General features: G+C 46.4%; 1 protein-coding gene, 1 long non-coding RNA gene and 1 pseudogene across 3 annotated transcripts; 2 read left to right on the forward strand and 1 right to left on the reverse strand.

The window, feature by feature from the left end:
- Positions 1-56,183: 56,183 nt before the first annotated feature.
- LOC133342091 (uromodulin-like 1) lies at positions 56,184-98,793 on the forward strand. The gene is made up of 17 exons (XM_061551024.1): positions 56,184-56,639; positions 61,269-61,514; positions 63,623-63,796; positions 64,602-64,714; positions 65,337-65,538; positions 68,529-68,615; positions 69,043-69,162; positions 71,422-71,715; positions 73,348-73,460; positions 75,038-75,260; positions 76,304-76,444; positions 78,221-79,728; positions 83,423-83,556; positions 85,395-85,631; positions 86,704-86,860; positions 91,074-91,185; positions 93,545-98,793. The coding sequence occupies exons 1-17, from the start codon at positions 56,561-56,563 to the stop codon at positions 93,766-93,768; spliced, it is 4,164 nt and encodes a 1,387-aa protein (XP_061407008.1). The 5' UTR covers positions 56,184-56,560; the 3' UTR covers positions 93,769-98,793.
- On the reverse strand, positions 63,705-80,099 carry LOC133342093 (uncharacterized). Of its 2 annotated transcripts, none has more exons than XR_009755087.1 (3): positions 79,972-80,099; positions 79,570-79,706; positions 63,705-63,849 (listed from the first exon to the last, which is right to left on the reverse strand). It is a non-coding gene; the product is annotated as an uncharacterized LOC133342093 (long non-coding RNA). The 2 variants fall into 2 exon arrangements; XR_009755088.1 differs by lacking the exon at positions 63,705-63,849 and adding an exon at positions 68,868-69,097.
- Positions 98,794-99,904: 1,111 nt separating the features above from the next.
- LOC133341948 (uncharacterized) lies at positions 99,905-117,529 on the forward strand (annotated as a pseudogene).
- Positions 117,530-121,896: the final 4,367 nt, after the last annotated feature.

Genomic DNA, 121,896 nt, shown 5'->3' on the forward strand with positions numbered 1-121,896 from the left:
GGTTTACTCTCCGACACACAACCGGTTAGTGCTGTAGTAGTAACTGATTGGGTTTACTCTCCGACACACAACCGGTTAGTGCTGTAGCAGTAACTGATTGGGTTTACTCTCCGACACACAACCGGTTAGTGCTGTAGTAGTAACTGATTAGGTTTAGTCTCAAACACACAACCGGTTAGTGCTGTAGTCGTAACTGATTGGGTTTACTCTCCGACACACAACCGGTTAGTGCTGTAGTAGTAACTGATTGGGTTTACTCTCCGACACACAACCGGTTAGTGCTGTAGTAGTAACTAATTGGGTTTACTCTCCAACACACAACCGGTTAGTGCTGAAGTAGTAACTGATTGGGTTTACTCTCCAACATACAACCGGTTAGTGCTGCAGTAGTAACTGATTGGGTTTACTCTCCAACACACTACCGGTTAGTGCTGCAGTAGTAACTGATTGGGTTTACTCTCCGGCACACAACCAGTTAGTGCTGCAGTAGTAACTGATTGGGTTTACTCTCCGACACACAACCGGTTAGTGCTGCAGTAGTAACTGATTGGGTTTACTCTCCAACATACAACCGGTTAGTGCTGCAGTAGTAACTGATTGGGTTTACTCTCCAACATACAACCGGTTAGTGCTGCAGTAGTAACTGATTGGGTTTAGTTGGCACCTCTTGTAGAACGTGACACTTCTTACTAATTGACTGTCGAGTGGTGGAGAGTTAACGGCACGTTTATACTTACGCGATATATCCCAAAACAACCTCTATAGTGGACCTAATTCGTATTCTTATCGATTATATCAATTGATACCGCGAAAGATTCCACAGGAGGGTTTTTTTGGAATCTTAATTTTGGAGCTTTCGTGACTGCAGGAATTATTCTTTGGTTCTTTCGGTTAAGTCACGTCTAAAGATAAAATAATAAATTAATAAATTTAAATAATAGCATATTATTTTAATTTATTATTTTATCTTTAGACGTGACTTAACCGAAAGAACCAAAGAATATTTTTGGAATCTCATAATATGTATAATGTTTCAAACCGTGGATTGGGATGAATGTTACATAACGCAAGGGCGAAGCATAATTTTCCACCGTAGATGTACGGTTCTTGACGTGAGGAGCAGTGAGTGTAACGATTCAAACGCTGCACCCACGACATTGGGCGGACTGGGTTCAATACCTGCCTATGATGAACACATCACATCACGCTGGCAACAGGCATCTGAGTGCAGAATCACTCGGGGGGCTTATTTGCATACACACACTGTGTATTACAACTAAATGTTTCGATAGGGAAAAACATTTCAAGCACGATATAAAAAAAAAAACCTAAAACGTCCACCTCAATTCACGCACGCAATTATAACTTATCACACGTAGGAGTAGAATGTCAAACTTGTGATGATTCATGGACGTTCCCCAAAACGTTCAAGATGAATGATATTCGCCATCTCTCGAAACGCGGGTTCGGTCCGTGATGATTGCCACTGACAAGAAGGCCACGTGGCAGGGTGATGAAGGGCAAAGTGACACAGGGACGTGACTCAAACGGACCGTGCAGTATTCCCACACGGTCTACAGTAGCGACTATCACGGCTGACTATCGTTACCCCCCCCCCCTCTTCATTTTAGATCGAATTTTTTTTATTTATTGGAAACTCATTTCTTTAGAACTGCTTTCTGTGCGTTCGTTTGTTGTCCATCCCCCGCGCCTCCGATTAGCACGGTCGGCTGCGTACGGTGCGAAAGAAGTTGAACTTACATACATACAACGTACATACATCATTATACCTGTTTACCCAAGAAATCGACGGGTGAGATTCATCATTCTCTTTCAGGAGGGGGTCCTGCAAAGCTTTCGCAACGGGTGGTGATGGTTGAAAAGTAGTTTCCAGTTGAGCAATTTTTCTCGTAAATTTATTGTTTTATTTTTTAATTTTTTTTACAATGTGGCAAATTTGTGACCGCGCCGTCGGCAAAGCGATGTCGTCCTCGTTTCTAGCGACGTCACAGGATCTTTAACGCACCGCCGTGAAGCGGATGGCACGAGGTACAGTTTTTCGGCAGCGTTAATCAGGGCGGCTGCTGGCATTCGAACCGCGTGTGCTGTGTGTACCACGTGTGCCGCATGTACCGCGTGTACCACGTGTCATGCGTGTACCACGTGTACCCGCGTGTACCACGTGTACAACGTGTGCCCGCGTGTACCACGTGTACAACGTGTACCGCGTGTGCCGCATGTACCACGTGTACCCGCATGTACGGCGTGTCACGCGTGTACCACTTGTCACGCGTTTACCACGTGTACCCGCGTGTTCCACGCGTACCACGTGTACCACGTGTAACCGCATATTCCACATGTACCCGCGTGTACCGCGTGTAACAATCGGCGACCGCGCCAGGGCTGGGCCGTGCCACCTACGGCCCCCTCGTGAGCAATTGCGATTTGTTGCCTGAGAGGCGAACGACCATTGGAATCCACCAAAATTGAACATCGATAATATACGAGCTCGCAGGACCACAGCCCAGTGTCCTTCAATCCACTGCTGGTTGAATGCCACCCCCCAAAGCCATGGAGTTGTCGACCGAGGGGATAGTTTGACCGTACTTAGTCACACTGGTCACTGCGAGATTAATGCGAATCTGAATATTTATTAATGGTAATAGGGGCTTCCCCTTTTTTCTGGCAACAAAACAGGTGCTAAGATGCTAAAACACCAAACTGAATCCTTTTACAAGGAATCATGTCTGCATTAACCACAATGCTTGTGGTCAGAATGCAAACAAAAAAATACTCTGATAATATCTGCATTGTCTTTGAAACTGATTGGTCCACACCAGAGACAACTTTCTTTTGAGCCTCGTCTCAAACGGTGTTAGACCAGAGGGCGCCTAGAGGAATCCGATGATCTATGAAGCTCTTTTTTTACAGATGTCCAGCAATATGGGAGGGGGGTGGGTGCGGGAACGATGAACATATATAAATAACTACTGGTGCTATGCCATGTCCAGGAAGAGAACTCGAGTCATCATGAACCACTGCAGCAGGGCTTCCGAGTAAATCAATAGGCGCATTTAAGAAAAAAAACAAGTCAAATAAAGTGGCGTGACTTCTTATTTTTTGTCAGACTTTCAATATGATTAATCAGTTTCTTGGTTCTTTCGGTAAAGTCATGTAGAAGGGAAATAATAAAAAAATAAAACATAATAAAATAATTCTCCGACAGACCTGTTCTTCACCTGAGGACGGCTGCTTGCGTTGTGGCCGAAACGTCGTGAGAATTATTTTATTGTTTTATTTTTATTATTTTATTATTTCCCTTCTACGTGACTTTATCGAAATAACCAAGAAGATGAATCCCTGCAGTCACGAAAGCTTTAAATCGAAAGATTAATCAGTTGTCATACCAGGCCCTATAGCAGTGCACCGATTGATTCAGCTCGGTCCTTACCCTCACGATGCACGCGTTGCGCCGTGTGTACGACATTCGATCACTGTAATTTGGTACATTTTCAGTTCGTATATAGCTCATTGTAATAGGTTCGTGTGACATACGTAGCCTCGTGAGGCGCTACATTCGACAAAATATCAGAAGACTCCTCTGATCCGCGCTAATTAGTGAGACGAAATTCGCAGATCCTGGTATGCGCCCATTATCCGTGTTTTTAATTCCACGAAAAAATGTGGATAAATAATATTTGAAAATTTTTCATACAGGATGTCGAATTGCAATGCATTGTGGGGGGTGTGGGGAACACTCTACACGGATAATAAGGGGTTCTAGGGGTGCAGATAAAACGGATCTTGAATAATAATAATTCGTGAGGGGAGATAATGATTACATGACTAACAGTGTTGGCAAAATATCCCAATTTAGAAACGTTACATTAAAAGTGCACAGTTGGGTCCTCTTGAGAAGGTTTTGGGAGCCAGTGAGACCTTAAATCTAACAACAAGCCTACATACGAATAACAATCAGAAGAGACTTACGAAGCTGCATTGCGACACCGTAGCTCAATCCTTGTGGCAAAAATATAAATAATAATTCTCACGGCCGTGGGAATCAAATCGAGGGGGAAGTGACCACGTTTCGTGGAATTTCACGCCTTGGCTTTCCACCCCGAGGGGGTTCAGCAGAAGCCACATATCCGGTCTCGGAGAAATACAGCTGGCAGCTGAGGCGCACTCGTTCTCACAAGAGTCTAAGGCCCTCCCTGCTACTTCCCCTAGTACAGAGGTTGGCAACCTGTGGTTTAGGAGCCGCGTGCGGCTCTTTAAGGACTGCATTGCGGTTCTTGAAATGTTGAGGTTTTTTGTTTTTGTTTCACCGAATTCGAACAAAAATGCCACTTCCTGTTATTTTTGTTTTTGCCGATCCCTGACCAAGGGAGCCCAGGTTTCCATGGGAGTCCATTTTACCATGGAAGTGCAGTTCACCATGGAAGTCCAGTTTACCATGGGAGTCCAGTTTACCATGGGAGTCCAGTTTACCATGGAAGTCCAGTTCACCATGTAAGTCCAGTTTACCATGGGAGTCCAGTTTTCCATGGGAGTCCAGTTTACCATGGAAGGCCAGTTTACCATGGAAGGCCAGTTTACCATGGGAGTTCAGTTCACCATGGGAGTCCAGTTTACCATGGAAGGCCAGTTTACCATGGAAGGCCAGTTTACCATGGGAGTTCAGTTTACCTTGGAAGTCCAGTTTACCATGGGCAGGAGTCGGCGACCTGTTGCTCTGGAGCCTCATGCGGCTCTTTAAGGACTGCTGCTTTCGTGACGTTAATTTAATAATGGACCACCGTCTTGTGTTCACGTTGCATTGCGGCTCTTCTTGTTATTTTGGTTTGCCCGCCTCTGGCCCGAGGGAGATAAGGGTGTGCTACGGGAAATGTTTTTGGCCCAACTCGATGTGCTTTGTGGCAGTGTACGAGTAGCCACAGGGAGTGTGTGGACTTGACACCGAGCAAATCTCACGAGGCAGAGTGGCGTGCGACGATAAGGAGAAGTCGGATATTGCCATCACGATTTCTGTTAACACGTTTACGCGGTGGTCATTTACATAGCGGTGACCGTATGGAAACCTCACGAGCTCGATAACCAAGAATGAATGATGTGAATGCGCTGAGAAAACAACATTATTGAGAATGTTTTACCGATTCATAATCGTAATCATAAAACGTGTTTTTTTTTTTTCAGGAACAATGTTACCAAGCCGTAAAGTCTGTGGTTTTGAGTGGTGCCTTAACTGGTAGTTTTGATAAGCTTAAAAACAACACAGATACGAATGCACCAAGCAATCACAATTTTTCAGTTTTCAGGAACATTTTAGTTTGAACCTATTGCATGTATAAGTCTGATATGAACTCTTAAGCCACGTGCAGTGAACAGCCGGTCTCCTGAATAAACCAAACATTATATAGCTGTGATGGCAATTAGAATACTGCAATAAAAAAAAAGAAACTCCACCACATTCGGTCACGCCAACCTTCCTCAAGGTTGTCTCTCTGTGTTCGCACCGAATAACATAAATACATCACGTTAACACTGGCTTGTAAATTGAGATCTATATGTGTATGCAATGCCCTTTTTTCAAAGCACAAAGGCTGCAGAGAGATTAAGTGACTTATAATTTCAAATCGCAACATGTAATGTGGCTCCTGGGAAAGCTGGTACTTTATAAGGCATTTTCAGAGATTAACAGTTTTATATTACTATATGCACAGTTCTGCGTTTTTTTTTAATCGTTGAATATCAATTTTCCCGTCAACTTTCAATTCGTAAACTTTTTAACATTTCTCTTTTTTCCAGGGTAACCTCATTGTTAAGTATGATCTCCAACTGCCCCCCCTCTCTCTCTCTCTTTAAAGGAGGACCAATCGCCCGAAACGTCAGTCTACCTTAAGGCAGCGTTTACAACGAATGTGTTTTTTTTTTAGATTTAGCTTCTGCACACGCCGCCAATGCAAGCCTTACAGGTTGCCATCGCACCATCGGGGCACAATGTTACGGAGCGCGCGTTATCCCGCCAACGGAGACAACGTGAACCCGTTCCTTGGGCCTCCACTCACGAACTCGCATCGTCCAGCGTGGTGGTCAAACGGCCCTCGCGATCGAACCGGCGTGGGGGGGAGGGAGGTGTTCATCCCCCAGTGGGATTTACAAAGGGCTGCGTATTGGTTCTAACGCCGTACATTACGCAATGCGAGCGGTTATTTTGCAATGCGTACCGTTGACAAAAACGAAATGTTGTGCAAAAATGTCCCAGGTTTAAGTACAATGCAGTACGGTAGTGCAACCGCGGGGAGCAAAGTTTGTGTCGTATTCATATGTCCTGCTACCACCAAGTCGTATGTTTATGCAGTATCAGGCACAGGATGATGATGTGGCCAGCAGTGGATAGACCATGGCACGTGTTGATATGGCACGTGGTCTGTAGCCTGAATGAGTCGTGCACGGCTCCCGCAGGGGCCGACAGGCCAGGAGCGAGCCTGGTGTCCCAGGGTGTCTGTGTCACGCGCGGCAGTCATTCGAGTAGCCCCACTTCTGCATGTTGACTCCTGAGCTGCCGGTGGGTGGGTGTGTGGGTGAGTGTGTGGGTGGGTGTGTGGGTGGGTGCGTGTGTGAGTGTGTGCGTGGGTGGGTGTGTGCGTGGGTGAGTGTGTGCGTGGGTGAGTGTGTGCGTGGGTGAGTGCGTGGATGAGTGTGTGCGTGGGTGAGTGTGTGCGTGGATGAGTGAGTGTGTCGGTGGGTGAGTGTGTGCGTGGGTGAGTGTGTGCGTGGGTGAGTGTGTGGGTGGGTAAGTGTGTGCGTGGGTGAGTGAGTGCGTCGGTGGGTGAGTGCGTGGGTGAGTGAGTGCGTGGGAGGGTAAGTGTGTCGGTGGGTGAGAGTGTGCGTGGGTGACTGTGTGCGTGGGTGAGTGTGTCGGTGGGAGCGGTAGTGTAGTGGTTAGCGTGCTGCGCTCTGAATCTGGTAACCCGGGTTCGATTCCCGCTCACGGCCAACACCAGTGACGATTATCTGAACCGGTCCTGCGCTTCCCCTAGGTCGACTCAGCCTCAAATGAGTACCTGATGCCGTGTATAAACATCGCCTTCAAAGGTGCTCGCTAACAGCACTTGCCCCTACAGTTTGTTAAGGCTATACAGGGGATCTTTGTCTTGTGTATGTGTCTGGTTGAGTGAGTGCGTGGGTATGTGGATGAACGAGTGGAAGGGTGAGCGAGCGAGTGTGTGATTTGGTGGGTTGCTAGAGTAAGCCCCACTTCCGCATATCAACCTGTGACCTGCCGACTCGAGTTCCAAGGTGATTTAATCTCATCCTGGTCGATCGATATTTTGTGCAATTGACAAGCTGTCCGTCAAGTGGTCAAGGCAAATATATAAATCGTGCCTCAATCCACCCATCTACGCGTCGTGCATACCAAATAACAAATATAGATTCAGTATTCAGAGTGGCTTGAAGATTCATAGGGGGATTCGTTGAGACGTTAGCAAGGAAGGAATTTACAAACCATCAGTTTTGCCAGGCTTTGGAGGCAAAGGTTGGTCAATCAATTTGGAATTGACATCCTCAAATCCCAGATGGCATTCGAGCCAAGGGGCTGTGAGCCCATCCGTGCTGAGCTGTGTTAGCACCTCGTATTTGTGAAATTTCTCACGATTACGGTGAGCGTATGGGCCACACATCCCAATGCAGGACCCTCCTGCAAAAAAAACAAGTGTTGAGACTTAGCGAGGCTTTTCTGGGTAAATACTTTCCATTATCTGCAGCACAACGGGCATCGTAGTCGTGTTTGCACTCTTCTGCACTTGGGATTAAGCACTCGTATTGTCTAATCTAGGATTGAAGCTTTCGTGACTACAGGAATTACTATACTCATTGGTTCTTTCGGTAAAGTCACGTATGTAAAAAAATAAAATCAAATAAATCACGACGTTTCGAACGCACCACAAGCGTTCGTCCTCGGGTGAAATTGGTGTAAAAAAACATAGCGAGGGAACACACAGAGGGACATCACACACACAGAGCACACAGAGGGACATCACACACACAGAGCACACAGAGAACGGCAAACTGCACGGAGGCAAATACAGCAAGAAGATAGGCGACGCGAACTCGGCAAAGCTTAGCAATATAACGCGATGCAACCGAGTCGGTTGTTGAGGCATGGATACGATAAACCGCGCATCGTGCACTGCGCTACAAACCCCGCAGCCCCGGGTTGAATTCCCGTCCACGGCGAATACAAGTTGGGGGACTGACACCTGAACCAAGCGTGGAACCTCCCCCTCGGTCGATTCAGCCTTAAATTGAGCACCCTTTCCATCCCTGTCAACCCTTAATAAGTGCCCTACATTATTACAGACCAATTCATACCTCATTGGTCATCCCGTGCCTCTTATAAATCTCAACGTTCATCCTACAAAGTCCCATCACCAGGGAGAAACACAAACAAGTCGATGTGAAAACAAAGTTTGCCCGTATTGAAACGGCTGTACGCCGTACGGGTAAGACCGTATGGGTTGACAGCCATGCGTTTAGGCGTGGCGCCCTGGCACATCATCAAATGTCACATTGCGTGAATCTCGTGAATACAAAGGGGTTCCGAGATGATTTCAAATCCCGCGACTATTATTAAAGCGTGTATATTATTTGCACGCTGACATGTTCGTCTCCACGAGGCTTTCCCTGGGCAAAACAAGCAAGCACTGTCCTCGTTATCATAGCGCGCGGCGAATTTCTGTGGCTTCGGCAAAACTGCGCGGCTTAATAAAAACATGAACGGCCTCAGTGGTAGACGCGATGTCGTTTTGTTTTACTTCTTTTTTTACACTCAGCATGGACCCGCACATCAGGTGGGGACGTGTCGCTGTCACGGTGTGAGATGGCGGACACAGGTGATGGTGGTGGTTGGTGGTGGTGGTGGGCGGTGGTGGTGGGTGGCTGTGGGTGGTGGCGGTGAGTGGTAGTAGTGGTGGGGGTGGGTGGTGAGTGGTAGTGGTGGTGGTGAAGTGGTAGTGGTGAGTGGTAGTGGTGGTGATGGGTGGTTGGTGGGTGGTGGTGGGTGGTGGTGAGTGGTGGTGGTGAGTGGTAGTGGTGGTGGGTGGTGGTAGTGGGGGTGGTGGGGGTAGGTGGTGGTGGTGGTGGGCGGTGGTGGTGGGTGGCTGTGGGTGGTGGCGGTGAGTGGTAGTAGTGGTGGGGGTGGGTGGTGAGTGGTAGTGGTGGTGGTGAGTGGTAGTGGTGGTGGTGAGTGGTAGTGGTGAGTGGTAGTGGTGGTGATGGGTGGTTGGTGGGTGGTGGTGAGTGGTGGTGGTGAGTGGTAGTGGTGGTGGGGGTGGTGGTGAGTGGTGGTGGGGGTGGGTGGTGGTGAGTGGTAGTGGTGGTGGGTGGTGGTGGGTGGTGAGTGAGTGGTGGGTGGTGGTGGGTGGTGGGGAGGTGTGTGCAGCTGCAGGAGTGGGGAGAGGGGGATGAGGAGGAGGAGGGCGAGGTGAGTGTGATGGAGGATTATTTAAGTTGCCATCAACTGTGCGCGCATGTTCAAACTCTCGCCAGGGGGTTTCCAGGAAGGAGCACGTGATCTCCAAGAGCGTGTACACACACACACGTGTGTACATACACACACGTGTACACACACACACACACGCGTGTACACACACACACGCGTGTACACACACACACGCGCGTGTACACACACACGTGTACACACACACACGCGTGTACACACACACGCGTGTACACACACACACGTGTGTACACACACGTGTACACACACGTTTACATACACACACACACGCGTGTACACACACACACGCGTGTACACACACACATGCATGGCCACATCCCTCTTAACCCCAACTAAGCCCCTTCGCTCGCACCTGACTCCTACAACAACGTGACCCATGCGATGGCAATGTTGGTGAACAAATGTCAACGTAGTATACACATGGAAAATGTACACATACCGGATTTACAATACGATGTTTGTTTTTATTCATCAAAAGGTGCCAGTGATTATTGCTGTATTCGCAAAATGGATATGATGGATACAAACGCATGATGTCTCTTTCGAGAACTCGCTAGAAACGTACGCGCCCCTTGGTAGTAAATACGCAGACAGCACGGTGGAGAAGCCTCTTATATTTTACGACGCTACTCGTGACGGACGCTTGCCCAATCGCGGATATTTGTGCAAAGCAAAAAAGAAGAAAGGACAGCGAACCAATCACAGCGAAAGCACGTCCGCTAAAGTGACCGGCGCAAACAATTCCGTTTCAGAAATCATAAACATCAGTGGAGACTTATTGCTTGTGTTGCAGTCGAAACGTCGTGAGAATTTTATTGTTTTATATTTTTTATTGTTTTATTATTTCCCTTCTACGTGACTTTACCGAAAGAACCAAGAATATGAATCCCTGCAGTCACGAATGATTCAGATTCCAAGAACACAGGATGAGATGTTACTATCCTTTGTGCAAGCACTTCCAAGAGTTCATGAATAGTGAGCCTGGTGAAATTTGGGGAGCGCATCGTCAGTAGTGAACCTTTGGTTCCCAGGGTGCTTCGGCCTTTCACACTATACACCCTCCCCAAAGGCGGCCAGCGTCAGGGTGATCAATCCTACGCTTGCGTCCCATTCCCAATTAGTCATAGGAGTTGCCTTGTTGATAACCAACACGAAAGCTTTAAATCGAAATCACGGAGACTATTCAAACTCCGACATTATGGGCAGCTTTGAGTTGAGCGCCAATGCAATTCCAGTGACGAGACGCACGGCTGGAGGACAAATGACTAATAATTAATTGTGACGGCCGATTGATTGAAAGCCACGCGTTGATTGGAAAACGCATTCACCCTGTGAGTTGTTCGATTGAAAACGAATTTCTTGATAAACTGATTTTTGTGTTGAGATTGTTTTCTTTCCTCGGCACTTCCGGTAGGCACGGTTGGCTACGTACGGCGCGAAAGAAGTTCAACATACACAACACTATACACTACAATGCACACGATACTACACACTACACTATTATACACACTAAAACTATACACTACAATACACACGGCACTATACACACTATACTATACACTACAATACACACTACACTATAATACACACGACACTATACACTACACTATTACACACTACACTATACACTACAATACACATCGATACTATACACTACACTGCACACTACACAATACACACTACACTATACACTACACTATTACACACACTACACTATACACTACAATACACACTACACTATAAACTACGCTGCACACTGCGACACACCACGCAACTATACACCACACCACGAACTACATTGAAAATGCATTTCTTAAGGAACCGCTCGTTTGTATTTAGTTCGCTGTCCTTACGACGCAACTCCCGCACCTCCGATTCGCGCGGTTGGCTACGTACGGTGCGAAAGAAGTTCAACGCACATATCAGTGTCGTGCAGGGCCGGCAAACAGCGACCGCGTGCCTTTTGTCAACGGCATTCGATGCAGCCGGACAAGTCACTTCCTTGTAGAGGTTGTTCCCTGTCCCTTCTTATTAGTTCTGTCGGCGTCTTGGATACCTTTATGGGTCGCATTTTCTGCTTTCACAGCGAGCATTCACATCGCAACTGGTGTGTGTGTCTGGGGTGGGGGGGGGGGTCTTTGCTGCGGTGTTTAATTTGCACGCGTGTGCCCCCCCCTCCCTCTTGTCGAGATACAATGCAGTACCCCATATTTTAACACTAAAGCGGTCACTGACTCGCAACAACTTGCAATCATGAGTGACAGAGTTAATTTCGGGTAAAATCAATGAAAATGGGGTATGCCGATAGCATAAAAATTAGATGTGATAGAGCAAATCTGAGATCAGATTTGGAATCGGCACCCTGAAATTAGTCTAAAACAGCTGCAAAAAGTCCAGGCCGGAAAAAATGTGTTTTTTTGTTGACCAGTGTAATCGGAGGTGCGCCGAACCTAAGGCCGAGAGCTCCCCCTGTTGAAAGTACCGGCTCGTAAATACCTTCTAATAAAACGGTGATTTGGTCTTTAATCGTCACGACAACCACGTGCAGATGTTTGCGCCAGCCGATGCCGTGTCTCAAGGTCTCAATGCGAACGCCAATTTTTCAAATTGGCGACGCACAAAACAAGTCCCGTCGAGGTTCTTGCCGGCAACGGTCAATCCGTGTGGGCCGTTTACTCTTGGCCGGGTGAGAAAATCCGACGAATAAATAGATCATCACCGTGAACGCGTGCGTTCGCGTGCCCAAGTAACGTCATTGACACGTGAGAGATACGAATCCGCTGCATCGCTGTTACGAACCTCGGAGGCAAGCGCTCTTATCGGGGACCTATCAAACTTTTGAAGCATGTTTAACGTGTAGGCTTTCGCGACCAATATTATTCGTATTAAAAGGGTTTTTTCGTGAGTTAGATTGCGTAAATGCAAATGTGTTGTTAACTCACCACCACCACCACCCGACACAGACAATTAGTAAATGTTGCCACGTGAACGAAACGTGCCAATTAGCTATTACTTGAGAATTGCTTCTGGCAAATCTCCTGATGAAGCTGGTTATGGTCACCAGGAGAAACGTCGTGCACAATCGTAAATGTCATGGGTTCATTCGCCATCACCCCGATGTGCTCAAGTAGTTTATAGCGACACCACCACCAGTGGGCCCGGGGTCGCTTTGAGGTCAAATTATTGAGCTCTCACTCTTTGCACTCAATTGGGCAAACGTTTCAGCTGTGGGAAATTAAAATGAATTGGTGCGACGGACGTTACTCTCGGCTGCAGGGCGAGTGGGAAAGTGCTGCCCCCGCAAATCTGTGGACCAGAGGTTCACTTGGAAGAACCTCCGAAGTAGATCTGTGATATCCGCTTCCACGGACCATTCTCTCGCGCAAAAGGGTCGCACCGCTCCTGTGAGAGATCTCAGAATGGATGCTGTACTTCATCTCGTGATGTAATGTGAAGAGAAAAAAAACACACACAATTAGGATAAAACTGGGAGGGGGGGAGGCAAAACATGTAAACATAGTCTGTCCTCCTATAATGCGGTAGTTGCGTTCTTGCAGAACACCGCGTTATGGAACAATAGCGTTATAACAAATAATTATATAATGTAGGGGTAAAGCACAGTCCGCGTTAACGCGTGGGGTTCGTACCCAGCAAAGACAGAGAGGAGCCTGGGTAGCGTCTAGAAGCAGCATCCAGCAGCATCCCGATGCCCTGTGCGACGACACCACCCCGAGGAAGCCGCACGACCGCGCGTGCCGACTTAATCATCGTTGTTATATACAAAATTGCGTTGTGAAAACACGCAGCGTCACAGGAGAGCACAGTCTGCCCATATAACGCCACCGAAGCTCGTCAACATTTCGTCACCTGGGATGTCTCTTTCACGAATCATAGGAGACGCAGGCCCCCACCCACCCCCCCCGTGCCGCATCCAAGTTAATTGCCGCTGATGACGCACGGACCCACGTCGTTGTGACGCACGTGTGGTCGTTGGCAAATGCGAATTAGATGAAGCTAACCGCGCGATATTGAGGACGACATCGAGACGGGCCTCGGAGGCACCAATCCGCGGGCAATAAAAGCTCGCGAGCTCACGCAGCGGTGTTTGTGGCGAGGTTTATTGCCGCTGCTGCTGCTGCTACAAAGAGGGTGTTCCACCTCAGAGGAAATTGGGTTCATGAAGGTGTTTTTCTTTTACCTTACTGACACTTTTATCATTCGTATACGATGTCTCCTCTCGGAGGTCGTATATATGTTGTTGGAGTTGCTGAACGGTAACGAATATGAAAAGTATATAATTTGAGAAAAAAAATTCAGTTTTTGTTCTACACATTTAAACCGAGGTTTCATTTGAAACGCATTTTCATTGGGCTCTTCCCTGTTATAAATGCAGGGTCTCTTAAATAATCAGTAGCTACTATTAGGTAACAATCCATGTGCTTATTTTAAAAAGAAAACTGGTGGTCATGAAACATTTTAAAAGTGCAATTTTCATCATGCCCCATGCTGTTAAGTGCAGTCTCTGATCCACATTAGCTCTGTCTCTCTGGCCTGTGAAGACGCCTGACACATTGCTAATGGTATCTGTGTTTATTCTGACGAATGCGCTGCGTATTCTAAATTACCTGTGCCTGTGTACCACTGCCAACGCAGCATTACTCAACTAATCACTGGCTTGTGGCCCTGGGTATTTTTTCTTCTGGCCATCCCCACTGCCGAATTTCCTCTCCCCCCTCTGACTCCGTCTCTGAAACAAACTCCATTCGCACCTTGACCATCGCGTGCTTTAATCCCCAACGTTTACTCGGGAGGCATCTTGATCGGCAAGTCACGCCACGTGTAAATGTGCCTTGGGTTAGCGGTCACATTTTCGAGACTCTCTTTTGAAATCTGAATTGCATTGCTTTTTCTCTTTTGAGCGCATCGAACTGATTCACGGCTTCGTGCGGCAGTGGCGTCAGCTGGAGTCAGCTGGCGAGAGAGACGCTCCTGTAAAACGAGAGAGACGCTCCTATAAAGTGACACTCGTCTCGAAAGCTGTGCAGTCGTCACGCCATCCGTGATGCTGCTGGCATGGTGACGGTGACAACAGACAGCTTTGTGGAAGCTGCACACAATCGCAGGGAACACCGTGCCAACCAATTAATGTAAATACAGTAACGCACAGCAGTGAAGAAACGCGCAAGCAAAGACGCAGCGTGGCCGTGTTACAAAGAGGCCCAGAAACTCGTTGGTCGGGTCGCTTCTCTTGCGTGTCAAGACCGGTTTTCTTTGCCGGAACAAGCCGTTCGGACCGAGATTATTTTTTTTATACCTGCAACCGCATAGTGACCGGAGCCTTCACAGATTTAACAATGGTGACAAGGCGACCAGCTGCAGCGTGTTGGCACCGGTTCCAAAGCATCTGTTTGCTATTGCCACACATAAAGATAAATACAAAGACAAAGATCCCCCGTATAGGCTTAACAGACTGTAGGGGCAAGTGCTGTTAACGAGCACATGTAGAGGCAGGCACGACACACGAGGGGGTGGGTGGCCAACACCACTCCCGGCCGCCTTTGTCTCCCTAGTGACATCACCGCACCAGGTACTCATTTGAGACTGAGTCGACCTAGGGGAGGCCCAGGACCAGTTCAGATAATCGTCACTGGCGTTGAGCGGGAATCGAACCCCGGTCGTCAGGTTCGCAGCGCAGCGCGCTAACCGCTACACGGCCGCTCCCTACCACATGTATACACACACACATTTACAGTAAACCCTCCCTATCTGCCAGGGTTACGTTCTCGAAAATGCTCGTGAATGCATAAACCCTGTTCCAATGGGAAAACAAAATGGGGCTACGTTCCAGGTACGAGTGAACATATGAGATAGGAGGGGAGGGGGGAATGGTATATGTTGATTAACAATTACTACGATAAATAAATCATACATGTGGACATATAATCTGTCCCATCTGTATGGGATGAATTGTTGCCACATTTGTGCGTGGTATTCCCCCGTGTACTCCGCTATGCATATTGAGTAACAACTAATCGTTCTCATGATGCAGCTCTTATGTAAAATTCTAGTCAACGCTCAGCATAGGCATGTATGCAATTGTAACTAAGTGTGTGAGTGATGTAGGTTTTTACGATGTTTTAGAAGAATAACGTCGTTTTATTACGACACGAATATATACTCTTAGTTCTTTCGGTAAAGTCACGTAGGTAAAAAATGAAATTAATAAAAATAAAACAATAAAAATCACGACGTTTCGGAGGCAACACACAGCCAGATTTGCTGCATCAAGTGATGCAGCAAATCTGGCTGTGACGGTCCCACCTGATGACGGAGACTTGTGTTGCCTCCGAAACGTCATGATTTTTATTGTTTTATTTTTATTAATTTTAATTTCATTTTTTACCTACGTGACTTTACCGAAAGAACTAAGAGTATGAATCCTTGCAGTCACGAAAGCTTCAAATATAGTCACAAATATAGTCGATGCTATGCAACAACTCGTAATCGCTGAACACCTTTTTTTCCATTCGGGCCTCCAAAAATCATTGCCAGGATATGAACTGGTTTCACTCGCATGGTCAGTGCAAGATTCTACTTTGATTTAACCCTGCTGCTATACACTTTTAAAAATATACAATCCCCATCTGACATGTTAACCACCTCGCCTGCTATGCAGGAGGTCGTTGGTTCAAAACCCGACCATGCACATTACAAAACAATCACTTTGCGTGCCAGACGTGAATGCCGACAACACTCACAGCAACTGCAGGAATGTCTCACAAGAGCCCCTTTGTCCAGCCCCCCCCCCCCCCCGTACTGGGATATTTGATAGTGCTGTGTGCGAGTGGTGCGTGTGTGCCGGAGGAAACCAGAGCACCTGTATAACCCCCCCCCCCTCCACACACCTATACAGAGGGGGTGACACTCAATGCATCATTATGAGACCTCCTTTGCCAGTAGCAAGATATAGTAATACGTTTTTACCCTTTATCTGGCATCAAAACTGACACCTTTATACAAGGGATCATGTTTGAAATAACCACAACACAAGCAGTCAAAATGCAACCAAAAAGAAACAACTCTGATAATGATAATGATATTCACTGTCCTTGAAGTTGATTGGTCCACACCCGAGACAGCTTTTCTTAGAGCCTAGTCTCCACTGGTGTTGGACCAGATGACGCCAAAAGGCGCACAACTCAACGCATCATCCACACCAGGGGTCGGTAAACCTGCGGCTCCGAAGTAGCAGGCGGTGTCTCTTTGGTTGCCCCCTTGCGGGCAGCCGTTTTAAAAAACAAAAAAACAAACAAACACGTAAATCTTAAAACATAATTGAACGTAAAGATGGTTGATTACATATGGGCAGGGAAGGGTTCACTACGGAATGTCTTGGTGGCAATAAAATGCACAGCAGTCAAACTGAATTGTTAAAGATTAAGCAGGGAGGAAAACGACATCATCACCGACTTTGAGTTGAAGCTTTTGTGACTGCAGGAATTCATACTCTTTGGGTCTTTCGATAAAGTCAACGAAAGACCCAAATAATATCACCTACTTTGTTTAGTTAAGTCAGAATTGTGTTTGTCATCTGCTGTATACATTTTAACACGAAGGCTTTCGCGACCAATATCATCCATAATACAGGTTTCTTTTGGGTTAGATCGCATACATATATAAATGTGTCGTTAAACCCTCCACCACCCGATACAACCAATAGGAAGGTTTGTCACGTAAACGAATTGGCACGTTCTGTTTACGTGACAATCCTTACTAATCGGCTGTGTTGGGTGGTGGCAGGTTTAACGACACATTTATATATTTACGCAATCTAACCCAAACAACCTGTACTATGCTGTATACATTCTATGTTTGTGTACAAGTAGCTGTTTGTGTGATGCAGCTCTGGAACAATGTTGGTCAAAGACGAAAAGCAACAACAGAAAACGGCTTCTCCTCCTCTTCTTCTTCTTCGACAGATTCCCGATCCCCCTTTTGACCTCCATGTTCAACGCGTGGCCAGGATCCAGAGGCACCAAGGCGTTCGGACGGAAGCATTGGACTCACGCGGTTCTGTGTCGCCACCGCGTGGCCCAACATGTGAACTGCAGTGCTTCCACAGAGCGTGGAATTAAATATGAATGGCGTTTTTTTTATATAAATGGAAACCAATTTTTTCAATAATTACCTTGCTAATATTACATTGGTAATGTTTGTGTTGCGGACAAATTCTATTTCTGTTCCTTGCTTCTTCCACTAAACTCATGTGCATTGAATAGGTGTGTAAGTCGATGTGTGTGTGTGTGTCTGTCTTTTTCGACCGGGCAACGCCGGGTACTTACCGCTAGTATTCTATATACCGTGTGCTTATTATGGTACCGACAAGGTGCCATTTGTCGCATTACAGGGAATTCCGGGCTCGGATTGGCCTCTTCAGCCATCTGCGCACTCATCAAAACCCAACAAAATGACAAACGTGCCATGGTCATCATCAACTTTGATGGACGAACAAGAAGAAGACGTTGGGGGGGGGATAACATGAAGAGGCTTTCACCAGTCCACAACTGACCAGTGTGGTGAAGTATGGTCAAACAATCTCAATGACTAACGCGCTGTAAAGGAGGCCTTCAAGATTGACAAACAATCAAGATGAGTTTCCAAATAATTGAACACGAAAGAGTGATCTTCTTGGTTCTTTCGGTAAAGTCACGTAGAAGGGAAATAATAAAATAATAACAATAAAACATAATAAAATAATTCTCACGATGTGTCGGCCACAACGCAAGCAGCCGTCCTCAGGTGTAGAACAGGTCTGTCGGAAAGACAGCGTCTTCAGGCGTTATTTTATTATTTCCCTTCTACGTGACTTTACCGAAAGAACCAAGAAGATGAATCCCTGCAGTCACGAAAGCTTTAAATTGAAAACGAAAGAGTGATGTTGGCTTCATGCGTTATATGCACTTTGAAATAATAGTGATTTCATGGTTTATCTTTGGAAGCCTCACTGACGTCACATGGCTCATTTTCAAGAGGGTCCTGCTCCAATGAGATGTTTGGCTTCTTATGGAAGGAACCTGGAGCACCAAGAATCCGACGCTCAAAGTTCCGCACAGATAGATTTAAAAAATCCACTGCTGTACTTGCATCTCATGGCCACCTCGCAGCCGCCTCAACCCAAGGACCACCTATAGTGTCCCCAAACAGTCTCACATTCAGAATAACAATATTTATTTATCCTGGAGGCATCCAATGAGCTCTAAAGCTGTTTTTTGCAGATGTCTCGTTATAATAATAAAAAAATAATAAAAAAACGATAGGAGTGCAAAGTACAGCAAAAGGAAAACAAATCACCCAAACCATTCCCATCCTACGAGGCAAAGCTCACCAAGGGATTAATTATTTTTTTAGAAGCGCCCTGGCCACAAATAATGGCTCAACGAGTATTAATTAGCAAAGCCCAACCCTGTGCCCTGTCATTTGAAAACCTGGGGTCTCATCCCCCCGCCTTCCCGTGGGGATGACAACAATAAGTGCAGCTCCACATTGCGCGCTGGATACTCCATTACAAAAATGTATCCTTTTAAATAAAAAAAAATAAACGATCTCCTGTGAAATGTGGCATTTAAAAATCTGGCGATGAATCTCCGCATCCCAAAAGTTTCGTGCAATGAACACGTAAGTCACATACTGCATTGGGCATTCTCTCTGGCGCTGTAACATGATAAAATGAATCCACCACAGAATGAATGATACATTATATTTAATGTTTTAGGACCATATATGGAGTAATCGGGCGTGGCTTTGTCCGTAGAAGGAATACTGGAAAGGGAATCCACCAATTTTTAAGGATACAAAGCTTGATCCATGCTCGATCCATGCTCGAGCACATAGCTGCGATATTAAGGTGTGGACCAATCAGTTTCAAGGACAATGCATATATTATATTCTTGGTTCTTTCGGTAAAGTCACGTAGAAGGGAAATAATAAAATAATATAAATACATGACTTTACCGAAAGAACCAAGAATATGAATCCCTGCAGTCACGAAAGCTTTAAATCAAAATGTAATGTATATATTATCAGAGTATATTTTTGCTTGCATTCTGACCTCAAGCATTGTGGTTAATGCAGACATGATTCCTCGTAAAAGATTTCAGTTTGGTGTTTTAACATCTTAACACCTGTTTTGTTGCCAGAAAAAAAGGGGGTAAAACCTGTTATCATTAAGAATATTGTTTTTTGAAATCGCTTAAGTGATTCCTGTCGAGTGATTTCTGGGTCTTAAGAGACGATTTGTGGATCGAAAATCCCATTTTCACGTGAAGCCGCTCCTTGACGCTGATTGGCTTCCTTCGACATCAACATCATTTATCATTCATTTGTGTTACCCTGTTACAGAGCGTCCTGATGAAGCCCACTTAATTCTCCTATCATTAAAAATTAAACACGTCCCACATATCGCAGATTAACATAAAATACCAAAGCATTAATGGGAAGCAGCCGTCCACTTTTGGAAGGTGTAATTGGAAAGTCTATATATGATCTCGCATGCAATAGCTGTACTGGATATCTGCATAACCACATGGTAGTCAACGTGGCAAGCGTGTTAAAATTTTAAAACGCAGCAAAATAATAACCACAAAGATTTAATAACTGGAGTATTTGCAATCTCCAACAATTATTCGCGGTGGAGTGGATAGCATTGCTTCTGACTGCCTTGGTTTGAATCCCAAACTGAATATTTTATTACCAATTAAATTATTAAATCCCTAACTACAGACGTAATTATGACATTCCTTCAACGCTACAAACGTTGAACTGCAATTATCCAGTGATGTTACATAACGATGCCATTACTCATTTATACAGCTGGGTTATGCGATAATTTCTCGGTAGCCGAGTGGGGATCGTGTGGGGCAATCAAGTCAAGGGGTTCTCGGTTCAAATCCAACATCCTTATTTTTTTTTTACAAAATTGTAATCATTAATACAAAGTCAGCTCCAATGATTAAAAAAATATATATATTGTTATTTTATTTTTTATATAAAAAATATGTATTTCTTAATATAAAAATGAAATAACACTAGAAAAAAGTTTTGATATAAAAAATAACACATCTGAAACAATCATGTTAAGAAAACGACGATGATTCAATAAACAGAACTCTCATACCACCCACCAAGCCCTCGTAGTGTAGCGGATGCCATAGCTGCCACCTGAGCTAGTAACCCGGGTTCGAATTCCTGAGAGTATTTTTTGCGAATTCAATGTTCACTTCAGCCACGTGGGCGCGCACTGCAATCACGACACCGAACGCAGCCCCACGTCCCTGTGTCAGGAACACGGTGGCTCAAAGCGATGAGATGCAACCCTGGAGTCCTGAGATGAGCGGGTTCAACTTCTGGCAGAGACCAGCCCTGGAATACTGCGGGGACACAAACACACACACACAGTGTTGTACAAATGTCAAATGCGTGCAGGTGATTGATGTGAATGAACAGTATCTGGTGTGCGTTGGCTGTGGACCATCTGTGAAGGGACACCTGAAGGAGAGAGAAGAAATTAATTTCGAGATCTTGTAGACATTTTTTACTCGGGGGCGCTGTACTACCACTAGGGGGCGCTGTTCTATTAAAATACCAGTTGGAAGTGCATTTTTTTTGCAAATAAGCTCATATGAAACTAATTTTGATACCTTAATTACGAAGGTGGCACTGATTTGCTGGAATTTGGCATCAAACTGCTGTTTTCATTATCCAAACTAGTTTTTTTTACGAACAAAAACCACTAAAATTAACCCGTAAAAACAAAGTTTTTCACTATAAATATTTTATATGCGTGGCATCAGGGCGGCTAGAGTCCTCTCGTCCTCTGGCTTGAGATGGCTGCCACCTATGGGTCAGATGATTGTCTGGCAGCATTAAACAATTGGTAATTAAATATAAAAAAAAAAAATTCCAAAAAAGTGTAAAATTTTGGAAATTTTTTTTCACGAAAATGCATTGTCACGCACAACGAGTCTGTGTGCAAAATGTCAGCTCGATTGGATCACGGGAAGTGGGTTAAAAAACGACCGAAAGATTTGCACGGTCCTAAGCAAGCAAGTGAACTTAATATAAAGGATTTAAAAACACGATTTACCTTTTCAATAATGCGGTTGCAATTTTACCAAAGCAAATCAATCTAGCTGATCATCTTCTTGGTTCTTTCGGTAAAGTCACGTAGAAGGGAAATAATAAAACAATAAGAATAAAACATAATAAAATACAATTATTATTTCCCTTCTACGTGACTTTACCGAAAGAACCAAGGAGATGAATCCCTGCAGTCATGAAAGCTTTAAATCGAAATTTAAATCGAGCTGTTAAAATCATTGAAACCCATAAAACACTAAAGAGTGAAGTATGGTCAAATAACGCGGACTGCCAAAATCCCTCGTACAGCAGTGGATTAACAAAAGAACCGCCGATGTATGAACAAACATCAGTACGTCGTGGAACATCACCATTCCATCCACAACCATGACGTTACAGGTACATTTGTTTGCGGTAAAATACCATCCATTATTTATACAGGTAGGAACAGGGATTATACAGGTAGGAACAACAGTTCCACCACTGCCCACCAGGGATTGTGTCGTGCATTGCCCCTCCCACACATGTACGCTCCCGGATTGGTTGAAGTGCGTCACGTGACCGCGAGCTTTCTGTCGTGCACGAATGCGCTGTCCAACCAAGTTCCTACCTGCCCACTCCGAAAGGAACGTGTTCATGGATAAAAATGGGCGTGTGTAAAATTCAACACGTAACTCTAAATGTTTAATCTCATTAACATTTTCAGCGACTAAAACTTGTCGAGCAAACATTAAGATACCAATCTCCCCCATCTCTCCCCTCTCACCTCGCTCCAATTCTCTCCCCGTGTGCCCCCATCTCTCCCCTCTCACCTCGCTCCACTCCTCTCCCAATGATTTCCGCTTCAACCACCGGGTCCTGCTCGAGCCGTGGCCCTGGCCCACTTCTTCCTGTTCTGCTGCCGGCTCTGTCTGGAACTTCTACCACTCCATGGCCGTTCCTGTAAAAAACACCCATCAAGTCCTTCCTCCCATTGTCTTGCCTCTGACTCTCACCTGCCTGTCCTGTATTCCCGTACCCATCTCCTCCTGCGGGTCATATCGAGTGCCGAGAAAAAAAGAACATTGTGAACCCCAATGATAATTATGGAAATCTCATAGCCTTGGTGCAAGCGCGTCTCGCAGCGAGACAATGGTCATGAACATACAAGCACATCTACAGAATCATGGCTGCAGCAGCAGCAGAAGAAGAAGAAATTACGCGTTTTACAATGGCCGAGTCAAAGCCCCGGAGCTTAACCAGATAGAAATGTTGTGGCAGGACCTTGAAGCGAGCTGCGTCAGTGCAAGGAGTTCTGCAAGGAGAAATTGGAACAAAATTCCTCGAATCCGATGCGAGAGACTGACCAACGGGGGTACAGGAAACGCTTCGTCGCAGTTTGTAGCTGCTCAACGGAGTTGTCACCAATTACTGAATCTAAAGGTTCGCATACTTTTTGCACACGTGGTCATTGAATGTAGAATCATTTGAAGATGAACACATGTTGAAATAGTATCATGTGTTTGTGTAATTTGTTTAATCAAATTATATCTTTCTAATATTATTGGGACATTTTAGTATTGAAAATGTAAAATATGTGAAAATGCTAAGGGGGTTCACAAACTTTGTCTCGGCACCGCTTACTCCCAGGATAATCACGCCGCACTGCTGTTCATACACCGCGACTTGAGATGCAGTCATCAACACTCGGCGAACGCTCTGGGAATGCGCAATGTGGGCGAGGCTGAGTAATTTCACTGCGGGTGTCGCCCTCTCGCGGTACGGGAGACGCAATCCCCATGAGTATCGAGGGTTCGATTCAATGCCTGAATCTTTTGCAAAGTGCCACGATCTCGGTATGTGTCTGCCTGCCAAAACCCCCTCTGTATCGCCTGACTCTGGAATTAAACTCCGGCTTCGATCACCTAAGTCACCCTGAGTCCGTTCATTGCTCTCACGAGGTTATTTTCTTTTACTTGCTACAGACGCCACACCCATCGGTGTTGTAAATCTATCACCAACGCACGGTGCTGCGTGGCTGTCAACGGGAATCATATTCTAAGGTTTGTCGGTAAAGTCACGTAGGTAAAAAATTAAAATTAATAAAAGTAAAATAAAATAAAAATAAAAATCACGACGTTTCGATTGCAACACAAGCAATCATCATCAGGTATAAATGAAATAGCAACAAAAAATTCTAACCAGAAAAACTATAGACAGACATATAAGCAGACAGATATCACCAAGATACTGTGTTACTCTCTCTCTATGTATCTTGGTGATATCTGTCTGCTTATATGTCTGTCTATAGTTTTTCTGGTTAGAATTTTTTTGTTGCTATTTCATTTATACCTGACGATGATTGCTTGTGTTGCAATCGAAACGTCGTGATTTTTATTTTTATTTTATTTTACTTTTATTAATTAAAAAAAATTTTACCTACGTGACTTTACCGGAAAAAACCTAAGAATATGAATTCTTGCAGTCACGAAAGCTTCAAATCTAGAATTGTCAACGGGACGTTAAAGACCATGTGACATTGGCACCGACACATCCAGACGATCCAAAAATATCGAGCGACTCCGAAGTGAGATTACCAGCAAAAGCCACGCCGAGTCACTCGCTTTCGGGAGGGACCTGCCCACACACTGGGTTGTCATTTCAAGACGCCTTTTTTTCGGCCAATGAGTGACGATGTTCATTCTACAAGCGGGTGGAATCGGAGAAAACCCGCGCGCGCGCGAGGGGACAACACTCCATCCCCGCACCGATGGAAGCAGATGGTGATTGGTCAATTTGCTGCACTGCCTTCGAGCGAGCTTGGGTATCAGTTTCACCACATTTGTGTCATCCACCAACTCTCGCCCCCACAGTGTTGGATTACAGGCCAAGGTGCATCGCCAACCGTAACACCCACAACGAAACAACCCCCATGTCACCATACCTCGAAGGCTAAGCAGGAGTTTTCTTCTTCTTCCTAGCGTTGTTCCCGCTGTGGCACAGGGTCCGCTTTTCGGCATTGTCTTCTCCATTGACTCGGTCCAGGGCATCTTGGGGTGATGCGTTGACCGTCTTCATGTCTTCCTGTATTCGATCCATCATCCATCGCTTCTTCGGACGTCCGCGTGGACGGCGGCCCTCTGGCTCAATACGCATGGCAGTCTTGGCCACTGATGACTCTTCACTTCGCATCACATGGCCGTACCACCGAAGCCTTGCCTCAAGCATCTTGTCCGCAATGGGGGCCACACCAAGTCGCTTCCGAACGTCTTTGTTCATGACACGATCCCATCGAGTGAGTCCGAGGCTAAGCAGGAGTTTTCAGCCCTGGATATTGCTTGGATGTGCCGCCGCGATAAAGGCTGCTTGCCTGTGATGAGCAGCACCGGCTAACGTAGAAACATCAATCGTGCGTACATTGTAGGTCGATGCTATATACCCATGAACACCGAGTCTAGATTCAGGTACCCTTGAAGCGTAATGCACTTCCAATGGACACGTAGCGCACATCAATTGCCTTCGAAGACTTGAAGGGGTTACCATCTTGCCTGAAGACGGCTCCAGGTTCAGAGCCACGGCTCCAGGTTCAGGGTGCCTCGGGTTCAGGCGCAGGGCCACGTCTAGGGTTCAGGTGCAGGGTGTATAAGGTTCAGGTGCAGGGTGTCTAAACTATACACGTTTTTATTTTACCAGGTAATGTCCACTGAGCTTTGTAAGCTCTTTTACAAAAGCGACCTGGCCACAAATGATAGCTTAACGAAGTGGATGATCATCATCACGTGGGAATTTATAGCAGCCAAATACTCTAAACGCGTGGTGATGTTGATTCTAAATGTGGAGCGAAAAACCTGGAGGACCCGGAGGAAAATCCAAGCTACCACCACAGCAGGCTTCAGGGTCGGGATAGAACCCACGACTTCCTGCACAGCAGGCGAGGAATTCAAGAAACATGTAACGTCTCATCTTTCACAAATTTGAAAAAAGTGCTGTTTGTTGTTATTGACATGCTCGGCAAACTGTAAATTTCGATTTAAAGCTTTCGTGACTGCAGGGATTCATCTTCTTGGTTCTTTCGGTACAGTCACGTAGAAGGGAAGTAATACAATAATAAAAAATAAAACATAATAAAATAATTTAATAATAAAAGAAAATTATTTTATTATGTTTTATTTTTATTATTAAAAATAATAAAAATAAAACATAATAAAATAATTTTTATTATTAAAAATAATAAAAATAAAACATAATAAAATAATTTTATTTTATTATGTTTTATTTTCATTATTTTATTACTTCCCTTCTACGTGACTTTACCGAAAGAACCAAGAAGAACATATCATCAGGTGCTGCTGCTGACTGCTTGCTGTGGCTTTACAACTCATTCCACTGATATCCAAGAGGGGGCAGCAGAGCCCAAGGTTCCTGCTATCACTGTCACCTCGAAGAGGACGACCCAACGAAACGCAAAAAGCTGTTCTCGAGAAATGAGTTTTCAATCAAAGTTGAAAGGTTGCACAGCTCCAGTGGCTTCCTAATATCGGAAGAGAAGAGCGTTCCAGACGGCCGCAGAAGCGCATCTGAAAGCGCCACACGATGCGTTGGCCGTCGTCTTTGTTCGGCGGTCAGCCCAACGCTGCTGAGAGGATGACCGGAGTGTGCGTGGTGGACTATACTCCTTGACGAGATCAGCAAGGGATCGTGATTAATTCGTGGCAAGAACTTTGTGTGTAACGAGCGCGAACTTACAGCGTATTCGTTCGGCAACTGCAAGCCAACGCAACTCAATGGACACGGTGGAATCTTCCAGTGCCCGTCACGACACGTGCCAGAGAATGTTGTACACAACGCAGTTTGCTAATGTTTTTTTTGCCAGACGTCCTGCAGAGTAGTGAGTTGCAATAATCGTCGAGCATCGTCGACGCTACGCTACACGCCACCGTGTTGGCCACGTCACGACTCATTAGTGGCCGAATGTGTCGCAGAAGCCATGATGTCTTGTGGTTGTTGTTGTTGTTTGACTTGCATCCCACTGGGATATTTGCACACAGCGTTGGTGTACGGTGTTTTTTCTGCAATATTTTTGCTGTCTTTTCTTGGATTTTCTATTTGCACTTAGTCACATATTCACTTTAAGATGTTTTTTGTTCATGTTTTTGTTTTTTGTTTGTTGCGGTTGCACCCGATTCAAGAGCCGAATAGCTCACAGGGCTATATACCTAATAAATGAACTTGAACTTGAAATGAACATTCCCAGGACTTGGCTATATTTTGATCAAACGACATATTCCTGGTCGAGCGTGGTGCCGAAGCTCTTTAGATACGAGTAGAAAACTGAATCCTGGAGTCTGCAACCACCACACCAGATCCTCCCACAACTGTTTTTTTTTTGCCTGAGCCAGAGTGCCAACCAGCAAGCATTTCGTTTCACGGGAACCACACACGGGCACTGCCGGCGTGCAACCTTCAAGGTTACCTAACTTTGACCTCAATGCGGTCTACAAGTGTGTCTCGTCGGCATATTGATGGAACTTGATGCCGTGCGACGATTTGGCATCGGCCATCGGAGAGTCCTTTGTTTGAAATTAGGAAGGCCCTGAGGACGGATCCCTGTGGTGCGCTGACTCGGCACTGCATAGACGATGACTGTTCCATCACCCAGCTTTGTGAACTGATGGACACTACGACTCAATCCACACCGAACCTTGACTATAGCTGCCCCCATGAGTATCTCACGGTCGACGGTAGCACGCCGGTCATTTTTTTCTCCTGTAGAGGTCATCGGTGATGTTAAGCGGGGCCGTCTGAGTGCTGTTGCGGCTGTTGTCACGCCGATTGCAACGGGTTGAAACTGCCCGTCCCAGCGATGTGGGGAAGTAACCGCTTCGGACAAAGGCGCCAGATGACCTTTGAAATCCTACTCAGGTTCGAGATTGGCCGATAGTTTTCGGCGTCACTGTGACTCAAGGTAAACTTTTATTTATTTATTCAGGAGCGGTGTTAGCGGTGCCATTCCGGGAAAGAGCCCTCGGCGGCACGAAATATTTGCCAGGTGGACAATCAGCTGGGCGAGTACGTCTCCAGCAGGATGTGCAGAGAGAGGGAGCAGATTAAACGAAGGTGACCGATTTTATTATTTCCATTCTACGTGACTTTACCGAAAGAACCAAAAAGACGTGGGATATTCCTTAACATTTCATCAGCCAGAGACATCGACGTTACCGATGCAGAGATGCTTTTTTTGTCCATCCCCACCGCATGAGAGTCGCGGTGGCACCGAGATGAAATTTAACCAGGACCACGCCTTGTCCGCATTGTTCGCGAACTCTTGTTCAAACAATTGGCTTAAGAGATGTGAATGGAGATATCCAGAAAGGAAAAAAATACGACTACCTTCATCACGTTACCTTGTAAACGGACACGCACGCATATTTTTAAAAAAATACTGTACTCTTGAAAGTAGATTTATTTTCATCTTGTTGGTGAGATATTGAAAATAAATATATCTAACATAGTTGTGTTTCACTCTGCAATAATAATATCTACGTAGTGATAATTTGATGTTACTTTTGAAGGCGTACTTTTTTTTACACGTTTTAGCCTATTTCTTTTCGTTCCTGAATGTTATTAACATCAATACTTTATTCAGATGCGATATCTGAAATCACAATTTTAATTTAACCAAGGACACAATCACTTCACAGTGCCTCAAAGGGCACCCACACTACATTTCAAAGCTTGAGTAATGATATTCAAAACATGCATAGAACATACATATACAGCATTAACACATTTTCATAGCGGTATTTTAATTGCACCGCGAGAAAGCTATTCTGGAAACAAACTCCCAGTTACTCGATTGTGTTTTTTTAAATGTTATGCTTGTTAATCCAGGGAAGCCTCGGTGACAGATCACACAGTTGAGATTGCGATAGAAAGTTATCCAAGGGGGGGCCATGATGTATCTTTTTTATTTAGGGGGGCTCAATGTGACCACCGTCAAGGACACCACTTCATGTGTGGGGGTTGGTGTGGGATGGGGGGCTGGTGGCAGAGGGGCCCTGATGGCGTTGGTCCTGGGGAGGCAGAGTTTAGTTCACGGCACGCATTTCTTAGCGACATGGCACTACGCAAGTTTAATTTTTATTAACACGTGCAGAAATCAGGTTTTGAACCCCTGGCTCAGATGATTATTACGTGATTCAAGGGTAAAACGTTTAATTTCTACTCATTAATAATCGATGTGCACACACGCATTAATGTATTTTGAACTTCTTTCGCACAGTACGTAGCCAACCGTGCTCATCGGCGGAGCGGCATGTGCAATGGTAGTAATTCGATTTTTTTTACCTTTTAAAAAAAATATCTATATTGCGTTCCGGATCATTACCCCTCCGTGAGTAGGGGAGGGATGCAGTGAACCCAATCGCCCTTCCTTCCACTTACCCCGCTTAGCGCCTGACCTTAGGCTCGTCGTCCGTGGAATCTCTGTACCCTATCGCTCGTGCTTTCTAATAGGCTATTGAAAAAAAAAACCTTGACATAAATAAAATAAAATATCTTTGTTTACAAAAAAAAACCGTCTAAGTGTACCGAATATATGACATTTATATATGATTTATGTTTTATTTTGCCAGGTTAGGCCCACTGAGCTATATATATTTTTTTTGCAGAAGCCACCTGGTTTTTAGAAATGAAAGCTCAACAAAGTTGCTTTGTCATCGCGTGGAAATTTAAAGCGGCCAAACACCTCTGTGTGTGTGTGTGTGCACCAGCTGTGGAGCGGTAGTCTCGTGGTTAGCGCTACGCTGCGCTACAAACCCGGCCAGCCGAGTTCGATTCCCGCTCACGGCCAACACCAGTGACGATTATTTGAACCTGGTCTTGGGCCTCCCCTAGGTCGACTCAGCCTCAAAAATGAGTACCTGGTCCGGTGTGTAAACGTCACCACTGGGGAGGCAAAGGCGGCCGGGCGTGTTGCTGGTCACCCACCCCCTCGTGTGCCGTGCCAGCCTTCATAGATGCTCGCTAACAGCACTTGTCCCAACCGTCTGTTAAGGCTATACGGGGGATCTTTGTCTTTGACACCAGCTGTATTCTTGGCATATCAAACGCTTATCGTGCCCTCACCCTACAGTCTCCACCCTCCAATGACTGCTGCTGTTCTAACTGGAGGAATTCTGCGGTACATTGCGTTGTACATGTTTAATAAACTGCAAGCTTAACCTAAATTGTACAAAAAAAACCTACGCGTTGACACTGTTCAACTTACGCACACCCAGCAAATATACAAAGTTGAGCCAACCTCGAAGTTGGACCAATTTCGCATGTTAACCTGGGCAGATGTTTACTGGGGACTATTGTTGCATGTTAAACTTCTTTCGCACCGTGCTAATCGGAGGTGCGTTGTTAATCCCTTCCGCCATGCTCTCCCACAACTTCCAGATTTTGAGGAGCATCCCCCCCCCCCCCCTCTGTCGCTCATGTTCCCAGGATAATAATTCTAAAGCCCAGCATGCAAGCGTTGTCCTTCCACCGCACCTCCGATTAGCACGGTTGGCTACGTACGGTGCAACATAAGTTCAACACACGTGCATACAAGTGCATTTTTGTAAACGACACTGGACAGTATGCATATTTAAAATATTTGTGTCACTTGTGTGGGGGGTCCTTGCCACACCTTGGCACGTGATCATCCCGTGACTGCAATGTAGGTTGTGGGAGTGTCACCTGTATACTGTCAGACACGGGCGAGGCCGCAATGTGCTTGTCATTCTATTTCAACGCATTCACAAATTAAGAACCTTTCAAAATACCGAATGCTCACATTTTGATGGTTTTCTTTCCGATGGTTGAATTTCAGACGGTCATTTAGGGGCATTCGTAAACACAAGGGTGTGCGGGGTGGGGATACAGCTTATAGTTTAGCATCTCTAGGTGTCATGATCATTAAACACATTCCGACACAGACACATAATGCTCCATCTGTGGAATCTAATTTTTTTTCATTGACATTTTTTTCGAGGCTTGATACGATGCTGCGAAAAATATTCGGATTTTCGTTTTTTAAAGTACAGATTTAGCACTCGCAAATGCACAGCTGGGTAGTAACCACAAACATGAAACGATAACTCTGCCACGAGAACAAAAAACAACATGTTGACCGTGGCACACCCTGCCACGTGACAGCTTCAACACAATCCGTCACACCGAGTGCTGGAGGTCTGCCTCTGACGTGTCTTGTGCGCACGTGACGAGCAGTGTGCTTCATTGGTGTAGGGACATTTTATTTTTAGGTTATTTACCAAGGCGCACACCAACCACCAGCACCGCCCTCCTTATTCCTGTATTTGATGATCACCAAAACCATCCCCTGGGTATTTGTGAGTATTTTGGGCTCTCATTTTGAGATTTAGCTCACTGACAGGAGGGCACTGGACCATCATTGTTATTAGCATCATTATCATCATCATCACTGTTATACATCATTACCATCATTTCCGTCATCATCATTACTGCTCTAATCATCGCTGACATCATCGCTACAAATCATCATGAACCCGAAGAGTGTCCTTCATCAACAGATCACAGAGTGATATCGAGTCGAGATGGAACCAAATCAACAAAATCAACAAAATCGGTTATGTTGTGGGTAGGTCAACTCTTGAGATGGATCTTGCACGCAACTAATAATCCAGATCCAGCGTAATGGAACTCTTACATCAAGACAACGATAAAACCCCCCGTATAGCCTTCATATACTGTCGCAGAAAGTGATGTTAGCGAGCACCTATGAAGGCCGGAACAGTACACGAGGGGGTGGGTGGCCAGCACCACGCCCCACCGCCTTTGTCTCCCCAGTGACGATGTTTGCACACCACACCAGGTACTCATTTGAGGCTGAGTCGATCTAGGGGAGGCCCAGGACCGGTTTAGACAATCGTCACCGGTGTTGGCCGTGAGCGGGGAATCGAACCCGGGTGGCTGGGTTCATAGCACAGCGTAGCGCTAACCGCGACACCACCGCTCCCCAGACACAGACGCACTTTGGGGGGGGGGGGGATGTGGGGGGCTCTATCATGAATCTGGGACAGCTGCACACTCAGCAATTCTACTGCGAGCTTCATCAGCAGCAGCATGGACACAAGCCGAGAATCACTCATGCTGGCCCCTTTTGTTGCCGTAGTATAATCTAACTCTTTTAACAATTAAAAAAGAAAACTAGATTTTTGACAGCTTAACACGGAGTAGGCTATCGCGACCAATACCATCCACAATACAAGGTTTTGAGTTAGATCGCGTAAATAAATACATGTGCCGTTAAACCTGGCTGCCGCCTGATGTAATTACGGGCGAAACGTCGTACTCAGATTGTAAATGTTGTGCCTTGGCTCTCCAACATACCGGTTAGTGCTGTACTAGTGACGAATTGGCCACGTTCTGTTTACGTGACAACCCTCACTAGTTGGCTGTGTCGGGTGGTGGCGGGTTGAACGACGCATTTATATATTTACGCGATCTAACCCAAAACAAAACCTCTACCGTGGGTGGTGAGGGTGGGGTGGGGGTGGTGGGGTGGGGTGGGGGTGATGGGTGGGGTGGGGGTGATGGGTGGTGGGGGTGATGGGTGGTGGTGGGGTGGGGTGGTTTTGGGGATAGTGGGGGTGGGGAATGGTGGGATTGTAATTTGAGCAAAATTCCACACGCGCGGCAATTTTCACGAATAAATCCTCGCGCAAATTTACCCGCTGGCGAATGTTCACAGCGGGAACCTTTGGGGAAACTAAGGGGCCACGCGAGCGACATCTTGGCCGCGTGTTTGCTTTTCGGCAGCTGCGCTCGTCGGAGGAGGAGGGGGGAGGGGAAGGATGAGGGGGGTAACCGATCGGGCACAAAAGGGGGGGAGGGGTGCCCCCCCCCCGCGACCCATGGACGCGTGGGCGAAGGGCCAAGCGCTCAAAATCACCTCGACAAAAAGCCACGCGACTCGCTCGCTCTCTTCGCAGAGGAGAGGAGTGGCACTCTTGAGACCCCCCACCCACCCCCCCAAACGCCGCCGCTACTCGGTGGGGCGCATCCAAACGGGCTCTCTGTCCACCGAGTCGAGAGACGCCCGATTTTGTGGAGAATCCACTGGCAAACCACCAAAAAAGCCCCCATCACTAATAGCACCCAGCTGAAGCGGAAGAGAAATGTGCCGATTGTTATTCTCATTATCGATGTCACGAGTGTGTGTCTGTGTCTCTGTCTGGGCGTGGGGAGCGGTGGCGTAGCCGTTAGCGCGCTCCGCCATGAACCCGGTGAACCGAGTTCGTATTCGCGTTCACGGCCAACACCAGTGATGATTATCTGAACCGGTTATGGGCGTCCCCTAAGACGACTCGGTCTCAAATGAGTACCTGGTGCGGTCTTAAAAAAATATCGCCATTGGGGAGACAAAGGCGGTCGTGCGTGGTGCTGGCCACTCACCCCCTCGTGTGCCGTTCCGGCCTTTATGGGTGCTCGCTGACAGCACTTTCCCCAAAAGTATGATAAGGCTATACGGGGCATCTTTGTCTTTGTTTGTCCAGGGAGCTGCTTCTCGACCACACCACCAATTTCAAAGAAGCGGGAGTCATTTGAAAAGTGTGTGATGCGTATTTTCTGCAAACGAGGGATACATTTCAACAAGACACAATTGTTAAGTGCGACAATTCCACTTTACCCTTATTTGCAGCAGCGAGGTGCAGTCCCTGTTTAATAATCATACGACAGCGATACATTTGTCGTGTTCTGTTTCGCAACTGCGTTTCACGTGTCTCGAGAACTTACGCCGTGTTATTCTGCTACAATTATGTTTGTGTTAGTGTAAGAACACAAACATTGATCTTTTTGCATTGTTGTACATGTAATGAATACCATTCATCAAATCACGGTGAGGTCAATGAATTCGATGAACTAATTTATAATGGTTGCACGACTTACCTCGGGTCCATTCAGACACTACTTGGGGGACAGCAGAAGGAAGGGGTGGAGTGGTGGCCCAGTGGTTGGCGCACCGCGCTATAAGACCTGGCGAGCTGAGTGAGATGCCCAGCCGTGGGTAACATCAGAGGCACATTCGGCTCTCTCACTTCATTAGCCCCACTCACTGGACGTGGAACGGTGAAGTGCGGTTAAAAAGTGCGGTAGAACTGACCAAAACATTTGAAAACCTTCGAAAATGCTTAACAATAAAAAGACGATAAGCAGACAACACATATCCTGCGGAGGGAGCTGGTAGGAACGTTGGGTTGCTCGGTCAATGGCCAGGGTCAACGGCGGCGTGGTGTATTCCGCAAATATGCCCGACTGTGAGGGCGGGCACAAGCCGGCGTGAGTAGGTTAAACGTTGAGTTTTATAAGGGCACCACGGGGTGACCAGCCCCTCTCCACCCAGCCCCACCACTTTCACCCAGCCCCACCCTCCCCACCCAGCCCCTCCCCACCCTCCCCTCCCCACCCAGCCCCTCCCTCCCCACCCAGCCCCTCCCTGCATGACGGACGGACACAATCATCCCCTGTGGGCTGGTGTAACCAGGAGGTTCCTACCAGTATTATGTATCCACCTATCCGTCCCTCCGCAAAAAAAAAATACTTTGTTACAAAACCCATCAGCGACGTTGTCCTCCTGGGAGTGCATCAGGTCAGCAGCATTGTTTCAAAGGGAACGCAACGTTCGACGACGACGACACGCGCGAATCCGTGGCGTCGGTGCATTTATCCACGTGGAAATGTCTCCTAACGGCCACGGAACACGCACCAAAAAAACAAAACAACAACAACAAAAACCCCGGTGAGGTCGTGGTATCGCCCCGAAAACTTCGCACGGTGTCGCTACGATGAGTTGGCTGGGTCTCTCTCGGCACCAGCAGAACTTGCGCCGGCGGGGTTGGAAGCGATGTTGCTCCAACCGGTTCCACGAGTGCTGAGGATGCGTTTGCCGAGGGTGCGGACTGTCGTGGTATGTGGACAAAACCGAGACAGCTGAAGTCAATTCGGAGGCATCGTGTGGGTGCACGTAATGGATGTTGACACGCATCGATGTGAATAGCTTTCTGTTGGCGATACACGCGTTGTAGGATCGCGCGTGGCAGGAGATATTATCTTCTCTCGTTACCCTATGAAACTAAATTATTAATTTATTTTTATTTCACCAGCTGCAGCAATTGTTTTCACAAACGACCCGGGCCATGAAGGATAGCCCAACGAAGTGGCTTATCATGTGGAAATGTATAGCAGCCGAAGACTCTCAACGCGTGTTGATTCTTAGTGTGGAGGAAAAAAACCGGAGACAAATCCACGCGACCCAGTGGGGGAGAGAGAGAGAGACGCACAAGCTCCAAATATACAGCAGGCATCGTCAGGGTGGGGATCGAAACCACGACCTCCTGTATACCCGGCGAGGAAGTTAACATCTCCTAGACAACGTGACGATGATGATGAGAGAGAGACGCGCAAACTCCAAATATACATCAGGCGTCAGGGTCGGGATAGGACCCACGACCTCCTGTATACCAGGCGAGGTAGTAAACATCTCCTCGCCACCGTAAAATCTTGTGTGTAATTAGTTTACGTGCTTCCTGCAACCACGAGATATGATATATTCGCCAAGATGTAAACAAAGAGTGGTCTAAAAAGAAACATCGCGAACAAGAATTGTGGTAATTTGTGCAACTGTAAGGGGAGTGAATTTGCACTGGCCCACAAGATGGTCTACGGCAGAAGTTACATAACAACGATTGCTCACTACCCACAGCAGTACGCCTGTCCAATTTAACTCATGTACATATACAGTCCTTGCGCACCACTTCACGTTGCTGATGATTGTTCAACAAATGTCGCCCCTGACACGGACAGTGCCGATACGAAGTGAAGGAGTGATGGGACCAGCGCGTGCCCAGGAATGAGTGCAGTGGATCCTGGCGTCGCAGATTAGCCGTCATCCAGCAGTAGAGACATCTGATGATGATAAATGAACTGTGTTGCGCGGATGGGTGGTGTGGAATAGTCGGGTTGATGATAGAGTATGGACGAGGCAGATCCATCTCATGCCAAATTTTTTTGTAATTCACTTCATTTCGGATTGTTTCTGCTCACAGAAAACTGCAAACTGAACAAAGTGCTTCTTGAAGCCTGAGAGAAACCGAATAAAAATGTTAAGTAATGCTCACGATCAAAGAATATCCATCTATTCCTGGCACTAAATGGTGATTTGACTCGCAAATGAAGTCCTCATATGCGGCCAACGCGTGTCTCATTTTCATGCTCTCATGATGATGTTAACAATTCGTGTTCTTACTTATGCAGGGTTACATTGTTACAATTATCCAGGCTTACGAAGCCACCGAGAAAATTGCCATTGACATTGTTGTCAAATTGCTATCGACTTTCTATTACACTACATGAAAGATGGCATCCTTTGAGTATTAATCAAAGGCAATTCAATGGATTTTAATTTGTATTTTCTTGTACGATGATTATTGCTATAATGGAGGTGGGCGCACTGCTATCGCCTGGCCACCTCCACACAACCCAGCGAATTTGAGAATTACAGCAAAGCGGAATCTAGATGTGATCCACCAACGCTGGATTTTCCAGGTGGTCCGTGGATTACAGGCGGTTAATCGAGTTATAGTTGAATGCTGCGTCGTTGTTTTTAAATCCTTTATATTAAGTTCACTTGCTTGCTTGCAAAGCTTTCGGTCGTTTTTTAACCCACTTCCCGTGATCCAATCGAGCTGACATTTTGCACACAGACTCGTTGTGCGTGACAATTTATTTTCGTGACATTTTTTCTCTCCAAAATTTTACACTTTTTTGGAAATAATAAATTATATTTAATTACCAATTGCTTAATGGTGGCAGGCATTCATCTGACCCATAGGTGGCAGCCATCTCAAGCCAGAGGACGAGAGGACTCTAGCCGCCACGCATATAAAGGATTTATGGTTAATTTTTTATTCTTCAACCAATCCAAGGAGGAGGAGGCAGTTGAGGGCCGTGCGGATTGCCAAGGGACACCCGCCAGGACTCTCGCACGGACGTCACGTGATGCTCGTTTAATGTTTTTATTTTGATGATCCGTCCATTCGCGAGGAAGGGAGTAAAGCCGCGACTCCGATCGCCACGGTTGGAAACGTACTGTTGACGGTGCAGATTTTTATTCCATATTCACCAATACCGCATTTCGTAGTCGGGGTCGAACAATGCATTTGTTCATTAATTCATAATTATTCTTATACTCTTGATAATATGTCTAATTTACAGTATTTGTAGAAATATATATATACATTTGTCATTCCAACAGCATTCAGTCCCTCTACCCCACTGATTGAATAAGAGCCCTAATGTGACTACTTTATTTTCATCACGAGTTTAAGAATCGATATTTATTAATGATTTGATACGCAACAACTTTTGCTGTTATACAGTATAAAACCACACACTGATAAGGGGTTGTAATCCCCATTCGCTTTCATAAGTACCGACAGTCAATATTACACAAACAAATCAAGATAAAGGAAGGCGTGTGGACAGACGGCATTGACAAAACAGTTCACAACTTTAAGAATTTACGTGACGTCTTCTACTGTGTACTTTAACAGCAAAGGTGAAGTGGCATTGTTGAACTCTGCATCATTGTAAAGTTTTTCGGGTCATGATGGATTCGCCAGAGTGCTGCGTTTTACAGTCAATAAAACTCCGGCGATAAAGAAACCCCCTTTTTATTTTTGGCGTCAAAAACGAGGCTAGAAGCACTGCAATGGTAAAAGGTGATCTATTTCTCGAGAACAAGGCCACTGAGTGTCACAACTTTTTTTTCTTGTTTTTTTCGGTAAAGTCACGTAGAAGGGAAGTAATAAATTCACCTGAAGACGGCTGCTTGCGTTGTAGCCGAAACGTCGTGAGAATTATTTTATTATGTTTTATTTTTATTATTTTATTATTTTATTACTTCCCTTCTACGTGACTTTACCGAAAAAACCAAGATGATGAATCCCTGCAGTTACGAAAGCTTTAAATCGAAAAATGTCACAACTTTATTTTTTTTTCACGAGGGTCCCGCGTTGGAATGTTTGGCCAATTCCATGTCCGGGAGTATATTGCACTTCTCGACGGCGAATCGAAGTGCCTGGATAAAGCCCACTCACAGATCCACACAGATGGGTTCACGAACCGACGTGCTGCACTGCTATAGCATGGCCAACCTCCACACTGCCCGGCGGCTTTGAGAGCTGCAACAAAGCGGCATCGATATATGATCCACCAACGCTGGATTTACAGGTGGTTGGTGGATTACAGGTGTTTAAACAGTTCCAGTTGAATGCTACGTTGTTGGGTTTCCCCTCCCCCCCCAACCAAATCAAGGAGGAGGCAACAGCAGACGGCTGCGTGGATTCGCAAGTGACACCGCAAATACGTTCGCACGGAAGGGGCGTTCGTTTGGTGGGTTTTATTTATTTTTTGGGGCGGGTGGCTGTTCACTTCACTGTCAGGGGAAGGAATACGGCCCGAACGAGCAGAGGGGAGATTCGGAGTCAACTGAGACGAGGCTGCGAAAGGGGCCGTCCGTAAATGACGTCACGCGATTTTGGATGATTTTTGACACCCCCCCCCCTCGTCACACGGCGTCACAAAAAGTCAGACCCCCCCCCTCAAATTTGAGGTCACAAAGCTCTGCCACCCCCCCAAAAAAAATGTAAACATGTTTCAAATCGCTTTAAACTATTGCCATTGTAGTGCGTATTTAATGTGGCGCTGCACTCTGATGTTGTAGGAGAAAACATTTATTAAAACGTCTATTTAATTAAGTAGAACGTGTTGTTTATACTTATTTAAAGTTGCGCATTTTGATGTTTCGTCACATTTCTCAAACACTCCCCCCCCCCCCGTCACACATCGTCACAAATGTCTGACCCCCCACCTCCCAGATGCGTGACGTCATTTATGGACGGCCCCAAAGGGCACGTGACGGTGCCCAATCCAGACCGGATCATGCCAACAGATGTAGCCCTATACTCCTCCAATAACATGTGACTGAGGATAGTCCCAGGTAGTGTTTGCTGTTTATTTATATCTACGGTTTATATAGAAACACACACACAAGGATACCATTGTAACCTTGTAGGATTGAAAGGCAGCTGCTGATACGTGAGCACATATTCGGAGCTGCGATGCTACGCGAGGAGCGATGCGATCAGCACCACACCTGGTCGCCTTTGTCTCCCCACTGCAGATGTTGGCATTAATATATACGATTAAACAAACACATGTATGCAATGCTGGTGAATATGCAAAACCAGTGGTCGAATTAGGCGAATGTATGCTAATATTGCATACACCAAACAAGCATGCACTTTAAATAAAGTTTACTCGTGTTTTTGAGGGGAGAAACGGCTATGATCGTGGACTGCAGGACGATTATTTTATTTTTGGGCCTTTAATTTCCATTTCGACCACTGGTCTATACGCAGCACAACCGTTGTAAGCTTTTAGAACGAATGGTACTCATCAACCGTTGACAAATGAAGATTTTAGCCAAACCATAAACCATTATTTGAATTGACAGTAAGACCTTCCACATGCGAGTCAGTCACTCTAACCACACAGCACACAGCCTGGCTCTTTGTATGTTGAACTTTTTGGTATACATGTTGAACTTCTTTCGCACCGTACGTAGACAACCGTGCGGGGGAGGGACGACACAGTCAAAACAAAAGCGGTTCGACAGAAATTAGTTTTCCATCGAGATGATTTAACGGTGCATAGCTCCCTCCTAATACCGATAGGAAGAGCGTTCCAGACGGCCACAAAAGCGCACCTGAAAGCGTGCGACGCAGTGACAAATCGTTGTTCGATGGCTGGATGGCATCATCTTCAATAGGAGGCGAGAGACCACCCCTGTGCAGTGCTTCGATAGGCGACTGCACTGCAGTACGTGCATACACAAGGTGCTGTAGGCTCGATAGGCGACTGCAATGCAGTACGTGCATACACAAGGTGCTGTAGGCTCGATAGGCGACTGCACTGCAGTACGTGCATACACAAAGTGCTGTAGGCTCGATAGGCGACTGCACTGCAGTACGTGCATACACAAGGTGCTGTAGGCTCCGGGCTTACATGGTGGGCAGCAGTGGTTGAATATTCTCGATTCAAAGCCTGTTCCAGAAAAGGCGAACACAAGAACAACATTTCACACATCGGAGTGAAGGAAATAAAATACGGTCTTGAAACAAGTCACTGGGTGTCTCAAGGGGCAGAGATCATTGAACCAGCGCCGCCAAGAGACATTGAGTTTCACAAAGAAATAACAACCCAATTACATTCGGTCTTTCACTTCATTTTGTGAAGTTTCAAATCTTTTTTTTTACAATATTTTTGGGTTTGAAGCTTTCGTGACTGCAAGGATTCATATTCTTAGGTTTTTTCGGTAAAGTCAAGTAGGTAAAAAAATCTAAATTGATAAAAGTAAAATATTTTTTTATTAATTGTAATTTTTTTTTACCTACGTGACTTTACCGAAAAAAACCTAAGAATATAATATTGTTGGGTTTGACTGCCAAGCAGTGAGAGCATTTGCCTGGGGTAGCGGGACTTGTGGTGAGAGAGTGCAGAGCATTCGAGTGCGGATTTTTTTTTAAGTCATCGGGAGGGGATCTTGGGTGCAGTCATGGGAAATGACGACCCATTCTCGACTACGAGACGATGCGCACTGCTGCGTTGGAGCTCTCAAGCGACACTTCACTTCGTGACACGATTACTGATAGCAGAAACATAGAATTGAAGTGTGAATTTAGTTTAAAAATCAATGCAAATGTCCTTTTAAGTGTGTAAGAAAATACAACGTAAAGTGGAAGTTCGTTTGCAAAACATTCAATAAAAATAACTCGAGCAAACCTGACTTCATACACGTCACACAATAAATAAGCAGATACATATACTTCTTCCACATATCTGCCCCTCCACGTAAAACATACAATATTTTTTTTACACATCCCATCAACTGCACGGCCTTCCGGGAGAGCATTATTACAGCAACATTGGTGCAACGCAAACAAACCCCGGACCAGTTTTGACACTCAATGCTCTATGAGCAGAGTAATGCTTGAACCAATGCTTGTGAACTTCCAAATGTTTATAATAAGAAAGGGCCCTCTCTGTTACAGATATGGATCCGAGTTCAAAGCAAAACGAAATAATATAATACACAACACAAAATACATCACACATTATTATTTAAATTATTACTTCGTGTTACGCGCAATGACTTTGTTGAGCGTAGTCTCTCAGTGTAATGCAAGGAAAATTATAATATCAGAAAATAACGAATACGCATCTTTATAATGAGCATAGGTTTTATTTTTTTGCACGGGGGGCATGGGAAGGGAGCAAGAACCGGCACCAACGATAACCCAAGGCCTGTGGTCCTACATTGGGATGTTTGACCAACTCAATGGGCGAGTGTTTTTACATTGCAGGAGCTGGATTGGATTCGGCAATTTTAGGATTCTACCAACCCCATGGACTTGACGCATCGCATCCGCCAGGCCACTGAGGAGTGGCCTCCAATTTCACAAGAGGCCGTAAAATTGCTTCAGATCTCGAGGCAAAGGTGAGTTGGGGAGAAACGGTGGATGTTGGTTTTTGCTCTCAGTGTGTGCTCATAATACGACGGCTCCTAAAGATCCAAGACCTCGGGGTTAAGCCTTGGTCTTCATATTGACCCAAGGTGGAAAAGAGTCGTGACTGAATCGTTGAACTTTAGCATACGAATGCACTCCTCGAGGTGCCAATGACGTAATCCAACCTTCATTTTAGTGCTTGGATATATTAGGTTTTGGTTTGAATGCTTTAAGTGGTCAGATGTTACCTGCGTCATTCATATCCGGAGAGGTTTTACCACTTCGAATGCACAAGTAAAAACAAAAGCCTTTAAAGCTTCACAATAAAAAGCTGTAAAATTATCGTCTTATGTTACTTGGATCGTTGTAATATCCATGAATTGCTGTTGCCTATAACCAGCAGACAACCCAGTGCTATTTGTTTAATGGGCCTCATACTGTGTATGTTGAATTTCTTTCGCACTGTACGTAGCCAACCGTGCTAATCGGGGATGCGGGGGAGATTAATAGAGGCTAATTGCCTGAAACGTTACCCGTTGTGTACTTGTTTCCTATTACGACACTGTCATTGACGAATGTTTTCAGTTTTTTTTAATTAGGGGGTTCATCTAATCGTCGGCTACTATTTATTCGTGACACCTGTTCGCAGGTTTATCACGTCGGAGGCTTTCGCGACTAATATCATCCATAATCAAGTTTGGGTTAGATCGCGTAAATATAAATGCGTCGTGAAACCCGTCACCACTCGACGCAGCCGATTAGCAAGGTTTGTCACGTAAACAAAACGTGCTAATTAGTTGCTACATGTTGTGAGTTTACTCGCCAGCAGACCTGCGTGCTCAAGCAGCATCGGAGATTAGCGCGGGTTTCTCACGTGCTGTGTATCATAAGGAGTAGGGATGGCAGTTCTTGTTTCGGGATCAATAACACTGGTCAACAAAAAAAAACATTTTTTCTGGCCTTGACTTTTGCAGCTGTTTGAGACAAATTTCAGGGTGCTGATTCCAAATCTGGTCTCAGATTTGCTCTATCACATCTCATTTTATGCTATCGGCATACCCCATTTTCATTGATTTTACCCTAAATTAACTCTGTCACTTATGATTGCAAGTTGTTGCGAGTCAGTGAGTGCTTTAGTGTTAAAATATGGTGCTGTATTTTTAGGATAGTGTGTTTAAATTATCATTTTATGTAGATATCCACATTTATTTAATATTTTTCTTCTGCAGTTTTTATTGAAAATGCAACATTTGATATCTCAAAAACCTGATGTGATAGACAAAAACTGATGCCAGATTTGGAATCAGCACCCCTAAATTACCTTAACACAGTTAGAATACCTTATGCCAGAAAAAGCGTGTTGACCAGTGTAATTATTGATGATTATAATAATCTGCAAATACATTTATTTCCAATCTGGTAAATGTACTCTTATCGCTACACCTCACACGATCCGCTCAAAATCCGATTATCACAATGATTCCTCATTATCCAAGCGTGATTTGAAGCTTTCGTGACTGCAGGAATCCATACCCTTTGGTTCTTTAGGTAAAGCCACGTGGGTATAAAATAAAATATATCACGACGTTTCAGGCGCAACACAAGCGTCAGCTTTCCCACCTGATGACGCACGCTTGTGATGCATACGTGACTTTACCGAAAGAACCAACGAGTATTATCCAAGCAGTTGTATGAATAATGGGTCACTCTTGCAAATGAGACGTTATGCTGGTCCCGTGAGTTCTCACCTGGTTAAATAAAATAAACTTTAAGGGGAGTAAATGAATATTCGTTTCCCCAGGTGTTTGTTTTCTTAGGGAAATTAAAACATTTTCCCATAAGCAAATATTTATTTATTTATATTCCTGGGTTAGGGCGAGTGGTAAAGTTTAGGTGCTATAATAAAAACGAAATATTTTGGTTCGGACAAGGGCCCAAGAAAAAATAGCATGAAAAAAGTCTAACTATACGAGAAGCAAACTGCACAGCCGTTTTACAAATAAGTTTGGAAATGTATCTCAGCATTCAAAGTTTAAGTTGCAAATGCACGTATGTCTAGTTATACGCTACGAAGATGACTTTGTTTACGACAAAATAATGGGGTAGAAATATGTCGAAGGGGGAGCGATATTCCCAAAAGTTTGGTTCCTGGGGGGGGAGGGGGATACATTAACATTTTTGTGAGAAAAATAATTATCTTACACTAGTTGTGGTGGCAATTTTTATCTAAGCATCCACACATTTGTGCAGATAAAAGTAGTAACGGAAACATGAATCATATTACCAGAGATGATTCACAGGTAGGTTGGAGTAGTTGCGGTCGTAGTTTGCGCAATGCACTCCACTCCCGGCGTCTTGAGTTTGATTCGTTGCCACAGCTGGTGACGTTTGGTATCTGAAATGGTTCTTGACCTTCCCCGTGACCAACCCACCGTGACCAGCAAGGTGAAGTATGATCAAACAGCCTTCAAGACAGACACGGCGTGGGGAGACCAATGCCCACATCAATTGCGGAGCCCAGAGGTCGCAAACGGGTTTTGATTCCTTACCCGTACCCATACCCGGCCGCACCAGGGTCGCAAACGGGTACCCGTACCCGTACCCGGCCGTACATGTACCCTACCCGTACCCGGCCGGGTACGGGTAGGGTACGGGTATCGGGTACCTGATTGCGACCTTTGGGATGAAGCCATGTTGCAGGCGCGGGTGGGCTGATTCTAGGAACTTGAATTGTGAGAAGAGACAAGACGTTAGGAAATGAGTGACAAACAGTTTATCACCAGTGACTCACGGCCTACCCGTACCCGTACCCGGCCGCACCAGGGTCGCAAACGGGTAGCCGGGTATCGGGTAGGGTACGGTTATCGGGTACCCGGTTGCGACCTCTGCCTTCTCGACAGACCTGTTCTCCACCTGAAGACGGCTGCTTGCGTTGTGGCCGAAACGTCGTGAGAATTATTTTATTATGTTTTATTTTTATTCTTTTATTATTTTTCTTCTATGTGACTTTACCTAAAGAACCAAGAAGATTCCCCAGCCACCTCAAGAGCCACCACTAAACCTCGTGGACGTCATCCCCGAACCCCGAGGGACTGCCGACCACGGCAATGGAGAGGCCTTCTGCATTCAGCAGTGGGTTGACAAAGGGGCCGTTCAGAATCTTCCAAAAGTGATCTTGCCAAAGCGCTCCATTCGTAACATGTCACGTGCACCTCTTCGTGGATAAAAGTAGCTCAGAAGTGTGCACGTTCACGCGATAATTATCGATTGCACCGGAGACTTACCGCGTGAGCAAAATAGGCAATTTGCGAAAATAAGACGGACAATAGCAAGAACGTACTCTTTGGTTCTTTCGGCAAAGTCACGTAGTTAGAAATAAATTAAAACAAATCACGACGTTTCGATCGCAATACAAGTAAGCGACCATCATCAGGCAAAGGAGTCAGCCTCTAAAGGCAAACTGTGTATAAGGGTTTGGGGATGGGAGTAACCCAAGTGTATCAACAACAACACCAGAATGCACGGGCGGTGCACGAGTGCCAATGAAGCAACAATGTCAATGAAGCAACAATGCCAAACGCTGGGGATGCGGGTCGAAATTAACTCGGAACAAGTATAACCCGTAAAAACAAAGTTTTTCACTATAAATCCTTTATATGCGTGGCTGCTAGAGTCCTCTCGTCCTCTGGCTTGAGATGGCTGCCACCTATGGGTCAGATGATTGCATGGCACCATTAAGCAATTGGTAATTAAATATAATATTTTTGTCCTAAAAAGTGTAAAATTATTCATTGTCACGCACAACGAGCCTGTGTGGAAAATGTCAGCTCGATTGGATCACGGGAAGTGGGTTAAAAAACGACTGAAAGATTTGCACGGTCCTAATCAAGCAAGCGAACTTAATGTAAAGGATTTAAAAATAGAATAATTCCCGGCAAATATGATGGAACAATTCTAGATTTGAAGCTTTCGTGACTGCAAGGATTCATACTCCTAGATGTTTCGGTAAAGTCACGTAAGTAAAAAATGAAATTAAAATTAATAAAAGTAATAATAGAAATAAAATAATAAAAATCACGTCCAACTTCAAACAAATTCCGTTTGAATTTGGACGTGATTTTTATTATTTTATTTTAATTTCATTTTTTTACCTACGCGACTTTACCGAAAAAAATAAGAGTATGATGGAACAACCATAAACATTTCGATTTAAAGCTTTCGTGACTGCAGGGATTCATCTTCTTGGTTCTTTCGGTAAAGTCACGTAGAAGGGAAATAATAAAATAATAAAAATAAAACATACGAAAATAATTCTCACGACGTTTCGGCCACAATGCAAGCAGCCGTCCTCAGGTGAAGAACAGGTCTGTCGATAAGACAGAGTCTTAAACAGTTAAGGTTTTACCTGGTTAAACGTGTTCCTCTCACTCCACAACTACCCCTGCCCCCTGCACCCCAAACATCTAATTAGAGTTCTTCCTTCTGTACATGAACACAATTCTAGGCAACCCAACGGTGCATACACAACTCGCATGTGTATATATATGTGGATCCCAAAACGTTTTCTTTTCACCCACACAAATTCTCGCCTATTGTCCCCCATGGTCATTGGCAAGGGAAACACGTGGTTGGTTGAGTGACATCTTCGGAGCAATGTCGTGGGTGGGAATCGTTACAGCACATCAGGGTCGCAGCTACAGAGTGTCAATGGTGCTGCAAATACTTTAATTCGTTTTCCTCGATGGGGCCAAGTGCTGGAATTTGGTTTTGAGTGACGACACGTCAGATGATGTTCGTTTTTAAAAGTAGTCCACGGTTCCAACTTTTGTTTGTTTGTTTAAAGCGGACTCGTTCTGAGATCGTTAGGTTTCTTGAGTGTATCGAGTTGGCGTCTGTTGGGGCTTAATCCGTAATGAATGCGTGTGCAGAGCTTGGAGTTTTGTCCGCAAATATGTACACGGACTCGTCTATTTTTGTTTTAAAAATATTATTATTATTCTTTTTACTATTGACATTTTTAAAAGTAAAAATTGTATTGTGGTCTTTTGCTCTTATTATTTTGAACGTATTATTTTTATTTTATTATTTTCTTTTTAAATAATTGTATTTTTTTTTATATTTCTATCTACGCGACTTTACCGAAAGAACCAAGAATACGGACTCCTCTACTTACGAACATTCGACTAACGAACTTTCAAACCTAACTCGTTCGTAAGTAGAGGAGTTCCTGTATGTTAAACTTTTTTTCGCACCGTACGTAACCAACCGTGCTAATCGTAGGTGTGGGGCTTAAGGACAACAAGCTCCGTGTAAGTTTTTTTTTCTTTTCTGGGGCTCCTGTTTCTTCTCACACACGAAACATTCATTCGTTAAGGTGGCTAAACGTCCCATTGTGAGAATCCTCACGAAAAAATAATTTGAAGGCATTTTAGGCTCAATAATTGAAATTTAGGTCAATTTTACTTTCAAGAAAATCTGAATTTTTTTTGTATCTTGCGTTTTGTGTCGTTAAATTGGGGGATTTTCTCTCATTGCATTTGTCAGTGTTCATGGTTTTGTTGGGCCTCACACCGTTCCTGTTCCTTTTAAATACCACACAGCATGGGAAAAATTCGTCTGCTTCAAGTCAATATGAAAATAATATTACTCGCTACATTGCACGCGTTAGCCTTGCTCCAATTCACACGTTCGAACCGTTGTATTCGAGATGACAGATGTAACCTCGTAATTGCCACGACAAAGAGAATCAGTCTTTCTTTGAAATACCGAATGGCGTATCAGGGTAGCAGTAACGCCCTGCGTTTGTCGACTTCTTTCAACTCCCGTGACCCAAACAATACGCAATTACACAGCGGTGGAACAGTTCGCCTTGTAAATCCATCACGATCTGACACCACCACAAGCACAAATGTCATTGGCATGCATCATTATAACATCCTCAACTTGTCTGACAAGAAACAGCACCTATGGGCTAGACATTGATGGTGTGAAGCATTCTAGATTTGAACCTTGATACAGCAAATCTGGCTGTGACGGTCCCACCTGATGACGGAGACTTGTGTTGCTTCCGAAACGTCGTGATTTTTTTATTTTATTCTATTTCTATCATCACTTTTATTAATTTTAATTTTATTTTTTACCTACGTGACTTTACCGAAAAACCTAAGAGTATAAGCCTGGCATGCAATTGCATGTAACTGATGAGTGTTATTGAACACTGACCAGATCATTGCCCGCGCAGTAACGAAGAACTATGAACTCTGAAAATCAACGAATTGGGGGCATTGAAACAATCCACCGCGTATACACAGACGCCAGCTCGCTTACCTGGACACAGACTCATACGTTCTTATTCGTCCAGCCATTCACAGGAATAAGTCGGCTATCGTTCAGCAACCTCACCCACGCCAGGCACACATTCATCATCGTCATCATGAGGCGCGAACCCCTTTAGGCGTAGCAGTCCCCACGAGACTCCTCCAGGAGACCTGACCCTACGCTCGCCCTGCCACGCTGATTGCAGGCCAAGGTCAAAATCAGCCTCCCATCTTTCTCTATCCCTCCCATCGTCCCTCCATCCCGTACCGCCTCCCCCCTCTGCCCTTTCGTGATCTCCACGTGTGTCCTCTGTCACGGTCACTGATTCCCTCGGCCCTAGCACCATCCCTTGCCGTCTCAAAACACTCGAGTTTCTTGTTACCGTTTTTCACTCTGCTATGAAGCGCCTTGAGCTAAAGTGCTTGATTATATCATAACATCTCATCCGTGGCCTGCCCTGCTGTCATTTCCAATCCCGTGGTGGGGCCTCGATGGACGCGCGCGGGGAGAACTGCCGAGGGCGTCCGTCCGGACATCGTGTCCGAAGAGCCGAAGTCTTCTGGCTCTGACCGTGTCAGACAGCGATGGGCACCCCATGTGAAGGGGTACTGTGGTGGCTATGAGATGTCAACTACCTCGCCTGGTATGCAGGAGGCCGTGGGTTCAATCCCGACCCCGAGCCTGCTGCTGTATATTTGCAGTTTGCATCTCTCTCTTTCCCCGTAGTCGCGTGGATTTTTCCCCGGGTCCTCTGGTTTTTCCCCCTCCAAATTGAGAATCAACGTGCGTTTAGATAATCGTCCTGTTATACATTTCCACATAAGTCATTTCGTTATCATTTGTGGCCCGGTCGATTCTGCAAAAAAAGAGCTATATAACTCAGTGGGCATTAACCTCGTCAAATAAAAAACATTATTTAGTTTATAATTCAGTTTAGACCTCGGCATAGACACATGTTGGAAGGATTTCACGTTTTTCAATGGGGACTCAGTTTGATGTGAACTCGCTCAACAGGCTCGCTGAGATCAGGTGTATTTACTATTAATAACCATGTTTATTCAGACTACAGTTCTGAGCTCATCCTGCATGCACAAATACAAACTGTTGTGACAACTCTGGGCAGCTGGCACGTGGCTGATGATCAGACTGCATGTAAATATGTGCGTGGATTAGAGTTGTGCTGGCTTTCAGGAACAGATGGCACACCCACTAAGTCATAAACAGCTGATATTGTTCATCGGACTCAACATGCTAACCGAACACGACTTGCATCTTCGACTTCGCAATGGTTTGCAACGCGCACCATGTTGTAGACGTACCCTAAAACAAGATTCTCACGAACAATCCGTTTTGATGTCCGGAGTACCCGTCACCGCCGCAACTCAGAGACTTTCGTCAATTTGTGAATTCGCACGGAGCTTCCCTTGAAGCCACATCCCAGCAGCACACAGCAATTCCCATCAACGGGGGGGGGGGGGGGGGTTGGAGTCTGTTCAGTGGATGACGTTAAACCTGGGCTCTCGTCACGTGTCTGGTTATTGTACGTAAAAAAGTGGATGATTATTGGCAAGGCAAATAAGCCAAAATTGTCGAGTCAAAGGCAAAATGTTTTACTCTCGTAATGTTTTGACTCCTTTACTCCGCTTATGGACACTATTTAGCACAAGTGTTTAAATGACTCCTCGTTCATTGAAATTGGTGGAGTGGTCGAGGAGGAGTACTCCTGACACACACACACGCGTATTGGTTGCTTAGGGTACAGGGTGATTCACTTAACGATCCTCCACTGACTTCTCATGCCCCTCTTGCTGTCGTCTCAACAGGCGAGAGAATGCCGTGAAAGCGACGTGGCGTCTTCTCTTACAGAGGAACAGAGGAGGAGGGAGACGCCGGCGTGGATGGAGTTTCGCGGATTTTGTCGTGCGAACAAAGGCAACGAAGCCCCCCCATGTCGCCTTTAGGAGACTGATGGGGCAGTTAGCGAGCGCCTCTGAAAGTATTCAAGTGAGCACGGCACGTGCTGGGTGGGTGGCCAACACCACGCCCGGCCGCCTTTGTCTCTCCCGAGTGGCGACGGTGACTGCACACCACACCAGGCATCGTATTTAAGGCCCAGTCGACCTAGGAGAGTCTCAGGACTGGTTCGTTTCTTCATCGCTGTTATAATTATTGGTCGTGAGCGGGAGTCGATTTTCTGGTTAGGCGGGTTCGTTGCGCGGCGCGCTAACCACCGCGCCACCACTCTCTCGATTCCAGGAGGAATGTGGACAACCTCGCCGTAGAGGATTGGCAAATTGCATCGTAAATTCTGTGACACCGATTCAAATACAACCATGCAGAAAGAAGGAACAAAACACCCTCTAAGAACTCATTTCGAATGTCTTGCGTGTGCAAGGATACTGTGCTTAACGGCCTTGATTAACGAATAGATGTAATTGTATGATTTTCTCGTGGATTTTCTACTGGTGGGGGGGTTGGGTTATCTATAATTGCCTTCTCACACCATTCGATGTCGGGCACGTGGGGAAAGATGAATGTAAATTTTTTAAGACCTCACAATCTGCCACGGTTGGCTAGTCTCGAAATCTCCTGCACTCCACCCCCCGTGAGGGCAGCGGGCTTACGATAAACAAATGAGAGGATGTTAGATATTATCCTTGAGTTTTATAATTTGAAAAATAAAAAGTGTACAGATGAGGAGAAAAAAGAAGATAAGAAAGGCTCGCATTTCCCACGTCTATGTTTTTCCCGTGTTGTGTTTTTAATAATTCAACTGTGATTCGTGTCGCCTGCCAAACGATTGTTCGAATGCCCACGAGTGCGTTACCCACAATGCCCCCTCACCCACCGCTCTTCCGCGGCCCGCGGATTGCAAAATACAAACGCAGTGCATTGTTTGTGAGACTGCGCGCATATGATGCGCGCGTTAATTTATGCCATCGTCTGCAACGGATATTGCTTTTTAAACAAACATAATTGCTGCAAACGAATGCCATTCAAAGCAAGCAATTATTAAATTATATATTTTTTGGCAATACCAAAGAGGTTTATTGTCGATGACGAGATCTAATTATGCTTGACCGCAATCAATATGCATGAATAACAACACAACATTGGCGTGAATGACTAGTGATAGGATCATGCTGCCTCGTGGAAAAACCCCAACGACACCACCACCACCACGCGAACACTTTCTACTGCCTACCAGATACTGCGTCTTCCTGCACAGCAGAGAGAATGATCTCCAAGAGATGTTAACGACCTCGCCTGGTGAACAGGAGGGCGTGGGTTCGATCCCGACCCTGACGCCTGCCTGCTGTGTATTTGGAGTGTGCGTGTTTCTCTCGCATGGTCGTGTGGATTTTTCTCCGGGTCCTCCGGTTTGTCCCTCTACATTTAGAAACACGCCTTTTAGAGTATTTGGCTGCTTTACATTTTCCACCTGATAAGCCGCTTCGTTGAAACAGAGCGATATGGCTTAGTGGTCCCAGTAAAACAAAAACTAGTTTCGTATTAATCATAGTTTTACCATCCCGCGATCTGGTATTAGGTCTTCACTTTGATTGCAGGACTCATGGAGGCTATTAAAATGCGTGCATCATACACACATCCCACCCAGCGCAACCCTTATTGCCGAGTCCAACACTTATCTACCCTCTTCTCCTCTGGACTTCAACATTTCTTATTCTGTGTTGCCACAAAGTTCACTCTCAGTCAGCTGTGCTCAAAAGTCAACAACTATTTTTTTGTCCCGAACTGCTCAGGGTTCAGTTCAGTGATCCATGATGCTTATTTACACCGAACTACACACACACTCTTCGTTACGCAATAACACGTATCTCTTGTCTCCCGAAGTGGTCTCCATAGTCCAATCATCAATCACCTGGGCCTGCTAAAGCATTGGCACCTGTTGACCTCATTCCTCACAGCCCCACAGCGTTATGGACAATTGGCGCAAGTTGCACAAAGTCCTCAACCTCCCACTCCTCCCTCGGAGAGGAGTTGCGATGCGATGAAAGGAATCTAACGTTTTCATTTTCTCATCCCTCTTTCAGGATGGCGTTGGCAAAATAACCCAGCTGCAAATGTAGGTTTAATGTCGGTGGGTATTCCCACGGCAGCCCCAGTAGATGAGTGGAGTCCGCTTGTTCCATCGGAACATGGACGTTGAACTTCTTTTGCACCATACGTGGAGCCAACCGTGTGAATCGGAGGCGCTGATATGCATGTAGTGTTGGGGGGCAGTCGTCAGTGACGTTTCCACCTCACCGCATTCACAGTTTGGAGAGTCACGTGTGCCTTGTTTGTGTTTGAACACAGTCGAGAGCAGTCCACTGTGATGTCCAACTGAAGTGATGTGCTTTTAGAGAATGGGTGTTTGGGCTGCGGCCGAAAGCCAGTGTTTCCGTAATAACGGCAAACAATGATCTTGAAGTTTCACAATGCGCGCAGAAAAATGTAACAACACTTCTTGTTTATTTTGCGGCTCTTGGTTATATTTCGTTTTTGTAATGATTATATTTTTGTTCACGCCCCATGCTTGACACATACAATTGCCACCGACCTGTTGCATAATGGCAAACTGGCAAAGTTTGCTTTCATTGTGAGTCACATTGACTCACTGCAATTCGAGTGAAACAAGAAGACGTAGCCCGCAGTGCACTCCCCACATCTTATCGGCGACCTCCCCCAGGTTTGACTTGAAAAAGAGCGTCAAGACTCTTGCATGTAAATTAATGTGACCAATTCCTCTTCCGTGTTTTGAAGACAGACCCATACCCAAACGTTTCATTACTTAAATATATTACAATTTTAAAGGCTTGACGAATGTGTAAAGTTTTGTTTCGCTTACATTCCCTTTAAATAAGTGTGAGCTTGGAGGTGTGATACATCATTTGTCAATGACATACGCATCGGCCATCAATCATGCCTCTTCCCCAACAAGAAGATGTAGCCCCGCACTTTCTCGGCGACCTTACCCCCAGGTTTGACTTGAAAACGAGCCTCCCGCGTTTGACTTCTTCCCACGAGAGAGAAGTCCTCGCGACCGCGTTCGCTCGGTACGATGCCAGCCACAGCCGCACGGCTTGACGGGGCCAGAGGTCGCAACCGGGTACCCGATACCCGTACCCTACGCGATACCCGGCTACCGTTTGCGACCCTGGTGCGGCCGGGTACGGGTAGGCCGTGAGTCACTGGTGAGTCACCGTTTGTCACTCATTTCCCAACGTCTTGTCTCTTCTCACAATTCAAGTTCCTAGAATCAGCCCACCCACGCCTGCAACATGGCTTCATCCCAGAGGTCGCAATCGGGTACCCATACCCGTACCCTACCCGATACCCGGCCGGGTACGGGTAGCCGGGTATCGGGTAGGGTACGGGTACCCGATTGCGACCCTGGTGCGACTGGGTACGGGTAAGGAATCAAAACCCGTTTGCGACCTCTGACCTGCACGCAGATCGTTCAATAGCAGCATCCACATTGGAAACCGGGCTGGAGGGGACGGGGGGTAATACAACTACAAACTAAACGAAAGTATATATTTTTTTTAAACCAGGTAAGGCCCACTGAGCTATATAGCTCTTTTTTCAGAAGCGACCTGGCTGTCAAAAATGATAGTCCCACGAAGTGTAGCAGCCAAATACTCCAAACGCGTGCTGTTGATGCTAAACGTGGAGGGAAAAACCGGTGGACCCGGAGAAAAGTCCACACGACCACGGGGAGAGAGAGAGACACCGCAAACTACAAATATACAGCAGCAGGCGTCAGGGTCGGGATGAGACCCACGACCTCCTCCGTACCACGCGAGGTAGTTAATATCTCCATCTCCTGCTTGTTTACACAATCGGTGTCGCGTGCACACTGCGAATCAATATGGGCAGTTGCGTTGCTCTTCCACTGTACCTTTAAATGTATATATCAAATAGCTGCGTAAATAGAACTGTGAACGGTAGCGTGCGTGTGGCCTCGCGTGTGTGTCGTCAGTGTGTAATCATCGCCACTAGGGAGACAAAGGCGGCCGGGCGTGGTGTTGCCCCCAGCTCGTATACGGTTCCAGCCTTCTTAGGGGCTCGCTAACAACATAACTTCCCCCAACAGTCTGTTAAGGCTATACAGGGGGATCTTTGTCGTCACAAGTGTGCCGTGCCAGGCTGCATAGGTGCTCGCTAACAGCACTTTCCCCCCAACAGCCTGTTGATGCTACACGGGGCGATCGCTTTCTATGTGGTCATCGTCATCATCACGCGGTGCTTTTCTCGTGGCTTACTTCACTTTGTCGGTGGGGGGGGGGGGTATTGACAGATTGATTCATCGATTATCATCGATTCTTTCGTTGGCCCGGTGACTCAGAGGGCGGAGTGCTGAGCCGGCGTCCGCTGGAGATCACCGATTCGAATCGACGCAGGCGCCGGTAAATAAACCCGAGTTCTCAAGGGTATTGGGTAGAGGTACCCGATACCCGTACGGGTAGATCGTGAGTCACTGGTGAGTCACCGTTTGTCACTCATTTCCCAACGTCTTGTCTCTTCTCACAATTCAAGTTCATAGAATCAACCCACCCATGCCTGCAACATGGCTTCATCCCAGAGGTCGCAATCAGGTACCCGATACCCGTACCCTACCCGTACCCGGCCGTACCCTACCCGTACCCGGCCGGGTACGGATAGGGTACGGCCGTTTACGACCCTGGTGCGGCCGGGTACGGGTACGGGTAAGGAATCAAAACCCGTTTGCGACCTCTGGTATTGAGTAGTTGGTCTCGAGCCGGTAACCCATGGCCGCAAGTGAACAAACAAACAAAAAACAACGGGCAAGATATTAAATTTAGTTTTCTGTACTTAGTTTGGCTAAATTACAGCTCTGTGAATGGGAAATAATCGGTTTGATTGCTATGCGATTAACTTTGCGCTCAATGGCAGCGGGTGTGAAAAATTGTGACGTTATTGTGTGGAGTAGAGGGCCCTTGACGAGACCTCGAATGCAGCTTGCTGGGCCGTTATCCAACACGAAGCCTTGTACTCCTCGGCAAGGGACATGGATGGATGATTCTCACACGGCGATAACAAAATCGCGATAAAACTTTGTAAAGAGACAAAAAAAAACTCCGTAGATAATTCCAATGACCGTAAAGGTATAGAATTGTGCGTGCCAGAGTCCCGTTGGAGAATATTGCTTCCCAGCAGACACGGGTGGGTAGAAGACGCCTTTTCAAAGTCGACTTCAGAGTCTGCGTCTGTATTTAAATAACAGCGCGAAACATCAGAACAACAATGGGTTTTTTTTGCTTACGAAGGCTAAAGCGCCTTTTTTCTCGTTCTGTTAAAATGTGATGCTCACATAATAGAGGGTTTTTGGGTTAGAGCGCGAAACTGTGATGCTCACAGTTGTGAAGGATTCACGGTTCAAATAGAGCAGCCATCGCGACTATCCGCACATCCGATTGTTGGCTACGTACGGTGCGAAAGAAGTTCAACATACATACCTACTTACTGTGTGTGTAATAACCATAAAGATTAGTTTTTTTTGGGTTAAATCGCGTAAATATAAATGTGTCGTTAAGCCCGGCACGGCACACGAGTGGGTGGGTGGGTGGCCAGAACCACGCCCTGCCAGCCTTTGTCCCCCCAGTGGTGACGATTACACACCGCACCACGTAACTCATTTGATGCTGAGTCGACCTAGGGGTGGCCCAAGACCGGTCCAGATAATCGTCACCGGTGTTGGTGGCCGTGAACGGGAATCGAACTCGTGTCGCCGGTTTGTTGTCGCAGTGACCTTCACCAGTGCAACACCGCTCCCCGCGCGCGCGCACACACACAAAGATAAAGATCCCCCACAACGCCTTAACAGAAGGTAGGGGCAAGTGCTGTTCGCGAGTAGCACCTATGAAGGCCGGCACACGTCGCACGAGTGGGTGGGTGGCCAGAACCACGCCCTGTCGCCTTTGTCTCCCCAGTGGCGACGTTTGACATCACCGCACCAGGTACTCATTTGAAGCTGAGTCGACCTAGGGGAGGCCCAGGACCAGTTCAGATAATCGTCACCCGTGGGCAGGAATCGAACTCGGGACACCGGCTTCCCAGCTCACTGCGCTTAACCACAGCAACACCGCTCCCCACCCCGCGCGCGCGCACACACAAAACAGAGGCACACATGCACACAAACACACACAAAGATCCCCCGTGTAGCCTTAACAGGCTGTAGGGGCAAGTGCTGTTTGCGAGCACCTATGAAGGCCGGAACGGTACATGTGGGGGTGGGTGGCCAGCACCACGCCAGAACCGCCTTTGTCTCCCCAGTGGCGATGTTTACACACCGCACCAAGTAACTCATTTGAGGCTGAGTCGACCTAGGCGAGGCCAAGCACGGGTTCAGATCAATCGTCACCGGTGTTGGCCGTGAGCGGGAATCTAACCCGGGTCGCCGGATTCATAGCGCAGCGTAGCGCTAGCCGCTACACTACCGCTCCCCACACAAAAGACACACACACACCCAACGACCCTAACTCCCCCCTCTGCTATTTTGCCAAAAGCATCTGGCAACGGTGGGCAGGCGGTCGGTCATGTGACTGGGGCGAGGCTAGGTATAGGTGCGGGTGGTTGTTCAGGTAAAGCAAACATTCTTATGTACCCAGCCAACATCCTACACAATTGCAGGACTCAAGCCAGGGCGTCATATCTCACGGCAGCGCCCCCAAGGAACAATTTCGCAAGCTTACCCGGAGATAAATATAAGACGTTGGGACTGTTGAGGAACGATCAAGACGAGGGAGGAATAAAAAAAACCTTGGAAAGGTTTCAGCGCTGGACGCTGACATCGAGTCTCGAAGCAATAGAGCAGAGAGGCATTGTTGTCTTTGAAGGAGAACGTTGAATTGCAAATCACTTTAGTGAAAAACAATATTTAAAAAAAGTAGCTCGTATATTTAGGTATATTATTTAATCGATATATAGTTTGACAGCAATGGCATTTGTGACTCGTGTCGCGAAATGTGTGTGTATTTTCGTGACGATCGTTCTTGGAGCAAGTGAAGTTGCGTCAGGTAAGCGACGTTTGTTTTTCTATACAACGACTTTACAGATTTAACAAAAAATAAGGACGTGAACTTGTCTGATCTTCCTGTTAAGTGTGCTTTGTTAACTGTGCAAACAATTGGTGGACATACTCACGCTACAAACTACGACAAGCAGATGTTTATTTGTCGACGGAATGTAGTTTGTTTTAGGGCTGTATTTCTCCTAAACGTATTTCAAACATTCTCTGAACAAGGGATACAGCAGAGCTGATTTAAGAAAATAGCCGTGCCACAAAAGTAAATTCAAGTGAGCACGTTAAAATGTTGATAGGTGATTATGATGACGACATTGATGACGATTTGTGACAATGATTAACCATTGTTTGTTGCTGATGATGCTGATGATACAAGGTTGAGAAGTGAGTTCAAATGAACACAACCGCCAGCTTTATCAATCCACTTTTGGATGAAGACATTGCATTGTTTGACTATACTTCACCACTCTGGGAGAGGGCCAGTCCTGATATCGGCGATCAGTCACTACTTATGTTAATCACTGCCGGGAATCGAACTCGGGTCGCTGGGTTCAAAGCCTGGTGCTCTCAGCGCTTCAACAACGCATCTCGTCTTTTCAGAGTATAAAGCACACACGTGTGCTTTTAATTATCCACCGCTCCGTCCCCTTTAGCAGCGACGAGCTCTCGTTATTTAAAATCCGAATTATAGTAACGCGCGCGCATTTAACATCGTTGCTTTTAAATAATAGATTGGATAACATGACAGACATTGATCCGAATGGGTGCATGGTGCGCGTAGCGGTGTCATTGTCTTATCGGGAATTCCCAACCTCTCCTCCACCTCTGTTCAGGGTTCAATATCGATGTGTATGCACATCCGTCGGCTGTCGTTTGTGATGAGCGGGAATACTAAACAACCGGACTGCTGCACTGTGTTCACGAATGCTTTGTTTTTACAAAGACATTCGGTGATTTGGGCGAGAGGCTGTCAAACGCGAGCTGAAAATACTCTACAGTTGTATTTTTCCCCTCGATACGCGGTTGCATTTAGACGCTAAATAAATCCAATTTGTGTTTGCTCATTTGATGTCGTTTCACTGACTATTTAATGTAAAAAAATAAACCTAATTATTTGCTGCTCTCTGAGCATTACGGGTAATTAACTAACAGTAATAAGTTGCACTAAATAGTATGGGTGATAAATACCATCATAGCAATGAAAAGCACACAGGCTGGTGGGTTACAAAATATTATTTGAAAGTGCAGGAGGATGGTTGTCTATGAAATGCAGTTGGTTTATTTAGCTATTTTTCCCTAAATGTATTTTTAAAACACTGCAATAACAAGGACTACATCAGTGGCACGATCTGACAATAGCCGTGCCATAAAACACATTTAAATAAGCGTGATAAGATGATGATAACTATGATTATGGATGATGATGATAACAGTGATTTGTTGTAACATTAATTGATGGTGATGATACAAAAAATTATGATATATAATTCATAATTTCAAGGGTTACAAACATCCAACAACATATGTATATAGACCCGGTGAAGCTATCGAAAGTAAACAAATAACATGAGTAATAATTAGGACAGTATAGTCACAACAAATGAACATATAATAATTAGGACAGTATAGTCACAAATGCTCACTGCTGGAAAGATTGCCTCGGAGAACAATATACAGTATGTGTGTGTGTCGTGCCCAATTATCCACACTATAGGGGCCTTAAAGCTTGGCTAATGCAAACGATAATTATATCTTTAAAATTTAAATGATGAGAAAACCCACCAAAACCCACCGTAATAGAATTATAGCGCAAACTGAAAACGCACAAGTGTCAAACACAACACACAGACATGTTGTAAAAAGTACACGGCTGTTTGTGCATATGCAAATACAACAAGCAGCAGTTCTTCGAATTAGTTTTGTTGCGTTTGCCAAAAAGTGCATTTAATTTTTTGCATAATGCACAATGGGCCAGGTGATTTTTGTGTCTTGTTTGATACAGATGCTTTCCAGCCTGCACTATGAATCTGCTCTGATGGGTCTCTCTTTTAATTTACGGATTGGATTAACCTCGAGACGTACTGCATGGGAGGTTTGGTATAAGTTACGTAGATGATGAGTACTGTTGATCCACCAGTGATGAAACTGGGTTCTCAAGTGTAGTGAGGGTGATGGTCTCAGGCAAGGCACCAATGAGTGCACTAACAAGTATCACATAAATATTTTAGATTTTTTCTTCACTTAATTGGGATAAATCCCAGCTCTGATATTAAAATGCCAGTTTTTACTGCCTTTTATCAGGGACTAGCGGGAAGTACCCGGCGTTGGCCGGGCCATATTTTTTTTTAAAATACTCTTAAAAATCTAACAGCAGTGCGTACTGACTGTGGTGGTACCTGCTATGATTGCAGCAGTGCATACCGACCGTGGTGGTACCTACTATCACTACAGTAGTACATGCTGACTCTATAGCAGTAATCATGGACTTTATAACACAAAGTACTCATCTGACAGAGTGGCGTGGTGAGGCCTAGTCCCATGCAGAGCCTCCGGCCTCGCTTAGATTGTCCAGCCGGCCGAGGTGGCACCTTGGCAGGCTGGGCTGCTACCCCTGACCCGCCCCCACCCAGCCACGATCTCCACAGCCGCTCCGCAGTAATATCTACAGCCTATAGTGGTAGCATCTACCGACTGTATAGTAGTAACTGCACGCATCGGGGTGGGGGGGACATCACACAGTGAAAAATTTACCTGAGCGTTTAGTTTATTTTAATAGCATTTTTAACGCGAAAGAAAAAGTCCCCCTCACTCCCACCGAAGGCGGCCCATGCCAAGTGCGACTTGGCACGGCCGCCCCCCGCCACCAAAGGCGCGTGAGGTGGTATGGTCGTGCAGGCTTCATAAATAAAGAAATAAAGGGAAAGCACGCAAAATTTGCACTAAATCGGTAATTAAACTAATTAAAGTTGACGGATGTGAAAAAGGAATAGCGCTTGCTCACCGCGGGGCTTACGGCGTGGTAGCTGGCTATTTTTTTTTCACGTAAACCCCACCGTTGGAGAGCCAAAGTGCTTGAACTCACACAAACCCACACACAAACCATTTTTGACTTTTATATATATAGAGAAGATCTCAGACGCAGTTATGCAATATGGTCTTACGTGGGCCATTCCCGAACACGGGGTGATGCAGTTGCTCTGGTAAAGTTCCGAAATGATCCTTCCTCTTACATGATCCTTATGCCAGTGGCACAATTGGGAAATAAATATGGGAAAGAGATTAAATTATTTTTTCATAACATCCAAAACTCAGCAGCAGCAAGCTGGCTAACTCCCGTGGCTTGTTGGCCTTCCTACCCTGACAACTTGGAGGATTTCCTGGCAAAAGGCTTGACAACTGACGTAGGCTACATATCAAGATAGTCATCTCATAGCATCTGCCCACAAAGATCGCCACATTCTAAACATGATACCACATTACTTGTTTTCATCTGCGTAATCTCCCCATAATCTGAACGCGAGACTACGACTACTACTACTACAGTACTGCACTTTCTAGGCAATGACATTTTGTGGGTTATCCAGTTTAAGTTTTCAGGCAGACTCTCTCATCTGTCTCTGTATATTAAACATCTCATACTGCCGCTTGTATGTTAGTACGTTCAACTGTTTTCACACCGTTCACATCATGTGTGGGGTGGGTGGACAACAAACTAAACGCAAAAAAAATTAACCCGTAAAAACAAAGTTTTTCACTATAAATCCTTAATATGCGTGGCGGCTAGAGTCATCTCGTCCTCTGGCTTGAGATGGCTGCCACCTATGGGTCAGATGATTGCCTGCCACCATTAAGCAATTGGTAATTAAATATAAAAAAAAATCCTAAAAAGTGTAAAGTTATTGAAAACATTTTCACGAAAATAAATTGTCACGCACAACGAGTCTGTGTGCAAAATGTCAGCTCGATTGGATCACGGGAAGTGGGTTAAAAAACGACCGAAAGATTTGCACGGTCGTAAGCAAGCAAGCAAGCACGCAAGCAAGTGAACTTAATATAAAGGATTTAATAAGTATAACCCGTAAAAACAAAGTTTTTCACTATAAATCCTTTATATGCGTGGCAGCGAACTTAATATAAAGGATTTAAAAATATATTCGCCTGTGGAGGACGAGGGGATCGATCCCGCGACCTTTGGCATGGGAAGCGAGGGTGCTACCAACTGCGCTACTCCGCCACGGCCTGTAGAGGAGTTACGCTCTGGGCTCTTACACTCTGACGTTCAGCCAAAGCCATGAATACGTTCTATTTGAATATATGTAAAATATTTTTTTTTTGCCTAAAAAGTGTAAAATTTTGGGAATTTTTTTTCACGAACAATAATTGTCTGGCACAACGAGTCTGTGTGGAAAATGTCAGCTCGATTGGATCACGGGAAGTGGGTTAAAAAACGACCGAAAGATTTGCACGGTCCTAAGCAAGCAAGCAAGCACGCAAGCAAGCAAGCAAGCACGCGAACTTAATATAAAGGATTTAAAAAGCAGTCTTGTCCGCTGGCTGGCTGATACCCTCGATGTCAAAACGTCCGATTCCATCCTTCTGAACTCGCACCGTCTCGCCACAGCGGCGAGCATGCGACCCCTGCGCGGCTACCACCTGTGCCGCGGCGAGGTGCTGGTGAACCGCTCGGCCATGGAGAGCTACACGGAGTCTTTCGCCAAGCTGTCCCTGTGCCAAAACGGCTGGCTGGCGCACGTGTGCTACAAGACGGGCTACCGCGTTGCCTACCGGCCCGTCGTCCACACGCAGCTCGAGAACGCTACCGTTTGCTGCGCGGGCTACGAGAGGAGCGGCTCATACTGTGTGCTCCGTGAGTTCCACGGCAACCCCACCAACCCAACCCAAACATCACCAGCCCTGTTGTTGTTGTTATTGTTAATACTGCCCAGGTGATGGGTGCCCAGACATGGCTCCTACTGTGTGCTCCCGTGAGTTACACGGCACCACCACCACCACCAGCCCCAACTCCACCAGCCCCCCATGGGATTGTATTATTGCTGCTGTTGTTGTTAATACTGCCCAGGCAGAGGTCGCAATCGGGTACCCGATACCCGTACCCTACCCGATACCCGGCTACCCGTACCCGGCTGGGGGTACGGGTACCCATTTGCGACCCTGGTGCGGCCGGGTACGGGTACGGGTAGGCCGTGAGTCACTGGTGAGTAACCGTTTGTCACTCATTTCCCAACGTCTTGTCTCTTCTCACAATTCAAGTTCCTAGAATCAACCCACCCACGCCTGCAACATGGCTTCATCCCGGAGGTCGCAATCGGCTACCCGTACCCTACCCGATACCCGGCCGGGTACGGGTACCCGTTTGCGACCCTGGTGCGGCCGGGTACGGGTAAGGAATCAAAACCCGTTTGCGACCTCTGTGCCCAGGTGTGAGGGCCCAGTGTGAGCCCAGCGATAAATGCATATTGAAATGCTCGCGTCAACAGTCAACGTGTCTTCCTGTTCATACATACATACGTGCGTGTGTGCGTACATATATTTCTGCGTAATTTGAAACAGACCACATACATACAAAGGTATTCATTGGTGCCCTCACAGTCAGTGGTGGAAATTTCACATTGTCGTGGCAAGGACACGTTTCTCCAGTTTCTGCCACAGCATGAAAACACTGTTGACACGTACACATGTATGTGTGTATTAAATAAAGCACACACGTATTTTGTGTACATGTGTGTAACCATATATATTTATGTTAAAACCAAGAGCAATAGAGCAGTGCTCATCCCTGGCGGTGCCCCTGACCAGGTGGTGGAAATTCCACATGAATATGGCAAGGACCAGATCCTCCACAGCACGATAGCACTTGTTGATCTTCTACAAGGAGCTACCAAACAATAGGCTGAGATCGCGTGATGAAACAGCACATCTCCGTGGAAATATTTACACGACTGATCCAAACAACGCCCCCAAGTATTTTGCTCCCATAATTTAATGCCTTTTAATACCTGAATATTTACCAGCACGTATTGTATGGCAGCCTACCCAATTAAAACTATTTTCGGTGGTCAATGTGAACACGTAAGATCAAATTTAAATGTGGGGGGGGGGGGGGGGGGGGTGAGGCTCTGAACGCAGTGAGCCTTTGAACAGCAATGTAATCAGATGCTTGTGTGTCTCCAGAGTTATGATGACCTGACACCTGGCCACATTTATCAAAGCGCATCACACACACACACCGCACACACCACACACACCGCACAAGCCTTCCCCTTCCATAGATACAGAAAACACCGTACAGCCTCTATCGACTGTTGGGGCAAGTGCTGTCATCCAGCACCGATGAAGGCACCTCCGATTGGCACGGCTGGCTACGTACGGTGCGAAATAAGTTGAGCAAGCACACACATACGAGGCCACTGTGGAGCACACAGCACGTCCCGCAAGACACCCGGCCCTCCTTTGTCTCTCCCGTTGGGTTGCAGTTTGCACACTGAACCACGTGCTCATTGAAGACCAGAGTCAACCTCGGGGTGGCACAACACCGGTTCAGGGTTCAGATATTACTCTTCGCTACGCCACTCACGCTACCCACACACATTCCAAGTTCAGGTTTAGACAATGCAGAAATGCTTGCTCACAGCCCCACTATCTTCACGCGCAAACAAGCAAAACGAACCACGAGCGCCATCGGAGTTGTGTTACGCACCTCGAAGCGGTGCTGATTTTATCGCCCCTTGTAGGACTGACGTGACGAGACATGTTGTAGATGTGGGGGGGGGGCACGTAACGTGGTGTTAGCGAACTCGTGAACGCAGCCGAGCGGGATCTGGGGACTGGCGAACGAGCTCCGGACGTGTCCGTTTCCACGCACCCGGCGAGTGGAACCGGGGACCCCCTAAGGGGGGCGCCTGGGAAAACCGCCCCCCCAACTGACTGTGGCACGCGTTCTTTCCGCCCCGGCAGCGCTCAACGAGTCGAGCGTGTTTACGTCGAAGCCGGGCGGCTGCCCGGCTTCGCCGCCCGGCGGCTCCACGGCGCCCTGTGCCGGGGACGGGGACTGCGGCAACGCCACCAAGTGCTGCCCCGACGCGGGCGGAGGTGGCGGCCAGCGCACGTGCGCCCCGCCGGTCCCACAAGGTGAGGAGGCCGTTGGTCGTCGTCGGCAGCGGTTGCGGGTGGCCCGTCGAGAGCTGCGGTGATCGTACGCACAAACACACGCACGCGCAAACGCACAAACACACGCATGTACAAACGCACGCACGCACAAACACACGCACGTGCCCAAACGCACAAACACACGCCCGCAAACGCACAAATGCACGCGCAAACACACACACACAGCACAAACACACGCACACGCACGTGCCCACACGCACGCACAAACACGCACGCACAAACGCACGCGCATCTGAGTTTAATTATAGGTATCGCATTGTGAAACGCCGTCGTTGCTCCCATTGTTGTTGTTGCCCGTGTTGCCAGAGCCGTCGTCCTCGACGTGTCGGCTGGCCATGTCATACGCACATCCTGACATCTCCTTTGTCGCCACTCGTATTCCATCGTTGTCACCATCATTATGATCGTCATCGACCGTACTACGCGGGAATGTACATGCATGGTCAATTTCATGCTCGACATCGTTGTCATCATAATCAGCAGCAGCAGCATCATCATCATTTCCTGGCACCATCGCCCAGATCCATGTCCAGTCCCTCCCTTGATCGTCATTAATGTCATCGTTATCATCAACCATGACACGTATGTATAATTAATTGACTCTTATCGTCGTCGTAGTCATGTGACTATCACAACATACATCCGTTTCAGTGCCATTTCTGCGATGATGCCACCGGTAGCTCTCAGCACAAATATGCTCGTCGCAAAGTCCCCCCCCCTCCCCCCACGCGTTTGACCTCCAAGTGTCATTGTCCTTCATTCTCAGCGAACACGGGCTACTACGACATCGAGCTTACTACCACGATAGAATACTCGGCAGACCTCCTCGATCCTCACTCGGCCAGCTTCCTGGAAGCCGCTCGTCTCGTCCACTCGATGGTGAGTTCTCGCCACGGGCCATGACAGCCCCCCCTTTCCCGGTGAAACGGCAGCCGCAACGATTGTCCCATGTACTAATGATGATCTCTATAGCTCCCATATGTATGTGCGTACATTGAATTACTTCAGGATGATCGAATTATCCCAACAGTACCTCCCCAAAATCGACGCAGGTACGAATTAAACCAAAATTAAACTATTTTTTATTTTACCAGGTAAGACCAACTGACCTATACAGATCTTTTTTTCAGAAGCGACCTGGCCACAAACGATAACTTAATGAAGTGGCTTATCACGTGGAAATTTATGGCAGCCCAATACTCTGAACGCATGTTGATTCTAAATGTGTAGGAAAAAAACGGGGAAAAATCCACGCGACCACGGAGAGATAGAACATATACAGCAGGCGTCAGGGTGTCGGGATCTAACCCCTGACCTCCCGCAAGCCAGGCGAGGGAGTTAACATCTTCGCCACCACGGCGCCCCGAATAGTTGCTCTGGAACGCTGCCGAGTCTCCCCCGAGCGAGCGTGGAGGGTGGCCCACGGGGCGTGCGCTGACGGGGGTCGTGCGTGCGTGCGGGCTCCACCTGGGCTGGCGCTGGGCGCGTGCGTGGCGAGCAGGTGTCGGGCTTGCTGGAGAGCTGGAACGCGACGGGGATCTACGTGACCGCCTTCGCGCCCTGCACGCTGGGCTTCTGGCGGAGCACCGAGGCCAAGCTGAGGGTCGCCTTCAGCCCACCGAGGACAGACCGCCTGGCGCTCGGCATGAAGTTGCAAAAGCTACCCTTCACAGCCCCCAGAGTGATGTTCGCAAGAGTCACAGGTGCGTGGATTTTTTGCTTTATCTATGTATGTTGAACTTCTTTCGCACTCTGCGTGGCCAACCATGCTAATCGGAGGTGCGACAAACTAACTGAAACGCAAAAAGCGTTTAGTAAGAAGTGAGTTTTTAACGTCGACTTAAAAGTGCATGGCGCTCCAGCGGCGCACGGCAGAAAGTTACGAAGCTCAAGTTTGCCAAAGCATAGACTTCAAGATCCTCCGTAGACTTGTCGCCCCTGCCAAACGCTTCCCGCTCATCTCACCATTCCCCTTCTGTATGCTCTCCACTCGTTGGGAAAACAATAATAATGAAAATAATTTTGTCAAAAGGCCCCAGCCAAACATTTGTTCAAGATGTTAACTACCTCGCCTGGTATGCAGGAGGCCGTGGGTACGATCTCTGATGCCTGCATATTTGGAGTTTGCATGTTCTGCCCATGGCCGCGTGGATTTTCTCTCCGGGTCCTCCGGTGTTTCCCCTCCACATTTAGAATAATCACGCGTGTAGAGCAGCGGTCCCCAACATTTTTGGCACCAATTTCGTGGAAGACAATTTTTTCACGGACCAGGTGTGGGGGTTCCTAACAGGCCACGGACCGGTCCCCGGCCCTGGGGGTTGGGGACCCCTGATTTAGAGTATTTGGCTGCAATTCATTTCCACGTGATAAGCCGCTTCGTTGAGTTATCATTTGTGGCCAGGTCGCTTCTGAAAAAAGAGCTGTATAGCTCTATAAACCCTACCTTGGTAAAATAAGAAATGATTACAAAAAATGTGTCTGGAACTCCCTCCTCTATCAATGCAATCAGACCACTCCTCGCCTTGTAGAAGTCCAGACTCAAATTTATTTCATTTCTCCTATGCCTATGATTGTATATTCTTCTTTAAAAAGGGCGTGTGTGTGTGTATATATAATGCGCTCACGAAAAGCACTTGCCTCAGCAGCCTGTTAAGGCTACACAAGGGATCTTTGTTGCCATCTTATATGTGCCTCCTTGCTTCAAGAGATGCACAACCCTCTGTTTCTTACAATATGTGATTGCATTTAGATGCGCAATTATTCAACATCGTATCACGCACCGCATTTGTCCTAAACTGAATGTAAATACTACAAAGTTACACATTTTATCTTGTTTGAGGCTCGTCGTACGTGGAATTATGTTGTCTTTGCACATTACACATTGAAGCAATTGCCATTAATCCTGGCCTTCACCAACTTGTTTTCCTCCTTATCAACCATTCCTACCGAACACTCGTTAATGCAACCGGCCGTATGCCGTGCGACAAAGCAGTAGGCACCCTTTGAGTCTTAGAGTCTTGAGACTCCATGAAGCTTTGCTAAATCAATCCAAAGGAGTTACCGTGATGATCGCAGTCCAGTCAAGACCTCGGTCCAGTCGAGGCACTGCTTTACCCTCGATGCTTTTGCCCAGGATGACGCAAACAGTCATACGGCATCAGAATGTTAAATTTCACATCAAAGGTAAACGCAGCATGGCAACAGTCACCGCCGGTACACATGAAACTTGAATGACCTCGTGCTCATTTCCAGCAGTCAGAGCCTTAATATTAAGAAAACATGATGCTCACATTCGCGATGGAGTCCTGGCCACAGTGGTTAGCGCACCGAGCTATGAATCTACCCCCCTCCCCTCACCACACCCAGTTCGATTCCTGGCCATGGCTAACATCAGTGGTGAGCGATATCCGAACTGGGGCCGCACCCCCTTCTACAAGCCACGCTGACCTGCGTGGTGAAGTATGGTCAAATAACCCCCCGATAATTGACACGGCATGGGGAGGCAGTCATCCAACAGTGGCTTGACAAAGGGCTGGCGCCTTCAGACATCGTGACAGTGCCTAGTGAGTATAAAATGAAATTTTAATGGTCACAATGTCACAAGGTGACCTTAAGAGAGACATCTGTGTATGGCGGAAACTCTGACCTTTTTTTTGCGACACTTTAATGAGTATGTTGTGAAGCCAGGGTGACATTATACAGTCCTGCAGGTGGCAATTACCCATCTTACGGTGCCATTATTGACAAGTGGACACGAATGACACCGGCGTTATGCGTTTGAACTTAACCTGGCCGAGCTAATTAACTTGCAGAGGGCAAACTTGTAAACTTCTTATTCCAAAACCTAGCGCGAGCCCATTGATGCTGAGTATCTCTTTACGCGAGTAGTGATTGGACTTACTTGGCAACCACTCGACAACGAAGCCATATTTTTGCTATGTAACCAAAGTAAAAGCACTCGGTATTTGTTTTGCTACAACCCATTAACTTTGAAATGAGCACCACTGGGGCCAGATGTTAACTACCTCGCCTGTATACGGGAGGCTGTGGGCTCGATCCCGACCCTAATGCCCGTATATTTGGAGTTTGCATGTCTCTCTCCTCGTGGTCGCGTGGATTTTTCTCCGGGTCCTCCGGTTTTTCTCTCCACATTAAGAATCAACACACGTTTAGAGTATTTGGTTGCTGTACTCTTACACGTGATAAGCCACTTCGTTGAGCTACCATTTGTGGCTAAGGTCGCTTTTGAAAAAGAGCTACATAGCTCAGTGGGTCTTATCTACCGAAATAAAAAAAGTTTAGTTTGAGTTCAAATAACGAATTGCTGTCCCATCGTGCTGTGGACGATCGATGGATGCCAATGTGTCGTTTGAAGTTGGTGAACACGAGCGAGGCGTTTCTTGGTGAGTTAGTGCAGTCGGGGGGGCTTTGTTCCATGCGACTTGGGGGGGCTGAATTTTGCAGAAGCACGTGGTCACCGTACATTTCCAGTCGAGCTCCCTGCACCGGTGGGAATCGCCACGAGCAAGAATCGCCACCGTCGGCAGAGCGTCACATCTCAGACGCTATCGTTTCTGGTGATCGGCGATAGGCGCGCATAGCTCTGACAAATATCGGGGGAGGTACCGCGCAGAGTTGACACTTCTTGAATGACATTTACGTGCGTGCGTGTTGTTTTCTCTCTCTCCATTAGACGTCAATGAATGTAACGCGCCTGAGCTCAATTCCTGCCAGAGCGGGACAAATTGTATCAACAGAATAGGAACCTACGAGTGCAGAGGTGAGATAGCATCACCGCCGGTTCGGATTATTTTTAAATCCTTTATATTCCAATCGAGCTGACATTTTTCCACACAGACTCGTTGTGCGTGACAATTAATGTTCGTGAAAAAAAAATTCCAAAATTTTACACTTTTTAGGACAAAAATATTATATTTAATTACCAATTGCTTAATGCTGGCATGCAATCATCTGACCCATAGGTGGCAGCCATCTCAAGCCAGAGGACGAGAGGACTCTAGCCGCCACGCATATAAAGGATTTATAGTGAAAAACTTTGTTTTTACGGGTTAATTTTCTCTCTCCACCTCTCTCCCCCATCCTGACATTAAAACGCTAACCCACAAAACTCCTGCCACGACGCCGGCGGCGTCGCGCGAGCGTCGGTGAACAATTGTCTTCTCTCCGCGCGCCCCTCGGGAATCCAGGCAACCCGGTTGTTGCACCCACCACCTCCGAGCCGCATTCGAGCGGATCGCCACCCTGGAACAGCAGCAGCAGCAGCCCGTCACCTTCAGCGCCCTACCCTCCACCCACAACACCGTGCGGTATGCGCACCGGCACACGCTCTGCACACACCCTCGCATTACTCATAGACGCTACGGGGTGAGGAATGTGCAATTCACAGTGGCAGCCTGCATGTAACATTTGTATGTTTACTTTAGCAGTGGCACATATTTATCGGGTGTGTAGGCGGTGCAACTGCACCGTGGTTCACAGGCCAGGCTGTCATTCCTTGCACGAGGGCCCATGCCAATCAAGTTACGCCACCGTTGTTGTGGTTACTTCAGCTAGAAACCGGCCAGGTAGCACGGCCATAGAGTGTGTGGCTTGCTCGGCCCTGCATTCCTTCTGGGTTCATATAACGAGCACCAATTGGCAAAGAAGTCAACGTATGATAGACACGCTCCTCCGTAGGAATGTGGACTCTTGTCAGATGGCTCAGGATTGTAAGCGGGAGGTGAGCTCCGCCCCACGATTGTTTGAGCCAGAAACCCCCTTTGACTCTCAATTGTTGAACCTTAGCTGAGCATTAATTGGCCTTGACTTAAGGCTTTCGTGACTGCTGGAATTCATATTCTAGAAGCTAACCCCCCCCCCCCCCCCCCCCCCCAGTTTCCTGATGACGACCGCTTGTGTTGTGCTTGAAACGTCGTGATGTTGTTATTATTTTTATAATTTTTTTATTTTTCTATCTACGTGGCTTTACCGAAAGACCCAAATAATATTAATTGGCCTGATTTTTTTTCAAGACAGAAGAGCCGAGTGGGAAAGAGGAGTGGCTGCCATGGCACGAGCACTTCTGAGGATATTGATTGTCCCTGTACAGGCCTTTGCCAATCCACTGCTGGACGAGGACTTCCCCATGCCACATTGGTCATGGGGATTCTAGGGTCCTACTTTTTCACCTTGGTTTAGTGCTGGTTAGAATACAAGCACGGAACGACGATAGAGTTGTCTGCACTGTGCTGCTCACCGTGTCGCCCCGCAGCCTATAACAACCCGTTGTGCACGGTGGTTGCCCGTCCAGGCAATCTCCAGGCTCAACTTTGCTTAGCGTCTGATATTCGATGGGATTCGGGGGCATTGTGGATGACTTGGCGATTTTTACCCCGAGACAGAAGATGATTTGCGGGCACTAGGCGCCTCGTACTTTAAAGCGGCACGCTGTTAAACTTAAAGTTTGGCCTCCCAACTCCTCTCACGACTTCACTTCTGCCGCACTCGTGAAACCCGCTGCGCTGCCAAAGCCATCTCTCACAAGGCGATATTTCTCACAAAGACAGCGAGGGGTTGCCATACTGTTGCATGTTCTCGACTCTATATAAAAGCTTCGGACAGGTTCAATAAACAGATGTGCAACTCGCATTTCACGAAGTTTTCTTGCGCTGATAAAAAAAAAAAACAAATTTAGAAGACGGGTAGGGAAAATAACTTACGACGCAGCCTGTCATTGGATGCTTTGGCATCAATTGATTGTAGCCTGAGATTAAGAAAGCCACAGAAATGGAACAGAGGAATCGCAAGGTATAAAAGCTCGCGATAAAGACAGAGAAAGTTGGACGCTGTAAGTTATGCGAGAGAGGAGTTTGCACCGTGCGTTCCTTCAACGGAACAAACTTCCCCCTCCACGTTAAACAGTCACCTTCGCTCACCAGTTTCCGCTCCTCACTCAAAACTCACTTATTTTCCCGAGCTCACCCCATGACCCCACCTAATCTCCCGCTCATCACATGGCTTTCACTCATTAACTCCATTCACTCATTCATTCAATCCATTCGTTATAATTTTCTGTCATCAAATTCGCATCATCACAGATTCGCCCCACCATTGCTTCCTCTCATCTTTTTCTTTCACCTCAACTCCACCGTCACATTCATATGTACCGTTCTTAATTGTCTGTTAAGCGGCTCGGTTAAGGCGTTGTATAAACGATGTCGAGATAAGAGGATAATGTACGCGCGTGTTGAACGTGCACTCGAAGCAGGGTCAGCTGAAATCGGCACTCGTCAGGGAAATCTTTGCGAGACGACTGCCTATTATTACACTAGGACAGGCCCGAGGTTCATCGCGTGGCAGTCAAACCAAACGTTTCATTCGGAGAGCGGCAATTTGGTAAATTGAGAGGAAACTAAACTTAATAAGGCGAGTTTATTTTGTGCGGTCGTCGGCGAGCAGGTATACCGATGAGGGTCAGGTGCCATGCGGGTGTTAACGTCACACAGGGTGAGCTGTCCACCCGTATCCGTGCGGCGAGTTTCACCCATCGCGCCGTTGCTCTGCCCACACCCGTCTCGGCACACCAGGGCCGGATCCTCTGGCGCCGCCGTACGCCGTCGTCACCGGCTTGAACGCCATGAGCTTCGGACTGAGCTGGGACGCGGGATGGACGCAGCAGCAGCGGCAGCAGCAGCTCCAGCAGAGCTACGAGCTGAGGTTGTCAGAGGCTCAGAGCCAGGGCCTGGAGCCCACCACGCTGTACAGCCAGGAACCGCGTTACAACTTCACGGGGTTGCGGCCGGGCGTCGTCTACACGGTGGCCATCACTAGCAGAAGCTGCGGCAAGAACAGCAGCGCCCTCGTCCAGAGGGTCAAGACCGGTAGGCTGCTACCTTCTCTTGCTTAGTAGCTATACAATTTCATGAGCAGCATGAACGAGCGGGCATGTGTCTCGCTTTGAACTGGCCAGGAAAGCAGCGTAAAAAAAAAAATTGCGTTGTTCCATATTTAAAAAGAACAATGTTAATTCGATTAAATTCTAAATGTCTTCCATTGATGAATTAATTTGATCGTTTCCAGATTAAATAAAAAAAAGTAGTACCTTAAGCTATTAAAATTAATTCCACAATTAACGTGGCATTAATTTTACCACTTAATTATATCATTTCATTGTTGTTACATTAATTCATTAATAGTTAATTCACGTAACTAACACATTAAATCATTCACTGCCATATAACAAAAACATTAATTTAACTAATGAATGTCGTCATTCACTGGTATATAACAAACAAGGCTACAGTGCTTTTAGGCCTTTCTTCATAGCACGTGAAGAATGTGCCAAGAAAAAGGTGGGTCCATTTCCTCAAACATCGCCTATGATATACATATATGTGTTTTCCTTGTTACTGAAAAATGTGTTGAGTTGTTTTGTTATTTATTCTTGTGCACCCACTGCCAACGCAGCGGCAGCATCATCAAATCATAATTTGTGAACGCTTTCTTATGGATAATTTTCTTTCTTTTGAACCGAGTTCTCAGCATCATCAAATCATAATTTGTGAACACTTTCTAATGGATTATTTTCTTTCTTTTGAACCGAGTTCTCAGCATCATCAAATCATAATTTGTGAACACTTTCTAATGGATATTTTTCTTTCTTTTGAACCGAGTTCTCAGCATCATCAAATCATAATTTGTGAACGCTTTCTAATGGATAATTTTCTTTCTTTTGAACCGAGTTCTCAGCACCATCAAATCATAATTTGTGAACACTTTCTTATGGATAATTTTCTTTCTTTTGAACCGAGTTCTCAGCACCATCAAATCATAATTGTGAACACTTTCTTATGGATAATTTTCTTTCTTTTGAACCGAGTTCTCAGCATCATCAAATCATAATTTGTGAACACTTTCTAATGGATAATTTTCTTTCTTTTGAACCGAGTTCTCAGCATCATCAAATCATAATTTGTGAACACTTTCTAATGGATATTTTTCTTTCTTTTTAACCGAGTTCTCAGCATGATCAAATCAGAATTTGTGAACACTTATGGATAATTTTCTTTCTTTTGAACCGAGTTCTCAGCATCATCAAATTTAGTACGATAATGCGCCAAGAATGTCTGTGTGTCCCGCGCGTGACGTCACCCCACGTCGGCCAGCCCCCCTCATTAATAATCATGAACAGGTGACGTCCTCCACATGGACCCCCCCCCCCATCATTCATAATCATGAGTGGGTGACGTCACTCCACATGGGGGGGGGGGGGGCGAAGCGCCTCCTCCCCCCTCCTCGGCGTCAACTCACAACCCTCACTACGAAGGCAGAACCCTCACGTCACGCGATCTCCGTAATGCTGTTGAGACATAGAAGTAAAAAGGTCGTCATGATGAACAAGGGATTATAACCTTTAAATGAAATAGGTCTGTGTCACCGCGGCCTTACAAATTGCACACGAATTGATGCAATGAATATACTTTATTACGGATCATTTCCTTCCTTTTCAACAGATTCTCAGGAACTCGTGGGCTCTGTCCGAGTCATCAACCGAAACTTCACAGATGCCATGGCAAACACGAGCAGCGAAGAATTCGCCAACTTCTCAAGAGAACTTATCGCAGAGGTGAAACGCAGATAGATTTTTATTTGATTTGCCATCATCCCCACGCACCTCAATTCCTCACTTCAAATCTCACGGTGCATCGTGTTCTGTAGATTTTTTTCTAATTAAACTTAAACATTCAATTCAGGTTTGCCAACGCGCGCACTTACAAAAGCACGTTGCGCATTTATAATTAAGGATCTAATCTTTTCCTACATACTTCCGAGTCAATTTAAACTGTAAAAAAAAATATGTGAGCATTGTGCATTAAAGTTAAATTAGTGAGATAAATAAAGGAAAAGAGGGAATGCGTAATATGTATTTTTAGCAAGACAATGAGACTCAAACGAGGCTTTTCTACATTGACAACAACATCTTGTGACAGAAAAGTCACACTACAGTAATCCCTCGCCACTTCGCAGTTCAAGTTTCGTGGCCTCAGTGCATCGTGGATTTTTCGAACTGATTTAAAGGCCTCATTATACCTGTGCAGTAACACCATCATCATCATCATTCATCATCACATTCATCGAACTGCACAGGTCTGTCATCGTCGTCATTGTCATCGTCATTGTCATCGTCGTCGTCGTCATTACTGGAGTCAAGTCTCAAGATACTACTGTCATTGGTGAGTGTAGAACACCATAATACGTATCGTATGAGAGAGAGAGTGAATGTATAATATTAAGATTTCATAATTAAATAGATTTAAATAAAATATATATAAAGTATAAATATACATATTTTAAACATTCTAGTACCCACACACACATATACGGAAATTCCTAGGAGGCCAATCCTACTTCGCGGATTTTCACCTATCGCGAGGGGTTCCGGTCCCCATTAACCGCGATAAACGAGGGATCACTGTATTAGCTCGGAGCCGACCGATTCCTGCTGCGTATATTTTTTTGTCATGCCCGCTGAGGTGGATGTCTCGCACAGTTCACAAACATTGTTTTTTCAACACCGCACATCAGAGCCGTGCCAGTGCAGGCTCGCCACAGGATGCTCCGAGTTATTTTTCTACTGCGGGATTTTTAGCCGTGCCGCCGACATTACACGCAGATGCGACGCATGACGACATACGGGCTATCATTGTGAAAATAATTGCGTTTAACAAGTATATATATGGGTCATTTATGGATAAACTCTGTGGTTTGACAGATACACAAAACTAAATGCACTACCACCATCCCAGGTAGGATGAAAAAGTTAGTTCATCCGACTTCGTCTAAGATCGTGGTATTTTATGAGCATTTCTCACTTATCAACAAGTGTTGGAATTTATCAGTTGGTTAACACGCTATTCCCAAGTAATAAAACGCCACTTTATGGTTATGCTAATGACTACCACATCTTTAAAGTGCCTGAATTGTACGTCCAAAATTAAACTGCACTGCTACAGAGTCTGAAAAAGCCACCGAAACAAAACTGCATTTTATTTTATTTGCATTCACTTTATTTTTTACTATTCTTTTCTCTCTACGTGCACTTTACCGAAAGAACCAAACAATATGGACGAGCACATTTCTCACGCTCAAACCGTGCCCCCCGTCATTTCACCTCAACCCCCGGCGCGTGTGCGTTGCGGGTAGATTCTGGCGGGCCTTCCGCCCAACGTAGCGGCACTGGTGGCCAACGGCTTGCTGACCATCAAGGTCAAGGAGCTGAACAGGGGCAGCATCGTGGCCGTCATCGACCTGATTCTGGGCGGCAGCCTCACGGGCCTCACGTTCGACCAGGTGCTGCTCGCTCTGACACAAGCGCTCGTAAACAGCACGGGGCTGCAGTTCGACTTGGCAGGCTTCAACGTCACCGGTGAGCGGCGAGCGCGGCGGGCGGTGCCACAGAGGCGTGCACGTTCCGGGGAAATCACTCGGGCGACCCGGGTCGGTCACGCAAGAGAAAGCAACGTTGGAGTACCACTCGGAGGAACCACAATTCATTATTGAAAACGATGCAACGATAATATGAATTTAACACGTAGGCTTTCGCGACCAATATTATTAATAATATAGGTTTTTGGGTTTAGATCGCGTTATTTATAAATGTTTAGATGTCACTTTCCACCGCTCAACAATTAAAACCGCGCGTGACGGGAATTGCAGCAGGGTGCTAACCACTGCGCCACACATTCCACCCTCACACCTGTGGTGGATGTATGTACAAACACATCCAACCAAACGAAAAAATTGAGCGCCGTACTGACTGCCGAGACAAATGCTGTTAACCAAATGCCTACGTAAGGTTTGGGCCGACACAAGGAGCAGGTTTGGCTGTGGCCAACTCCTTAGTTTTCACATCGCTTATGCTCACACACTGCATCAGACACTCATTTGTGGCCGAGTCAACCTCATGGAACGCCCGGTACAAAATTTAATCGCACTAGCCGCCAACATTAGCCATGGCTGGGTAATGAACTCAAGTCGTTGGGTTAGTGGTGCAGTGCGCAGGCCACTGCACTAACACTCTTCACGCATAAAGATCCTCTGTATAGCTTAAATAGAATATTGGGGCAAGTGCTGTTAGCCAGTAGTACCTATGAAGGCCAGCACTGCACACGAAGGGGTGGGTGGCCAGCACCACGCCTGACCGCCTTTGGCTTTTCAGTGGCAATGTTTACACACTGCACCAGGCACTGATTTGAGGCTGAGTCGACCTAAGGGAGGCCCACGACCGGTTGAGATCTTCACACCGGTGTTGGCCGTGAGCGGAAATCGAACCCGGGTCGCCAGGTTCATAGCGCAGCGCGCTAACCGCTACACCATCGCTCCCCACTACACACACACATACGCGCGTGCGCAGTCGTGCATCACCGCTGCAAGTAACGACGGGCACCCGTGCTTGCGTGCCCTCCCCAGACACCAATGAGTGCGCCAACTCAACCCTCAACGACTGCGCGGAGAACGCCACGTGCACCAACACCCAGGGCTCCTACAACTGCACCTGTAATGTGGGCTTCACGGACCCCAGCTCCATCGTCGCCGGACGCACCTGCCTGGGTGAGTGCCACCGTGGGCACGGGCCGCACCAGGCAACGTTTGCTCCCCCCCCCCACCTCCTCTACCCTGACATTCGTTCCCAAGTCAAAAGTGTGCGCTCTGCTACTCATAAGAATTTAGGGATGGAGGAGGCGGCCCGCGACCCGTGGTGGGAATTCCACGTTTCTCTGGCACGGGGCGGTGGGAGTTGGTGGGGTTTATCTCCAGAGGATGCCGCTGCTGTTGACTGGCCCAGAGTTGTGTTCATTTTCTTCACCCCTGGGGCCATGATGAGCTGAGCGCACTGCCACTTAATTTGGTGAGGAAGGAGCGAAGGAAGTTCGTCCAGCCTCACAGTCACATCCGCCACGTGATGACCGGTGGAAGGGCGCGCAAAGAGGCTCAATTCGGTGATTTTATACCGCTGAGAAATACAGCATTTTTGACTGCCGGGTGATGAACATTTTATTTTATTAATGAACGCAGGGCACGTGTGAGAGTGTAGCATGCCGTAGTGTGTGGATGGACATCACCTGAAGACATCTCGGAAGCAGTTGTGTTATATTCGTTCACTACGGACGGTTTGATTCTGACTACAGACGGTCAACAATATCCCTCGGATATTAACCAAACAGTGCCATCTGCCGAAAAGAGGACATTAAAGCCAGTGCAAATATTTGAAACGCATAGGTCAACTTGCATGCTGGTGTAAAAGTCGATTCCCATACGATTTAAACTCGTTCGAAACCGAATAAAAGTAGCGACAAGAGTACGGGCAACACCTTTCCCTGTAAATAATAAATAACTAAATTTGAGGCTTCCCTTCGAATGAGACGAAGAACCGCAGCAGGGGGGTGCTGCTGCCAATCACCTGACTCGAGACCGAATTACCCTGAACGCAACAAATCTTTAGAATCCTCACAGGGGGAGGGTTGAGATCGGTCAGCAATTGGATTGGAGGTGTCGAAGGCTCCACCAGAGGGTTTCCTGGGAGATTGCAGCACAGCATTGTGGTTGCAATCCATCTAAATAAAAAACTAAAACTATTAAAGTTTTTTTTTATTTTACCAGGTAAGGCCCCACTAGGCTACGTAGCTCTTTTTCAGAAGGCACCTGGCCTTCACAAATGATGGCTCAACAAAGCGGAAGTGGCTGATCATCACCAAATACTCGAAACGTGTGACGTCGATTCGAAAAAGTGTTTGGGGGAAAAACCGGAGGACCCGGAGAAAAATCCAAGCGACTACGGAGAGAGAGAGAGAGACACCGCAAATTCCAAATATACAGCGGCAGGCGTCAGGGTCGGGGTCGAACCCACGACCTCCTGCATACCAGGCGAGGTAGTTAACATCTCCTAGCCACCGTGATGATGATGAGAGAGAGACACGCAAACTCCAAATATACAGCAGGCGTCAGGGTCGGTATCGAACCCACAACCTCCTCCATACCAGGCGAGGTAGTTAACATCTCCTAGCCACCATAGCGCCCCTGTGCACAGCTTTGAGTGGCAAGCCCCCCCCCCCCCCCCCGTGTGTCTGTGGTGAGTTTCTCCCCCCCCCCCCCCCTCGGTTTATCTCCCCTCGAAGCCAAACGCTCACCAAGCGGCAATTGGCCCAAAAACATCCCAATGTTGCAGGAATCTCTTGGAATAAAAACACATTATGAGTCTTCATGCTTATTGCGGATTTCCAATACACGGAGTGCATTGTGATAAATGTGATGACAGTAATACTAAGTGAAGAGAATTACGATTCTCAGCCATTGACTTGAAACATCTCGTTCTCCTTGCCCCGTCAGTGAACACAAACCCCCAGCCCAGCTCTACGGTGGCACCAGGAGGCAGCACAATCCAGCCCAACGTCACCGCAGCAGCTTCCAGTATCAACTCAACAGTGCCCGGTGCCACAACCCAGCCCAACGTCACCGCAGTAGATTCCCTTATGAACGCAACAGTGCCCGGTGCCACAACCCAGCCCAACAATATCACAACACCAGCTTCCAGCGTCAACTCGACAGTGCCCGGTGCCACAACCCAGCCCAACAATATCACAACACCAGCTTCCAGCGTCAACTCGACAGTGCCCGGTGCCACAACCCAGCCCAACAATGTCACCACACCAGCGTCCGGCGTCAACTCAACAGTGCCCGGTGCCACAACCCAGCCCAACAATGTCACCACACCAGCTTCCGGCGTCAACTCAACAGTGCCCGGTGCCACAACCCAGCCCAACAATGTCACCACACCAGCTTCCAGCGTCAACTCGACAGTGCCCGGTGCCACAACCCAGCCCAACAATGTCACCACACCAGCTTCCGGCTTCAACTCAACAGTGCCCGGTGCCACAACCCAGCCCAAGAATGTCACCACACCAGCTTCCGGCGTGAACTCAACAGTGCCCGGTGCCACAACCCAGCCCAACAACTTCACCACGCCAGCTTCTGGCGTCAACTCAACAGTGCCCGGTGCCACAACCCAGCCCAACAATGTCACCACACCAGCTTCCGGCGTCAACTCAACAGTGCCCAGTGCCACAACCCAGCGCAACAACAACGCCACCACAGCAGCTGCTGGCAGTAACTCAACAGTGCCCAGTGCCACAACCCAGCGCAACAATGTCACCACACCAGCTTCTGGCGTCAACTCAACAGTGCCTAGTGCCACAACCCAGCGCAACAACAACGTCACCACAGCAGCTGCTGGCAGTAACTCAACAGTGCCCAGTGCCACAACCCAGCGCAACAATGTCACCACACCAGCTTCTGGCGTCAACTCAACAGTGCCCAGTGCCACAACCCAGCGCAACAGCAATGCCACCACACCAGCTTCCGGTGTGAACTCAACAGTGCCCGGTGCCACAACCCAGCCCAACAACAACGTCACCACACCAGCTTCCGGCGTGAACTCAACAGTACCCGGTGCCACAACCAAGCCCAACAACAACGCTACCACCACCACTGCCACACAAGCTGCTGGCGGTAACAACACAACAGTGACCGCTACCACAACCATAGCCAATGCCACCACCACCACCACCGCACCAGCTTCTGCCAGCAACGCGTCGTTGACCGCCGTGCCACATCCGCAGTCGACTCTGCCCACGGCGTTTCCGGCGTCTGCGTTAACGGTGACGTGCGACGGCTCGTACCTGTACGTGCGGATGCCGAAGGCAAAGCTCGCCCTGTGGGGGGTGCAGCAGTCGGACGTCTACCTGGGCTTGCAGAGCTGCGGTGCGCAGCAGGGAGCGACGTCCGACTCGCTCGAGTTCAAATCGGCGTGGAGCAACTGCGGGACGAAAGTCAGCAGCGTGAGTGTCGGTGCCGTCGCCGTCGTCGCCGTCGTCACGATTCGTCGTAATCGTCGAGTTCGTCGCCGCAATCGGCGATGCCATAGTCGTGATTAGAATTTCGTCGTCGCACAAATACACGGCAAAAAAAAATGTTCATCGGTGCATCATCATCGTCGTCACAGTCCATGTCGCAAATTCTGGGTGTCCAGAGAGGAATCATTAATTTTTTAAATAATTCATAGGCAATCGTTTACTACACACCCACACACGTGGTAGTTTCCCTTGGGGGACGACGGTGCAGAGATGTCAACTCCCTCGCCTGGTGTGCAGCAGGTCGTGGGTTCAATCCCGACCCTGACGCCCGCTGTATATTTGGAGTTTACGTGTCCGTCTCCCCGTGGTCACGTGGATTTTTCGCCGGGTCCTCCAGTTTTCCCCCTCCACATTTAGAATCACCGTCACGCGTCTAGTAGAGTATTTGGCTGCTAAAATGTCCACGTGAGAAGCCACTTCGCCGAGCTATCATTTGTGACGGCCAGGTCGCTTCTGAAAAAGAGCAACACAGCTCAGGGGGCCTTTACCTGGTAGAATACAAAGTTTAGTTGACTTTTAAACCTCAGCGTGTGTCTGCTACGGTGGTGGTGATGCACAGCGTCGAGATATGATGGTCCCCGTGTGGTTGCTTTTGTCGTGCGATAAAGCATTATTTTTCGTAAAAAAAATGTATTGATCCAACCACGGGTAGGGGGGGGAGGTGTATAACTTCCACGACAGGTGAGTGAGTGGAGGCATAGTGGGATAGATGGCTCGGACAGACAACTTGCAGCTCAGCACACGGCAGATGCCTGCGCAGCGCGACTCACGACCTCCTCTCGATACCAAGATCCAGGATGGTCACGTCTATGCGCCGCTTCTCGGTGGCAGCCCCAACAGTCTGGAGCGATATCCCTCTGCACATTCGCTAGCATCACCTCAATCGCCTCCTTCAAGAGAAACTTAAAAACTCACCTCTACAATCATGCTTTCGAGCGACTCTGAGCTTGGCTCCGCGCCTCTGAGTTGCGGCCACTACGTCTGCAAATTTGCGCGCGTTACAAATTGAACTATTATTATTATTGCGTGTAGGACCGTAGCGTTATGTGGTACGTGGTGCGTCAGATCCCTTTTCTTCAGGGAAGGAAGGGGGTGGAAAGAGGGGGGGGGAGAGTCAGTCGCATTACAAGATCAGTCAAGTAAACTCAGGTTATCTGGAGTCGCATTCACGAGGGGGCCCCAGATCTGTGTGAACTCCCTTTTCCTATTTCTCAGTTTCAGACTGAAACTGCTAGGGGCGAATAGGCACACACAAAGCATGTTAAGGTGGAGTTCTTTTGGACCACACTGCTGCGTTGGCAGTAGTGCACAAGCATCATTCACAGAAAAAATAAAACGAAATCAACACGTTCGTCAGTACCACTGCGGCCTTAAAAAGGACCAAAAGTAAAATAACACAGGCAATCTTTTGGGCAATGTGAGAACTCAAGAGAACAGGAGATGAGTCATCGTTTGCACGAATAACCCGGGTTGCCAAAGTTATATAAAAGCAAAATAAACACAGCAATGTAGAGCAACGAAGCAAAGAGAAATCGGTAAACAACCAATTGTGTTGCATGAGATATCAACATTTTAACTTCACCGCTGTCTAATTATATACATGTGCTGCATAAAGTACGACAGATTCATGGACACCCCATATATCTGCACTCAATTACCATGATCATTGTTTATATGCACAATCTTTGCCGTTACTATCCAAGACATCATAATTTATGCCACATTATGGTCATCATCTTACGTCAACATCATCATCTTTGTTTTTAAATTCAAGTAAGTAACCTCGTGGAACATTGGGGAGGGGGGTAGAATGCACAGACGCCAAAAAAAATCTAACTTCAATTCTGTTTGAAATAATGTCAAATTCTTGAAGTGCAATCATGTTTTACGTAATTGCGTGGCTGTGATTAATGCGATGCGTAATCAAAGCAAAACATTTTTTGTACATATAATTGAGAAGTCGTCGCCATGAACACAAACTTTCATCACCTATTAAGACATTACCCTAAGCACAAGCCGGTAATTAGCGAACATTAAAACCACGTCATTTGTTTTCTTTGCAACAAAAAAAAATACACAACTGCTCCTTACAGGCTGATTATAATATAATAACCACGGAACATCTGCGCAAACAAAAACGCATTGCATTCTTTCCTTCCCGAATGACACAAATTGTGCCCGATCGTCTGAAATGTTTTGCGCGTCCTTTGTCGCGAGCGGTGCATAGGACAGGTCACGTGTTGCACAATCAATTTCAGTAGATTTTTCTTTAAGTACCCTGTGAGCTTAGCAGCTTTTAAGTCGGGTTTCACCAGTAAAAAAACCACACCGTTTTCCACGACAAACATAACACATCTGAGAAATATACATTAATTATACAACAACAACAACTAAAATTCGTATACGCATCGGGGCAAAAAAATGGATTTTTCGCGACGCGGGTCTATATTTGGACCAAAATGCAACGGCCATTAATTCCACGCATTCTCATTTGACAGTTGATACGGGCGCTCACTCACTGAACGCGCGCGTGAACGCACGCACGCGCACGCACACACCGCCTGCATCAACTGCCGCTCAGTCATCCACCCCACTTCGTTTTGTTTTCATTTCGCTAAAATCGTATTCGATTTTCTTCCCAAGTTAGAAAATTGTTTTGAGGACACAGATGCACAGCAGGAGGTAGGAAAACAGTGCAGATTCATGTTTTTGTTGTTGTTGTTGTTGTGGTAAATGAGGAATTAGAGCGTTTAAGATGGACTCGACATTTCTGGCTTTTACATTTAGCTTTTAAAATTTGAAGTAATGCCATTTATTTGCATAAAGGTTGTTAAGAAAAGAAAAAACTACGGTACGGATACTAATTTGATAATGTATTCCAAAACTGCTCGCAACATTACTGACAACGTAGCTTACCTGAATATTTTTTTCAAATAAATGCACTTGGAACACGGCGAATACATTTTAAAGTCAAAATGTGCTACACAGTTGGAAATCCATCCAATTACAGGCACGTAATTTTACACGGAAGTGACTGCTGAAGAGAAGCGATACGATTGCGAAAATGTGGAAAGTTATGCAAATTCTATGAACACAAATTTCGACTCGAAATAAGTTAAGTTTTTTTTTCCTACTTAACCCTTATACTGTATCCGATGACGGATGTGTACGGTTTATCGCAATGCCAATTGGGAATCGGGGGAAAAAAAAACTAAATTAACTTTATCGGTAATGAGGATCCCACAGAGCCGTGCGGGGAAGGGCGTGTCGCACAGTTTTGCGCCAACTATCCTAGAGGGAGTGGCGGTCGTGTCGCGACAGTTCTCCGCGGCGAGCACAACACCTTTAAAAACAACGGCGCTACACCTCTCCAAAATGAAATTAACGCCGAAACCGCCCGCGCGTTCCGAGATTCAGCCGCGAACCCTGTGACTTGCAGACGTTTCTGAACGGCAAAGCCTTCGAAACGGACAACCAGGTGACACCCGAGACATTGGCGGCCTTTCCCGCCCCTCCCTCGAGCACCTTTTGCCGCCTTCTCAGAGCGTCAACCTCTCCCCCCCCCCCCCCCCACTGCAAAAACCCGACAACCGTGGCCGCGTGCGTTTTTCCTCCGCAGAACATCACGCACACGCTGCTGACGAACACGCTGAAGAGCGGCACCGCCGTGGGGGATCCCTCCCTGCTCTCCATCGCCGTGTTCTGCGCGCTCAGCAACAACGTGAACACCTCCACGGGCTTCCCGGTCTCGGGGTAAGGGGTACCACGTGTGCGCCCCCCCCCCCCCCCCCCAAAAAAAAAAAACGCATAATCATCCGCACGTCCGGCGCGGCGCACGATTCACTTTGGTGATCTTCCGTCGCGGCTGAGGGCCTCGGCTGTCACCCCCTCCCCCCCCATCCTTCCCCTTCGTTTCCACGAATGGCCCCCCTTATTTTTCCCTTCCGCTCGATCACCCAACATCCCTTTCACCTCGGCCTTTCATCTCTTTTACCCGCCGCACACAAATGTCAAATGTCCAATTATACCCCCTGCGTGAAACACGTCCCACCCAGTACGTTCTTTTTTTTTTGGTACGAAAACCCCCGCGAAGCCGAGTTCGACTCCCGGTTCTGTCAACGGCGAGCGATGTCCGTGCCAAGTCGCTTCCATTCACCATACCCCGCCCCCGCACTGACCGCCGTGGTGCAGTGCGGTGAAACGATCCAACCCCCATGACCAACACGGCGTAGGGAGATGCTCATCCAGCAGTGGATTCACTTTACATACGTATGCTGAACTTCTTTCGCACCATGCATTGCCAACCGTGCTCACCGGAGGTGGAGTAGTTTTGGTATTAGTTCTTTTAGTTTAATATTCATCCTCTCTGCTCAAGGATCGATCCCCTGGCTCCAGCTCCCTGCAATCCCATCCCCTCCCACTCCCCCTCTTCACCCCACACAACATCCACTCGGGTTCCTGATCCATGCCCAGGGTAAAGACAGCCGAGCCGGTATCTCCGTGTCTTCCTCGCCAGCGTCTTTTCAATGACATCACCGGGCATAGTTTAACGCCGTACCTAGGGCAAGTGTTTTTTGGTCAAAACGGTTCAACGTCCGGCCAACTTGATTTCGGCCAAGTAGTAAGGCAGTCGCAACGCAGCCGGTCGACCAATGCATCCCGCAACTCCGATTCCCCGCAACTCCAGTTAGCACGGTTGGCTACGTACGGTGCGAAAGAAGTTCAACATACATCATCATTATCATCATCACGATTCTTGGGCAGATAGCCCATTAAGGTGTTCACTGCACATTTCATCATTTTCCTCCAATTTCTTCTGTCTTGTGGCAATATGCTCAATTAGTGCACATCTTTTTGGCGCATGCATATCCTCTTAACGACCACCCCTGTCAACGACTAATCGCTTAACGACGGGCCTCCATAGAGCCCAATGTGTTAGCTTAGCAACCATTACCCTGTGAATGACGGGCTTACGAAGGGCAGGCGACCGCCAATTTCAGCCAATCGGTGAACTCCAAAGTGGTATGACCAGGCCTCGGCCAATCAGCGACGTCCATTAGTGAGTGTTAGGGCATTGTTTACATTCAGTGTCTGCTGCGCTTTCAAGTGGAAACATCTACTCGCTTAACGACCAAGTCACTTAACGACCGGTTTCATGGAACAAATTCCCGTCGTTAAGAGAGAGTTCTACAGTACATCTCCAGCAGTGGAGAAACGCGTGAATGATCTTCCATTCTCAAGATACCTGCCTGGGCGATTCTAACGAGAGGCCTTCTTCTCCTGTGTACTCCACCGAATGCATGTCTCACCCCGACGCCTTTTCCCACATTAATTCTAGATTTGAAGCTTTCGTCACTGCAAGGATTCATTTTCTTAGGTTTTTTCGGTAAATTAATAAAGCTGTCGTGGCTGTGACAGTTCCACCTGAAGACGGAGGCTTGTGTTGCTTCCGAAACGTCGTGAATTTTTTATTTTGTTTTATTTTACTTTTATTAATTTAAATTTTTTACCTACGTGACTTTACTGAAAAAACCTAAGAATATTTTCCCACATTATCCCCCCCAACCCACACAACCCACCCATCCCACAAGGGGCTTCGTCATCAACGACACGGTGTACGGCACGGGCTGGTACTCCGTGTCACTGCAGATGTGGCAGAACGACAGCTCCCTGTCCACCGCGCCCGTCCTGGGCGCCAACGACAAGCTGGTCATCAAAGTGAACATCGCGTCTGCCAACCCGAACATCACGGCCGTGATGCAGACGTGCTGGGCCACGCCCGGGCCCAGCCAGACGGATGCTCAGCGAACGGAACTCATCGCCAACAAGTGAGAGGGCACCTCCGATTAGCGCGGTTGGCTACGTACGATGCGGAATAAGTTCAACGTACGTACACATGACACGTGTACCACCGACCGCAGAGAGCGGAACGGGCAGTGCAGAGCAATGGGGGGCAGCTCTCTCTCTCTCATCATCACGGTGGCTAGGAGATGTTAACTACCTTGCCTGGTATACAGGAGGTTGTGGGTTTGGTCCCGACTCTGACGCCTGCTGCTGTATATTTGGAGTTTGCGTGTCTCTCTCTCTCATCATCATCATCACGGTGGCTAGGAGATGTTAACTACCTTGCCTGGTATACAGGAGGTTGTGGGTTTGGTCCCGACTCTGACGCCTGCTGCTGTATATTTGGAGTTTTCACGTTCTCCCCGTGGTCACGTGGATTTTTCTCCGGGTCCTCCGGTTTTTCCCTCCACATTTAGAATCAACATCGCGCGTTCAGAGTATTTGATTGCTATATATATCCACGTGATAAGCCACTTCGTGGCCAGGTCACTTCTGAAAAAGAGTTACAAAGCTCAGTGGGCCTTACCTGGTAAAATATAAATTGTTTAGTTTTTATATAACACCTGGTACGAAATAAGCTCAACGCTGTTTAGCTTCTGTGATCGGATGAGATTTAGGGCAATGATAGGTGGGTGATTGTTGGTGACGTGACATACATTAATTAATAGAGGTTTTTTGGATTAGATCAGCGTAAATATATAAATGTGTCGTTAAACCCGCCACCACCCGACACAGCCAATTAGTGAGGTTTGTCACGAAAACAGAACATGTAATTCGTTACTAGTACAGCAACACCGGTGTGTTGGAGAGCAAAGCCACAACAATTACAATCTGAATACAACATTTCGTCAGCAATTGCAATTAGCTTCATCAAGTGACAGCCTAATTTGTGGAGAAATACATACCCAAACAACTCAATAATTGCGTTAACAAACTTGTCATATTGCGTGTCACTCACCACATGTGCCGACACAGATTCCGTATCAGATGGCTAGACTGCTGCCGAACCTTTTTGACTCAGCAGCTCCTCCTTCTGCTTCGTATGCCGTGTTCCAGATGCGCAACCACAAACACGGACCTCAAGATCATCGAGAGCGGCACGTCCAGTACAGCTAGCTTCGAACTCACCTTGTACAAATACGTCAACTACACGATGACCTACATTCACTGCAGCATCGGCATCTGCTTGACGACCGTCCAGAATTGCAAGCCCGTAAGTCACCGTTTTTAACATCGCTTTGCATTTATCATCAACTGGGAGGGGTCTCCTAACCGGGTTCCAGAATGTCTGCAGACACTACGCTGCAATGTTTGCGTATACGTTGAGCTTCTTTCGCACAGTACGTAGCCAACCGCGTGCATCAGAGGTGCGGTGAAGGGCCAACGAACTAGACACAAAAAGCGGTTCTAAAGAAATGAGTTTGTCAATATAGACGATATTAAAAGTGCATAACTCCAATGGCTTCCTAATATCGGAAGGAAGAGCATTTCAGACGGCGGCGGAGGTGCACCTGAAAGCGTGCGATGCGGTGACCGTCTTCGTTCGATGGTTAGCTAAAAGCCGCTGCTGCTGCTGCTGCTGCGAGGATAACCGGAGTTCGCGTGATGGTTTATGCTCCTTGATGAGAATTAGCAAGGATTTGTGGTTCATTTGTGGCAAGCACTTTGTGCGTGATGAGTGCAACCTCATAATGTATTCGTTCGCAAACCAGAAGCCAACGCAGCTCAGCGAGCACCGGGCGGACGCGGTCGGATCTTTCGGCACCCCGTCACGACGCGTGCCCAAGAATGTTGTACGCGCCGTAGCTCGGTTTTTTTTTTTTGCCAGACGTCCCGTAGAGTAGCGAGTTGCAATAATCGAGCCTTGTCCATACCACTGGGCCCACGTCACCGCCCAGAGGAGATTGGTAAACGTGAAGAGAAGCACCGCGGCAAGTCGCGTTGACCACAGTTTCGGTCAAGCCCTGTCCGGACGCTGTCACGGAGGGGATGACGATGGCCGTTGTTCAGTGCAGACGGTTCCAACCCTTTCCCAACCCCCACCATACGGCAGGATACAACGGAGGTGAGAGGAGACGGTGTCTTTTTTTCAAGTTGGCCAGAAGTTAAGCATTCCAGTGACGATCCCCGCCCGTTGGCACGAGAGGGAGGCATCGCGGTTCTGTTCAGAATAAGGAAGCGGAGAGCCGGTGGCCTACGGCTCAGTTCAGCAACTCTGTCCACTTGGCAGGGCTGGATTTTTCTAACGCCGGAAACCACCAGATGACCGTTATTTATTCATTTGTGGTATAAATGCTGTATGCGGCATTGCTGTGAAATAGTTTTTTTTTGCATGCAGCTTCAAATGTATTCGTGAGCAAGATTCCACAATCCCTACTGTTCCACATGCTTTATTTATTCTCTCTTTATTCATGTGAGCAATGTTCTTCCTGGGGTTGCCAACCGAGATGCCATGGATTATTTTGCTCATTTTCCTCTGGCATAGTTTCCACGGTATGGCTATAAAAATGCGAGGCAAGACGGGATACTGGACAACCTTGGATGCTGTGAGAATGAAGGAAAAAACAATCAACATTTGTTAAAATAAATTATGCCCCGAGATTTGGTGTCGAGATCGCCGCTTATGTTCTGCCATTGCTGGGCCACCGATAGCACTCGAATACCGGGGACAAAAAAATATTATCTCTTAAAAATGCTGCATATAACGAAGCGTCGTAAAACAAGTGAGCGAGCGCTACCGGAACGTGCAATTGAATTTACCAAAAAGATGCGACATCGTTACACGCAGCCCGCCCAAAGCACGCGCTATTAATTAAAGAGGAAAGTAGATGTCACAATAATGAGGTGGTTTTATCACGGCGAGGTCAAGCTTCCCATATCACTACATCAAATATTATCTCTATCGATTCCACATTCTAAGGGCCATCACCAAAGAAATTGGTGATGGGCCTATTACATGGTGAGAATTGCGGCGAATCACGTTCTGGTTCATGGATCAAACGTGGCTTATGTCAATATGTCGTTCGCGCGCACACTAACAAAACGTCACGTGCACACACAAACTAACGCGCGCAAACACTGATGCTCACACGCTCCGCACATTTATTCACTCTCTAATACACCCTCGCACATCCAGGCATACGCTTCAGATGTCACCAGTTAAAGGGCTCTCAGAGACTGTTGCAGAGCCAAGCACTGCGAGTTGCCTATGAAGGCCGACACGGTGCACAACGGAGAGGCGTGTTCAGCAACGCACCTTGCCGACTTCGTCTCACCCAGGGTTGTTAGTGTACACACTGCACCAGGTACTCGTGCCAGGCTGAGCAGACCAAGAGTGCACCCCAGGATAGGTTCAGGTACCACTGGCTACTGACGTGAGCAGTGATCAAGAATTGAATTCAGAGTGCCAGGTTTGCTGTTACACACAGACACAAAAAACAAAGACACAGATCCCCCATATAGCCTTAACAGACTGTAGGGGCAAGTTCTGTTAGTGAGCACCTATGAAGGCTCGGAATGGTACACGAGGGGGTGGGTGGCTAGCACTACGCCCGACCGCCTTTGTTTCTCCAGTGGCGATGTTTACACATCGCACCAGGGACTCATTTGAGGCCGAGTTGACCTAAGGGAGGCCCAGGACCGGTTCAGAAAATCGTCACTGGTGTTGGCCGTCAGCGGGAATCGAACCCGGTTCGCCAGGTTCATAGCGCAGCACGCTAATCGCTACACTACCGCTCCCCACAGACACACACGGACAGAAAAAGACAAAAGTCCCCCGTATAGACTCGTAGAACGCTTGGGACATGTGTGACGACTCTGACGACGAAGTATCAAGAGCCACTTTTATTGGGCCGCAGCCACAATAAAGGAACCTAGGCCTCGTGCTTGTCTCCAGGTTGCGACTTCCTCCTAACGCCCCCACTCATCGTGCTCTCCCCTTTATATTCCTCAGCCCCCTTTCTCGAACCTTATTGTCCTTTTTAAGTTGAACACGTAGGCTTTCGCGACCAATATCATCCATAAGAGGTTGTTTTTTGGTGGGGGGCGGAGTTTTCTTTAGCCAATCTCTGTCCTTCTCCTCTCACGGATACTCTCTCGGTTTTCAGATGGATCTCGTTCAAACCTTATTCCTCCAATCCCTTTTAATGTTTTCCTCCTGACCATCGAAGACCTTTGTTTATTTTCAAACAGCTGTTAAGCTGCATATTGGCTTGGGGTAAATTTTCGGTCATTACACAGGCACATAGCACACACAGCGTAGGTGGCAGGGTTGCAATTTGTATCTATGAACGTTGAACTTCTTTCACTTTGCATGTAGCCAAACGTGCTAATCAAAGGTGTGCGGAAGGACAAGCAACTAAACACTAAAAGCAGTCCTAAAGAAATGATCTTTCAATCTAGATTTAAAAGTGCGTAGCTCCAGTGGTTTCCTAATATGGGAAGGAAGAGCGTTCCAGACGGCCGCAGAAGCACATCTGAGAGCGCGCGATGCGGTGACCGTCTTTGTTCGATGGCCAGCGAAAAGCTGCGAGGATGACCAGAGTTTGCATGCTGGTTTATACCCCGTGACGAGATCAACAAGGTGTTCAAGTTCAAGTTCATTTATTAAGTATAGCCCTGTGAGCCATTCGGCTCTTGAATCGGGTGCAACCGCATTTGTCGCTAGCACGCCTGTAATCAGTGTGACCTTATAATGTATTCACTCAGCAACCGGAATTCGAGGCCACGTGAAGTGTCGAAGGCTCAATGGTAGGAGGTCATGGGACAGTACCACGTGGTATGAGTTACTGAGATGAACGGCAGACACACATACCCATGTGAGCACACACACACACACACTGCACAGGATTATTTCTGAAAACCAAGACGCGTTACGCAAACTGGTTATTGTTTAGACAACCCACATAATTGAGACTACACCATGATGGCCGCTTGCGCAATTGGTGCATTGTTTGGCCAGATGCTTTGCGAGCTCCCCTCTAGGGGAAACGAGAAAACAGCAGGCGTTCATGGGTGAAGGTAATGGACTCAAAAAAAAGTCAATCGCGTTACCTGCCAGATCAACACGGTGGGTGCTACATCAGAAGAACTTCGGTTGAAGCCCGACTTACTTTTGATTTAAAGCTTTCGTGACTGCAGGGATTCATATTCTTGGTTCTTTCGGTAAAGTCACGTAGAAGGGAAATCATAAAATAATATAAATAGACTGCAACACAAGCAATCATCAAGTGTGAAATCTTGCTGTGGATTTCACACCTGATGATGATTGCTTATGTTGCAGTCAAAACGTCGTGAGAATTTGTATTGTTTTATATTATTTTATTATTTCCCTTCTACGTGACTTTACCGAAAGAACCAAGAATATGAATCCCGACTTACTTGTCATCTTTCTGCACCAACTTTCTGCCACCTGCCCCCCTACCCAGGTATGCAGTGGAAGTTCCAGGTCGTCGTACATCAGGTCCGAGCGAGAATCATCGCCCAACGACAACGTCATCGATATGGGGCCCATTTACTATAAGGCCGCCACGACCTCCGGTAAGAATTAGCCAAGCACACGTTCCGTGCGTGTGCGCTTTCGTCAAAGTCAGACGTCGGTCTCGCTAAATCCTGGCGTCTTGAAGATTGAATTGAACAGAGCCCCGTGTTCTGTGACCCAGAAAGTCACCGCGCAGAGTCATATCTGCCTCCACGAGCAGAGATTTTTAAGTGGAAATTTTTGTATTTGTTTTGTAGCTGTGAACACGGAAGGTACCCTTTTCAGCAGCTGTCATGGGTATATCTTGTCCGACTTTATCCTTTTATTTTCCCTTCCCCCCCCCTGATTAACCCCCGCCCCTAACCCATCTCAGCCCATTCTTTAAAGGAATCAGAATATTTATTCATACTGAAGGAATCCGATGAGCTATTAAGCTTTTTTCACAGATGTCCAGTAGGGGCTGGTCAGAAAGTTGCAACAACAAAAAATTACAAAAACACGATCGGAGTGCAAATTATAGGAAAGGTAAACAAAATTATACAAAAAACATTTTTTTTATTTAACCGCTGAACAATATTTCCCCACGTATTGTGGCTTAGGCCCGCATTAAATGGATTTATAAATGAGAGGAAATGCATCTGACGGCACGAGATAGAGCGCCCTCTGATGGTTTGGCAGAAGAGGTTCACCGAGGAGCCGTTCAGAAAGTTTTCTCGTGGCATCAACATGCTCCCGCTATGATTGTCCTCAAGCTCAGAGTGGCCCCATCTGACTGTCAGGAGGGAGGGGGCCTTTCTTGAATTTGTAGTTACATTTAATTTGTAATATGCTACTCGTCCAATTAAAAAGGTGTACAAAAAAAAGCAAGCATGTGTACCAAGACCGTAATTATAATAGAAATTGGGGGGGGGACACCCTCCCAATAATCAAATATGCTCAGAATGTCCCCCCCCCCAATATATTGCTATAAAAATATTTTTAAAAATTAAAATCGCGATGCTTTGTAAATAAAAACAACAATTTGATAAACCTTGGCTACAATATCTGGACTTGTCTTCATATAACAATGCATAGATTTATGTTTATATGATTGTGGTTATAGTTGTACTTTATAAATCCCTGATATCTGCCATTATATACAATGAAACAAGAAAAGGTAAAACATAAAAAACTGAGCAATGTAATAAAATACACTATTAGACATTGTAAAAAATAAATAAAAAGTCCATCCCATGTGTTAGTGATTTTTTAAAATATTTTAGGCAGGAAATTAGTTTTCAAATGTAGATTTTTTTTCTAGGGGGGGACCCCAGACCCCTTGAAGATTGGTCCCCCCCAATGTTGACTCCATGGCTACGGCCTTGATGTGTACTTACTTGTTTGCTGTATTCATTGGGTAGGTAGGGCGGTATCAGGGTGGTCCTTGGATACTCTTCGCTCGCCAAAATTCGACGTCGGCAAATATTTCGTGAAAGTGTCCGTTCGGCAACTGGTGGAGCTATGCATCCGTCGCAGAATGTCCGGCACAAGTGGATATCACAGAAATTCGTCAGTGCTCCCCTCCCAAGTGACCTCTTTATCTGCACGTTAGAGGGCACTGCACTTTCCCCCCCGATGCTTCGCTGCAGTAAAATGCCGCGTAGTAGTCGTAGTAAAAGTTATATTTTTAAGAACTGGAATTCTTCGAAATTAAGTGAAAAAAATCTAAAAATTTTGTTGTGCGGTCATTGGTGACTGGGCTGAAACCAATACGATATCACGTAACCCGGTTTAACCATGGGTGACTTAAACCCACGTTTAAACCCAGGGCCTCAGGTTCTGGCTCAGTGCTCCCATCCTGTTGCCACAAGACCATCTCGAGAATTTGGTTAAATTTTACTTTGTACTGCACGGAGCGGTGGCACAGTGGTTAGCGCACTTCTCCGTGATGAGAAACATTTCAGAATCAGAAAATGTGTTAATGCCGGAGGAATCCGATGAGCTACGAAAGCTATTTTTCACACACGTCCAGTACTGAGTTGGTACCGAGTGGATACCGGGCATCCCATCCTCAGGGACCTGTGTTGACCGGCGTGGTGAAGTATGGTTAAACAACCCCCATAACCGACACAACGGAGACATTCATCCATCAGTTTATTGAAAAAGAGCTGAAAGTCACTTTTTTTTTTCACGTGGACAATGCATGTATTACAAACACAGGGCTTCTTTCTCACTATATATTTCCTGGGTCGCTGGTAGACCGGTAATAGGCATGTGAACGGTAGCCACAGCCATAGCGAAAAGTATACTCGATGTGGTGTGCCGGACGTGAAAATATTTTCGTCCAACGAGGCCGATATTACGCCCCGTGAAAAAAAAATATGGAAGTGTTCAATTAACCGAGCGATCGTGCCCTTGTCCACCGCCCTTCCCGCGCAGCGACGGCGACAGAGCCGACGACAGGGACCGAGATCACCCCATGGCGCATCGCCACGATCGTTCTGGGCGTGCTGCTGGGCGCCGCGCTGCTCATTCTGTTGGCCATTGCTGCCTACCGCGCCGCCTCTCGCATGCACACGGCTCGCTACGGCATCGAAGAGCGCAACAATCCGGCCCGCGCCTCCGCCAACGCCATCACCAACAGGAACTACAGGGTGCTGTGACCCCCCCCCCCCCGCCTATTGACCCCGCCGGCAGTCCGGAGGTCACCGGTGCCGTCGATGACGCCCTGCAGTGCCACCCTGCCGTGCCATCGATGACCCTGGGGACATCGCGCGAACGTCAACAGCGTAAAGCGGGACTTGCCAACAAGCTTCGCTTTCGAGTGTAAAAGAAATGTCAAACGTGGTACCGATGCAATGACAAAGATGACCCCGATTAACCTTACAGACTGTTGGGGGTGAGCATTGTTGGTGAGCAACTAATAAGGCCCAGGGCCACATGTAGTTTGGAAAACACCATGCCATGCTGCCTTGGGTCTCCCCAGTAGCTATGCTCCTCCAGAAGCTCGTTCACTTAAGGCCAAGTAAACATAATGGAGGCCCAGGACCGGTTCACATATCAATTTGTCATCAATACGTATGACTTGGAATTTAACTAGGGTTGCCAGGAAAGTAGCATGGTGTAACTGCACCACCATTCATTTCACCACGCCACAATGACATTCACACACACACATCACAGAATAAAAAAAACCCACTGTAAATATATACTGACACACAAAGACAAAGATCCAGATATAGCCATAAAAGACTTTCTTTAGTGAATAGCATGGGGCACACGATGAGGTGGGAGGCCAGCACCACTCCCGGCTGCCTTTGTCTCCCTTGTGGCAATGTTTTACACACCACACCAGGTACTCATTTGAGGCCGAGTCGACCTAGGGGAGGCCCAGGACCAGTTCATGTAATCAGCACTGGTGTTGGTCGTGAACGGGGGTCGCCGGGATCGTAGCACAACATGCTGACCACTATACCACTCCTCACCACACTATATCGAAGACCCCCGTGTAGCCTTAACAGACTGTTAGGGCAAGTGCTGCTAGTCAGCACCTTACACTATATACGTATACGCTCTAACGCACACATACCAAAAATAATGTAGAAAATTCTAAAACACACATACATGTTAAATAAACTACATTATCTTTCGTACCCCCCCCCCCACGCCTTCCACACCTATGTAAACCAGTAACATTTTCTTAAATAAGCACTCCTGACTACTGTTGCCATCCTTGGACTCATACGCAGTTTCGGCTTGTGCACGAATGTGGAAGGCCAATGGACTAAAATTAATTTTATTTTGACGTGGAGAAAAAAATATGGGGAAGGGGATGTATTTATTTAATACTCACAATTTGTATGGGAGACCTCCAGTCCTGTGTTTACTTTGTACACGTTTTAAATGCTTATTGGAATGTCTAGTGGCTCCTTTTTTATATTTGTAAAAAGAAAATAAAAATATCCAAATAACTCAGGGGCCTTCGTTGGCTTTGGGATTGGCAGTGATGGCGAGGTTGATGAAGTAATTCTATAGCTCTGCTGCAATTATTTATTTACAGATCATTCTCAGTCCATCTTAATACTAAAATAGCATTGAAGTATGTTTCATATCTGCCTCTCAGTGAAATTCCACCACACATTAAAACACATTTTTAAAAACATCATTTCGAAGCGTGTAGCTGTTATACCACCCCCCCCCCCCCCCCCCCGTTTCACTTTTATCTTATTGACATACTCAAGAATATTTAAAGCTTCTGTCCATCTTCCTCGCTGGCTCTCATGGGCGATGTGCTGTGCGAGTTACTTGTTTTTTAATGAAGTAACTTCTGGGCAGTAAATGTCCCTCTGCGAAAAAAAAGCCAAAAATGAAGGCTCGACGATTGTGAAATGATTCAGGAAATTGGAAAAGGTCAAACATCCCTTTCCCTGCTAACGACTCCCTGACAGATTCAAGTCAAGACTCTTAGACCTTCCTTTTCTCCTCCGCCTTGCCTGGCTATCTCTTCTCATTTAAAATAACTATGCACCTTCATTATTTTATTATTTCCCTTCTACGTGACTTTACCGAAAGAACCAAGAATACGAATCCCTGCCGTCACGAAAGCTTTAAATCGAAAGTCATCATCAGCTTTGATCCCACTCCTCCAGGCTGCCGCGACAATTGCCGTGGCTCCGACACGCGAGTTCACCTCGTCGGGTCCATCTCAGTGGTGGTCATCTTCACGGGCGCGTTTTCTCCTTTAGCTGCCCACTCCATCATCAGGTCGCCACCATTGACCAAACATCCTTCTGTGCGACATGCCCCTTTTCATGCCCACTTTCTTCTTCCTTACCAGTCAGGACGATGTCTCTAACTTTTTTTTCTTTCTGAACGATGCGTTGCCGTTTCTGTCTCGCAGTGCCATTCTAAATGTGCACGACTTCAGGCTTCTTTGAACAATGTTCTTTTTTGTGTTCTCGTCCATTTATCACCCAGCATCCGTGTTTTCAATTCAGGTTTTATATATATATATACCAATGATTATGTCACACTGTTTTGTGAAGAATCTTGATATGCAGTTGGTTCTAGTTTTATTATAAATACAAAACTGTGTTGTTTTGCATGTACGTTCTTAAATCTTCGTAACGAAAAAAGGTATAAAAATCCTTATTTTACTACAATGTTAAATTCACGTCACGTGCGGATAAACGAACGTGGTGGTGGATAAAGTAATTGTGGATGCAGAATTTTCAAGAACCAAAAGCATCGGGACCGTATTGTTCGAGTTTACAAATACATTATTAGCATTGGCCTCGCACAAAAAAAAAAACTCCCGGGGTCACAAAATGGGCCCATCCATTACGGTTGTTTGGGGATTTCCAAATGCAGGTGGCGCTCCGCAGATATAACCAGATCGAAGGAATTAATTGTCGCGCGAGGATTTAAATTAGGGCCCCACACCTGGCACTGAGAGCTTGCAAGTCCCACGGCAGATCCATCTGTTCCACCTCCGCGATTCCTCGGCGTCTCTTTATGTTAACGATGAGACATTGCATGCTGGCATTCACTTGTCAGTTAACCTTGCATCAAAGAATATGTAGCAAAACATGACATTTTAACTCGAAGTTGGCTCTTCTTTGAAAGAAAGAATGGGCAAGGATTTCACTTGTGACTTTCAGTGTGCGGCCAATGTGAACTTTTTACAAATTATTTTCCTGAATTTTTTGTTGCCAGGTACAAGCCCAATTTTCTGCGGAACCAAAACTGTAAAACACATTCCTGCGGAGGGAGCTGGTAGGAACACATTGGGTTGCTTGGTCAATGGCCAGGGTCAACGACGGCGTGGTGTTTTCCGCAAATATGCCTGACTGTTGGCGGGCACAAGCCGGCGTGATTAGGTTAAACGTTGAGTTTTATAAGGGCACCACGGGGTGACCAGCCCCTCCCCACCCAGCCCCAACCCTCCCACCCCCCACCCTCCCCACCCAGCCCCTCCCCACCTTCCCCACCCAGCCCCTCTCCACCCAGCCCCACCCTCCCCACCCTCCCCTCCCCACCCAGCCCCTCCTTGCACGACGGACACAATAATCCCCTGTGGGCTGGTGTAACCAGGAGGTTCCTACTTATATAAATTGGTATGTGCACGGAAGATCACGCAGAATGGCTCATTTGAGACATTATGCAGCTCAAGTCGAACCCTTAAAATATCAAATGTATTACAATAAATAAAGCCAAAAATCTTAGCCGTACTCTAATAATCTCTCTCGTATTCACCGATGAAAATGTTAAGGAGGAAAACAAGCCTTATTGTTAGTGCGGCCATTTCAAATGACCTAGAAAGTTGTACAATGACCTTAAATACTCATCCACAGTGAAAACAAATGCTGAGCAAATGTCATCACATAAGCATGCTTATGTTTGGAAAATAACTCCTCACGGACAACAAGATAATTACATTCCCAGAAACATTCATTTGTTATAATGGACTGCCATGTCAACGGAATTGCCAAATTTGCCCAGAATTGTAAACAATGCTACAATTTTGCTCATTTGAACACGAGCTATTAATGGTACGAGATGTGTCCATGTAATGGGTTTGAAACAATAGCGATTCATTTGCAGGTTGTGTATCAAACCAAGATGGAATTTTCACTCATTCTGTAATTTAATGAAAATGAGACTTTAATTGGCAAACTAACAAAAGGTCCCCCGTCTATTCAAGCAACTTCTGTCTTGATTTTGGTGAGTGCATCGCCTTAAATGTGTCAAAAATGTGTCAAAGTGTACTATTGCATATTACGGTTGTGTAAACAAAGCCAAACAATAAAATCTGGGTGAAAAAGTGGACAAACCACGAAATGGACTGGCACCTGAATGCACGTCTGGCATGCGCGTTTAAGGTGTGAACCCAGTAGCTCCCTCAGGTCCTCCGGCACTGGTCCTCTTGGTTGTTCCGAAGGCGAGGACTCAAACACTTGTGGGGAGGGCAGCCTTCAGCTGCTGTGGTCCTCGTCTTTGGAACGGTCTGCACGAGGATCTGATGGCATTAGAATCGGTGAATGTTTTCAAACGACATCTAAAAAACGTAACCTTTATAGATTGGCTTATAATTAGGTTGCCCTGATTGTGTGCTTATTATGATTTTTTATTATACTATAAGCTCATTATGTGTCATTTTGTTAACGTATCATTCTTTTTGTTGTTTACATTGTGTCAGTCCCTTCATTTAGTCCTGTAAAGCACTTTGCATTGCATTCTTTGCATGAATTGTGCTATATAAGTCAAGTTTGATTTGAAAAGTCACATTCAGGGCCAACTCCATATTTATCCAACACATTAAATCGGGTCTCATATGTACGTACACAACAATATGTTTTGCCTTGGAACAGGTTTTAATGTGAGTTTGTTATACCGGGAATTAAGAAGGCTTGTGTCTTAATGGGCGCAAATTGTTTTCAAATCAAGAGTGAAATTGACGTGTATCATTTAGAGAAAGACTTCATTAAACTAATGAGGGGAAGTTTCAGCAGCTTAGAGAAAATATGTCATCATTTCCCACGGCGTAACCCCATTGACTTTATGCACTTATAAAATAAACACAGTGAAACTCCAGGAGTATAAGCTCGTTAGTTCAATTACTATATTGTTGAATTATACTATCATATTAAAAGCATGCTTGTGTGGCAGTAAAGATTGAGATATCATCATCGCTGCAGTTGAGTGTCTTTTTTTGTAAATACGGTTAAAATCCATAAGAGGTTTTTTGGGTTAGATCATGTAAATATATAAATGTGTCGTTAAAACCCGCCACCACCCGACACAGCCAACTAGTAAGGGTTGTCACGTAAACAGAACGTGCCAATTCGTCACTAGTACAGCACACCGGTGTGTTGGAAAACCAAGCCACACCATTCACAATTCGAGTACGACGTTTCGCCAGTAATTACAACTAGCTTCATCAGGCGACAGCCAGATTTGTGGAGAAGTCCACCCGTTTCGTTCCTTATAAAGGCGTAGAAGTGGTGACCACGCTCTTGCGCAAAGTGGGTGGGGATTACCGAGTCAACGTAAACTCTTAGACATTCGTAGATTTGTCAGAGCGCCTTTCCTTAAAAAAGTTACTTTCCATGCTGGATATACAGCGTTTAATTAGCGTTCTCCAACAAAAGTTGAGGTCATCATTTTTTTTCTTGACACACACGCTTGCGCAAATGGCAGCAGCTTCCATCACAGTCAGAACGCCGTCGTCGCAAGATCCGTGGATAACCTTGGTTCGTGGACAGACTTTTACCAATGTGTGCGCGCCATTGTCCGTCTCGCATTGACGCAAAGGAAGTAGGCGTTAAGGCATTCGTTATTTTCGTCCGTCTATAAGAGAGGGGTTAGGGGTGGGTTGGGTCACAATTACTTGTGGAGACGAACGGTGCTTTAATGAGCACACATCTTACCGTGCCAATTGTCTTGCTATTAGGGACGCTTTACTCGATAGACAACCGGAGAACATTTAAAAAAACGGTTGGTCCAAACTTTGCAAAAAAAATCCCCCAGTTGATTACATTGGCCTCTTAGCCCATTGAGATGATATTACCACGCCATGGCTTCTGATGATGATGATGGAGTGACTTGGGTCTACAGCGGTCACGCCTAGAATCCCATGCCTGGGGAGGCACGGGCACCTGGGCAGGGAACCAGATGAGTCGGGCCTGGTCCCAGGGGCACTGGGCCTCAACTTGGTTTATGTTCAATTATTAAAACATAAACGAGAGGTCGTGACACGCTGCTCGCCTCTCCTGATGTTATTTAGGGAAATGAGGCCGCATGCCCCTGGGGCCAGGCTTGCCTCGCCTGGTTTCCCTACCCAGATTCCTGTACATCTGTGGGTAAGGGAATCTCGGCATCACCAGGATAAGCCAAAGTCACTGCTCATTAGCCATGATTCATCCACTTCTGGATGGTCAAACTTACATCTTTTACTGGCACATATACTCCATGCGTTCCTCTTGCCGTCTCTCAATGTTATTTGCGCATGGGTGGAAAAAACCCGATTTTTCCAGCGGCAGGCATCGGGTTTTTTCTTTAATACAATTAAACCCGATTTCGTGGAATTAAAACCTAGTTTAATGAATACGAAACTCTGATAGGCTTAGGCTGCTATCGTACTCGGGCACGGGGTAGTCGTAGAATGCGGCGGGCAGGTTGGTCGTGATGAACACGAGCTTCTCCTCCACAATCGTGGGCGCCAGTGAGTTCCTTCGCTTGGAATGAATGAAGCCCATCGTTGAGAAGTTGGCGAAGTGCGGTTCTGCAATTAGAACCAATTATACCGGATTTCTCCAAATCTCAGATGATCGGGTTTAATATAAATAGACAATTAGACCCGATTGTAAAAAAACCCGACTGTGCCACCCTTGTATTTGCAGCATGAAAGTCCAAGCCTGGCAGTAGACCACGCAGCTGTTTTCGAGCTTCGATTATGAGACTCCACATGTTTAAATTAAAACCATATAACAATTGAAAACGGTATTCCATCTCACATCTAAAACTCAATGATCCAGAAATTAAAAAAGACGTCTAGACCACAACAAACCATTCACCCCAGAGTGAGTGTGGCGATTTCTAACCTTAAGTCTGCATTTCAAAGCTCTGATTGTGGGTTTATAGTTGCCCACAAGATCTGAACTCAAATGTATTCATCTCCATATATATAAAGGCAAAGTTGTGAATATGCGTGTCTGTTCAAAATGTTTAGCGTACTTCTCGACATGCAACAAACTGGAAATTTGCCATGTGGGTACTTTCCAGACTGTACACCATTTAAAAAGTATTAAAATACACTTTTGCTTTTTTTTGGGGGGGGGGGGGGGTAGCTCAATAATGCATATATTTTTTGCACGGCAAGTGAGCTGTGACGTCAAATCTGTCATGTGACCCGCGCACGTGGAAGCGTAACGCATAGTAGTTTAGCGGTTAGCGCGCTGGGCTACTAACCCGGCGACCCGAGTTCGATTCCCGCTCACGGCCACCACCGGTGACGATTATTGAACCGGTCCTGGGCCTCCCCTAGGTCGACTCAGCCGCAACCAATTAACTCGTGTGGTGTGTGAACATCGCCACTGGGGAAGCCGCGGTAGTACAGTTAGGCATTCATAAAATCAACTGTCGTTGTCAGCCACCATTTCTCGAGCACTCGATGAAGGACTCTCAAAGTCATTGCCATCCCACCGTCCCATGACGCAACCATCCGGCTATCTCCTGCACGTGGGCTGACCTCACTGGACCCATCTGCTGTGGTGGGCATCCTGGGGGTGAATTCCATCCTTCGGCTGCCACTGTTGTCAAGACTATTGGCCCACCACCTCTTGCCACGATGCGCCTTTCCCAAGCCCAGTTACATTTCGTTACAGTCAATATGTGAGCGCTAATTTGCTTTCGTTCTCCAATCCATTTGTTCCTCTCACCGTGTTCTAATTTTACTTCCCAGCAGGAGTCTCTCTCCATGCTTCTTTGCTCACTTTTCAGCTTTTGTTCCATTTTCCCCCATCATACAATGGACGTGTTTATCAACGGACGCATTTATTAATGGTCATGTTTATCATCCATATACCGCAACAGGCAATGCCCACTTCCTGAAAACCTCTTTAGGCTCGTGGATATAATGCTTGTTAACAATACATAAACAGTAGGCACACAATTAAGAGGCCACATCTTTTTTGTGATTAACACATTTTAACTGTTATTCAAAAACCCATTGTTTGAAATATGTACATGGCACCTTAACCTATCCTCACATTAAATAACAGCACTTTTTTCACAGTGTTCTATACATGACCCATTCTCGCCCGCAATTGCTGTGCAATTAAAAAAGGGGGCATTGCATGTGCAGCCATTCCCGATATTGAAAACAGCACGCATGAGCCTAATTAGCTTGCACAGAGCATACCAAGCGCATGAAGAGCACTTAGCGCGAGACTGCTTCGTCTGTCATTGAACAACCGCGCTCTTTGCTCATTCACGTGCCGGTCTTTCCATTTTAAGGGTGCCTGCCGCGTGCGGGCCGTCATGCAGACACATTTTTGTTAAGTTTCACGACGAAGATTTTAGTTACCTTACAACCGACATTTTTTTGTTTTTGCACGATTTATCATCCGAAGACTAAAAAAAAAAAGCTAGAGGAAAACATTTGAATGTTTCGATTTGTTTAGAAAAACTAACACTAAACCTCAGTCCACAGCTATGCTTTTTTCAAGAGCCATTTGTCCAGTTTTGTATCCATACCTGAAGCAAAGATATCTACAAAGCAAGGCCAACCGGGACGAGAGAGGCGACGTTTATAGTGAAAATGCCAAAGCTCGCGGCTATGAGCTGGCAATTTGCCGAGGATTAAAAAGCAGACTAAATGTCAAACCTTTGAGTACGGCTTCTGTAACACCGGTCTGCCAAGAGTGTGGGGAACATCATGAGGCTGCTGCTACTGCTGGACAAGAAGATACTCGTGAGAGGGTGGTGTTGGATGGCAGCGCAGACACTCTGACACCAGTTGTAGAGAGGTTCCCACAGACGTACTCGGAGACAGAGGTAAGTTAAGGGCTTTCGCCAGGGTTTATCAAAGCAGTTACAATATTACACAGCAGGGTACACAACTCCCTGGGGCTAGGGCTCCTACTGAGTCCGGGTCCCTGCCGGCTAGCTCCGGTCTCTCTCTCTCGTGTCGGATCGTGGACTCTGCCGACTCCACCGAGCAGAGAGAGAAGCACCTCTACGGCTACCACCGGCTTCTCCCCAGACTCCCTACTCGATCCCTCTCTCTACCCCTGGTTCCCTCTTCACCCTGCTTACTCTACCCGTTCCCACAGTGACCCCGCTTACCCCTTAAGTACCCTAGGAGACGTGACGTCATCGCACTGAACGGCACACCTGACGTCACGTCCCCATTTTACTCCTCTACGTTAGCATGTGGGACGTGCGTGGCGTTCGCATTGCTGGGGAATCTGTTGTCGCTTCTGGTGCCATCCTGGGCATAGGACCTCCTGGCACAGCTGGCAACAACCACCACGATGATGAGACGCTGGGATGGGCACAGGCCGTGGGATCAGCCCGGATGGAGGATCGGGAGGCCTGAACTCAGAGGGTTGCCTCTGTGCCCGGAGGTGTCTCCACTTTTATGTAAGCTCGGCGTCACGCAAACTTGCTCTACATTGGGCTTATATAATGAATGCCATGTAAAGTTTCCTCTTCCGCGAACTTATGCAGAAGAGAAAGTTTTTGGAAAAAAATCCATGCATTTTTAATGGCTTATGTAACGCTTTGCAACGTGCGTTTGTTTTATGATATAATTAGCGGAACGGAAGGCAGCTTAATTAACAATGGCAATTTTTCACATTGCAAACAATTATTTGTGCCCTTTCTTGAAGTCTACACTTTTTTGGGCGATTAACCCTTTCGTCAATTTGGGGGAGTTTTTCAATATAGCGAGCCCCGAATCGAGACCCAGCTTTACACTACGGGACTGTTTGTAACGGATCGTCTTTTCGGGAGTGAGCATTGCTCCCCGTTACCAACGGACATACAGCGTGTGCAGCCATCCCAGATATTGTAAGGATTTGATAAACTATTTCGGGTCTTAATTGATTGTGTTCACGCTTACGGTGATTTTCAGACAGCATTAAATTTTCTTCTCCCCCCTCCTCTTTTCCGAACATAGATGGACTCGTTCATCTGGCCAACTGCCAAATCGCTGTCTGTGGTGCTGACGTTCGGAAAAACCGCAACTTTTTTCAAAATTTATTGCCGTGGATTTCACACTTGATGATGATTGCGAGTGTTGCAGTCGAAACGTCGTGAGAATTTTTATTGTTTGATATTTTAATTATTTTATTATTTCCCTTCTACGTGACTTTACTGAAAGAACCAAGAATATATGCAGTGAACGCATAGCGCTTTCAACCTCGTTTGGAGAGACTTAATAGCATATAAAAAAAAACACAGGCGGTTTTCTTTTTTCAATGGGACCCAGAGAAAAGAGAGATTATGATGTTGTCATTAACTATGGAGGTAAATATACGGAAGAGGGTATAGGTGGGGTTTGGGTGGTCGATGATAAATCAGATTAAATGGAAATTGATAATTGTTTTTTTACCCTTTTATCTTGCGCCAGATAAAAGGGTAAAAACAATTATCATATTTTGCTACTGGCAAAGGAGGTTCCAATGGTGTAAATGCTTACCCTGAGCTCTCATACTCTGATGGTGCTTTGTCTTTGAGTTGTGCGCCTTTTGGCGTCATCTGGTCCAACACCATGTGAGACTAGGCTCTAAGGAAAGCTGTCTCGGGTATGGACCAATCAATTTCAAGGACAGTGCATACATTATCAGAGTTGTGTTTTTTGTTTGCATTCCGACCGCAGGTATTTTGGTCAATGCAAACATGACTTCTTGTAAAAAAAGGTGTCAGTTTTGTTGAAAGATAAAAGGGTAAAAAAAACTATTATCATATTTTGCTACTGGCAAAGGAGGTTCCAATGGTGTAAATGGAAATTATGGACTTACCGAGACACAATGCCACCAGAGCTGCACGCATGCACACACACGCTTATATATATATATGCACACATTAAAGTACATATGAGAATAACTGTAGAATAGAACATTTTTCTATTCTACTTTTTTGCGCTTTAAAGTGCAGTTGCTTAATTGCTTCAGTCGTTTAATGCTATCTACAATAATAAAGCAAATCTGGATCTAAGGCATTAGAGAACTTTAAGCAGACCTGGAACACGGTAGGACAAACACCTCAGCCGTGGCAGATCACTGTTACAATTCAGTGGGCTCACATGACATTGACTTCTCCAAGACAGAGGTTCTCTGCAAGCCATCTGGCTATCATGAGAGATTCGTTCATGAGGCGATCCACATATACAAACACAGAGACAATTTCAACCGAGAAGATGGATTCTGGCTTAGCAATCATTGGAAGGACGTAATAAACCATTTCGGATCTTAACTGATTGTGTTCACGTTAACGGTGACTTTCAGACCGCGTTCCACTCACTGGCATGGTGCAGTGTGCAGAGTAATGTATGGTGTCGTAATTGTACAGTAAACATATAGCAGTATGATACACATTAGGGTGGGTAGAATAATACATAGTGTTATATTAAAATGGATAAGGCAGCAACTGCAGCAGCAGCAGCAAGTGCAACAGCAGCAAGTGCAGCAGCAGCAGCAAGTGCAGCAGCAGCAGCAACTGCAGCAGCAGCAGCAACTGCAGCAGCAGCAGAAACTGCAGCAGCAGCAGCAACTACTGCAGCAGCAGTAACTACAGCTCCCTTTGATGCTGTTAATCCTGCATAATGCACATGCATATGCAGTACTAATTACATTCCTGCATTTCCCATAAATATGCTAAATTCCTGTTGATATGCAAATTCCTTTGTCAATGCGCCCAGCTTATATATATGCTCCAAGCCCGTGTGCTGTTTCATTCAGACTCTGTCGCCTCGACGGACCTGGTTTTCACCTGAGGACGGCTGCTTGCGTTGTGGCCGAAACGTCGTGAGAATTGTTTTATTATGTTTTATTTTTATTATTTTATTACTTCCCTTCTACGTGACTTTACCGAAAGAACCAAGAAGATGAATCCCTGCAGTCACGAAAGCTTTAAATCGAATTTTAAGCAAGTGGTTGAAATTCCACATTTCTATGGTGGGGAGCAGCTTTTTTTCTTTCTAAATACAGAAACTGATTCGTCGTCCCGCAAAGTGGTGGCCAATTTTACGAATCCTGGGGAAATATTGATTGACGGTGATTGATGATGACAATGGTGATTGGTGGTAGCGGCGGGAGTGGCGCAAGTTAAATCTTTTATTTATGACCAGCTGAGAGTCCGTTTCGGGGCAGACTTGTGCGAAGAAAAGCAAATGCATGATGATAATGAATGATGATGGATAGTGAGGATGATGATGATGACAAAGATTAAACTGTGGGAAAGAATTACACCCACGGTTTTACATCTTAGGGTCAGCCGTGCAGTCCTCTACCATCTGAGCTGCATCACATTCAACGTTAACATTACACGTGTACAGGGCCAAACAAATATCTTCGCAAATCTTCATTCAATCCCGATCTTCAACCGCAAAACATTGCTGCCATATCCATGTCGACATCGGGGCAAATCGCCAAGGTCGTGTGTCTTGACTTTGTTGTATGTAGTAGCAACCGTGCTAATCGGACGTGCAGTGGAAGGACAACAAACTCAACACAAAAGGAAGTTGGAAAAAAATTAGTTTCAAATCTAAATGCATCACTCCAGGGGCTTCCTAATATCGGAAAGAAGAACGTTCCAGATGGCCGCAGACGCGCATCTGAAGGCGCGCGATGCGGTGACCGTCGTCTTTGTTCGATGGCCAGCCAAAATCCGCCGCTGCGAGGATGACTGGAATGTCGTGCGATTGTTTACGCCCTTTGACGAGATCAGCAAGGTATTGCGGTTCATTTGCGGCGAGCACTTTGCGGTGAATTTCTCGGACAAAGCTGGGACAAGCGGTGGAATGCCGGTGCTCACGATCGCCCACCTCCTCCTGGTGCCTCCGTCCCTCGGGGAGACGCGAGCGGCACAGTCGGCGGGCCTGCGTCGCGGGGGTCACTACCGGCCCCCCAACTGCGAGGCTCGACACGGCAACGGCCGTCGTGGTGCCCCCTGGGGCTCACGTGACCGCGTGCTGCTGCGACGCCTGCACGGCGTGCTGCAGCAGGTGGGACCGGGATAATAAATAAATAAATAAACAGCCCATCCCACCCCCTGCCGCTTGGAGCACCGAGCAGGTGGTGAGATGTTAACTAGCTCGCCTGGTATGCAGGAGGTCGTGGGTTCGATCCAGACCCTGGCGATGTGTGTATATTTGGAGTTTGCGTCTTGCTCTCCCCGTGGTCACACGGATTTTTCTCCGGGTCCTCTGTTTTTTCCCCTCCAAATTTTTGAAACATGCTATAAATTTGCACGTGATAAGTCACTTAATTTGTGGCCAGGTCGCTTTTAAAAAGGCGCTATATTTCTCAGTGGGCCTTAGCTGTTAAATGTAAAAAAAACTTTTCTCGTAATATGTCCGTTTCCACGATTTCAGATGCACATTTTAAATGCTTTTTTTTAAAGACCTGGGTAAACGTGTCGCGTAATCATAAAGTAGATAATGGCTTGTGTATGTCGTTCGATGGAGAAGAGTCTTTTGAGATTCAAATAAAATGCCCACAGTTGTTGACAAGTGAGAAATACTCATAAAATACCACGGTATCGTCCGGACTCAGACGAACACACTTATGTTTTTAATCCACGCTAGGATAGTGGTGGTGCATTGACTTATGTGTACACCGGACCTCTGACTTATTGCATAAACAAGCCATGCTTTAAACAAGCCATGCTTTCTACTTTAAAACAACGCCCTATTTGGACTGTGAGGTCACCTACTTATTAAATACGCCTATCCAGTGACTCTTGAGCAGTGTTGGTGGATTTCATAGAAAGATTAGGCATGTAAAGATACATTCATTCATCCATCCATTAAAAGCAATTGATGAGCTCATTATACAAGCATCGGACTGCGCTTGGAAGAATGGCTCGTCTACGATTTTTGTGAAAATTATCTACAAATTATGCCCTATCGTTGCATGAAACTTAAATGGAGTGAACAAACGAGAGAAAATGAGTAATAATACAGGCGAGATGATATAAATAATACGAAAAAACGGTGCTAGAATTGAATTGTGACCCCGAATCAAGTCCATTGAATCCCTGGGAGAGATAAAATGTAGTATTAGGCTAAGTAGACACATTCTAGTGTAAGCTCAGCCGAGTGTACCTCGGAGATCAGTGGCATTCGCGACGGTGGGGAGGTTGACAGTCCCTTTGCGGAAATGATCAAGAAACTGATCTTCACCATGAAGACATGCCAACATTTTCACAAGTGACCGAGGGCCTATAAAAAGTAATGTCACTCTTGATATACGGCATTCCTGCGGCGGTAATACTCGCACCAAATATGACCGATGGAAGAAGATTTCCCAGCGGTTACCATTTTTAGTGACGAGTGTATTGCGACCACGAATTGCGACACTGGGGAGGTGAGTCTCAACATCGATAGTGGATCTTCTTGGTTCTTTCGGTAAAGTCACGTAGAATGGAAAAAAATAAATAATAAAAATAAAACATAATAAAATAATTTTCACGACGTTTCGGCCACAACGCAAGCAGCCGTCCTCAGGTGAAGAACAGGTCTGTCAGAAAGACAGCGTCTGAATGAACACCACCAGGCTTGGCAGCGTATATATAAGCTGGGTTGGAGGGGGAAGAGCGCCTTGACAAAGGAATTTGCATATCAAGAGGAATTTAGCATATTTATGGGAAATGCAGGTATGTGATTAGTACTAGTTATGCCCGTGCATTATGCAGGATTAGCAGCATCAAAGGGAGGGGATATGGGAAATGCAGGTATGTGATTAGTTCTACTTATGCCCGTGCATTATGCAGGATTAGCAGCAAAGGGAGGGGATATGGGAAATGCAGGTATGTGATTAGTACTACTTATGCCCGTGCATTATGCAGGATTAGCAGCATCAAAGGGAGGGGATATGGGAAATGCAGGTATGTGATTATTACTACTTATGCCCGTGCATTATGCAGGATTAGCAGCGGAGTTGGAGCCATTAAGTGTCCGACTCTAAGCGGCAATGACGTGGGTGCTTGTATTGGCTAGTAGAGAGCAATTAGGTGTTTTTGATGGACTAACTAATTGTATCGTAGAATACTTGTAATATGCCGGTTTTCTATGGGCACTGAAGTTTCCTCGGAAGCGTTAATTACACAAAACAAGTATTTCTTACCTGCGACAGTCAGTCAAAGCGATTGAGTCTTGTTTGTCGAGACACAATTGAGTAAAGGGTCAATCTAAAATGGAAGGAAACGGGGACCGATGGAATATTCTGATGATGAGCCACGTATGAGCTCCGACCTTTGACTCGGGTAAAATAAAACATCCCACTGAAGATTTTTTCACCGTGGAAATACCAAAACTTTTCTTCTTCTCATTTCTCACATTTTTGTTACTTGGAGAGATTTGAAATGTTCGAAAAATGAATAAAATCACGGAACGTTTAAAAATGTTACGGTATCTTTTTGGGCAGGTTAAATTGCATTTTCCAGTGCAAGACAAAAAAAAACCCACCGTCTTCACATACGAAACCAGTGTGGGCCTTTTTTTTTTTCAAAAGCATTGATATTCAGCGAGGCTCTCCTAGCTAAACGGTGAAATCAGAGAAACCCACAGAGCGTTTTTCTCTTTATATACAAAAAACAACGTTTTTCATTTTCGCCATCCATGTCCCGATTGTGCCATCAGTATTCGACTCCGAATCGTGCCATTCCGTAACTCATTGAAGCCAGAGCCGCACATCAGAGTGGGTAACGACCCCAATGTGACAATCAGCCTTTGTGGCTGACATCCTTCAATGGTCCAAGTCGATACTTTTTGAATTCTTTTGGAGGTCCATTTAAAGAGCATTAGTCAAGGCAACAGCGTTGGACGACCTCGGTTGGGAGATTGGTTTCGGGTCTCCAAATATCTCATGCGTGCCACGTGCTCAGCGGGGGATACGCAAATGACATTACACAGAATTAAAGGCTTTGAAGGTCAGTCGTAAATTTTAAAACGTGGCCCAAGTCTAACACTTTAAGATGTAAAAAAAAATGTTTCGCGAGCACTTTGGGGATAACACAACTGTTAAACAGACACTGTCAATATAATGTGCTTAACAAATTATTAATGAAACATTTTTTATTTACAGAAAGTGCCGGGAAGGTGTGTTTTTTGGGGTCAAAGGAATAGGTCACATGCATCAAGGCAAAGTTGGTTCTTTTTGTTTGTGCTCTTCTAATGAAATGGAAACATTTTAAAAGGAGATTCCGTCATCACAGCCCCCACTCATCGAAAACCTCTCCAATTAGCCATGACACGTGTACGTATGTTGAACTTATTTTTGCACCGTACGTAGCCATCGGAGGTGCGATGGTAGAAGCCCATGAACAAATAATTTTATAACCTTTTTGTCAATCTGCTGCGAGATGAAGGCCTCCCAGGTTCCTGTTTTACGGGAGTTGTTTGACCACACCTCACCACGCTGGTCAGTGCAGGTTTGGTGGAGAAGTCAGGACCAGTTCAGTGGTCACTCCCCACTTGTGTTGGCCATGGCCAGGAATTCGACTTGAGTCACTGGGTTAAAAGTCCGGTGTGTCAAACACTGCGTGACTCTCAATTGACGCATACTTGGGCAACCCTTTTTAATTGGCCCAATTGTGTTAGGCAGATGTGTTTCTCACTTTGTCAAGGTCTTCTTGCGTCCAAATATTCATAACAAAAGGTTTACCAAGTCTCAAAACTTGTTTCCGAGGAGTGTTGTGCATTGGGATAATTGGACAATTTCCTTTTAAGCAGGATTTTACTTTGTCTGGGAGGAAACAAGAGCGTACATTGATCGTCTTTCACACGGTACGTAAAACACACACACAGAAGGAGTAACACTTTATAAATGCCACACAAAAGCATTCACAGGCATATTTGGGTACTGCCATATTCTCGCCACTTTACAGCCCAGTGGGGTTTGGGAGCGTGACAAGTTCCCAGTATCCACGAAGCCTGGTCTTAAAAAGCTCTGGATTTCAGACTTGTGCCACCTTGCTTGGCTATTCATGATTGTCTTCAAGGAAATTGTGAAGACCCCGATGTCATTGACATTGTGGGTTTTATTCAAAGTGGTGAACTCGGGAAGAGAATAATTCGTTTTGGTCTCCAGCAGCCGACTCCAATTCCTATCATCCTGTTTCCCACGTTGTTTCTTTTCAAGTCCCACAATTACATTATGAATATAAAGTCTCATCTCATTATCATGTGATGGTTCTACAACTATGCACAGCAGAACATATATGCAGCTTGTGTTGCCACATACATTCAAGGCTACCTACCGAGGAGTAAAACACAGGCAGATTAAAAAAACATTGGGTCAAACAGTGGGTAGGGTGGCTGAGAGGTTCAGAGCACTCAGCAAGCACCTGGGTTTGAATCCAGATTTCAGCCACCGCGATTAAACCAGATTCTCAAGTTTACAGGGTTGATGATCTCACCTGGATTATAAATATACGCACAAATAAACCCAGCATGTAAAAATTATATTTTTAGCAAAATTTGGATTACTCTTGTTGTGAATGTAATGTTTTGCTTTTGTGCAATTAATTCTCTTTGCATGGCATCTCAAAGGATGTGCCGCTAGCATTTGTAATAAAAACGCCGACTGAAACACTGCGATGACCCTAAGGAGTAGTTCTGTGCGTCATCTTTCAAGGTTATTTTCCAACACGGGATGATGTACTACGAGTTGTAAGAGCTGTGGATAGAAACTTCTCAGTCTTGTGGCATTATGTCACGAACGCAATTGGACCATAATTAAGTCCCCATCCTGCAATGAATGGGCAGGTGCCATCATGCTTTGAACGTAATTTCACGTTTCCACAGCCCGGTACAGCCATACAACATTGTGCAACCGCTTACAGGCTCATACGCAGTATAATAAAACAATGCAGATCAGTGTCGTACCGTGGTTCGCATGCATTTATGTTGAACTTCTTTCGCACCCGTACGTAGCCAACCGTGCTAATCGGGAGGTGCGGGGGAAGGACAACAAACTAAACACCCACAAAAAAAACAATTCTCGGGAAATGGAAGGGGCCCATTCTGGCCTTTGGGTCCCAGGTGTAGTTGCTGCTACGCACCAACGAACGATCACTCCCCGCCACTGACGCATAATTGCCTGGCCAACGGATCGTGCCGAGGGTATTACGCGGTCTTGTGTGACCAATCGCACAATTTACACCCAACACGTTTTTATTTTTTTAATTGCTGTTGATGATAATGGTGATTATTGCCGTTGTTGTTGTTGTTATGCTTAGGTTACCCCACGAGAGTTATTTTGGAGGTGTGGCTGCGCTTACGCCAGGGCAGGACATGATAATTAACGGCTTCCCCAGCAATCACTGGGGCCATGGTGTTGACGATGAGATTGCCAAAAGGTGAAGTTCCGATCCTTGACGTACACGTCTGCGTCTCGTCCGTACATCTTCACCGGTTCGTAACTATGCTTCGCGTGCTCGGTCCCTTGTGTGCTGTAGTTTTGGGCTCGCATAAAAGGGCGTGAGAGGACGAACATTTGCCGACATCACAAGGGCTTGAGGGCACACAACACTTCTCCTTAATTCCCATCGTTTTCCCAAAAGAGTCTTAACACCCTCTGTTGTGATTATGATTATGTTTGGCCAATTCCATTAAATGGGTTTAGTTTAAACACGTAGGCGTTTGCCATGTGGCTGGTGCCATGTGGGTGGTTTGGCATGTGGGATAACAGCAGAGTGCCGAGTAAAAATAAAGACTCGTGCATACCAGAGGATAACAATCAACGCTCCGGCAGAGATAAATTCAATCCATTGCTGCGTTTCTATATCCGAGCCACCCCATAGTCTAAGCCAATAGCGCCTGGATATTCCCTGACGGTCTCCGATCCAAGCACTTACCAGGATTACATCTGCTAAGTTTCCAAGCTCTGACAAGATGAAGCACATTCATTGCGATTTGGTCAAAGGCCAAATGCTAAAATACTCGCGCTCCACCTTGCATCAGCCGAAGAGTAGATCTAACCGAATTGTATTCATAGAGCGCAGCGGGCCTTCGCTCAACGTGCTTGAGCATAGCTCACAAAACGACGACAGAATGGAATTATGCATATTCTTAGGTTTTTTCGGTAAAGTAACGTAGGTAAAAAATTTAAATTAATAAAAGTAAAATAAAAATAAAATAAAAATCACGACGTTTCGGAGGCAACACAAGCTTCCATCTTCAGATGGAACCGTCACAGCACGATAGCTGTATCAAGTAAGAGAAATTCCAAGAAAACAGTCCTTGTATATATACTGGGTGAGGGTGGGAGGAGCCAAGGTAGGCCCTGTGTTGCCTCCGAAACGTCGTGATTTTTATTTATTTTTTATTTTACTTTTATTAATTTTAATTTTTTACCTACGTGACTTTACCGAAAAAACCTAAGAATATGAATCCTTGCAGTCACGAAAGCTTCAAATCTGGAATTATGCAGTAAAGTCACGTAGGTAAAAAATTCCAATAAATTAAAGCACGACGTTTCGGGCCCAACACAAGCGTCCTTCTTCATGCAGGGACAACTTAGCGAAAGCAGACTGCTCGGGGTACGCAACGCTACATCCCAGCCCCCCCCCCCCCACATTCACCATGCCCCCCTTCCCCCATCCCCCCGCGACTATATAATTACTCGTCACAGCCACATGAGACACACTTAAGCGGTGTGCTCTCGCTAAATTGTCCCCACCTGAAGTGTTGCGCCGAAACGTTGTGATTTAATTTATAAAAATTTTTACCCACGTGACTTTACCGAAAAAACAAACAGTATGAATCCTTGCAGTCACGAAAACTTCAAATCTCGAATGTAATTATGCAGTTGACAGGTGCATGCTAACCGCGGCGCGCTGCGCTACGAGTGACGATTATCCGAACCGGTCCTGGGCCTTCCCTAGGTCGACTCGGCCTCAAATTAGTACCTGGAGCGGTGCGTAAAAACATCGTCACTAGGGAGACAAAGGCGGACCGGGCGTGGTGCCGGCCACCCATCCCCTCGTGTGTCGTCCTGGCCGTCATAGGGTGCTCGCTAACAGCACTTGCCCCAACAGTCTGTTCATGCTATACGGGGGATCTTTGTTTTTGAGGAATGAGTGGCAGCTATCGTGGGGCACTTTGAGAACACGAAAGGGAAGTAGTGAAAAGATGTGGGGAGGGAAGAGAATGATAACCAAATAATTATAGATTAATTATCTAAAGTGCTTGTTGTATTGTTAATGCACAAAGGCCCCTTTCTTCTTGCGAGGCACATTCGTCACCACTGCACCAACAATGCTGGCCCATGTCAGGTACCAGAGGCGGAGAATTATTTAAATCAGCTGCGTCTTCCTTTAAATAATATGAGATTAATTCCTCGATTTGAGGGATTTCATTGTTTTGTTTAAATCGTCACCACTGCACCACCAAACAGTTGTCCATCGTTTATGATCCGACAGTTCGCTTTTGCCTCTTTGAACGTCTCCAGTGATTTCATCTGGTGCGGAAGCTTTATCTTACGGCGCAGGGCAAAGCTCACGTCTCCTTTCGAATGCACCACAGGAGTTAAAATATGTGGATTCACACGGACAAATGTGTCATGGAGCCCTTCTCGCCCTGTGAGCAACTCATTCGGCGAGTCGAACATCTGTCGTCCAAACATGAATTCAACCCGTTCGCGAATGCGCGTTGGACGTTGAACGTGAACGCGTCCCTGTCGAAAACAAGATCACACGGAATGAATGCAACTCTACCCCGTCGCCTCCGATCAGCCACGGTTGGCTACGTCCGGTGCGGCGAAGTTCGACGTACAACGGCGCACTACTTATTGTTGTCGAGAGCAAAAGGCACGCAACAGCAACCACAAACAAACCCAGCAGCGGCATCGCTGCAGGACACGGAGCGCTTGCACGCGCATCTATCGCCCGTCCGCTTCGGCGGGACGCGACAGCAGCACGCGCGCGCGCTCCGTCGACAGCGCGCGGAGGACGAGAACCGGGCTCGGTGAGGAGGTCGTTCATCAACAGCGCCTCTCGTCAAAGACAAAGATCGCTCACCACCCCTCCCCCCAACCCAGCACTCCTACCCCTCCCCCGCATTCCTCCCTCCCTCCCTCGCTCCCTCCCACCCCTCCCTCCCTCCCTCCCACCCCTCCCTCCTACCCCCTCCTACCCCCTCCCTCCCACCCTTCCCACTCTTCCCTCCACTCCCTCCCACCCTTCCTACTCCTCCCTCCCACCTTCTCCCCCCCTTCCCTTCCACCCCTACCCCCACCCCTCTCACCCCTCCCTCCCCGCCACACGTAGCCTGAACTGACTGTTGGGGCAAGTGCTCTCTCTCTCTCTCGCCTTGACAACGACTCGGAGCCACGCGTTGGAGCACTCGCCACGTTGTGCACTGATGCACGCACCGTCAGCATTTCCTGCACAAGGGGCCGTCCATAAATGACGTCACGCGATTTTGGACGATTTTTGACCCCCTCCCTCCCTCGTCACACTGCGTCACAAAAAGTCAGAACCCCTCGAATATGACGTCACAAAGCTCTGCCCCCCCCCAAAATAAAACATGCTTCAAATCACCTTAAACTATTGTCATTGTAGTGCGTATTTAATGTGGCGCTGCACTCTGATGTTGTAGGAGGAAACATTTATTAAAACGTATATTTAATTAAGTAGAACGAGTTGTCTATATTTATTTAAAGTTGCGCATTTTGATGTGACGTCACATTTCTCACCCCCCCCTCGTCACGCATCGTCACAAATGTCTGACTTCGCCCCCCTAGGTGCGTGACGTCATTTATGGACGACCCCTAATTCTTGTTCCACGTTTCCCGTGTGCTCTTGCTACACGTGTTTGGCTTTTATTTTTTTGTTGGAACAATGGGGTTCGTTCTCGTAATTTACAGATCGGACTAATTCTTCCAGACGTTCTCTCTTCACCCTCAGTCGTTCTCTCATTACCTAGCCACATCAATCCCTTCGTAATGAAGGAGTGGATGGCTTCGTTTGACGTCACAGGAGTTGTGTTGCCCGCCCCCCCTCCCCCGAGCTATGACGATGAATTAGACGACGTCGGCAACATTGAATGACGTCGCTGAGCGATAAACAATCGTGAACAATTTCGATGCATTTTTTTTTAAATAAAAAAATGGCATTTAATTAGCGAGGAGAGCCTCATGAAACTTTTTTAATGAGTGTTGTTGTTTTGCATGCGAGAGTATCCTGAGACGACTAGAGATTGTGATAATTAACGGAGTAATTGGCTGAAAGCAATTGTTATTCTCACAATACATTAATTTAATTAAGCATGTAACAACCGAGTGTTTACTATTTACGCAATTACATTCCAGAACTCTATAACTGACAATGAAACGGTAAAATTCCAGACGATGAAGTACAAATGGAATTGGAACTCCGAATCGTGAGACTGTAATTCAAATAATTCCAGGCGCTACGAATAATCACTCGCCTCGGAGAAAACTCACAAAAACAAAGATCCCCCATGTAGCCTCAACAAACTGTTGGGGCAAGTGCTGTTAGCGAGTAGCACCTATAAATGCCGGCACGGCACACGAAGGGATGGGTGGCCAGAAACACGCCCGGCCGCCTTTGTCTCCCCACTGGCGATGTTTACACACCGCAACCAGCTACTCATTTGCGGCCGAGTCGACTTAGGGGAGTCCCAGGTCCGGTTCAGATAATCGGCCACTGGTGTTGGCCGTGAGCAGGAATTGAACTCGGGTCGCCGGGTTCGTAGCGCAGCGCAGCGCTAACCGCTGCGCCACCACTCCCCACGGAGAACCCACGCACAGAAGGAGATCGCGATCACACGCAAAGTTCCGCATGGACAGATTCTTGATCTCACTTGCTGTGCCGTGCTGATTTCTCCTCCACAGTGGGATTTAGAGAGATTCACAAATCTAAATTAATCGATAAGGGGTCGTCCATAAACGACGTCACGCGATTTTGGACGATTTTTGACCCCCCCCCCCTTAGTCACACGGCGTCACAAAAAGTCAGACCCCCCCTCAAATATGACGTCACAAAGCTTTGCCCCCCCCCCAAAAATATATAAAACATGCTTCAAATCGCTTTAAACTATTGTTATTGTAGTGCGTATTTAATGTGGCGCTGCACTCTGATGTTTGAGAAAACATTTATTAAAAGTCTATTTAATTAAGTATAACGTGTTGTCTATATTTATTTAAAGTTGCGCATTTTGATGTGACGTCACGTTTCTCACCCCCCCCCCCCACCATCGTTACAAATGTCTGCCCCCCCCCCCCCCCGCCTAGGTGCGTGACGTCATTTATGGACGGCCCCTAAACCCTTCCTCCACAAGGCACTTGAACACAGCCGTGTACCACCACGGCGACTGCTTCGATCTTTTCCGATTCTCCAACTCTGGGTTTTCACCACCTGGAAATTCAGTCTCGGCCTGCACGCAAAACACTGGCCCCGAGAACAGGAGTGGCCGAACAGACTCACGTATGACCGCCCCTCCCCCCTGACCCTCCTGACTAAACACTGCGCATGGCTCGGTAATCCTTTGCTGGCAAACTAAACACCCGTGATGTCACGCCGATGCACTTATCCAGCTTTCCCGAGCGATTCAGGGGAACAGAACCTGCAGACGACGGCTTGGATCGTGCGTGGTATCGAGTCCGGTCCAAGAAGCGCTTGGAGCTCTACACCTGCATCGCGGTGGACTCCGGGCCCCCCCAAGAGCCCTGACCCCCCCCCCTCGTCCCCTCATCCCTGCCCATCCCAGCTCCCCTGCCCACAATCAAACACCATCTCACTGGGACAAATACAGCCAAAACGCTTGGAAGGGGGGGGGGGTTGCCCCCGTCTCGTCGAATCGCCAATGGCAATCGTGATCACCGAGGATGGACTCTCATCTCGTCACCTTCAGCTGTGGCCCATCGTAAATTTACCAAAAACATCGCTTCACCAGCTCTCGCCTTCCTAACCCCTCAACTCCCAGACACGATGTCCGCATCATCGCGAGGAGCAGGAACAATGCGGCCGTGTAGGGGGGGGGGGTGCCATTGTTAGGACCGTACATATTTCAGATTTGTGGCAAAGTTTTTGACTCTTGAAGAGCCACTTATTTTCCAGGATGCGTGACTCTGAAGTCAATAAAAATTAACCCGTAAAAACAAAGTTTTTCACTATAAATCCTTTATATGCGTGGCGGCTAGAGTCCTCTCGTCCTCTGGCTTGAGATGGCTGCCACCTATGGGTCAGATGATTGCCTGCCACCATTAAGCAATTGATAATTAAATATAATTTTTTTTTCCTAAAAAGTGTAAAGTTATGGAAATTTTTTTCCACGAAAATAAATTGTCACGCACAACGAGTCTGTGTGCAAAATGTCAGCTCGATTGGATCACTGGAAGTGGGTTAAAAAACGACCGAAAGATTTGCACGGTCGTAAGCGTGCAAGCAAGCAAGTGAACTTAATATAAAGGATTTAAAAATAAAAACGACGTTCACGCACCAAAGTGTTCGACTTTAAAAGGTGGCATCCTTAAATTATGGAGGTGTTGGGGATCAAATGTAACACTCAATATCTCGTGATCAACAATAAAGACTTCCATTCTATCTGTACACCGAGGGATTCAGCCAGTTAACAGCTTCGTTTCTGCAGTAGAAACACGTTGTTTTAAGTTTGATTATCTGGGAGCTTTTTGCCACACGTATTCTTGCCATTCAACAAGTCACATAACCGTAATAATTGTTACCTTTTGTACTCAAAGTTTGAACAAAATGTTGAGTACGGTCGCTGCGTCAGTTGTGCTTCTGCGGCCGTCTGGATTCCTCTACCTTCCGATAATAGGAAGCCGCTTGAAAACTAATTTATTCATAACAGGTTTTTGCGTTTAGTTTGTTGTCTTTCCCCCACACATCCGATAAGCACGGTTGGTGAAGTACGGTGCTAAAGAACTTCAACATACATACATACGAACACAATATTCGGGCCCTGATCGACATTGAACATCTGATCATAGTTATATTATTTTATTGTGTTTTATTTTTATTATTTTATTACTTCCTTTCTACGTGACTTTACCGAAAGAACCAAGAAAATGAATCCCTGCAGTCACGAAAGCTTTAAATCGAAATTTGATCATAGATTCAGCAGAAATAAAACACAACATCTTTGTCCATACGAGGTTTTTGGGTTAAACCCGCCACCACCCGGCACAGACAATTAATAAGGTTTGAAACGTAAACACACCATGCCAATTCGTTACTAGTACAGCACACCGGTCTGTTGGAGAGTAAACCCACAACATTTCTAATTCGAGGACCACGTTTCGCCAATAATTACAACTAGCATCAGGCGACAAATGAAAGCCTATGTGTTAAACTGACAATATCTTTGACCGAAGTATTTCAACAATGTTGGACCGAATAGAATAGTGCTATTAATAATCTGTAACTTTACTCCGAGCTAGTAAATGATGTACAAATATAAAAAAAAAATTCCATCTATACTCACAGGTTCAGCAGCGGAGATCAAACGTTTGAGAGAATGCGTTGATCGAACTCGAGTACACGAGTGAAGATAATTCACATGAAGCATGCTATGCAGCTCAACAAACCACCGCGTACATCACAATAAATGATATTCTTACGTCGTGTTTAACAACAAAGTCTTTGGGCGCAACATTGTTGATCCCCGGGATACACATAAACTGAACAATCAGGAATAGATTCAACAGGGGAAATATAATAAAACCTGCTTGTTTGGCTCAACCATAAATTAGCGCACCTCAGCAAACTCGTTGTAAATGTACCCCCTCCACCCCCCAAATTGATCGCCAAACGTGGTAGAACAACGAGTTGTTTGTGGCGTGGCACGTGGCTTTGCCAGGGCTCTTCGTGCATTGTGTACGCATAGCAGCTTGGGGCTGGACGATATTGGCCGCGTTCGAGACCAGGAAAGCCAATCTGGCTGTGGCACTTGTGGTTATCATCTGCTCGCGCACACCCTAGGGGCCTTGAGGCTGTAAGGCGCTTGCTAAAACAATTGCATATACGGAATTAGCATGCAATCCCACTGCCGAGGGTAAATTAAAGCTTGGAGCCAATTAGGAATCATTTGCATCACGGTGTGATTGTGTGTGTGTGTACGTATTGTTTCCAGAGGGGTCCGCTTGCGTAAAGTGAACAGCGGTGAAATCTAGATTTGAAGCTTTCGTGACTGCAATAATTCATATTCTTAGGTTTTTTCGGTAAAGTCACGTAGGTAAAAAAAATTAAAAATAATAAAAGTAAAATAAACAGCGGTGGTTTATCATTCACAACAGTGCAACGCGATGGTGGAAATTCCACATTTCTAGGGCCAGTGGTGGTCGGGCACAAACTGCTGTTGAGTTCCAACAAAGTGCTGCGTTATTTGTTTTACTCCGGGGAGGTATGTGAATGGTTGTTACTGGTACAATCGTGACGATTTCCGAATGGGATCGTGAGGTTATACATCCAAAAAAGAAATAGTGCAGCATCTTGCAGGCGAGGTTGACGCACGGGCGACTCGGCCATTCGCATGCAGGATATCACGTACGCCGAGCTGCAGGGCAATTGAGGTGTCTGTCAGGGCCAGTACAGCAAGCAGGTTGTTGACAGACAGTAATGTGTGTGTGGTGTTTAGGGAACGGTTGCTTATCGATGAATGCGCTGTAATTTCCTTCAACGGAACTTCTGAAAACAGGATTTGTCTAAACATGTCAATCAGGACCCTCTTTAATAATAATCCTTTAAACTGAAGAGATGTCAGTAATTAGCTTTTATTATAATTTTTTACAGGCATTCGCGTATGACGCATTTCATCATGGCAACATTAATAATTCAACATTCCAAGCGCTCTCCCATGAGACACGGTGTCAGGATCTCGGAGTCTGGGAACATTTTTAAAGATCTTAAAACTTCATGATAAAGGTTTTTGGGTTAGATCGCGTAAGTTTAAATGTGTCGAAACCCTCCACCACCCGACACGGCCAATCGGTAAGGGATTTGTCACGTGAAGAAAACGCCAAATAGTTACTACTTTAGCCCACCGGTGTGTTGAAGAGTTAATCCACAAAATTTACAATCTTTCATACTTCTTGGTTCTTTCGGTAAAGTCACGTAGAATGGAAATAATAAAATAATTCAGACTGTTGTCTCGACAGACCTGTTCTTCACCTGAGGACGACTACTTGCGTTGTGGCCGAAACGTCGTGAGAATTATTTTATTATGTTTTATTTGTATTATTTTATTATTTCCATTCTACGTGACTTTACCGAAAGAACCAAGAAGATGAATCCCTGCAGTCACGAAAGCTTTAAATCGAAATTTAATCTTCATGCGTTCCACTTTCAGCTAATTCAGAAAATGCCTTTCTGCGTTGATTTTATCATGTAGCCTTTTCTCATTTGTATCTTCATGAATTACAGTAATGCCTCTTGTGTCTTGTGCAGCGCTTTGAGATTCTTGATGAAATGCGCTTCATATATGTGTCATTAGAATTATTTACAGTATTTTGTTAATCCGCTGGTAGATGGGATGCCCCTTCCCAAGCCTTTATACAAATAAATGCAACATGAAATGTACCCATGTGACTTGCCTTTCAATGTTTGCAATTACCCTCAATTCGTCTCTATATTGGATGTAATTATGCACTGCACACATCCCTCCTGTTTGGAGACGTGGGCTGTGGAGATGAGAGCGGTGGAGTCGTCGAGCTCACTGACATAGGTTAATTGCAACTTTTTTTTTAAGCGTTTTGGGCTCAAACGCTCAGCAAGATTGGGGGCGAGCGGAAATCCATGGCTCAGCCCCCCAGTCTCTCGGGAGACAAGTGAATAGTTCGACAGGTGTTTGTTTAATTGAAATTCTTGTTGGCACTTTCTCCCCTCTCTCACTCTCTTCGACACCAGCGTGTGCAACGCGAGCCGGGTGTATGGGGACGAATGAGAGACGTGCCTTTGGTGACTAAACCACTCTGAACGCCCACCTATCTCATCAGTTATCACAAGCTAAGCCGGAGTCTTAGCATGGTCAGTACTCGACTGGGAGAGTGCCTGGGCCTTCTAAAGTGTTGCGTTGTAGA

Source organism: Lethenteron reissneri, chromosome 13, assembly GCF_015708825.2.
Source record: "Lethenteron reissneri isolate LAM-NWPU_2019-01 chromosome 13, ASM1570882v1, whole genome shotgun sequence".
Classification (NCBI taxonomy): Eukaryota; Metazoa; Chordata; class Hyperoartia; order Petromyzontiformes; family Petromyzontidae; genus Lethenteron; species Lethenteron reissneri.

Excerpts from the sequence above, each read along its gene's own strand:
- LOC133342091 (XM_061551024.1), top strand. The coding sequence starts at position 56,561 with ATGGCATTTGTGACTCGTGTCGCGAAATGTGTGTGTATTTTCGTGACG. Across the intron at positions 61,515-63,622 it reads CGGCTCATACTGTGTGCTCC|CGCTCAACGAGTCGAGCGTG; the intron begins GTGAGTTCCACG and ends CCGCCCCGGCAG. Across the intron at positions 76,445-78,220 it reads CGCCGGACGCACCTGCCTGG|TGAACACAAACCCCCAGCCC; the intron begins GTGAGTGCCACC and ends TTGCCCCGTCAG.